General features: G+C 44.4%; 4 protein-coding genes across 6 annotated transcripts; 3 read left to right on the forward strand and 1 right to left on the reverse strand.

Annotated features, from left to right (window-relative positions):
- Positions 1 to 6,612: 6,612 nt before the first annotated feature.
- nox5 (NADPH oxidase, EF-hand calcium binding domain 5) lies at positions 6,613 to 26,683 on the forward strand. The gene is made up of 17 exons (XM_041836630.1): positions 6,613 to 6,731; positions 12,340 to 12,503; positions 12,820 to 12,970; positions 13,340 to 13,550; positions 14,078 to 14,318; positions 14,671 to 14,824; positions 16,376 to 16,548; positions 18,263 to 18,445; positions 18,783 to 18,915; positions 19,981 to 20,123; positions 20,266 to 20,457; positions 21,282 to 21,326; positions 21,571 to 21,695; positions 22,021 to 22,105; positions 22,289 to 22,388; positions 25,221 to 25,387; positions 25,681 to 26,683. The coding sequence occupies exons 2-17, from the start codon at positions 12,384 to 12,386 to the stop codon at positions 25,810 to 25,812; spliced, it is 2,355 nt and encodes a 784-aa protein (XP_041692564.1). The 5' UTR covers positions 6,613 to 6,731; positions 12,340 to 12,383; the 3' UTR covers positions 25,813 to 26,683.
- A 17,448-nt stretch (positions 26,684 to 44,131) lies between these two features.
- ambra1b (autophagy/beclin-1 regulator 1b) lies at positions 44,132 to 81,092 on the forward strand. Of its 3 annotated transcripts, none has more exons than XM_041837798.2 (18): positions 44,132 to 44,408; positions 47,608 to 47,869; positions 48,214 to 48,272; positions 48,390 to 48,573; positions 48,931 to 49,103; positions 50,460 to 50,526; positions 50,681 to 52,317; positions 52,662 to 52,748; positions 54,172 to 54,357; positions 55,927 to 56,108; positions 58,216 to 58,326; positions 58,578 to 58,766; positions 59,170 to 59,324; positions 60,778 to 60,917; positions 70,451 to 70,561; positions 70,797 to 70,990; positions 75,892 to 76,023; positions 78,981 to 81,092. In XM_041837798.2, exons 2-18 carry the CDS (start codon positions 47,735 to 47,737, stop codon positions 79,580 to 79,582), a joined length of 4,344 nt encoding a protein of 1,447 aa, XP_041693732.2. In that variant the 5' UTR covers positions 44,132 to 44,408; positions 47,608 to 47,734; the 3' UTR covers positions 79,583 to 81,092. The 3 variants fall into 3 exon arrangements, with proteins under 3 accessions (XP_041693732.2, XP_041693735.2, XP_041693734.2); XM_041837801.2 differs by having other exon boundaries at positions 75,895 to 76,023; XM_041837800.2 differs by having other exon boundaries at positions 44,145 to 44,200.
- A 7,497-nt stretch (positions 81,093 to 88,589) lies between these two features.
- Positions 88,590 to 89,914, forward strand: chrm4b (cholinergic receptor, muscarinic 4b). The gene has a single exon (XM_041836468.1). The coding sequence runs from the start codon at positions 88,631 to 88,633 to the stop codon at positions 89,912 to 89,914; it is 1,284 nt and encodes a 427-aa protein (XP_041692402.1). The 5' UTR covers positions 88,590 to 88,630.
- Positions 89,915 to 96,355: 6,441 nt separating this feature from the next.
- Positions 96,356 to 104,064, reverse strand: mdkb (midkine b). Its single transcript, XM_041837797.2, is given in 6 exon segments — positions 96,356 to 96,525; positions 96,846 to 97,010; positions 100,500 to 100,533; positions 100,536 to 100,669; positions 100,807 to 100,895; positions 103,978 to 104,064. Coding segments are annotated over 6 exon segments (471 nt in total). The 5' UTR covers positions 103,989 to 104,064; the 3' UTR covers positions 96,356 to 96,487.
- Between the last annotated feature and the right edge of the window lie 2,466 nt (positions 104,065 to 106,530).

Consider the following 106,530-nt stretch of genomic DNA (forward strand, 5'->3'; position numbering starts at 1 on the left):
TTCATATGAGGAAATCAGTCAATTGAAATAAATGAATTAGGCCCTAATCTATGGATTTCACATGACTGGGAATACAGATATACATCTGTTGGTAACAGATACCTTTTAAAAAATTGGCCTCACAATGGGCCTCAGGATCTCGTCACGGTATTTCTGTGCATTCAAATTGCCATCGATGAAATTCAATTGTGTTCATTGTCCGTGGCTTATGCCTGCCCATACCATAACCCCACTGCCACCATGGGGCACTCTGTTCACAATGTTGATATCAGCAAATAGCTCACCCACACGACGCCATACACGTGGTCTGCGGTTGTGAGGCCAGTTGGACGTACTGCCAAATTCTCTAAAACGACGTTGGAAGCGGTTTATGGTAGAGAAATTAACATTCAATTATCTGCAACAGCTCTAGTGGACATTCATGCAGTCAGCATGCCAATTGCACGCTCCCTCAAAACTTGAGACATCTGTGGCAATGTGTTGAGACAAAACTGCACATTTTAGAGTGGCCTTTTATTGTCCCCAGCACAAGGGGCACCTGTGTAATAATGATCATGTCACGAGTTGCAAAGCCAGAACCCAGAAGCAGACCAGGACAAGGTAAGTTGAAACGAAGGTGAGTGTTTATTTACAAATTCAAGAGTGATGCTGAATAATCCAGGGAACAGAGCGGGCGGCGTTGATTAGTTGTTGGGGGTGCAGTGGTTGATCCCATCATGGGTCGGCAGCCGCCGACCACCAGGCAGAGGTTGGATGAAGGTTCCGGACGGGTGACTGCAGATGGAACAAAACGGAGGTAAGGAAACAACAAACCAACAAGGTGCAAAAACAACAAAACTAACGCTAGGCTCTAAGACTGATACTCTGGTAAACCTACTGTTCATGGCTAACGATCCGGCAGGGAATGGATGTTAGGCCAGAGCCTAAGAAGGGTGATGATCAGGACCAGGTGTGCAGATTGCTGATGGGATGCAGGTGCGGAAATCAAGAGAGCTCCCCGGAGCGTTCCAGAACCCTCGGGAAACTGGAGATCACGAGCAGAAAAAACTAGTCCACAGACAGGACCCGACTCAGACTGCCGGGATCGTTACAGATCAAGCTGTTTAATCAGCTTCTTGATATGCCACACCTCTCAGGTGGATATCTTGGCAAAGGATAATTGCTCACTAACAGGGATATAAACACATTTGTGCACAACATTTGAGAGAAATAAGCTTTTTGTGCGTATGGAACATTTCTGGGATCTTTTATTTCAGCTCATAAAATATGGGACCAACACTTTACATGTTGCATTTTATATTTTTGTTCAGCGTAGCTCATCTTGAGATAGGCTATTGCCAAGAGGAGCACATCGGCCATCACCGTGAGTAGTAGCCTATGGCTTCGTCTTCATCATTAGGAGAGTCAGTGTGCCACTTGAAACTGTATTTTGTATCCTACTGTAACCTATGATATATAAAGTATACACACATACAGTGCCTTCAGAAAGTATTTACACCCCTTTACCTTTTCCACATTTTGTTGTGTTACAGATTTTGTATAACTGATCTATACACAATACCCCATAATGTCAAAGTGGAATTTTTGAAGTTAATAATACAATTTAAAAACAGAAATGTCTTGAGTCAATAAATATTCAACCCCTTTGTTATGGCAAGTGTAAATCAATTCAGGAGTAAAAATGTGCTTAACAAATCACATAATAAGTTGCATGGACTCATTCCGTGTTCAAAAATAGTGGTTAACATGATTTTTTAATGACTACCCCATCTCTGTACCCCACACATACAATTATCTGTAAGGTCCCTCAATCGATGAGTGAATTTTAAGCACAAATTCAACCGAAAAGATCAGGGAGGATTTTCAATGCCTTGCAAAGAAGGGCACCAATTGGAAGGTAAAAACAGACGCTTAATATCCCTTTGAGCAAAGTGAATTAATTATTCATTCTTAATTAGGCTTTGGATGGTGTATCAATACACCTAGTCACTACAAAGATACAGGCGTCCTTCCTAACTCAGTTACCGGAGAGGCAGGAAACTGCTCAGGGATTTCACCATGAGGCCAATGGTGATTTTAAAACAGTTACAGAGTTTAATAGTTGTGATATGAGAAAACTGAGGATGGATCAACATGTGAAGAATCTCAATTATAAAATATATTTTTATTTGTTTAACACTTTTTTGGTTACTACATGATTCCATATGTGTTATTTCATAGTTATGATGTCTTCACTATTATTCTACAATGTAGAAAACAGTCAAAATAAAGAAAAACCCTTGAATGAGTAGGTGTTCTAAAACGTTTGACCTCTAGTGTATATACAGTATCTCCTCCTAATATTGTACAATCTGTGTGTTGCTTCATTGGCCTGGGCTATTGTTTGTTTGTTTGACCAGATTGATCTCAGTTTGTCAGTGACAGAGTAACCACTCATTCGGTCATTTGTGTGGTATTCCAAAAGATTCAGCTAATGTCTTCTGTCATGTATATGATGTAGAATTGTATTAAATGCGTTTTTAAAAGGCAAAAAAATATAATCTGACCCAGCTAACAAATGTTCCCCATATGCGTCCAAAAAACGCCATTGCTCAACTGTAGCCTGTGCCACGGTGCAAATACATTTCATTATGGCTTTATTATAAAGGGGCTTTTTCTTCAACAGTATATTTGTGTATATTAAAAGGTGTACGAACATCAGTGTTCCAAAAAATGTCATATTTTGGTCACCATAGATCTCCATATTAAAATTAGCATTTTAAGGGATTAAGTGATGAGCATAAAAAATACAAATGTAAGCAACTGAAGTTAGACCTCTCTGCATGTTATAAAGTTGAAATGGTATGTTTCGCATAAAAGCAGTAGGAGGAGTATCTCTGGGAATAATAATAATAACTAGATGGTAATTTTCCATTTCGAAAAATTGTTTGACTTGCTTCAGCTCTTTAAAAGTATTTTTGTGGCAGTGGATAGGAGAGCTTGAACATGTGAAAGTTGGTTTGGTGTCTTTAGCTTGAACGGTTCAATAGTTACTGTTGGTGGGTTATTTTATGCTAATTTATGCACATTTGGTCAAAGTGGTCAAAGTAGTTGATTTGTGTCATAAGTTACATTGTTTACAGTGAATAAAATGGAATTTTGGGAGTGATGTCACAATCGGAACTTTAGAATGCTGAGGAAATCCCATGAAAGTGGATGGAGGATTAAAAAGTATATATACAGCGTCCTATGTACATAAGTGTACATTATAAAGGGCCATATCTTTTCAAATAAAACAATGGCCAGTTTGGGTCGCAGTTGTATGCAGGTTTTTGTGGTCATTAGTTTTGTGGTTGTGGTCAGTAGTTGTGGTCAGTAGTTACCTTGGCTGCCTCACCCTCATCATAATTTTTGCCTACGCTGCCACATATGCTCCTTTGTTTCTGTGAGTATCAATAGCAATGGCTCTGTTTGGGCTGCTCAATGATGAGACGAGAGAGCTGTTAGCTGACAATAGCTAGCTACTTTTTGTCACTCTAAACTCCGAAAAACAGCTTTTACTTTTTATTGGTAGAAGATATTTCTGTTAAGATTTCATACTCTCCAAGTTGTCTGACTCGTTGGAGGAGTGGTCAAAACGGAAGTTGTTTGGAAAGAGTTTGGGGAAAATGTGTTAATTGTCACGATCGTTGAGAGACAGGTCAGACCAAGGTGCAGCGTGGTATGCGTACATGTTCATTGAGACGAATAAACACTTGACAAAATAACAAAACAATGACAACGTGAAGTCCTATGGGCTATACACACACAACAAGCCTAACAGGAACACAAACAAGATCCCACAACTAAGGTAGGCAACCAGGCTACCTAAGTATGATCCCCAATCAGAGACAACGAGCGACAGCTGCCTCTGATTGGGAATCACACCCGGCCAAACATAGAAATATCAACCTAGATCTACAACATAGAAAAACAATAACATAGAACTCAACAGAAACTCACACCCTGACCCAACCAACAAGAGTTCTCTAGATCAGGGCGTGGCAGTACCCCCCCCCCCCCAAAGGTGCGTACTCCGGCCGCACCAACCTGACTCATTAGGGGAGGGTCCGGGTGGGCATTCAGCCTCGGAGGCGGCTCCGGCTCCGGGCGTGACTCCCTCTCTGCCTCCCCGTTGCACCCCTGGTCTGGTCTGGACCTCGGCGCGATGCTTCCTCTCTCCTTCCTCCCACGATGCACCAAGCCCTGTCTGGACCCTGGTGTGGGAGACCCCGAACCTGGAGAGGCTCCGGAGTGGATCCACTGACCGGAGCTGAACTGGACCCCGGTGGAGCGGACTGCCCTGGATCCGGAGTGGAGCCGCTGACCGGAGCTGTACTGGACCCCGGTGGAGCGGACTGCCCTGGCTCCGGTGTGGAGCCGCTGACCGGAGCTGGACTGGGAACACGCACCACTGGTCTGGTGCGAGGAGCAGGCACGGGCCGTGCCGGACTGGATACACGCACCACTGGTTTGGTGCGGGGAGCAGGTACGGGCCGTACCGGACTGGATACGCGCACCACTGGTTTGGTGTGAGGAGCTGGCACAGGTCGTACCGGGCTGTGGAGGCGAACTGGAGGTCTGGAGCGTAGAGCTGACACAACCCGTCCTGGCTGGATGCCCACTTTCGCACGACACGTGCGGGGCGCTGGCACAGGACACACTGGGCTGTGAACGCGCACTGACGACACAGTGCGTAGGACTGGCGCAGGATATACTGGACCGTGGAGGCGCACTGGAGACCAGGAGCGTTGAGCCGGCACAACCCGTCCTTGCTGGATGCCCACTTTCGCACGACACGTGTGGGGCACTGGCACAGGACGCACTGGGCTGTGAATGCGCACTGGCGACACAGTGCGTATCTCTGCATACCTTGGTTCCTCAATGAACACAAGCTCCTTTTGTTGCCTGACCAGCTCTTCTCTCCGTGCCTCCACTACTTCCTTCTCCCTATGGGCCTCCTGCAGCACCTCCTCTTGAAGGGAGCTCTCCTGCTCTATTCTTGCTATCAGCCCCCGTAATGTGGTGGCCTCCTCTTTTAAACTGTAGATCCGCAGGTCTTGGAGAACCTCTAAAATAGCGGCCTCCTCCTCTACAGTCAGCCCTTTCATGGCCTCCTGCTGCCTCGTCGTCCACCCCGTGTACCCCCCCCCCCAAAAAAAATATCGGGCTTTCTTCGTGACCGAGTCCTTTTAAGTCGCCGTTTCTCCTCCCTTGCTGCCTCTGTCTGCTCCCAAGGAAGGCGATCCATCCCAGCCTGGAGCTCTTCCCATGTCCATGATCCCTTACCGTTTAATATCTCCTCCCAAGTCCATGATTTCTGCTCCTCCTGGGCACGCTGCTTGGTCCTTGTTTGGTGGGATCTTCTGTCACGATCGTTGAGAGACGGGTCAGACCAAGGTGCAGCGTGGTATGCGTACATGTTTATTGAGACGAATAAACACTTGACAAAATAACAAAACAACGAAAATGTGAAGTCCTATGGGCTATACACACAACAAGCCTAACAGGAACACAAACAAGATCCCACAACTAAGGTAGGCAACCTGGCTACCTAAGTATGATCCCCAATCAGAGACAACGAGCGACAGCTGCCTCTGATTGGGAATCACACCCGGCCAAACATAGAAATATCAACCTAGATCTACAACATAGAAATACAATAACATAGAACTCAACAGAAACTCACACCCTGACCCAACCAACAAGAGTTTTCTAGATCAGGGCGTGACATTAATGCAGTTACTAAAACAGCTGTATTGTTATATCAATAGAATATAGATGTCATACCCTCTAACTTGTTGGGGAAGTTGTAAAAATGTCAGGTGTTTATAAAAAGTTACAGAAAATATTGAAGGGTTACTAAAACAGCTTTCACTTTTTATCGGAATTGTTCAAACGCCAGATTTGAATAGCAGAGAAGTGGACGAAGATTTCAGACGCTTCAACTTTGTGTCTAAGTTGCTGCAAAGTGGTCAAAGTAGCTGATTTGTGTCAAAAGTTGCATTGTTGCATTTACAGTGAATGGAATGTTGTAAGTGATGATGTCACTATGGGGCCTTTTAGAATCTTGAGGAAATGTCATGAAAGTGAATGAACAGATATCAAAAAGTTGTATTCAAGCACACTATTCCAGACCGATCTGTTTTGAATGACTTTTCTAGCTTAAATGGTGTAGGAGGAGTAGCATTCCAAATAATAATAAGAAAAATAAGTATGACAAAGATTTAGAATGGGACGTTTGCTTCGCAAGTCCCATTAATAACTAAGTCAGAAATCATTCTTACAACATCTACAGTGTGGCTGCTGTCGCAAGCCACACTAATAATAAGTAATTGAAGTATGACCGATAACAGTAGTATGTTGCTTCGCAATCACACTACGTGCAGTATGTAAGACCTGTATGCATGTTGATACTGAGATATGAGGGCGACCCACTGCTATTACACAACGTTAGACCTAAGCATTGAGGCCTGTACTGAAAGCTGCTCAGCGGGGAGTGGGCTGTCAGACACAGCTGCTGGGTATCAGGGCTCACTGCTGTCTGTTCTGTCCCTTCCACCATCGCTACAAGAAGCCAGGCTGCCTACCAGGGAGTTTGGGTTTGGATGAGTGAAGAAAATATCAATGCTGGAGAAAGGTGCATCTTGAAAGCATTGACCAGCTCAGAAAATTGGACATAGTATTGACGCATAGGCCTATCCGTGTTGTAGGTAAGCACAACTTCTTATCCAAAGATTGCATGATTATGATTGGTGAAGGTGTAAGACAGGTAATACTATGCTTTCCCGTCAATACAGGCTTATACGATTTTAAGCAGTGTTTTTAGAACTATGTTGATTTAGTCTAACACTCCAGTGATTAACATCTGATTTAGTTCAGAATGTTGTTTTTGTTGTTTACAAGACAATAAATACCACCTTGTTGCATAAAGGAACTGGAGAGATAATAGGCCTTGCCTATAACAACGTTTGCGTTACAGTGAACATTTTAAAGATGATATTCAAAATATATGATGGCGTGTATTATTCAATCTTATAACAGCTGCTGTATATCTTTTGGCCAAACAAATACTGTATACAAAGTCCCTCCTCCTATTCCATCTGGTTCGTTCCATTTGATTTCAATAACTTTTTGACCACACCCCTTTTGATTTCCAAAAAACTTTCTATACATATTTGCCTATGGTAGAAGTGGTCAGAAAGTTCGTTTTTGGACCTGAATGCCAAAACATTTAGGAGATAGATGTGCTCAAAGTTGACCCGTTTTGCATACCCAACCTTACCATGAGTCATCCATGTCTTCATCACTGGAAAAGATAAATGGTTGAGTTTGATATAATTTAAAAGCGTACAAAGAGTGTTGTCAAAATATTTTATAATTTCTTGAAAAAATTTGTTTTATTAAAGATGTGGACATTTTTTTACCTTCAACGTCAATGATCTGAAAACGGGTCAACTCCAATATAATTTTTTCTGTGCATATGTTGTAGTTTAGACCCTATTTTACATCATATGAGGTGTTTGTATTGTGCCCACCATCGGTTGAGACATAGCATACTCTTGAATACAGGGTGGGTGTCATTTTAACAATATAAATATAATTCATAGAATGGACATATCCCGTCAGACCACTGCAATTTAGCTGATACATCATTGTAATTTCATTTAAATCTTGACTTCCAAAAACTACCACATAGATGGCCGCAGGTCAACCCACCGTTGAATGTCAACTTAAATGGGAAGTATATTCTATTATCTATATTTCTATGATTCCATGGAAGATTACAGTATAATTTCAAACAGATATTCCCATTCAAGTCAACATTTTCAGATGTGTGAATCTCCAACCATCTTTGTGCTACCATGTTAAAGTAGACATTTCAAATGTATTCAAATGTTTGTACATTTATCAGCTAAAACATGACACCCACCCTGTATTCAAGAGCATGTTGTGTCTTAACCGATGGTGGGCACAATACAAACACCTAAAATAGGGTCTCGTGTCACTCTGTTACCATGGAATTGTCATGTTTCCTCTCTGTAGGAAACATGACAATGTCACAGATTCATTGTTCAATTGAAAGTTGTATCAGCTTCATATCCACAAACGTCTGTAATGATGCATGTTTACGTAATTAAGAATGACTATACAATCTTGAGACTCAGAAGCATAATTTGCTCTTTAGCCACCATGCTTTTAGCTGCTTTTAGCCATTAGGGCTATACCATTTTTCTTAGCCTCTGGGGCTATTAGCCTTTGCATTTTCACATAACTATCTATACCCCGAAAAGCTCTGTATTAAAACTTTTACTTCGACCAGATCCTGGAAGTCAAGTCTACTTTTTTACCTTTACAAAGTCAACTTGCAACTGCAAATTACTGTCTTCAGTGTGCTGTCAAGAAGTGGGATTCATTCAACTCTACAATAGAGGTACAGTTGAAGTCGGAAGTTTACATACACCTTAGCCAAATACATTTAAACTCAGTTTTTCACAATTCCTGACATTTAATCCTAGTAAAAATTCCCTGTCTTAGGTCAGTTAGAATCACCACTTTATTTTAAGAATGTGAAATGTCAGAATAATAGTAGAGAGAATGATTTATTTCAGCTTTTATTTCTTTCATCACATTCCCAGTGGGTCAGAAGTTTACATACACTCAATTAGTATTTGGTAGCATTGCCTTTCAATTGTTTAACTTGGGTCAAACATTTCGGGTAGCCTTCCACAAGCTTCCCACAATAAGTTGGGTGAATTTTGGCCCATTCCTCCTGACAGAGCTGGTGTAACTGAGTCAGGTTTGTAGGCCTCCTTGCTCGCACACGCTTTTTCAGTTCTGCCTACAAATTTTCGATAGGATTGAGGTCAGGACTTTGTGATGGCCACTCTAATACCTTGACTTTGTTGTCCTTAAGCCATTTTGCCACAACTTTGGAAGTATGGTTGGGGTCATTGTCCATTTGGAAGACGCATTTGCGACCTAGCTTTAACTTCCTGACTGATGTCTTGAGATGTTGCCCCGTGTAGCTCAGTTGGTAGAGCATGGTGCATGCAACGCCAGGGTTGTGGGTTCAATTCCCACAGGGGGCCAGTATGAAAAAAATAAAAATAAAATGTATGCATTCTGGATAAGAGCGTCTGCTAAATGACTAAAATGTTGCTTTAATATATCCACATCTTTTTTCCTCATGATGCCATCTATTTTGTGAAGTGCACCAGTCCCTCCTGCAGCAAAGCACCCCCACAGCATGACGCTGCCACCCCCGTGCTTCACGGTTGGGATGGTGTTCTTCGGCTTGCAAGCAATCCCCTTTTTCCTCCAAACATAACGATGGTCATTATGGCCAAACAGTTCTATTTTTGTTTCATCAGACCAGTGGACATGTCTCCAAAAAGTACGATCTTTGTCCCCATTTGCAGTTGCAAACCATAGTCTGGCTTTATTATGGCGGTTTTGGAGCAGTGACTTCTTCCATGCTGAGCGGCCTTTCAGGTTATGTCGATATAGGACTTGTTTTACTGTGGATATAGATACTTTTGTACCTGTTTCCACCAGCATCTTCACAGGGTCCTTTGTTGTTGTTCTGGGATTGATTTGCACTTTTCGCACCAAAGTACGTTCATCTCTAGGAGACAGAACTCGTCTCCTTCCTGAGCGGTATGACGGCTGCATGGTCCCATGGTGTTTATACTTGCGTACTATTGTTTGTACAGATGAACGTGGTACCTTCAGGCATTTGGAAATTGCTCCCAAGGATGAACCAGACTTGTGGAGGTCTACAATTATTTTTAAATTAGCCTATCAGAAGCTTCTAAAGCCATGAAATCATTTTCTGGAATTTTCCAAGCTGTTTAAAGGCACAGTCAACTTATAGTATGTAAACTTCTGACCCACTGGAATTGTGATACAGTGAATTATAAGTGAAATATTCTGTCTGTAAACAATTGTTGGAAAAATTACTCTACAAAGTAGAGGTCCTAACCGACTTGCCAAAATTATAGTTTGTTAACAAGAAATTTGTGGAGTGGTTGAAAAACGAGTTTTAATGACTCCAACCTAAGTGTAAGTAAACTTCCGACTTCAACTGTAAGTGGTTTACTTATGATCAAGATGCAAGTCTTTAATTAGTGGCAAACACTTGCTCAGTTCCTGTTTTTATTCGCTGCTTCTGACATCTCCCTGGCAACCTCAGCCAAGCTGTATTCTATCTATAGTCGTCCTATAGTAACCTTTGTCGTCTCTGTGCAAGCATTGTTTTGGGGTTCAAGCTTATGTAGCATAGTAGATGTCAAAGTCTTATTTTAGATCTGTAAATCATCAATTCTACAGTAGTTAAATCAGGTAGAACGATCAAATCGAGTCATTTGTGTTCTTTCTCAAACACAAACAACAAACCTACGTCACACAAACCCTCACTATGTTACGTTAGTGGCAGCCTAGTAGCCATGTCTCACAAATTATTACCCTTTTCACATTGTGCTGACCTCAACCAAACTGTGCTGACTTGGATATTTTCTTTTCTCATTGGGCTTGTTCGACATTGCCGCCGACAGTGCAGGCGACTGGCAACTGACTGATCTACAAAAAACATTGTATTATAAATAACTACTCGTTATTATTTGTAGGTCAGTCAGTCACAATTTACCCTTGATACATTATGGTTTTGATCCTCTTGAACACGGCCATTGTCTTTATCTGTAACTGTATTTATAAAGCCCTTTTTACATCAGCTGATGTTACAAAGTGCTATACAGAAAGCCAGCCTAAAACCCCAAACAGCAAGCAATGCAGATGTAGAAGCACGGTGGCTAGGAAAAACTCCCTAGAAAGGCAGGAACCTAGGAAGAAACCTAGAGAGGAACCAGGCTCTGAGGGGTGGCCAGTCCTCTTCTGGCTGTCCTGGGTGGAGATTATAAGAGCACAAGGCCATTTAAGGCCAGATTGTTCTTCAAGATGATCAAATGTTCATAGATGACCAGCAGGGTCAAATAATAATCATAGTGGTTGTAGAGGGTGCAACAGGTCAGTACCTGTAAATGTCAGTTGGCTTTTCATAGCTGAGCATTCAGAGGTCGAGACAGCAGGTGCGGTAGAGAGAGAAAGAGTCGAAAACAGCAGGTCCGGGACAAGGTAGCACGTCCGGTGAACAGGTCAGTGTTCCCTAGCTGCAGGCAGAACAGTTGAAACTGGAGCAACAGCACGACCAGGTGGACTGGGGACAGTCAGGAGTCATCAGGCCTGGTAGTCCTGATCCTAGGGCTCAGGTCCTCCGGGAGGGGAGGGAGAGAGGGAGAGAGAGAGAGAATCAGAGGAAGCATACTTAAATTCACACAGGACACCAGATAAGACAGGAGAATTACACCAGATATAACAGACTGACCCTAGCCCCCCGGCACATAGACTATTGCAGCATAGATACTGGAGGCTGAGACAGGGGGGAGGGGGGGGTCGGGAGACACTGTGGCCCCGTCCGACGATACCCCCGGACTGGGCCAACCAGGCAGGATATAACCCCACCCACTTTGCCAAAGCACAGCCCAAACACCACTAGAGGGATATCAACAGACCACCAACTTACTACCCTGAGAAAAAGCTTGGTATAGCCCACAAAGATCTCCTCCACCGCACGAGCCAGAGGGGGCGCAAAACCGGACAGGAAGATCGTGTCTGTTACTCAACCCACTCAGGTGACGCACCCCTCCTAGGGACAGCATGGAAGAGCACTAGTAAGCCAGTGACTCAGCCCCCGTAATAGGGTCAGAAGCAGAGAATCCCAGGGGAGAGAGGCGAGCTGGCCAGGCTACACTATCTAGCTACTTCCATCTCCTTACTGCGGCAAGCAGGAGCTAAAGGACACTGTGCCCCATGTTGTGTTGCCTGCTTGCAGCGCAAACTCTCCCCATTGAGCAGTGTAGACTGTATCACGGTAACATCCAGATGGTTACTACCATTACAGGTTATTTATTGTGTAGGCTGCTGTCCTACTCTAAATAAAACCAAGTGGGATGGATTAAATTGGAGATGGTGACTAAATCCAGATGGTGACCAATACTATAAGTTATTTCGCCCATCGAAATAAACATCACTTTCTTTTACTAGCGCCATGCTGCTGTTGCCAGCTAGCCATCATAAACTAGCTGTGAAGGGCTCATCAGCATCACTGGATCAGGCCGACTGACTGAACCGAAGCCATTTGTCTCCACACTCGACTCTCAGCTGTGCGACATACTTCATCAATTTGGGCACCAGGCATGTCCATATAGCCGCTCCCTCTTTGAAATGGCGTTACTTAGGTTCTTTCATGTGTTGACATTACAGCAGGCGTGGTGGTGAGCGTAGAAGGCTACCATCCTAGCAGCACCATGAGCCTGGATGAGGATGCACGGTGGCTGGAGTGGGTCACCAAGCAGTTTGAGAGCATCGCGGGTGATGACAAAGAAATTGACCTGGAAGAGTTCAAAACGGCCCTCAAGGTCAAGGAGGTGAGTTAGGGGTCAAGGGTCAACTCATTTGTAGGTCATTGTCCTAATACTTTTTTGGGGAGGTTGTATGTATTTTGTTGGTAGTTCTTTTGTGACAAGTAAGGTCAAATAGGGCTGGGGTAGGATGGTAGGGGGTACAGTGCAATAACATCAAATACATGAAATTTCACATACAGACCCCCCAAAAATGTATTCTCAATGTCTGACTTTCACTTACTCTAAATGATTGTGCTTTATGGATTGTGTACGGTATGTGAGTTTTACTTACTTTGTCCATAGAAGTCAGTGCTGTGTGATTCTGTGTGTGTTTGTGCAGTCTTTCTTTGCGGAGCGGTTCTTTGCGCTGTTTGACTCTGACGGCAGCAAAACCATCAGTCTGGACGAGCTGCTGAAGGCTCTGGACCTGCTGATCCACGGCAGCGAGACAGACAAGCTCCGCTTCCTCTTCCAGGTCTATGACGTCGATGGTATGTGTTTAGCCTAGTGCCAGATCTGTTTGTGCTGTCTTGACAATTACCAATGACCAGGAGTTGGCAAGACAACACACATAGATCTGTGACCAGGCTTGTAAGTGTTACTTGTGAAGACAAAATGTGTGCATTATCCACTATTAAAACACACAGTGAAATAAATCATCCACACCTTTTTTTGGTATACTATATAAACCGCTGTATGAGAATGGTCAGTGAAACCTTCATGCATTGTCTCACCTTTAGGACATGCAGTTTATTTCGTCCAACTTAGCTGCCTGTGTTTTTATCGAAATGTATTGATAAATCTTTCATCACCTTGCAACAGACTCTTTATTATTGATGATGATTTCTCTTGGCCTGCAGGCAGTGGCTCGATTGACCCAGACGAGCTGCGCACGGTGCTCAAGTCGTGCCTGCGCGAGAGCGCCATCTCCCTGCCAGAGGAGAAGCTGGACGACCTGACCCTGGCTCTGTTCGAGTCGGCCGACAAGGACAACAGCGGGTCCATCACTTTCGAGGAGCTCAAGGCCGAGCTGGAGAACTTCCCTGAGGTCATGGAGAACCTCACCATCAGGTCTCAAGGCACAGCTTTTTTTTCAGCTAACATGTTTTCACATGGGGCCAGTTTCCCAGACACAGATGAAGCCCAGCCCTGGACTAAAATGTTTAGGGCTAGGCTTAATTTTTGTCAGGGAAACAGGCCCAGAATGTATCAAACATGCAAAATATAAGGAAGGCTCACATGTCCATACACACATAAGATTTTCCCTGTGACATTTTATGTAGTCCAGTGTCTGTCCTCCAACTCTGTATCTCAGCACATAGCCAATATGTCCCCAGATAATTAGCTTTACTGCAGAGGAAGTGGTCTCTGCCAGCACATTTTGTCCCCTCTCTCGCCGCCATGACTCCTCTCACTCCCACTGAGCTCTGGGCCCAAATTCAAAAAGCGTCTCAGAATGCTAATCTAGGATGAGATTGCTCATGTCCATATAATCATACTTATTATGATCTTAGAGGCTAAAACTGATCCTAGATCAGCACTCCTATTCTGAAACTCTGTAAATGATGGCCCTGCTCTCCGTTTCCTCCACCCCCTAGTGCTGCCAACTGGCTGAAGCCTCCAGGCCTGGAGCAGAAGAAGGGGCGGCATACGCCGCGCTACCTGACGCCGGCATACTGGCACAACAACAGCCGAAAGCTCCTCTTCCTGTGCGCCTACACTTGCCTCAACCTGCTGCTGTTCATCACCGCCATGCTGAAGAACGCAGAGGGGGGATTCTGGTACATGGTGGCCAAGGGCTGTGGCCAGTGCCTCAACTTTAACTGTACCTTTGTCATGGTGAGGGAGTTAGTGGGGAAGGAAGTGGGGGAGGGAGGGAGGGGGTGAATGTGGTTTGGTGGATAGTGATGAAGAGATATTCAGCAACTCTCAGTAAGGACAATGGATGTTTGCTTCATAAATCAATATTTTAAACCATGAGGGTATTGATGTTTAGAGGTAGACATGGACATGCAGCTGTGACATTTCCCTTAGTAACACTAGACTTTCTTCATTGATTGTGTCTGTCTGTGTGTGTATGTGTGTGTGTGTGTGTGTGTGTGTGTGTGTGTGTGTGTGTGTGTGTGCATGAGTATGTGTGTATGTGCATATCTGTGTCCATATGTGTGTGTTTACATGTGAATGTGTGTAGGTGCTGATGCTGCGGCGCTGTTTGACCTGGCTGCGGGCCACTTGGGTTGTGAGGGTGCTGCCTCTGGACCAGAACATCCTGCTGCATCAGATGGTGGGCTACGCCATTGTCACCTTCTCCACCATGCACACCACCGCCCACTTCATGAACTTTGGTACGCAGGCACCCACACGCTCTAAACCACAAACACTCACATGTTATAAACCTTCTATCTCCCAGATGCAATTAACCAGTCCAAAAATGATTTTTAAGCCTTGAAACAATTGTTTCATGAGCTGAAAGAAAAGATCCCAGAAATGTTCCATAGGAAACAAAAAGCTTATTTCTCTAAAATGTTGTGCACATATTTGCTAACATCCCTCTTAGTGAGCTGATAAAACTGTCGTTTTGCACAACTGAATAATTTCTGCACAAACTGTCAGAGTTTGTGCAGAAAGTGTACTCTTCACGGATGAATCCCGGTTTCAACTGTACAGTACCAGGCAGATGGCAGACAGCGTGTATGGCGTTGTGTGGGCGAGCAGTTTGCTAATGTCAACGTTGTGAACAGAGTGCCCCATGGTGGCGGTGGGGTTATGGTATGGGCAGGCATAAGCTACGGACAACAAACACAATTGCATTTTATCGATGGCAATTTCAATGCACAGAGATACCGTGGCGAGATCCTGAGGCCCATTGTCGTGCCATTCATTCGCCTCTATCACCTCATGTTTCAGCATGATAATGCACGGCCCCATGTCGCAAGGATCTGTACACAATTCCTGGAAGCTGAAAATGTCCTAGTTCTTCCATAGCCTGCATACTCACCAGACATGTCACCCATTGAGGATGTTTGGGACACTCTGGATCAACATGTACGACGGCGTGTTCCAGTTTCCGCCAATATCCATCAACTTCGCACAGCCATTGAAGAGGAGTGGGACAACATTCCACAGGCCACAATCAACAGCCTGATCAAACCTGTGCGAAGCATGAGGAAAATGGTGGTCACACCAGATACTGACTGGTTTTCTGATCCATGCTACTACTTTTTTTTTTAAGGTATCTTTGACCAACAGATGCATATCTGCATTCCCTGTCGTGAAATCCATAGATTACGGCCTAATACATTTATTTCAATTGACTGATTTCCTTAAATGAACTGTAACTCAGTAAAATCTTTGAAGTTGTTGCATGTTGCATTTATATTTTGGTTCAGTGTAGTATATATTTTGGCTATAATTAGAATGCCAAATTTTGCCCCATAGTTGCGCACGCGTCGGTTTTGTTGCTTAACAACCAACCCATTTATTGGTTTCAATTGAATGTTTTGGTATTTGCATCCCTGAATGTTGTCTCTAGACTGGAGGAAATGCTGGTACATCAGAGGAGGCTGGTGGGACGAGCTATAGGAGGACGGGCTCATTGTAATGGCTGGAATGGAATAAATGGAACAGCCATATGTTTGATACTGTTGCATGTATTCCATTCCAGCCATTACAATGAGCCCATCCATCTATAGCTCCTCCCACCAGCTTCCTCTGTGGTACACATAACGGCATGTTTATGTTTAGACTGACCCAGCCCTTGGTCTAAGGTGGTGCTGTATTGTGACAGCTTTCAACTGATCAATCACATTTATTTCTAAACCATTTTTTTTTTACATTAGCAGTTGTCACAAAGTGTTTTACAGTAACCTGGTCTGATGCTATGTTTCCTCCTTCAGTCCACCTAACTCAGAACAGCAGCTACAGCCTGTGGGAGTACCTTTTCACTACTCGGCCAGGGATTGGCTGGGTGTGGGGCTCTGCATCCGTCACCGGCATGGTGCTACAGATCATGATCTGTCTAATGGTGGTCTGCTCCAGCACCTTCGTCCGGCGCAGCGGCCATTTTGAGGTACAGTTGACAATCTAGCTAGTCATTTAGCAGGCGCTCATTTACAAAGTTTCAAGTTTTATTCGTCTTATGTATGGGATACACATGGTATACACCAGGGTTCCCCAACTGGCGGCCCATTTTATTTGGACTAAAAACACCAGGAAATCAGTTCCAAGTTATAAACATTTTGGGAATCTGTTCCCAAGTATTCCCACGCATACGAGAGACACGTGATCATATACATACAGTGCATTCGGAAAGTTTTCAGACCACTTGACTTTTTCCACATTTTGTTACGTTATATCCTTATTCTAAAATGGATGAAATAGTTTTTTTCCTCATCAATCTACACACAATACCCCATAATGACAAAGCAAAAAACGTTTTTAAATTTTTTTGCAAATATATAAAAAACGGAAATGTCACATTTACATAAGTATTCAGACCATTTACTCAGTAATTTGTTAAAGCACCTTTGGCAGCGATTACAGCCTTGAGTCTTCTTGGGTATGACGCTACAAGCTTGGCACATCTGTATTTGGGGAGTTTCTCCCATTCTCCTCTGCAGATCCTCTCAAGCTTTGTCAGGTTGGATGGGGAGCGTCGCTGCACAGCAATTTTCAGGTCTCTCCAGAGATGTTTGATCGTGTTCAAGTCTGGGCTCTGGCTGGGCCACTCAAGGACATTCAGAGACTTGTCCCAAAGCCACTCCTGCATTGTCTTGGCTGTGTGCTTAGGGTTATTGTCCTGTTGGAAGGTGAACCTTCACCCCAGTCTGAGGTTCTGAGCGCTCTGGAGCAGGTTTTCATCAAGGATCTCTCTGTACTTTGCTCCGTTCATCTTTCCCTCAATCCTGACTAGTCTCCCAGTCCCTGCCGCTGAAAAACATCCCCGCAGCATGATTCTTTCACCACCATGTTTCACCGTAGGGATGGTGCCAGGTTTCTCATGGTCTGAGAGTCTTTAGGTGCCTTTTGGCAAACTCCAAGCGGGCTATCATGTGCCTTTTACTGAGGAGTTGCTTCCGTCTGGCCACTCTACCATAAAGGCCTGATTGGTGGAGTGCTGCAGAGATGGTTGTCCTTCTGGAAGTTTCTTCCATCTCCACAGAGGAACTCTGGAGCTCTGTCAGAGTCACCATCGGGTTCTTGGTCACCTCCCTGACCAAGGCCCTTCTCCCCAGATTGCTCAGTTTGGCCAGGCGGCCAGCTCTAGGAAGAGTCTTGGTGGTTCCAAACTTATTCCATTAAAGAATGATGGAGGCCACTGTGTTCATTGGGACCTTCAATGCTGCAAAAAAAATGTGGTACCCTTCCCCAAATCTGTGCCTCGACACAATCCTGTCTCGGAGCTCTACGGACAATTCCTTCAACCTCATGGCTTGGTTTTTGCTTTGACATGCACTGTCGACTGTGGGACCTTATATAGACAGGTGTGTGCCTTTCCAAATCATGTCCAATCAAATGAATTTACCACAGGTGGACTCCATTCAAGTTGTAGAAACATCTCAAGGATGATCAATGGAAACAGGATGCACCTGAGCTAAATTTCGAGTCTCATAGCAAAGGGTCTGAATAGTTATGTAAATAAGGTATTTCTGTTTTTTATTTGTAATAAATTAGCAAACATTTCTAAAAACCGTTTTTGCTTTGTCATTATTTGGGTGTAGCTCTCTCTATCGCTACACCCAAATACTCCAATGTATTTTTATTTTGTTGTGTTGTTTCCCCAGGTGTTCTACTGGTCCCACCTGTCCTATGTGTGGGTGTGGGTTCTGCTGGTGGTGCACTGTGCCAACTTCTGGAAGTGGTTTGTGGTGCCTGGTGTGATCTTCCTGCTGGAGAAACTAGTGGGCGTCGCTGTGTCTCACATGGGAGGCCTCTACATCGTGGAGGTCAACCTGCTGCCATCTAAGGTGCCCATCTGGATGTTATACCAATAGTGGTCACTTTTCTTAAAGAGGACACTTATTCACTTTTGCGTTTTTCAATATTTAGCTATTGTGTTATGCCACCTGCTCAACACGTAATGAAGTTTGACTAGACCTCTGCTATAGGAATATTAGATTATAATATGATACATCTTATCCCAACCTACCAACCCTACTATAGGTGAGAAAAGTCAACTAGCATTGTGCAGTTTGGACAGAGTTTAGCTGGCTCTGTTAGCCTAGTAGTTAATGTCTTCATTTTTGTTCAAAGCCCAGTTTTGTTTACCCCTAGAGAGTGTTGAAAAATGTCTGTTACTTGCAGGTGACCCATCTGGTAATCAAGCGGCCCCAGTTTTTCCACTTCAAACCAGGGGATTATATTTACATCAACATTCCAGACATCGCTAAGTATGAGTGGCATCCTTTCACCATCAGCAGTGCCCCAGAGCAGCCAGGTTTTTATGTTTTATTTCACCTTTTAGCAGGGAGTCCCATTTGAGACCAATACAACATAATACAAATATACAAGATTACAAAACATACTTAAGAGAAACAATCACAATCATCACAGCAAAGAGGTACCTAATCAACCATTTGAATTGCCCGAGAGGCACCAGTACATCTAGTTGGAGGGAACTCTGTAGATTGTTCCATACAGGACATGGGGTGCAAAGACACCAAAAGCAGATGTACCTAACTGTGGGGATCTCCAGAGTTAAACATCCCTGAAACCGAGTATGGTAACTCATACGTCTAAATGTTGTTAATGATTTTATGTATGGTGGAAGTTTTTGTAAGAGAGCTTTATAAATAAAAAGAGAGCATTGAATCAATCTACGTGACTTCAAAGAGGGCCAGCCTACTTTCTGGTAAAGACTGCAGTGATGTGTACTGAACCTGTCGCCTGTAATAAAGCGCAGTGCGCTATGATAAACTGCGTCCAATAGCTTCAATATAGTGGCAGATGCATTCATAAAGACATAGGTACACTCAAATTGTCTAAAAAATGTGTTACATCCAGTTCCCAACTCTCTCTAAACTAGAATATAATACAGAATACAACTTTATTGTCTAGAACGGAAATGTGTCTTCTGCCGTTCCCAACGCCCCCTACACACACACACGTTGAACGCCACAGCGTCAGCGGATGGAGAGCAATTGTGGGGGGGTTAAGTGCCTTGCTCAAGCACAATGACAAATGGTACATGGGATCAGAGACCAGAGACCAGCAGCTTTCCATCTGCCAGTTCTGTTCCATTCCCATTTTTGTGTTGCCCAGCCCAGGGCTTGAACCAGCAAACTTCCAGCTGCTGGTCTGCCTCTCTAACCTCTAGGCTACTGCTGCCCCCAAATTAAACTAAACTTAGAAACACATAACCACGGTCCAGTTGCAGCTTTGCACCACCATGATAATTTCCATAGAACTCAATGGAGTGTGTTCCTCTTCTGGGAAAGTACTCTGTGGTTGCACATCCCTTTCTGAATATATACTCTATGCTTGCACATCCCTTTCTGAAAAGATACTCTTTGGTTGCATATCCGCTCCATGGGCCAGTGGACCAATCGTCTGTATGAGTACTTCAGGCAGCCGGACAGCCAGGTGGTCAGCACCAAGAGACTGAGCGCCAGCCTGAGGGACAGACGGCACCAGAGGAGGGCCCAGGTTCTCTGCCTTCTCTTTCGCCCACTACTTAATTCTATCTGTTAGCAATACAAAACAATTCTACTTACACAAAGTCAATACAATACAATTAAGTAGAACCCTGAAATATGGGAGTGGGCTAAATCGTTAGATTTTCTTGCAGGAGGAGCTGTTTAAATGTGCGAACTGCAACGGGACGGTGGCCTCCAACGAGGACGATGCCATCGAGCTGACACTGTATCGACAAAACGGGTGTAGACCAGGGCCAGGACCATGCCCAGGACCAGGGCCACAGGGGCCCAACCCAGACCAGCAGAACCAAGCAGAGAGAGGGGAAGGCCCCCCGCTCAGAGAGGTATGATCTGGGCCCCTGATAAGAAGACAATATGAATAGAATAAAGATATTTATCATACAAAAGAGCCTAAACTCCAAGTGATGTTTCAAATGTTTACTCAGCGAAGATGTACAGCTGAATACATACATTCAATACAGTGCAGTGTCCACTTATACCCTTAGCTCTCACCCCCTCCCTTCCACCAAGATGTACAATACTTTTCCATCACCCAGGATTTCTCCATGCTCCTACGTCCATATCACAGGACTTCTTATCAGTCAGGAGAAGCCTTGAGTTATTGGGAGTACACATTCCTACAGTCCACTGCAATCCACCAAATAATTACACTTATCATACACAAAGAGCTTGAACCTAACACTACTTTCAATCTCTGAGGATGTATAAAAACAATATATTCATACTAAGAGGATATAATGATATAAAACAGTAAAGATATAAAACAGTAATTTGCAATCTTTCACTCCTATTCATAAAGCATCTCAGGGCAGGAGTTCTGATCTAGGATCAGTTCTGCCTTTTAGATCATAATGAATAATATGATATTTACAGGAGGGGACCTGATCCTAGATCAGCACTCCTACTCTGAGATGCTTTAAGAATACGGGCCCAGGTCCCCCATGTCCACATCATTTTATTTATTTTGATCTAAAAGGCAAAACTGATCCAATATCAGCACTTTTACACCAAGACACTTTGGGAATATGGGCCCTGGTCTGACAGTACAGGGGTTGGCTCACTGGGTCACTGTTGTAATGCATTATGATAACCTCTTATTACTTATTATAACTGATGATGAATCTGTTTTTCCTCCCGACCAACATAGATCACAGCCAAGCTTAGTGAAAACCACAGGTTCTGCAACGTCAAAGTGAGTTTGACTTCAACCTGCTTCTGTACCATGTAATTGTTGATACTGTACATAACATATTACTAGCCGTATTAGAAGACATTATAAAGGCTTATAACAAGTTATGAAGCATTATACCTGCAGGCTTTAAGTAAAGTGTACCATCAAGGTGATATTTGTCATTCTCTTATTAGCTATCTAAACATTCACATTTGGTTTGAATATACTCAGAATGCCTATAAGTATCTGTATCTCTGTCTGTCAGTGCTTCGTGGATGGGCCATATGGGACTCCTACCAGACAGATCTTTGCCTCTGAACACGCTGTGTTAATCGGTGCTGGTATTGGGATCACACCTTTCGCCTCCATCTTACAGAGCATCATGTACCAGTAAGGCATGGGTACAAGACTAAAGAGAACGCTAGATCGCTCAGGAACAGAAACACAGAGAATTTAGAAGCACTAACCGTCTTACAGTATACACTAAATGAAATACCCAAGTGACCCAAGCTATAGTGCAAGCTATAATCCTACAATTATGATTATGGCGCCAATATCTACTTTTGTTGAAGCTTAGCCCAATACTATGGTTATTAATAACTTTTAAAAATCCCACATACCCGCATATTCTGCTGTAAGTCAATTTCCTAACAACTTTGGATGGTGTGGCAATAAAGGTTGAGTCTTGAATTTTTACTTCTGATTTCTATTTCAGCTATCGCATGAGGAAACAGAACTGCCCCAACTGCAGCTACTCATGGTGTGAGAACATCAAGGACAGTGAGATGAAACTGAGGAAGGTAAGACCCACTGCAGATGACAGAAGCTTGTACTTGTTAGCCTGGTCCCAGATCTGTTAGTGCATTCTTGCATACTCCTGTGGTCAAGTAGACAAGACAGCATCAACAGATCTGGGACCAGCCTAAGAAATTATTAGTTATAGTAAACGTTTGTTAAACGCTCTGTTTGTGGTCCTCCTACAGGTTGACTTTATCTGGATCAACAGAGACCAGAAATCATTTGAGTGGTTCGTGAGCCTCCTGACCAAACTGGAGATGGATCAGGCTGATGAAGAGCCAGAGGGTAAGTGAGAGAAGGGAGGAATGAAAGGTACAGAGATGGAGGGAGGAGAAAGAGAGGAAGAGTGAGATGTTCTGTAAGAGAAACACCACTGGGTGTTAAATCAAATAAAATGTTATTTGTCACATGCGCCGAATACAACAGGTGTAGACATTACAGTGAAATGCTTACTTACAAGCCCATAACCAACAATGCAGTTTTAAGAAAAATAAGTGTTAAGTAAAAAATTGATAAGTAAAAAATTAAAATTAAAAATAATTAAAGAGCAGCAGTAAAATAACAGTAGCGAGGCTATATACAGGGGATACCTGTGCAGAGTCAATGTGCGGGGGCACAGGTTAGTCGAGGTAATTGAGGTAATATGTACATGTAGGTAGAGTTGAAGTTACAATGCAAATAGTCTGGGTAGCCATTTGATTAGCTGTTCAGGAGTCTTATGGCTTGGGGGTAGAAGCTGTTAAGAAGCCTTTTGGACCTAGACTTGGCGCTCCGGTACCGCTTGCCGTGCGGTAGCAGAGAGAACAGTCTATGACTAGGGTGGCTGGAGTCTTTGACAATTTCTAGGGCTTTCCTCTGACACCGCCTGGTATAGAGGTCCTGGATGGAAGGAAGCTTGGCCCCAGTGATGTACTGGGCCATACGCACTACCCTCTGTAGTGCCTTGCGGTCGGAGGCCGAGCAGTTGCCATACCAGGCAGTGATCCAACTTTTTTCAGTGATCCAACTTTTTGAGGATCTGAGGACGCATGCCAAATCTTTTCAGTCTCCTGAGTGGGAATAGGCTTTACCGTGCCCTCTTCATGACTGTCTTGGTGTGTTTGGACCATGACAGTTTGTTGGTGATGTGGACACCAAGGAACTTGAAGCTCTCAACCTGCTCCACTACAGCCCCGTCGATGAGAATGGGGGCGTGCCTGGTCCTCTTCTTTTTCCTGTAGTCCACAATAATCTCCTTTGTCTTGATCACGTTGAAGGAGAGGTTGTTATCCTGGCACCACACGGCCAGGTCTCTGACCTCCTCCCTATAGGATGTCTCATCGTTGTCGGTGATCAGGCCTACCACTGTTGTGTCGTCTGCAAACTTAATGATGGTATTGGAGTCGTGCCTGGCCATGCAGTCATGGGTGAACAGGGAGTACAGGAGGGGACTGAGCACGCACCCCTGAGGGGCCCCCGTGTTGAGGATCAGCGTGGCAGATGTGTTGTTACCTACCCTTACCACCTGGGGGCGGCCCGTCAGGAAGTCCAGGATCCAGTTGCAGAGGGAGGTGTTTAGTCCCAGGGTCCTTAGCTTAGTGATGAGCTTTGAGGGCACTATGGTGTTGAACACTGAGCAGTAGTCAATGAATAGCATTCTCACGTAGGTGTTCCTTTTGTCCAGGTGGGAAAGGGCAGTGTGGAGTGCAATAGAGATTGCATCATCTGTGGATCTGTTGGGGCGGTGTGCAAATTGGAGTGGGGTCTAGGGTTTCTGGGATAATGGTGTTAATGTGAGCCATGACCAGCCTTTCAAAGCACTTCATGGCTACAGACGTGAGTGCTACGGATCGGTAGTCATTTAGGCAGGTTACATTAGTGTTCTTGGGCACAGGGACTATGGTGGTCTGCTTGAAACATGTTGTTATTACAGACACAGTCAGGGACAGGTTGAAAATGTCAGTGAAGACACTTGCCAGTTGGTCAGCGCATGCTTGGAGTACACATCCTGGTAATCCGTCTGTCTGGCCCTGTGGCCTTGTGAATGTTGACCTGCTTAAAAGTCTTACTCACATCGGCTACAGAGAGCTTGATCACAGATCAAACATCTGGTAGGCTTGTGTCACTGGGCAGCTCGCGTCTGTGCTTCCCTTTGTAGTCTGTAATAGTTTTCAAGCCCTGCCACATCCGACGAGCGTCAGAGCCGGTGTACTACGATTCAGTCTTAGTCCTGTATTGACGCTTTGCCTTTTTGGTGGTTCGTCGGAGGGCATAGCGGGATTTCTTATAAGCGTCCGGGTTAGATTCCCGCTCCTTGAAAGCGGCAGCTCTACCCTTTAGCTCAGTGCGGATGTTGCCTGTAATCCATGGCTTCTGGTTGGGGTACGTACGTGCGGTCACTGTGGGGACGACGTCATCAATGCACTTATTGATGAAGCCAGTGACTGATGTGGTGCACTCCTCAATGCTATCGGAAGAATCCCAGAACATATTCCAGTCTGTGTTAGCAAAACAGTCCTGTAGCTTAGCATCTGTGTCATCTGATCACTTCCTTATTAACCGAGTCACTGGTGCTTCCTGCTTTAGTTTTTGCTTATAAGCAGGAATCAGGAGGATAGAGTTATGGTCAGATTTGCCAAATGGAGGGCGAGGGAGAGCTTTGTACGTGTCTCTATGTGTGGAGTAAAGGTGGTTTAGAGTTTTTTTCCCCTCTGGTTGCACATTTAACATGCTGGTAGAAATTAGGTAGAACAGATTTAAGTTTCCCTGCATTAAAGTCCCTGGCCACTAGGAGCGCTGCCTCTGGCTGAGCTTTTTCCTGTTTACGTATGGCCTTATACAGCTCATTGAGTGCAATCTTAGTGAATGCATCGGTTTGTGGTGGTAAATAGACAGCTCCGAAAAATATAGATGAAAACTCTTGGTATATAGTGTGGTCTACAGCTTATCATGAGATACTCTACCTCAGGCGAGCAAAACCTCGAGACTTCCTTATTATTAGATTTTATGCACCAGCTGTTGTTTACAAATATACACAGACCGCCACCCCTTATCTTACCGGAGTCAGCCGTTCTATCCTGCCGATGTAGCGTATATTTTAAATGCAGTTTAAATCAAGTTTGATTTTTGAACCCTCAGGCCGCTTCTTGGAGATGCACATGTACATGACCTCTGCCCTCAGCAAGAATGACATGAAGGCCATCGGCTTGCAGATGGCGCTAGACCTTCTGGCCAAGAAGGAAAAGAGGGATTCCATCACTGGTCTTCGCACTCGCACACAGCCAGGGAGGCCAGAGTGGGGGAAGGTATGGATGTCAAACTATATCTCTGCATATATCTGTACCTGTCCATTATAAAGCTCATAGCACATTTTTCAGCTAATCTTGAAGAGAGATGCACCATTTCTAAAATCGGTATGGGATGTCTCTGCTTTATTTCGTTGTTGGCTATAAGGGCCCTGAGTTTTTCCTGGTCAGGTTATGTGGTCAGGAAAAACCTGCGATTGATTAGTTGTGATTCAGTGACATGCATGTTTGTGGGTCCTGTCCAACCACAGTACATTGAAAATGTCTTCTTCTTTCACACGTATCAACCGCAGGTGTTCCAGAAAGTGGCAGAGGAGAAGAAAGGAAAGGTTCATGTATTCTACTGTGGAGCACCTGCACTGGCTAAACTCATCAAGGCCCAGTGTGAGCACTTTGGATTCAACTTCTACAAGGAGAACTTTTGAGGGCTGTCCAACGTTTTTCCTGACTGACACCAGCATCCTCAACTAAATCCATACACCTATGTGCTGATCTATGTCAACAGTTTCTATACCATACACGCTGGTTGTCCACAAGCACTGTCTCGTGCTGAATCTGCACTATGTCTTTACCCACCAAAGTGTGTGAAACCGACATCAGTGTGCTGCTAACAGCTTCGCTTCCTCCACTGTCCCTGTCCCCTTACTGGGCACGACCAGTGGTCCTCTGATCGCAAACACACCGCCCTCCTTGATAACGTACCAACTAGTTGTGCTATAAAAGAGGATCTGATTCGATAGCACCATTGACGTGCCTGCCCTTAATGCTTGCCTTGGTCAAGAAGTATAATGCGTGCCTTTATACTGTATATTCTATCACATTTAGTATTCAAATGGATCTACCTTGCTTTAAACCAAAACATATTCCAAAGCACAAATAATAAATGCCAGACATTGTGACAGAGATTGAAATTAGGTTTACGTCATAGACTTACATAATTAATGGTTTATGTACCCCTTAACTATGTGTTGTTGCCAATGGATCCGATGTATTTGAAGTTTCTGCTCAAATCTTCATGGAAGGTTATTATGATAAATAATACAGCACCTTGGTGGAAGTGTTATATGGGTAATAAAGGGTTATATGGATAATGAAGGGTTATATGGGTAACCCTAAGTAATGTAGTGATTGTTCTGCATCCTGGGTAAGACCAGAAGGTGACCATTATTATAGGAAATATAGAACATATCAACCTTCAGTTACAATTTTATAAAACGTATAACCATTCATTGTAATGTAACTACAGTGCCTTCAGAAAGTATTCACACCTCTTGACTTTTTCCACGTTTTCTTGTGTTACAGCCTGAATTTAAAATAGATTAAATTGAGATTTTCTTGTCACTGGCCTACACACAATACCCCATAAGGTTTTTTGAAAAAAAAAAATATGTATTAAAAATGAAAAGCTGAAATGTCTTGAGTCAATAAGTATTCAACCCCTTTGTTTTGGCAAGCCTAAATAAGTTCAGGTGTAAAATTGAGCTTAACAAGTCACATAATAAATTGAATGGACTCACTCTGTGTGAAATAATAGTATTGAACATGATTTTTGAATGATTAACTCATCTCTGTACCCCACACATACAATTATCTGTAAGGTCCCTCAGTCGAGCAGTGAATTTCAAACACAGATTCAACCACAAAGACCAGGGAGGTTTTCCAATGCCTCGCAAAGAAGGGCACCCATTGGTAGATGGGTAAAAATATAAAAAGCAGACATTGAATATCCCTTTGAGCATGGTGAAGTTATTAATTTCACTTTGGATGGTGTATCAATACACCCAGTCACTACAAAGATACAGGTGTCCTTCCTAACTCAGGGATTTCACCATGAAGCTAATGGTGACTTTAATACAGTTACAGAGTTTAATGGCTGTGATAGGACAAAACTGAGGAGGATGGATCAACAACATTGTGGTTACTCCACAATACTAACCTAATTGACAGAGTGAAAAGAAGGAAGCCTGTATAGAATACAAATATTACAAAACATGCATCCTGTTTGCAACAAGGCACTAAAGTAATACTGCAAACAATGTGGCAAAGTAATTAACTTTTTGTCCTGAATACAAAGTCATGTTTGGTGCAAATACAACACAACACATTACTGAGTACCACTCTACATATTTTCAAGCATAATGGTGGCTGCATCATGTTATGGGTATGCTTGCAATCATTAAGGACTGGGGGATAAAAAAGAAACAGAATGGAGCTAAGCACAGGCAAAATCTTAGAGGAAAGCCTGGTTCAGTCTGCTTTCCAACAGACACTGGGAGACAAATTCACCTTTCGGCAGGACAATAACCTAAAACACAAAGTCAAATATACACTGGAGTTGCTTACCATGACAACATTGAATGTGCCTGACCGGCCTAGTTACAGTTTTGACTTAAATTGTCTTGAAAATCTAGGGCAAGTCTTGAAAATGGCTGTCTAGCAATGATCAACAACCAACTTGACAGAGCTTGAATAGTTTAAAAAATAATAATGTGCAAATATTGTACAATCCAGGTGTGCAAAGCTCTTAGAGGCTTACCCAGAAAGACTCACAGCTGTAATCTCTGCCAAAGGTGTTTCTAACATGTATTGAGTCAGGGGGTTGAAACTTATCTAGTAAAAATATATTAGTGATTTTTTTTCATGATTTTTCTTTACAAATGTTAGTATTTTTCTTCCACTTTGACATTGGAGTTTTTTGAGTAGATTGTTGACCAAAAATGACAATTAAATCCATTTTAATCACACTTTGTAACACAACACAATGTGGACGTAAAGGAGTGTGAATACTTTCTGAAGGCACTGTAGGTGATTTACATAATGTAAATCATGTAGATTTACATTTCTCTTCTATAGTGTATTATTGATAGCTAAATTATAAATATTTATTTTAGATTTACATTTCTGTTATATTATTGGTAGTTACAATGTATTTGTTTTTATTTAGGTTACACTGCAATTCAGCTTTTAGCTGCCAATGTTGTACAACATGAATAAACTAAACTATGATTATTATAAATGCATAGCATAGCAGTTTATATGATATTGTGAACAGAGTGACTAAATGTTCGAGAAACATTTATAGTTTGTAAATATGGATCTATATAAGAACATTGTTTTTTGTAAGTGGTAATGTTTTATTTGTTGTAACCAGCAGTCTATAAAACTATCCAGAATGCCAATCCAAAACAAGTCTGTCTGTATAGACCTGTCTAAAGCATAGTTTAGTGAACAATGTGATTTCCCCTATTGCCTTGAAATTCTAAAGTTATTTCCTGCGCACTGAATGGTGTAAGGGGGTCTAGGGGAACTAACTGCAATTATGAAATGCAGGGCAGAAAATGAATTGTCTTTCAGCCATTGTGTCTATATATTAGTTATTTGAGCAGTCTTTTACATTGCCTCCATATCCTTTGATAAATAAAAATGGCTTGTGTGCCTATACAGAACTTTTGCCTCTGGGGGGGTTCTTGAGCCAAAGGAGGTTCATATAGGCTGCGTTTACACAGGCAGCCCAATTCAGATCTTTTTTCCACTAATTGGTCTTTTTCACAACAGATCTTTTTCAGATCTGATTAGTCAAAATACCAATTAGTGACAAAAATATCAGAATTGGGCTTCCTGTCTAAACGCAGCCAATGGGTGTTCGAGCAGTAAGCCTTACGAAGATGACTGTAAAACAAAAGTCATGAGTGAAGTCGGGGAAGGTGCATCTGCGGCAGCCGAAAGTCAGACACCGTATTGGTTTTCCAACATCATGGCAAGGCTCATACTGGCTTGACATGCTCATGGGAAACTGGGAAACTGGGAAGTGGGAAGTCGTAAATCCAACATGATTGGGCTAGTTTGTGTGGTAAGGACTGAAGTAACCGACATAGACGAAGGTCGAGTAGTGAAGTCGGGGGAGGTGCATCTGCGACAGCCAAAAGTTGAACACTAATGTGGTTTTCCAACAGCAAGACTCATAACAAGGCAGTGTTGTCATTGTTTGTATAAAACAAAATAAATATGCCTCATTTTACATTTAAGTCATTTAGCAGATGCTCTTATCCAGAGCAACTTACAGTTAGTGAGTGCATACATTTTCATACTGGCCCCCCTGGCCCCCCGTGGGAATCGAACCCACAACCCTGGCGTTGCAAACGCCATGCTCTACCAACTGAGCTACACAGGGCCTCCAACCCCCATATCACACACTCACAAACTGAAATCAAATGTGTGTATGTTGAATAATCAATTTGTGAGAGTCTCAAATATCACATTCATTTGTATATACAACTCACCGGTCAGTTTATTAGGTACACCACCCAGTTCACGAAAATGGATTGCTCCTGCAGACAGTGAGTCACATGGCCATGGCATGCTATATAAAGCAGGCAGACAGGCATCGAGGCATTCAGTTACTGTTGAATAGAACGTTAGAGTGGGCAAAACAAGTGACCTAAGGGACATTGAGCGTGGTATGATCGTCGGTGCCAGGCGCCGGATCCAGTATCTCAGAAACAGCCCCCCTCCTTGGCTTTTCACGCACATCAGTGTCTAGGGTTTACTGAGAATGGTGCGGGAAAAAAACAAAAAACATCCAGTCAGCGGCAGTCCTGTGGGCGGAAACAGCTCGTTGATGAGAGTTGTCGAGGGGGAGAATGGCAAGAATCGTGTAAGCTAACAGGTGGACCACAAACAGGCAAATAACGGCACAGTACAACAGTGGTGTGCAGAACGGCATCTCAGAATGCACAACTCGTCGGTCCTTGTCATGGATGGGCTATTGCAGCAAATGACCACACCGGGTTCCACTGCTATCAGCTAAAAACAAGTGGGCAAGTGATCACCAATACTGGAGTGGAAAAATATTGCCTGGTCCGACGAATCCCAGTTCCTGTTGTGGCATGCTGATAGCAGAGTCAGGATTTTGCGTAAGCATCATGAATCCATGGACCCATCCTGCCTGGTGGCGGTGGTGTACCGTCGTCCAATCTGCAGCAACTGTGTGATGCCATCGCGTCAGCATGGACCAACATCCCAGTGGAACGTTTCCGACTTGTAGAATCCATTAGATTAGGGCTTATTTGAAATATGTTCATAGTTTTGATAGCTTCTTACGCGTGATGGTTAATTTGTGTGTACCCCTTTAAGAGTGTCCCGGAATCTGAAAAGAAGAAAATGTAAATTGAACAAAAATATAAACACAACATGTAAAGTGTTGGTCCCATGTTTCATAAGCTGAAAGAGATATCCCAAAAATGTTCCATATGCACAAAAAACTTATTTCACTGAAATCTTGTGCACAAATTTGTTTACATCCCTGTTAGTGAGCATTTCTCCTTTGCCAAGATAATCCATCCACCTGACAGGTGTGGCATATCAAGAAGCTGATTAAATAGCAAGATCATTACACATTGTGCTGGGGACAATAAAAGGCCACTCTAAAATGTGTCGTTTTGTCACACAACACAATGCCACAGATGTCTCAAGTTTTGAGGGAGCGCGCAATTGGCATGCTGACTGCAGGAATGTCCACCAGAGCTGTTGCCAGAGAATTGAATGTTAATTTTTCTACCATAAGTCACTCCAATGTCATTTTAGAGAATTTGGCAGTACGTCCAACCGGCCTCACAACCGCAGACCACGTGTAACCACGCCAGCCCAGGACCTCCATATCCGGCTACTTCAACTGCGGGATCGTCTGAGACCAGCTACCCGGACAGCTGATTGCACAACCAAAGAATTTCTGTAATGTCAGAAACCGTCTCAGGGAAGCTCATCTGCGTGCTCGTCGTCCTCACCAGGGACTTGACCTGATTGCAGTTCGGCGTTGTAACTGACTCACCTTCGATGGCCACTGCCACGCTTGAGAAGTGTGCTCTTTACAGATGATTCACGGTTTCAACTGTACCGGGCAGATGGCAGACTGTGTGTGGGCAAGCGGTTTGTTGATATCAACAATGTGAACAGAGTGCCCCATGGTTGCGTAATGGTATGGGTAGGCATAAGCTACGGACAACGAACACAATTGAATTTTATCTATGGCAATTGAATGCACAGAAATACCGTGATAATTCCCTGAGGCCCATTGTTGTGCCATTCATCCGCCGCCATCACAAGGATCTGTACATAATTCCTGGAAGCTGAAAATGTCCCAGTTCTTCCATGGCCTGCATACTCACCAGACATGTCACCCATTGAGCATGTTTGGGATGCTCTGGATCGACGTGTACGACAGCATGTTCCAGTTCCCGCCAATATCCAGCAGCTTAGCACAGCCATTGAAGATGAGTGGGACAATATTCCACAGGCCACAATCAACAGCCTGATCAACTCTATGCGAAGGAAATGTTGCATTGCATGAGGCAAATGGTGGTCACACCAGATACTGACTGGTTTTTGGATCCACAAACCGACTTTTTTTTAAAGGTATCTGTGACCAACAGATGCATATCTGTATTCCCAGTCACGTGAAATCTATAGATTAGGGCCTAATGAGCCATGCAAAATGGTCTTGAGTGGCAACAAATCTGCCCAATTAGATGATTATCTTTCCATACACTCACTTCTGTTGATCCTCCCACTGTATGCAGTTACCCATGACTCTTAAGCCGTGTTCACATTGGCAGTTTGAAGTGACTCAAATCCTATTTATTTGCATATACGATTCAAATAAAAATTTTCCCCTGCAGAATGAACAGCCAAAAAGCACATGGAATCAGATATTTCAAGCCGCATTTTAAGTCAGATACAAATCTGATTCCAGGCCATGTGACTTGTGTCTGAATGTTCAAATCTGCCCTCGAGTGGTTTTTAGACTGTTATTTGGCATATCTTGTTGCTTGCTAGCTACTCTGTTGACAGTTTGAGTGGTAGCTAACTAGCTTGTTAATTGTTTACAAACAAATTAGTGAATTTGCTAGAAAGCTTAACAGCTACCTAGCTAGCTAGTTGACTGCTGTGGCTAGCCAAAAAGGACTAGTTTTGAAAGTTGGATCATCTTATCCATTGAGGCTTTGAAAGTATTCTTACCCTATGATTTAGAACATTTAAAGCAACTGGGAAACCTCCATGGCAGGCGTTGTTGCTACATAATTTCTGAGTGATAGGCAGCACCACCACCAATCAGTCTACACACCCGTCATTACTATGACAACTAGCATAGCCTTGTCAGCAAATGACTGCTGTCTGAACACACACAAATCCGATTTGGTCACTTGTAACTTGCTGTTTGGACAGTTAGTAGTCCAAAACTGATTTGAGCATTAAGGCCTGCAGTGTGAACAAGGCTTTAGAATCGCGGCAAAGTTTGTTCCTGTTTCTTCTTCTTCTTTTTCATGTGGTTTTCCGGCAGACCAGACGCTTTGTTGCGTCTTGCTGCCTTTCACAGTTTGGAAAGTACATTGCACATTTGTTTGGTTGCTGTTTCAGCCACATCTTTGGCCACGTTAGTGTGGGTCAAACAAAAACAGCCAAATAGTGCCTCCCACAATGCAGGTGATGGCTGCATGGTGCAGTTGTTGAAAACAGAGTATATCTCACTGGTCATCCCCAAAGCCAACACCTCCTTTGGCCGCCATTCCTTCCAGTTCTCTGCTGCCAATGACTGGAACGAACTGCAAAAATCTCTGAAGCTGGAGACTCTTATCTCCCTCACTAACTTTAAGCATCAGTTGTCAGAGCAGCTTACCGATCACTGAACCTGTACACAGCCCATCTGTAATTAGCCCACCCAACTACCTCATCCCCATATTGTTATTTATTTTGCTCATTTGCACCCCAGTATCTCTATTTGTACATCATCTTCTGCACATCTATCACTCAAGTGTTAATACTAAATTGTAATTATTTTGCACTATGGCCTATTTATTGCCTTACCTCCATAACTTACTACATTTGCACACACTGTATATAGATTTTCTATTGTGTTATTGACTGTACCTTTTGTTTATCCCATATGTAACTCTGTGTTGTTGTTGTTTTTATCACACTGCTTTGCTCTATCTTGGCCAGGTCGCAGTTGTAAATGAGAACTTGTTCTCAACTGGCCTACATGGTTAAATAAAGGTTAAATAAATAAATAAAATGTAAAAGAGCGAAGTGTCTTCTCCAGCAGGTGGCGTTTTTTCCACCAAGCAAGGGGTTCTTGTATGGAGATCAATTAGTATTGAATTTGGTTAACAAAAAATGGAATGTCTTATTTGCTACGTGTGGCTTATTTCGTAATGATTAGGTTGTTACGAGTGTACGGATATAAGTAGGACACGTGACATCCCTAGTGCCTGGTCGTGTGGGATACACGCGTATCTGCCCTCCCATTGGCTAGAATGGTCGCACCTGATCTTGCCTCCTCATTCAGCATGGCGTGCTTCAAATTCAAACACTTACATCTTCATAATAGATCTGGAGTTTTCAATAGGAATACGTGGATGACGTCAGCGCTATCGCTAAATCAAATCAAATTGTATTTGTCACATGCGCCGAATACAACAGGTGTAGACCTTACAGTGAAATGCTTACTTACAAGCCCTCAAGCCCTTAACCCACAATTCAGTTTTAAGAAAAATAAGTGTTAAGTAAAAAATAGATAAGTAATTTTTTTTCCAAAAATAATAAAATAATAATAATTAAAGAGCAGCAGTAAAATAGTAGTAGCGAGGCTATATACAGGGGATAGCGGTACAGAGTCAATGTGCGGGGGCACAGGTTAGTCTTTTGGACCTAGACTTGGTGCTCCGGTACCGCTTGCCGTGCAGCAGCAGAGAGAACAGTCTATGACTAGGGTGGCTGGAGTCTTTGGCAATTTTTAGGGCCTTCCTCTGACACCGCCTGGTATAGAGGTCCTAGATGGCAGGAAGCTTGGCCCCAGTGATGTACTGGGCCATAGGCACTACCCTCTGTAGTGCCTTGGGTCGGAGGCCGAGCAGTTGCCATAGCAGGCAGTGATGCAACCAGTCAGGATGCTCTCGATGGTGCAGCTGTAGAACTTTTTGAGGATCTGAGGACCCATGCCAAATCTTTTCAGTCTCCTGAGGGGGAATAGGCTTTGTCGTGCCCTCTTCACAACTATCTTGGTGTGTTTGGACCATGATAGTTTGTTGGTGATGTGGACACCAAGGAACTTGAAGCTCTCAACCTGCTCCACTACAGCCCCGTCGATGAGAATGGGGGCGAGCTCAGTCCCTCTTTTCCTGTAGTCCACAATCATCTCCTTTGTCTTGATCACATTGAGGGAGAGGTTGTTATCCTGGCACCACACAGCCAGGTCTCTGACCTCCTCCCTATAGGCTGTCTCATCGTTGTCGGTGATCAGGCCTACCACTGTTGTGTCGTTGGCAAACTTAATGATGGTGTTGGAGTCGTGCCTGGCCATGCAGTCATGGGTGAACAGGGAGTCCAGGAGGGGACTGAGCACGCACCCCTGAGGGGCCCCGTGTTGAGGATCAGCGTGGCAGATGTGTTGTTACCTACCCGTACCACCTGGGGGCAGCGCGTCAGGAAGTCCAGGATCCAGTTGCAGAGGGAGGTGTTTAGTCCCAGGGTTCTTTTATTTTTATATTATTTTTTTATTTTTTATTTTTTATTTTTTTAGGGGGTAGATCAGCTTTAATACTGCATATAGATTGTAAATTCCATCAATGTAATTGTCTGCATCACTTCCAATCCCCCATATGTTTTTTTCTCGCAAATATATATATATATATACAGTGGGGAGAACAAGTATTTGATACACCGCCGATTTTGTAGAGGACTGTAATTTTTATCATAGGTACACTTCAACTGTGAGAGACAGAATCTAAAACAAAAATCCAGAAAATCACATTGTATGATTTTTAAGTAATTAATTTGCATTTTATTGCTCACCTACCAACCATTAAGAATTCCGGCTCTCACAGACCTGTTAGTTTTTCTTTAAGAAGCCCTCCTGTTCTCCACTCATTACCTGTATTAACTGCACCTGTTTTAACTCGCTACCTCTATAAAAGACACCTGTTCACACACTCAATCAAACAGACTCCAACCTCTCCACAATGGCCAAGACCAGAGAGCTGTGTAAGGACATCAGGGATAAAACTGTAGACCTGCACAAGGCTGGGATGGGCTACAGGACAATAGGCAAGCAGCTTGGTGAGAAGGCAACAACTGTTGGCGCAATTATTAGAAAATGGAAGAAGTTCAAGATGACAGTCAATCACCCTCGGTCTGGGGCTCTATTCAAGATCTCACCTCGTGGGGCATCAATGATCATGAGGAAGGTGAGGGATCAGCACAGAACTACACGGCAGGACCTGGTCAATGACCTGAAGAGAGCTGGGACCACAGTCTCAAAGAAAACCATTAGTAACACACTACGCCATCATTGATTAAAATCCTGCAGCGCACGCAAGGTCCCTCTGCTCAAGCCAGCGCATATCCAGGCCCGTCTGAAGTTTGCCAATGACCATCTGGATGATCCAGAGGAGGAATGGGAGAAGGTCATGTGGTCTGATGAGACAAAAATAGAGCTTTTTGGTCTAAACTCCACTCGCCGTGTTTGGAGGAAGAATAAGGATGAGTACAACCCCAAGAACACCATCCCAACCGTGAAGCATGGAGGTGGAAACATCATTCTTTGGGGATGCTTTTCTGCAAAGGGGACAGGACGACTGCACCGTATTGAGGGGAGGATGGATGGGGCCATGTATCGCGAGATCTTGGCCAACAACCTCCTTCCCTCAGTAAGAGCATTGAAGATGGGTCGTGGCTGGGTCTTCCAGCATGACAACGACCCAAAACACACAGCCAGGGCAACTAAGGAGTGGCTCCGTAAGAAGCATCTCAAGGTCCTGGAGTGGCCTAGCCAGTCTCCAGACCTGAACCCAATAGAAAATCTTTGGAGGGAGCTGAAAGTCCGTATTGCCCAGCGACAGCACCAAAACCTGAAGGATCTGGAGAAGGTCTGTATGGAAGAGTGGGCCAAAATCCCTCCTGCAGTGTGTGCAAACCTGGTCAAGACCTACAGGAAACGTATGATCTCTGTAATTGCAAACAAAGGTTTCTGTACCAAATATTAAGTTCTGCTTTTCTGATGTATCAAATACTTATGTCATGCAATAAAATGCAAATTAATTACTTAAAATTCATACAATGTGATTTTCTGGATTTTTGTTTTAGATTCCATCTCTCATGTCACGCCCTGGCTCTGGGGACACTTGTATGTTGAGCCAGGGTGTGAGTTTCCTTTGGGTATTCTAGTTTTGTATATCTATGTTGGCCAGGGTGGCTCCCAATCAGAGACGGCTGTAGCTCGTTGTCTCTGATTGGGAGTCATACTTAGGTAGCCGTTAGGCATTCATTCATTGTGGTTTCTTGTTCCGTGTTGGTTCGTGTATGTAACCAGGGACGTCACGTTTTCGTTTTGTTGTTTTGTTCGTGTGATCATTATATCAATAAATATGTTCGCATTCAACGCTGCGCCTTGGTCCTCCTCTCTCACCGACGATCGTGACATCTCACAGTTGAAGTGTACCTATGATAAAAATGACAGACCTCTACATGCTTTGTAAGTAGGAAAACCTGCAAAATCGGCAGTGTATCAAACTCACATACACTACCGTTCAAAAGTTTGGGGTCACTTAGAAATGTCCTTGTTTTCAAAAGAAAAGCAAATTTTTTGTCCAATAAAAGAACATCAAATTGATCAGAAATACAGTGTAGACATTGTTAATGTTGTAAATGGCTATTGTAGCTGGAATCGGCTGATTTTTAATGGAATATCTACATCGGCGTACAGAGGCCCATTATCAGCAACCATCAGTCCTGTGTTCCAATGTCACGTTGTGTTTGCTAATCCAAGTTTATCATTTTAAAAGGCTAATTGATCATTAGAAAACCCTTTTGCAATTATGTTAGCACAGCTGAAAACTGTTGTGCTGATTAAAGAACCAATAAAACTAGCCTTCTTGAGACTAGTTGAGTATCTGGAGCATTAGCAATTGTGTGTTTGATTAAAGGCTCAAAATGGCCAGAAACAAATAACTTTCTTCTGAAACTCGTCAGTCTATTCTTGTTCTGAGAAATGAAGGCTATTCCATGCGAGAAATTGCCAAGAAACTGAAGATCTCGTACAATGCTGTGTACTACTCCCTTCACAGAACAGCGAAAACTGGCTCTAACCAGAATAGAAAGAGGAGTGGGAGGCCCCGGTGCACAACTGAGCAAGAGGACAAATACATTAGTGTCTAGTTTGAGAAACAGGCGCCTCACAGGTCCTCAACTGGCAGCTTCATTCAATAGTACCCGCAAAACACCAGTCTCAACGTCAACAGTGAAGAGGCGACTCCGGGATGCTGACCTTCTAGGCAGAGTTACAAATGGACAGTACCAAAACAAATGATCTAATGATTCTGTCTCTTCCAGGCAAAATCTGCAGAGCTGGGAAGATTGTATCCCCCATATAAAAAACATTATATTGGTAGCAAGAATTTTGTATAATAATTTAAATTGAAAAATTCTAAGTTTTGAATCCAGCATCGTTTTGCGTATCAGTTCATAAACACTATGCCATGGAATCGGTACGTCAAAAATCTCTTCCCAACTATTTTGCAATCTATATGGGTCGGCTGTCAATCCTTTGGTCCTTAAATTAAACTGATATACTTTTTATTTATCACAATTTTCTTTAACCAATTATGTTCTTTAATGCAGGGCCGACAGACAAGTTCCTTACTTTTTCCCCCTTCCACTTTCCTCTTCCATTTTTGCGGTAATGCTGCAATTATTTGGTTGTAATTTTGGGTAGAGCAGACATTTCCATATGTTTTTGTTAGCTGCATGTGCGACATAACTCCACCAGTCCTACCTATCAATCAATCAATCAATTTTATTTTATATAGCCCTTCTTACATCAGCTAATATCTCGAAGTGCTGTACAGAAACCCAGCCTAAAACCCCAAACAGCTAGTAATGCAGGTGTAGAAGCACGGTGGCTAGGAAAAACTCCCTAGAAAGGCAAAACCTAGGAAGAAACCTAGAGAGGAACCAGGCTATGAGGGGTGGCCAGTCCTCTTCTGGCTGTGCCGGGTGGAGATTATAACAGAACCATGCCAAGATGTTCAAAAATGTTCATAAGTGACAAGCATGGTCAAATAATAATCAGGAATAAATCTCAGTTGGCTTTTCATAGCCGATCATTAGAGTTTAAAACAGCAGGTCTGGGACAGGTAGGGGTTCCATAACCGCAGGCAGAACAGTTTAAACTGGAATAGCAGCAAGGCCAGGCGGACTGGGGACAGCAAGGAGTCACCACGGCCGGTAGTCCCGACGTATGGTCCTAGGGCTCAGGTCTCTCAGTTGGCTTTTCATAGCCGATCATTTAGAGTTGAAAACAGCAGGTCTGGGACAGGTAGGGGTTTCGTAGCCGCAGGCAGAACAGTTGAAACTGGAATAGCAGCAAGGCCAGGCGGACTGGGGACAGCAAGGTGTCATCATGCCCGGTAGTCCTGACGTATGGTCCTAGGGCTCAGGTTCTCAGAGAGAAAGAGAGAACGAGAGAATTAGAGAGAGCATACTTAAATTCACACAGGACACTGGATAAGACAGGAGAAGTACTCCAGGTATAACCAACTAACCCCAGCCCCCCGACACATAAACTACTGCAGCATAAATACTGGAGGCTGAGACAGGAGCGGTCCGGAGACACTGTGGCCCCATCCGAAGAAACCCCGGACAGGGCCAAACAGGAAGGATATAACCCCACCCACTCCGCCAAAGCACAGCCCCCGCACCACTAGAGGGATATCCCCAACCACCAACTTACAATCCTGAGACAAGGCCGAGTATAGCCCACAGAGGTCTCCACCACAGCACAAACCAAGGGGGGGGCGCCAACCCAGACAGGAAGATCACGTCAGTAACTCAACCCACTCAAGTGACGCACCCCTCCCAGGGACGGCATGAAAGAGCACCAGCAAGCCTATGATATCATTTACAAAGATTATACCTTTTTAAAACATTTATTCAAAAAATAATGTTTTTTTATCAATTAGTATATTTGTTCTGTCGTTTCTGGAGGATTAAATTGAAATTGCAACCAACTTTCTATGGCTTGTTTTAGAAATAGTGATATTTGGGAGATGATTTCCTTTTCAAATAACTGAAAGTGAGAGGTTGTAATCTGAATAAAGGGAAAAAGGCCATTCTTGAACATGGGGTGAGACAATCTTACTAATTTGCTAGAGAACCAGTTCGGATTTAAGTATAACTTTTGTATGACTGAAGCTTTTAGTGATAGGTCTAATGCTTTAATATTTAATCATTTCTGTTCTCCGAATTCATATTCATTATATAAATAGGCCCGTTTAATTTTGTCTGGCTTGCTGTTCCAAATAAAATGGAATATTTATTTCTCATATAATTTAAAAAACTGTTCGCTAGGCGCAGGCAAGACCATAAGCAAATAGGTAAACTGGGATAATACGAAAGAGTTAATCAGGGTTATTTTTCCACAAATTGACAGGTATTTACCTTTTCATGGTAGCAAGATCTTATCTATTTTTGCTAACGTTCTATTAACATTTATTGGAGTGAGATCATTTATTTATTTTGGGATATGTATTCCGAGTATATCCACATCACCATCAGACCTTTTTATTGGTAAACTACATGGTAATGTAAAAATATTTTTGTGACCAGAGAGGTTAGAAAATGTATCTAGATCCTCTATGAGGCTGTGGAGGCATTCAAGTTGTGGATTTAAAAGAAAACATGAATAATCAGCGTACAATGACACCTTTGTTTTTAAGCCCTGGGTTTCTAAACCCTTGATATTATTGTTGGATCTGATTTTAATAGTCCCAGGGTTCTGAACTTTGAGGGCACTATGGTGTTGAACGCTGAGCTGTAGTCAATGAGTAGCATATTCCAGTCTGTGCTAGCAAAGCAGTCCTGTAGCTTAGCATCTGCGTCATCTGATCACTTCTTTATTGACCGAGTCACTGGTGCTTCCTGCTTTAGTTTTTGCTTGTAAGCAGGAATCAGGAGGATAGAATTATGGTCAGATTTGCCAAATGGAGGAAGAGGGAGAGCTTTGTACACGTCTCTGTGTGTGGAGTAAAGGTGGTCTAGAGTTTGTTTTCCTCTAGTTGCACATTTAACATGCTGGTAGAAATGAGGTAAAACTGATTTAAGTTTCCCTGCATTAAAGTCCCCGGCCACTAGGAGCGCCGCCTCTGGATGAGCGTTTCCTGTTTGCTTATAGCCTTATACAGCTCATTGAGTGCGGTCTTAGTGCCAGGATCGGTTTGTGGTGGTAAATAGACAGCTACGAAAAATACACTATCTACTGGTTTTATGCTAGTCAGAACTAGGAAACTCTGAAATTTCAGACTTTTCCTAGTTCCGACTAGCATGTAAACACGGCATTAATGTAAATGGTGCGCACAGGGAGCAGCGCTAGCAGCGACGACGTCATCACTTTATCCAAAAACATGGCAGACATTGGATATATATAAAATGTTAATATCTTCGGCTGTGAGTGATGAAAAATCACTAATTGGCCTCAGCGACAATTATTTGAATAATTCAATGAATGTTTTGTGCACTAAAGTGTCTTATTAGGAATGTTCTAATCTACCCTCTCTATGTGGCCATTAATTATCCTAACCTGCTGTGTAAATTCTCCTAACCTGCTATGGGTGGTCCTCTGTAGCTCAGCTGATAGAGCACGGCGCTTGTAATGCCAAGGTAGTGGGTTCGATCCCCGGGACCACCCATACACACACAAAAAATGTATGCACGCATGACTGTAAGTCGCTTTGGATAAAAGCGTCTGCTAAATGGCATATTATTATTATTATTATGAAAAGTCAAATTTGACGTTAATTTTACAAAAGCTGGACCCCTTCTAACCATGACCCCCTTTTTTTGCTGCCGAGTACCCAACAACCGGATGTTCCGGTTTTCAGGGGAAATTGAAAAATGGCCTGTGACACTACTTCCGCTTTTGGACTTTAACAAGGCGATTTAACTCCTCCTCCACATTTACTGGGTTGGTTGAACAGTGCAGAAGAGAACCTCCCCTGACATTTTTTTTTTCTTCTTGTCAAGACCAGTATGTAGGGGATCTAGTTTCAGGCGTTTCTTTTACGCCACCTATTACGTTAGGTAACTGTTTTGGGGTTAGGGCTTTACTGTAACTGCCGGTTTCTACATTATTTTCCTTTTTCCTGTTTTGGAACGCACTACTGTGTCGTGAACAACATTGAGTGAGCAACAATAGTGGAATCGGTGGTTCACCTTCAAAATACAAGTCCCCCATTGAGACTGATGCAAACGGATAAAAATAGTGGAATCGTGCCACAATTGGGCTAGATAATGTTAAACAAGATTGGAATGTTGTTATATAAATTAAATAGAAGACAATACTTAGTTAATTTGACACAAAAACTAAAAAATATGTTGAAATCGCACTGTGTATTAGACTAATTGAATTGCGGACATACTGTACTTACATGCACTGTACAGCTTTACTTATGGATCTTGGGTCAATAAAATGGAGTATCAGCCTACTCAGTGACACCCACAGATTACAATTCTGAAGAGTTTACACAAATATTAGCGTTATAGCTCTTATTGTGGAACTTTAACTGTGGGATATCACCTCACTATTCAGCCTATTATTGAACATTCATGTTGCAATGTGCAGCCTTACCCTACGAATATTGGGTCCATGAAATGGGGTATCAGCCTTTTCATAGAACATAACTGTGAAGAGAAATGTAGCATTGTAGCTCTTATTGTTGAACTTTAACTGTGGGAAATCACCTTCCTAGTCACTCTATTGTGTGTATTGGACAACTAAGGAAACATCTTTCAATTCTCTCATTGACTTACAAACCCCCTGCATGGTCTGCTTCCCGGAGGTTTTGCGATGTTTCGCCTCTGGGTTTAGTAACTCGGTGACGTGGTTGTCCTATGGTGATTTTGCATACAACCTTCCCACAATTTTCTGGGAAAGGTGCATGATAGTTGCTTCCCAGCTAGCACATAATGTTCTGAGAACCATATGTTTCTTATAGCTTGGTGAGAGTGTGGTTGTCCTATGGTTATTTTGCATACAAGATCCAATGTTGTCCACAGGTCCCTAAACGTCTTTGCTCCATGAAAGAAGCAGAGATCACAGAGAACTTTACCGATGTCAACTAGATTGAAGCATTCCTTCTATCGATTTATGACATTATTCTGGTGAGCAAGGGTTTACTTAGTCTTCTAGGGCAACATATAATGACAGAAGAGAAGCTACATGTAAGCCTATCTAATTAAGGACAAGTTGACTAACAAATAGCTGACCAAAATGTTGGAAATTATAAGCAGAAACATATATAAATCAAGCAGCAACAAAAAATCCTGCACCCCCAGTCAAAAAATAGTTCTGCTGTCTCTGACTGTAGCCTACACCGCATTTCTTTATTTGCAGGGTTAGGGTCGGGTGCGGGCCTCAGATTGTCACTTTATCACATAGGCCTAGTCTGGAGGTTGCGGATGGGTTATTAGCAATTGTGGGCGGGTGCGGGTGAACAATCAGCTGACCAGCGCACCAGGCCTAAGTAGCCTATGCCCCCAATCCAATTCTGAAGTCTCATACATCCACTGTGCGATTTCAACAGATGTTTATATATACACTTAACAAAAATATAAATGCAACATGTAAAGTGTTGGTCCAATGTTTCATGAGCTGAAATAAAAGATCCCAGAAATGTTCCATATGCACAAAAAGCTTATTTCTCTGAAATGTTGTCCATACATTTGTTTACATCCCTTTTAGTGAGCATTTCTCCTTTGTCAATATTATCCATCCACCTGACAGGTGTGGCATATCAAGAAGCTGATTAAACAGCATGATCATTACACACCTTGTGCTGGGGACAATAAACCACCACTCTAAAATGTGCAATTTTGTCACACAACACAATTCCATCGATGTTTCAAGTTGAAGGAGCATGCAATTGGCATGCTGACTGCAGGAATGTCCACCAGAGCTGTTGCCAGGGAATTGAATGTACATTTCTCTACCATAAGCTGCCTCCAACGTTGTTTTAAAGAATTTGGCATCATGTCCAACCAGCCTCACAACCGCAGACCATGTGTAACCACACCAGCTTCTTCACCTGCGGGATCGTCTGAAACCAGCCACACGGACAACTGATGAAACTGAGGAGTATTTATGTCTGTAATAAAGCCCTTTTGTGGGGAAAAACTCATTCTGATTGGCTGGGCCTGGCTCTCCAGTGGGTGGGCCTATGCCCTCCCAGGCCCACCCATGGCTGCGCCCCTGCCCAGTCATGTGAAATCCATAGATTAGGGCCTAATAAATGTATTTCAGTTGACTGATTTCCTTATATGAACTGTAACTCAGTAAAATCTTTGAAATTGTTGCATGTTGCGTTCATATTTTTGACCAGTATAGTTTATATTCAACAGATCATTATCTAGACCAGGGCTCTCCAACCCTGTTCCTGGAGAGCTACTGTCCTGTAGGTTTTCGCCCCAACCTTGATCTAGCGCACCTGTTTGTTATAATTAGCTGGTTGATGAGCTGAATCATGTTAGTTAGGGTTGGAGTGAAAACCTAAAGGATGGTAGCTCTCCAGGAACATGGTTGGAAGGCCCTGGCATGATTCCACTATTTTTATCCGTTTGCATCAGTTTCAATGGGCGACTTTTATTTTGAAGGCGAACCGCCGATTTGACTATTGTTGCTCACACTAAAAATGTTCACGACACACACATCTGGGAAGCTAGCTACGCAGTAGACGGATAGCTAGCACAATGAATTTGCTCTATGCCAGGAAAGTATGTTGAAATAGCTATATCAGAGGGTATGAATGTGATCAATCGCAATTATCATAGATTGATATTGGTCAATTCATTAATGTGTGAAGTCTAAGACAAGTGTAGCAAGCTACTTGCCGTACATTTTTGCTTGCTACGCTAACAGTTAGCTAGTGTTAGTTAGCTACGCCTATGATGACACATTTCAACAAGAATACAAGAAAGAAAGGTAGGCAATGGCCTCTTGACTCAATCGTTATCTGATTTTACAGAATATAAGCAGTTTGTTTCAGTTATGCCTCATCTAATGTATCTCCGGCGTTGTTCTATACAGTAGCTAGTTAGCTCGCTAGTTATGCTAATACCGTATCCGGGACTGGCAGCTAGTAGGATTGCTAGCGATTTTCCAAATAGGTAACGTTAGCCAACTTAGTAGCAAGTTTTTTGTATTGGCTAGTTACCAAGTTTAGCGCGATAACATAGCTAGGTAGGTGTTTTCGCTGGGTAGCCACACACACTAACAAATTAGGTAACGTTACTATAACTATGAAAAAAAACATTTGCCACTAACATTAGTATTAGCTGGGTTTCTGGTTGGTTCTTGGTTGTGTGTTTGTCCACCGAATATGTAACGTTAGCTACTTAGCTTTCTAGCATTTTCTAGCTAGCTCACGTTTGCTAGTAACGTTAGTAGCTAATGTTAGCTACATTTGTTTATTTTTGGCTAACGTTAGCTGGTTGACTAGCTTGCCCATTTGTTAATGTTAACTAACTAGCTGGTTAGCCGTAGCTGTTTCAGACGCATTTTCTTGAGTTAGCTATGGTTTGAGCTAACTAGCGAATCAGTTTGCCAAAATCCTATTTCTTATTTGAAGTTATCCTAGCTGGATAACGGTAAACTCAAGCTGACCTCCAAGGTAACGTTAGTTAGCCACTTAGTATGACTATCTATTTTGAAAACATACGTGCTTATCTACTTAGTGCTTCAATTGTTTGTTTTTTTACTTGAGAATTTCAACACATACTTAATAATTGTGATTGAAATAATATTTCTCCAAGCGGTCACCATTTTTGCTCTTGCTAATCTGGTTCTCTCCAATCAATAACAAACTGACAGATTGAGAGCATACATTTTCCCTCGAAAACCGCAGACAAAGTAAATAAATCCAGGTTATCTATTTGATAAAGACATGGACCTAGGCAACATGGCCTTTTCCCAATTGCATACTTGAGTGTTTTCTCCTATGCTCCTAATCAAAATCATTGGATGAGAAGGCTGAAGGTTCCTCCCCTCTGACCTTCTCCTCCAATGGGTTTTGAGAAGGAGAGAGGACGTGAGGATTATGCAATTGAGAAAAGGCCAATGCCTGTGTTCAGTCAGTGCCATTAGAGCTGAAATGTCAGTCTATGAATATGGACATACACTGAGTGTACAAAACATTAGGAACACCTTCCTAATATTGAGTTCCACCCGCTTTTGCCTTCAGAACAGCCTCAATTCGTTGGGGCATGGACTCTACAAGGTGTCGAAAGCATTCCACAGGGATGTTGGCCCATGTTCACTCCAAATCTTCCCACGGTTGTCAAGTTGGCTGGATGTCCTTTGGGTGGTGGACCATTCGTGATACATTCACATTTTAGTCATTTAGCAGACGCTCTTATCCAGAGCAACTTACAGTTAGAGTGCATACATTTTTCATACTGGCCCCCCGTGGGAATCGAACCCACAACCCTGGCGTTGCAAACGCCATGCTCTACCAACTGAGCTACATCCCTACCGGCCATTCCCTCCCCTACCCTGGACAACGCTGGGCCAATTGTGCGCCGCCCCATGGGCCTCCCGGTCACGGCCGGCTACGACAGAGCCTGGATTCGAACCAGGATCTCTAGTGGCATAGCTAGCACTGCGATGCAGTGCCTTAGACCACTGCGCCACTCGGGAGGGGATACACACGGGAAACTGTTGAGCATGAAAAACCCAGCAGCGTTGCAGTTCTTGACACTCAAACTGGTGCTCCTGGCACCTACTACCATACCCTGTTCAAAATCATTCTTTAACCTGTCTCCTCCCCTTCATCTACACTGATTGAAGTGGATTTAACTTGTTCTTGGGACCCCAAGGGGTGTATGTTTTGCTTTTTACCCTAGCACTACACAGCTAATTCAATAGATAGTTCACTGCATATGACATGATATGGTGGTTATCACTTTTCAATCTCAGACTAACAGCATTGGAGTTGTAATAATGCAATAACACAGTTGCATAATAATATGCTTGTGGTGTTGTGTATTCGGGTTGCTTTTTAAACCACATTCAGGCTCTTCAAAGTCTCTTGTGACTCTGCAACATAGACTTACACTCAGTTTCATCTGGGATTGTAATTTAGAGCTAAGTCAAGCCACAGGGAGAGCTTATGAAACGCCACTCGTTGGCATTCTGGAAAGCGACTTGATGAAAATTGCATAGCGCGATGATGATCCGTGTTTGGACCCGGGTTTGGGCGTCTGTCTTACTTGGAATTGCAATTAGGCCCACCCGTCATGGTTTAAAATAATGTGGTGCCGCCTGCCAAGGATTGTGTGTTCCCAATATCACTCTTGTTGGTCATCTTTGTTTACTGGAAAGTCTCCCGCCCCAGTGTTGGAAAAATGTTCCCCTCGTTTAAAATGCCTTTGGGTTTCCAAGCCCAAGTTAAACAAGTATTTTTAAGAGGGTGCAAAAGCAGCTGTATTGCTTTGCCTGTGGTGTTTTGCCAATTTGTGACCAAAATATGACAAAATTGTAAGAGTGCAACATTTAGGCAACCTTCCAGATGTGAGATCTTGACTTTGGCTGCACGTGTAGGCTAGCCAGAGAGCTGCAAGCTTGCATGTTCTTATTTATGGACGCAGGATATTATAGTACCGATCCCCTAAATATACTGAACAAAAATATAAACGCAACATGCAACAACTTCAAAGATTTTACTGAGTTACAGTTCATATAAGGAAATCGGTCAATTGAAATAAATTCATTAGGCCCTAATCTATGGATTTCACATGACTGGGCAGGGGTGCAACCATGGGTGGGCTTGGGAGGGCATATGCCCACCCACTGGTGAGCCAGGCCCATTAAATCAGAATAGGTTTTTACCCACAAAAGGGCTTTATTACAGACAGAAATACTCCTAAAATAATATCTAGGTCAATTGTTCTACTAATAAAGTTAAGTCCTACATTTGCCCCCTCCCACCATACAGCACAACCTCATGATCTTCAATGTGGTCATCTGTCAAACTCATTTTTCAATAGTCAACTACTAGGCAACCCTCATTTAATTTGTTTGTCCCCTCTCCTTTTTCCATGTGCAAAACCTATGCCTAACCACAACTAAACTACTATCTTTTGTTCTTGGCCGTCTCTTCCCATTTTCTCTCTCTGCTTCCCAGCCTAGACTCTGCATGGCGAGCGAGTGGCAGCAGCAGAAGTGACTGTCCCTAGAGCAGCCAGAGAGGCCAGTGGTAGAGCAGTGGTGGTGGTGGTGGTGTGGCGGCCCCGTACGGTAGGAGAACCACCATGGCCTCTCGTCATCAAAGGAACTCTGTGCGGATCCTGTCCAGCCGGGAGCGCGGCTCACAGGCCTTTGGCTCCAAGCGCCTCCTGCAGCAGCTGGTGGAGGAGAAGGTCCGCTGGATGAAATGGCAGAGTCAGGTAAAAGCCAAAGAAGCACACTATCCCAGTCAAAGGATTAGCCAAAACTGCTTTGGTTTCAACAGATATGGAATAGTAGTATGCTGTCATACACTTGCTGCAGTAGGCATTTTGATCTGGGGCAATATACCATTGCCTTTAACTCGTCACCATGGAAACAATGCCCTGTGCTTGTCTTTATCATCTGTAGTCTATTATGGGAGTTGTTCTTCAAAATCCCTAATAATATGCACTTGATGGATCACAATTAAACTCAAGTCATAAGTAAAGAAAAAAAAAATGCATGTGCTACCTCCATGTAAGGCTCTGGCGTTAAGCGATGTTTGTTTGTTGCCCTTACACAGAAAGTGGAGCTGCCAGACAGCCCTCGCTCGACGTTCCTGTTGGCCTTCAGCCCAGACCGGTAAGGAACTCAACTGACCCGGCCGCATTAATGGATTTGTGAGAGCATTTGAGGCAGGGCTTCCTTTCGCGTCACAGCAGCTGTACCATTCACCCCCTCTTATCTCCACTTTGATAGGACCCTCATGGCTTCCACTCATGTCAATCACAACATCTACATCACGGAGGTGAAGACTGGAAAGTGCTTGCATTCGCTGGTGGGCCACCGCCGCACGCCCTGGTGCGTGACCTTTCACCCTACCATCCCTGGCCTTGTGGCCTCCGGATGCCTTGACGGAGAGGTCCGCATCTGGGATCTGCATGTAAGTGGTGCCTTCTCTTAAACACAGACCCCTATTAAGATAAATAGGACACAAGTTTCAGGTCCCCGCTTGCCAAGTTGCATAGGTATATATTTTTGCTATGTTAGTTTGTAAGACTTGCATGCACAGTCTTCGGCAGAAGTAAATGTTGAGGTTTCCCCCAGGGCACTGTCCAACTCCAGGCATCATAAGGAAACGTGTTTATCTTCAATGTGTTGCTATTGGTAGTCTAGTTGATAAACCCCTTTGACAGGAGTCCGTATCCCATAAAGATCATGCAAACGTTTGTATCCAGTGTTGCCGTATCCTACTTGTTTCTTTCTGTATTAAACCCCCTTCTTGTGTTTGTTTCTGCAGGGTGGCAGTGAGAGCTGGTTCACGGAGAGCAACGTGGCCATTGCCTCGCTAGCCTTCCACCCCACTGCCCAGCTCCTCCTCATCGCAACCAATAACGAGCTCCACTTCTGGGACTGGAGCCGGCCCGAGCCCTTCGCCGTGGTCAAAACCGGCAGCGAGACTGAAAGAGTCAGGTGGGACACCATAGAGATAGATGGATATATATATACATACATACATACATACATACATACAGTGCCTTCGGAAAGTATTCAGACCCCTTGACTTTTCCACATTTTGTTACATTACAGCCTTATTCTAAAATGGATGAAAAAAATAAATAATCCTCAGCAATCTACACACAATACCCCATAATGACAAAGCAAAAAAACTAAACAGAAATGCCTTATTTACATAATTATTCAGACCCTTTGCTATGAGACTCGAAATTGAGCTCAGGCGCATCCTGTTTCCATTGATCATCCTTGAGATGTTTGTACAACTTGATTGGAGTCCACCTGTGGTAAATTGAATTGATTGGACATGATTTGGAAAGGCACACACTTGTCTATATAAGGTCCCACAGTTGACTGTGCGTGTCAGAGCAAAAACCAAGCCATGAGGTCGAAGGAATTGTCCGTAGAGCTTCGAGACAGGATTGTGTCGAGGCACAGATCTTGGGAAGGGTACCAAAAAATGTATCCAGCATTGAAGGTCCCCAAGAACACAGTGGCCTCCATCATTCTTAAATGGAAGAAGTTTGAAACCACCAAGACTCTTCTTAGAGCTGGCCGCCCGGCCAAACTGAGCAATCGGGGGAGAAGGGCTTTGGTCAGGGAGGTGACCAAAAACCCGATGGTCACTCTGACAGAGCTCCAGAGTTCCTCTGTGGAGATGGGAGAACCTTCCAGAAGGACAACCATCTCTGCAGCACTCCACCAATCAGGCCTTTATGGTAGAGTGGCCAGACGGAAGCCACTCCTCAGTAAAAGGCACATGACAGCCTGCTTGGAGTTTGCCAAAAGGCACCTAAAGACTCTCAGACCATGAGAAACAAGATTCTCTGGTCTGATGAAACCAAAATTGAACTCTTTGGCCTGAATGCCAAGCGTCACGTCTGGAGGAAACCTGGCACCATCCCTACAGTGAAGCATGGTGGTGGCAGCATCATGCTGTGGGATGTATTTCATCAGCAGGGACTGGGAGACTAGTCAGGATCGAGGGAAAGATGAACGGAGCAAAGTATAGCGAGATCCTTGATGAAAATCTGCTCCAGAGCGCTCAGGACCTCAGACTGGGGTGAAGGTTCACCTTCCAACAAGACAACGCAGGAGTGGCTTCGGGACAAGTCTCTGAATATCTTCCCCTTCCTCCTCTGAGGAGCCTCCACTGGTATAATTTGATTTCAGGAAAACATATTTTTTTAACATTTGTTCCATTTTCACATGGAACAACCCCACTGTAGCGCAAATGTTGTATCATTATAATATGATATTGCTATGATTAGAATATCTTTGAGTTGATGGAAAGTTCTGCTGTTTCTCTTTTAGGTTGGTGAGGTTTGATCCTTTGGGGCACAATCTTCTGACTGCTACTGTGAACCCCTCCAACCAGCAGGTGAGTCCTTTCTCTTATCACAACAAAATTGCACTGTACCGTATACAGTTTTCTGTCTACAAATGAAATCTTCTCAAAGCCTTTTAAATATGACTGTACCCTAAAACGTTCAACATGACTACCCTAATATCTAACATATTATTATGTCCTGTAGAATGATGATGACTCTGAGGTCCCCATGGACAGCGTGGAGATGCCACACTTCCGCCAGCGCTCCTTCCTGCCATCCCAGCCCGTACGCCGCACGCCCATCCTCCACAACTTCCTGCACATCCTGTCGTCGCGCTCGTCGGGGGCGGATGCGTCACGCCCTGGCGGGGAGGTCAGCGGCGTGCCCCCCAGCATGCCTTTGGGGCAGTACCCAGCCTCACAGGACCGCGGACTGCCCTTCCCAGGCTGCACCCAGCACCTGGGCATGGTGTGCCTCTGCAGCCGCTGCACGGCCAACCGCAGCCCCTCTCTGGGCGAGGGGACCTCCTCCAGGCCTGTGGTCCTCCCTGAGCACCCTCAGCCGGCCCCCCACGCCTCCACCTTTTCCTCGGCCCATACGGAGCCCCGGCAGCCTTCAGAGCCCAGTGGGGCCCAACAGCGGCCCTCTGCCTTCACTACGGTTTACTACAGCGCTGGCAGCTCCCTGCACCGCGCCGTGCCTACCGCCCACATGGCCAGCCCGCCCCTGAGCCAGCAGCCTCCGCCGCCGCCACCCACCAGCCACCAACCCCCCTCCCGCCCACTGCCCGGACCCGACTGGACACGCAGCCTGCTGAATATGAGAGGCTCAGAGAGCAGGGCTGGAGGGAGTGAAGGTGGGGTGAGCGGGGGAGGTGGTGTCGAGGGCGGGATGCTGCCCCCCCGAACCAGCTCGTCCTCCGTCAGCCTGCTGTCAGTGCTCCGGCAGCAGGACGGCTCCTCCCAGTCCCCTGTCTACACCTTCCCCCCGCAGCCGAGCTCCGAACCTGGCTCTGGCCCCGTGGCCAATCAGCGAGGAGGTGGAGGAGGAGCGGGCACCAGCAGCGGGCACCACCCTTTCTGGGACGGCACGCGCAGCAACCCGACCTCGTTCCGCAACGTGCTCCAGTGCAACCTGAGCCGCTACTTCATGGAGTTCGACCGCATGCAGGACCTGGAGTCGCCGCTGGGGGGCGTCGGTGGAGGAGAGGGCAGCCAGGAGCAGACGCAGGAGCTGCTCAACAACAACATGGACCCGGAGAGACCCGGGCCATCCTCCTCCCACTATCAGCCCCAGCCGCCCCCACCAACCACAGCCGAGAACAACCCCCCTCCCTCAAATGCGGCCCACTCCTCCCGGGGCCACCTGAACCGCTGCCGGGCCTGCCACAACCTGCTCACCTTCAACCACGACTCCCAACGCTGGGAGCGCACCAGCCCAGCCTCCTCCACCTCCGCTGTCGCCACCCAGGAGGGCTCCAGCTCTCCCTGGCAGCAGCCCCCCAGCCCTGCCTATGAAGAAACCCATGTGTCACCACGGAGGCGGGAGCCCCAACCCCAGCCACCAGAGCGGGAGAGGAGGATAACCCAGCCCCCGGAGCCCAGCGAGCGGCAGCCCTCCCCAGGCCCTCATGGTGCGGCCATGCCCTTCCCCACCATCGCGTCGTCCACTGCCCAGCCCGGGGAGCAGACGGTGGGCCTGGTGTACAACCAGGAGACGGGCCAGTGGGAGCGCGTCTACCGCCAGGCCGCCTCCAGCCACTCCGCTGTTGCCGACGCACCGCCAGAGGCCTTAAGCCAAGAAATGCCTGTGGATAACCCGGACGAGGACTCTCTGAGGAGGTAGAGTTATGAGAAAGGCCTTGGTAGTCTCTTCAGTGGTGTTTTTTGCTCAGTCCAGGGTCGTGCTCAGTAATGCACACCGTGGTAAAATGTTTTAAAATGAACGTTTTTTTATTGAACGAGCTCTGATAGTACCTCGCTGTTTTATCTACTGAATGCAACTCGGCTCACTTTAGCTAGTGATCCTCTCTGATATAACAACATTACAGCAAGTAACTACTGGTCTGCTTTTATCAGTATGTCCTTGATAGGCTTATATTGTCCGAATATTTGTATGAAACAAATAGACTCCCTTTGTAGAGGAGATGAAATGCTGATCCATTGTTTGGCGTGTTTGTTCACAGAAGGCTGTTGGAGTCCTCCCTCCTCTCTCTCTCCCGCTACGACATGGGAGGATCCAGAGACCACCCCATCTACCCAGACCCTGCCAGGTACCAGCCCCCAACCTCACCTCTAATTAACTAGTACTGTGTTTGACAGGATAAAACCCCTCCAGGTGCACCATTTAGTTTTGGAGGGGGTTCTGTCGAAACATAAAGTTGACAGTTTAAAGTAAGGTTGAAATATCCCTGTAATTTTCCCAAATGTTTACAGATTTAACAAAATATCAAAGGTAGAGAATTTCTTAAACGCGGGAACTTCAAGAAGGTTTAATGGAATTTTGCCAACATACACTGAAAAATATATAAACGCAACATGTAAAGTGTTGGTCCCATGTTTCATGAGCTGAAATAAAAGATCCCAGAAATCTTCCATATGCACAAAAAGCTTATTTCTCTTAAATGTTGTGCAGAAATGTGTTTACATCCCTGTAAGTGAGCATTTCTTCCTTTGCCAATATAATCCATCCACCTGACAGGTGTGGCATATCAAGAAGCCGATTCAACAGCATGATCATTACACAGGTGCACCTGCTAGGGACAATAAAAGGCCGCTCTGAAATGTGCAGTTTTGTCACACAACACAATGCCACAGCTGTTGCAAGTTTTGAGGGAGCGTGCCATTGGCATGCTGACTGCAGGAATGTCTACCAGAGCTGTGGCCAGAGAATTAAATGTTAATTTCTCTACCATAAGCTGCCTCTAATGTTGTTTTAGAGAATATGACAGTACGTCCAACCGGCCTCACAAGCGCATACCCAGGTGTATGGAGTCGTGTGGGTGAGCGGTTTGCTGATGTTAACGTGTTTGCTGATGTCAATGTTGTGAACAGAGTGGGGTTATGGTATGGGCAGGCATAAGCTATGGACAACGAACACAATTTATCGATGGTAATTTGAATGCACAGAGGTACCGTGACAAGATCCTAAGGCCCATTGCCGTTCCATTCATCCACCGCCATCACCTCATGTTTTAACATAAGTCATGGCCCCATGTCGCAAGGATCTGTACACAATTCCTGGAAGCTGTCTGTTCTTCTATGGCCTGCATACTCAACAGACATGTCACTCTTTGACCATATTTGGGTTGTTCTGGATTGACGTGTATGACAGCGTGTTCCAGTTCCCACCAATATCCAGCAACTTCGCACAGCTTCTGAAGAGGAGTGGGACTGAATTCCACAGGCCACAATCAACAGCCTGATCAACTCCATGCGAAGGAGATGCGTTGTGCTGCATTTTTTTAGGTATCTGTGTCCAGCTCCAGCAGATGTGTATCTGTATTCCCAGTCATGTGAAATCCATAGATTAGGGCCTAATTAATTTATTTCAATTGACTGATTTCCTTATATGAATTGTAATTCAGTAAAATCTTTTGAAATTGTTGCATTTATATTTTTGTTCAGTATAGTATCAACCCTAGAGCTGTAAACCCCCCCATTGAACCCTTCTCTCTGCCGTTGTTTCTCCTGCAGGTTGTCACCGGCTGCGTACTATGCCCAGAGAATGATCCAGTACCTGTCGAGGCGGGACAGTATCCGCCAGCGCTCGCTGCGCTACCAGCAGAACCGACTGAGGACCCTCTCCTCCTCGTCGGACAGCCCTGCCGGCAACCCCTCGGCCGCTATGGAGAACAGCGACGTGGACTTTGAGGAGCTAGAGTGAGTTGGCGGCAACCCATCCTGGCCCCTTAACGGGATATTAGTTACACTCTTAAATCAGTTTGTCTGATTTTTGTTTTCAGACCTCAAAGTGGTCTTCTGTTGAGATAAGAGGGGATAAGGAGATGTCCCAAGCCGTCTTTTTAGAAAACATAAGCACCATATAATTCCATTTGATTTTACGGTGCTTATCTTTTCCATTCATTTTGGGTCGAGGCATAAACTGTAGCAGGATCTACACAACCAATGGTGTGTGATGTCGACTTACACTATATATACAAAAGTATGTGGACACCCCTTCAAATGAGTGGATTCGGCTATTTCAGCCACACCCGTTGCTGACAGGTGTATAGCACACAGCCATGCAATCTCCATAGACAAACATTGGCAGTAGAATGGCCTTATTGAAGAGCTCAGTGACTTTCAATGTGGCACCATCATAGGATGCCACCTTTCCAACAAGTCAGTTCGTCAAATTTCTGCCCTGCTAGAGCTGCCCCGGTCAACTGTAAGTGCTGTTATTGTGAAGTGGAAACGTCAAGGAGCAACAACGGCTCAGCCGCGAAGTGGTAGGCCACAGAAGCTCACAGAACAGGATCAGCAAGTGCTGAAGCGCGTAGCGCGTAAAAATGGTCTGTCCTCGGTTGCAACACTCACTACAGAGTTCAGAACTGCCTCTGGAAGCAACATCAGCACAATAACTGTTAGTCGGGAGTCTCATGAAATTGGTTTCCATGGCCGATCAGCCGCATACAAGCTTAAGATCACCATGCGCAATGCCAAGCGTCGGCTGGAGTGGTGTAAAGCTCACCGCCATTGGACTCCGGAGCAGTGGAAGAAATGTGTTCTCTGGAGTGATGAATCACGCTTCACCATCTGGGTTTGGCAGATGCCAGGAGAACGCTACCTGCCCCAATGCATAGTGCCAACTGTGAAGTTTGGTGTAGGAGGATTAATGGTCGGGGCTGTTTTTCATGGTTCGGGCTAGGCCCCTTAGTTCCAGTGAAGGGAAATCTTAACACTACAGCATACAATGACGTTCTAGCAACAGTTTGGGGAAGGCCCTTTCCTGTTTCAGCAAGACAATGCCCCTGTGCACAAAGCGAGGTCCATACAGAAATGGTTTGTCGAGATCAGTGTGGAAGAACTTGACTGGTCTGCACAGAGCCCTGACCTCAACCCCATCGAACACCTTCGGGATGAATTGGAACGCTGACTGCGAGCCAGGCCTAATCACCCTACAGTGCCCAACCTCACTAATGCTCTTGTGGCCGAATGGAAGCAAGTCCCCGCACCAATGTTCCAACATCTAGTGGAAAGCCTTCCCAGAAGAGTGGAGGCTGTTTATAGCAGCAAAGGGGGGACCAACTCTATTTTAATGCCCATGATTTTGGAATGAACTGTTCGACAAGCAGGTGTCCACATACTTTTGGTCATGTAGTGTATCTTGCCATTGGAATAATTTTGCGATCTGAGTACAGTCATCCTACTTTGAACATTCCGCTTCACCACACATTTCACCCAACAGCCTCTGTTTCTCCCAATAACTGCCGTGTGTGTGTTTAACAGTGACAACGGAGACCGGACGAGGCACAGAACACCACGCAACGCCAGGATGTCTGCACCTTCGCTGGGGCGCTTCGTTCCTCGGCGGTTTCTTTTGCCTGAGTACCTGCCCTACGCTGGGATCTTCCACGAGAGGGGACAGCCTGGCCTGGCCACCCACTCCTCTGTCAATAGGGTCCTAGCAGGTACTAACAAAGATTGTCTCACTAGAGTGCACTCCGCTTAAAATGTGGTTAAATTGTCCGACATGGATGTGATCACTATAAGAGGAGTGCACTGTAAAACCCTTTTCACACTACTGCGCCAAGCTGAGCTGTACCATCCATTATAGTTGGTGGAACATTTACATTTACCTCATTTAGCAGACGCTCTTATCCAGAGCGACTTACAAATTGGTGCATTCACCTAAGAGCCAGTGGGATAACCACTTTACAATTTTTTTTTTTTTTTTTGGGGTGGGGTAAGGGGGGGTAGAAGGATTACTTTATCCTATCCCAGGTATTCCTTAAAGAGATGGGAGAGATGAGGATTCCTGTGCCACCACCCCGCTGACCAGATGCTCTCGGGGTATGCGAGAACACATGGTCAGACGAGGAGAGAGCAGTAGGAGTAGCAGTGTTTTCAGTGGTAATCCATGTTTCCGTCAGCGCCAAGAAGTCGAGGGACTGGAGGGTAGCATAGGCTGAGATGAACTCTGCCTTGTTGGCCGCAGAACGGCAGTTCCAGAGGCTGCCGGAGACCTGGAACTCCACGTGGGTCGTGCGTGCAGGGACCACCAGGTTAGAGAGGCAGCAGCCACGCGGTGTGAGGCGTTTGTATAGCCTGTGCGGAGAGGAGAGAACAGGGATAGACAGAGGCATAGTTGACAGGCTACAGAAAATGGCTACAATAATGCAAAGGAGATCGGAATGAAATGAACTAAACATCTGGGAAAGCGAGAGAGCGGGGCCTCCCTCACTTCCGTTTCACTGAAACACCCAAATATAACTCTCCCAACTTCCACCTCAGAAACTATCATTGTTGTAAACTACAGCGGTTCAATGTTTTCTAGGAATAGACTAACTTAGTTTATTCAGCTAGCTAACTTGGTACAGTATTCTTCCGTGAAAACCGTCCAGGGCACCTAGTCATATGACGCCACAGACAACTAGCATGCCGGACTCCAACAACACGGTTTAGCACCAATACTCGGCCACAACAAACCACCAGTGTGTCAACACGCCAAGCAGATCATTCGTGTCCGTGTCTAACGTTGTGGGTTAGTCCCGACAGCTTGAGCGAGTCCGTCGTCAATTTATTCAGCCAGTTAGTTAGCTAGAATAGTTAGCATGCTAGCCATTGCTTTCTGCCAACGAAGAAACCCCTCCTACCACGGCACGAACACGCAGAGAGAGCCAAGCTAACGTTAACTAGTCACCCATGTCCCGAATTCCCTTGAACGACTCTGGCTACCAGTATGTAAAAACAAAACACAAATGTACGTTATAACTTACCCTTAGCAGCTACTGTTAGCTAGCCAAGTGCAAAGCTAGCCACTGAATTGACTCAGCCAGTTCGCGTCTGTTCGCTAGGTCGTTCCAGCTATTGTTTAGTAGCTATCCAGGTAGCAACAAGCTAGCTACATTTCGAGCACAGTAGCCACTTACTACCTAATGTTAACCCTTCAGACAATGAGGTTAGAAAAACAGCTGAATGGTAGGCATTATTGTATGTAATTATTGTAGGCAGCTAGCTGGCGTAATTACAGGTACTCTCAGGCGTGAAACAACTATCCACAGTTGCTAATAGTTACCAGTAGCTACCTGCTAGCTAGTCCAGGTAGTGGGTTAGCTAGCTTCGTGCTTCACCGGGCTCAGCCGAATACAATACTTACCTACAATAATTACATACAACAACCCACGATAACTACCTACAATACCTAACTACAATCGAAATACATAGTTTAAGCTTTACTCGACAAAGCTTAAACTATGTATATAAGCCAAGCTTACCTCCCGCCAGAGAGAGAGGATAGAGATGCAGAACGGAGGAGTCCAGGCAGGGCAATGTGATTGTGTGCAGCGGTTGATGTCACCCTGGCTCAGCTTCACAGCTCTGTGTTCTCCTCTGCAAAGGTGTAAAAGAGAATATCCAAGCCAGTACGGTTCAAGTGGGCCACAACTGCCTAGTTGACTGCTCTCATACAGCTCAATGTTATCCATTTTGTGTTATCTGCAATAGTGATACACTCCTCCTCCTATTTCACATTCAATAACCTATCCACTGACCACTGGCCTTTCTCCTGTCTCTCAGGTGCCTCCATCGGGGACGGCCAGTCGGCAGTGGCCAGCAACATAGCCAACACCACTTACCGGCTGCAGTGGTGGGACTTCACCAAGTTCGACCTACCGGAGATCAGCAACGGTATGTAAAAAAACTTTCAGAACATTGCAGGAAGATTAGAATGAATAGAGCCGACCCTATTCTGACAGACAATCGTATAATTTCTACACAATACATTTCTGTCTGAAAGTTCTGGAACGTTAGATCCTCCTAAACCGGTCCCAGCTCTCCTATTGTTTGAACAGCGATGTTTGCCTCTCTGATTGCGGTTACCTTAGCGGTCTACTGTATTATTGACACTGTGTGTGTTTGTCTATTGCCTACTCCTCCAGCCTCTGTGAATGTGCTGGTGCCAAACTGTAAGATCTACAACGACGCCAGCTGTGACATCTCGGCGGACGGGCAGCTCCTGGCAGTGTTCATACCCAGCAGCCAGCGGGGCTTCCCTGACGAGGGCATCCTGGCTGTGTACTCCCTGGCCCCTCACAACCTGGGGGAGGTGCTCTACACCAAAAGATTTGGTAAGTCTTGTCACGTAGTAGAGGACGTCTTGCCGTCAGGGACTTGACCTCCAGGATACAAATATAGCAGTGTTTCCCAAACCTCTCCTCAAGTGGCCCCAGCCAATCCACTTATTTGAGGTGTTCCAGTGATGGCAGACCTGATTCAATTGGTCAATTAATCACCTCATTAGTTGAATCAGGTGTGCTAGTTGTGGAATACATCAAATTAGTTGAACTGCAGGAGGTACTCGAGGAGAGGTTTGGGTAACACTGAACTAGAGAATCTAAAACATTGAATCTAGTAAATCGGTGCAATAAACAGAATATTATGATGGTTAACCTTAACTACAATACAATAATATCCTAGAAGAGTCTTGCCTAACCTTCTCAGTCTTAACGTTTGTCTTCAACCCTCCCACAGGTCCCAATGCCATCTCGGTGAGCCTGTCTCCCATGGGCTGCTACGTGATGGTGGGCCTGGCCTCCCGCAGGATCCTGCTGCATCCCTCCACCGACCACATGGTGGCGCAAGTGTTCCGGCTGCAGCAGCCCCATGGTGGAGAGACCTCCATCAGGGTGAGACAGAGAGACCCCCCCTCCCTAATGCAGGGAAAAGACCAGCCCAGCTGGTTACATTTTAACCTATGTCAGTGAAGGTCAACAGTGCGGGAGAAGGGTAGTACCACAGATTGATACTACCGGGGTGGTGTTCATTATGGCAAGCTTTGGAAAATGATTAAATGAGTCCAGGTAATCCCTCCCCGTTTGTCAGTTTTCTTCTATTTGGTGTCTAATGAACACAACCCAGGTTTGTAGATAGCCTACATGGCTTTTACCCATACCAAAAGGGTTCACTTTATTGTGCATTTTATGTTTAGTTTAGTACAGTGAAACGCTTTCTTGCAAACTCAAAACCCAACAATGCAATAATCAATGGCAATGTAATCCTACAAAAAAAAACACGAGAAATATGAAGAGCACAATAAGTAAGTAAGAATACTATATACAGGGTCCATTCCAATACCTTATTTACATTGTGCAGGGATACTGGAGTGATGGAGGTAGATATGTATAGGGGTAAGGTGACTACGCACCAGGAGAGAAGATAAACAGAGTAGAAGCAGCTTGTATGTGAGTGGGTGAGTGGGTGTGTAGTCAGTATAACGAGTCAGTATAAATATATGTGCATATTATGTGTGAGTGAGCAGATGATGGAGTGTGTGTGTAGGGCCCTGTGAGTGTTTATTTTCCAATGACGTCTAAAAAAGCATGGCGCCCTATTAAATACTCATTATTTCCTATACAGCCGCCTCAAATCAAATTCGACAAATAACAATCATGTCCCACCTATTCACTGTGTCAGCCATAAAAATACTGAGAAGTTTTTAAATGACTGTTTTTCTGGCCATTACTGACATTATAAAGCCGTTAGATTCTTCAAAACCAGCAAGAAAAGGTTGGCTCAGATGGAACATAGAATGTAGATGGACATTGTTTGTTTTTGACATTTCACTTGTCTCCCATGGCCCCCTGTTTTCCGCTAAGACGTAATCTGTTCATATTTCAAATACAATTGTATTGGTTGCGTACACATATTTAGCAGATGTTATCACGGGTGTAGCGAAATGCTTATGTGCCTAGCTTCAACTGTGCAGTAATACCTAGCAATACAAACAATACACGCAAATCCCCAACATTTAAATAAATTAAAGAAATATAGAGAAATTAAAACGTCCGGAATATAAATATATGTAAATGATGGTGTGTATAGACATTATGGACAGTATATGAATAGAAAAGGTGTGTACATCAGTACTTTTATATAGGATGAAAATTGACTAGAATACAGTATATATACATATGAAGTGGGTAAAACAGTATGTAAACATTCATAACGTGACCAGTTTGACTATGTACGTGTAGTGCAGCAGTCTCTAAGGTGCACTGTTAAGCACCGGGTGGTTTACCACAAAGTGTATGCTTGTTGACGTTTACGATTGTTTGTCTGGGTTCTCTATTTGTTCCCTAGATGGTGTTCAACGTGGTCTACCCCATGGCTCCAGACCAGCGGCGGCATGTCAGCATCAATTCAGCCAGATGGCTTCCAGACCCGGGGATGGGCCTGGCCTACGGGACCAACAAAGGAGACCTGGTCATCTGCAGGCCCGTGTGAGTAGTGCTCCTGTCTGAACATTGTAAATCTTATACCTGATAAGACTGGGCCCTATCAGGATGGTGCATTGGTGACTTGTTTGTTTTGTAGTCATCAATATACACTTTGTGTTCAAAGGTGTGTTCTTGGGATCTTGAGTTCAGTGTATTCCATACCACCACCTCCAACACTGGCAGTGAATTGGATTTGATTGGTGTCTGATTTGATTATTCTAATAGCCAGTGTAAACAGGAAGCCTCTGGATTGGAGCGGGTCAATTATTGGTCTGTAATGAGGTCATTGTCTGTGATTACATGAAGGAATCCCTCAGTGGAGATCAAAATAAAATGTTATTGGTCACATGCGCCAAATACAACAGGTATAGACTTTACAGTGAAATGCTTACCAACGAGCCTATTCCCAACAGTGTAGAGTTAAAAAGTAAGACAAATATTTGCTAAATAAAAAGGAAATAGTAACACAATAAAAGCATAAACGAGGCTATATACAAGGAGTACCAGTACCGAGTCAATGTGCAGGGGTACGAGGTAGTTGAGGTAATTGAGGTAGTACAGTATGTACATGTGGGTAGGGGTTAAAGTGACTAGGCAATCAGGATATATAATACAAAGAGAAGCAGCAGTGTACAGTGCCTTGGAAAGTATTCAGACTCTGACTTTTTCCACATTTTGTTCCGTTACAGCCTTATTCTAAAATTGATTAAATTGTTTTTTTCATCATCAATCTACACACAATACCCCATAATGACAAAGCAAAAACAGTTTTTTAGACATCTTTGCTAATTTATATATTTTTAAAACTGAAATATCACATTTACATAAGTATTCAGACCCTTTACTCTGTACTTTTTTAAAGCACCTTTGGCAGTGATTACAGCCTCGATTATTCTTGGGTATGACGCTGCAAGCTTGGCACACCTGTATGTGGAGAGTTTCTCCCATTCTTCTCTGCAGATCCTCTCAAGCTCTGTCAGGTTGGATGGGGAGCGTTGCTGCACAGCTATTTTCAGGTCTCTCCAGAGATGTTCGAGCGGGTTCAAGTCCGGGCTCTGGCTGGGCCACTCAAGGACATTGAGACTTGTCCCGAAGCCACTCCTGCGTTGTCTTGGCTGTGTGCTTCGGGTCGTTGTCCTGTTGGAAGGTGAACCTTCACCCCAGTCTGAGGTCCTGATCGCTCTGGAGCAGTTTTTCATCAAGGATCGCTCTGTACTTTGCTCCGTTCATCTTTCCCAGGATCCTGACTAGTCTCCCAGTCCCTGCCGCTGAAAAACATCCCCACAGCATGATGCTGCCACCACCATGCTTCACCATAGGGATGATGCCAGGTTTTCTCCAGACGTGACGCTTGGCATTCAGGCCAAAGAGTTAAATCTTGGTTTCATCAGACTAGAGAATCTTGTTTCTCATGGTCAGAGTCCTTTAGGTGCCTTTTGGCAAACTCCAAGCAGGCTGTCGTGTGCCTTTAACTGAGGAGTGGCTTCTGTCTGGGCACTACCATAAAGGCCTGATTGGTGGAGTGCTGCAGAGATGGTTGTCCTTCTGGAAGGTTCTCCCATCTCCACAGACGAACTCTAGTGCTCTGTCAGAGTGACCATTGGGTTCTTGGTCACCTCCCTGACCAAGGCCCTTCTCCCCCGATTGCTCAGTTTGACCGGGCGGCCTGCTCTAGGAAGAGTCTTGGTGGTTCCAAACGTCTTCCATTTAAGAATGATAGAGGCCACTGTGTTCTTGGACCTTCAATGCTGCAGAAATGTTTTGGTACCCTTCCCCAGATCTGTGCCTCGACACAATCCTGTCTTGGAGCTCTACGGACAATTCCTTCGACCTCATGGCTTTGGTTTTTGCTCTGACATGCACAGTCATTATGGGTTATTGTGTGTAGATTAAGGATTTTTAAAATCCATTTTAGAATAAGGCTGTAGCGTTATTTTTTTGGGGGAAAGTCAAGGGGTCTGAATACTTTCTGAAGGCACTATGTAAAGTGTGTGTGTGGGCAGAGTCTAGTGAGTGTGCATAGAGCAGCATTTCCCAGACTCTGTCCTGGGGACCCCAAGCGGTGCACATTTTGGTTTTTGCCCTAGCACTACACAGCTGATTCAAATAAACAAAGCCTGAAGATTAGTTGATTATTTGAATTAGCTGTGTAGTGCATCCCTTGGGGTCCCAAGGACCGAGTTTGGGAAACGCTGGCTTAGAGCCAGTGCAAGGGAGTCAGTGTAAAACAATTAAGATTAATAAAGGGGGTCAATGTAAATTGTCTGGGTAGCCATTTAACTGTTCAGCAGTCTTATGGCTTAAGGGTAGAAGCTGTTCAGGTGCCTTTTGGTCACAGACTTGGCGCTCCTGTGCCGCTTGCCATGCGGTAGCAGAGAGAACAGTCTATGACTTGGGTGGTTGGAGTCTTTGACAATTTTTTGTGCCTTCCTCTGACACCGCCTGGCATAGAGTTCCTGGATGGCAGGGAGTTCTCCCTCTGTAGTGCCTTGCGGTTGCATGCCGAGGAGTTGCCATACCAAGGGGGATGCAGCTATTCGAGAATCTTTTGAGGATCAGCCCATGCCAAATCTTTTCAGCTTGCTGAGAAGGAAGAGGCGTTGTCGTGCCCTCTTCATGACTGTGTTGGTTCGTTTGGACCATGATAGATCCTTAGTGATGTGGACACTGAGGAACTTGAAGCTCTCGACCCGCTCTGCTATCGCCCCGTCGATGTGAATGGGGGCGTGCTCTGATTTTTTGGGGCGATTGCGTAATGTGTGGATGTGTTGGGGCGGTATGTGAATTGGAGTGGGTCTAGGGTTTCTGGGATGATGGTGTTGTGAGCCATGACCAGCCTTTCAAAACTTTTGTAGGATTCATCTTAGTCCTGTATTGACGCTTAGCCTGTTTGATGGTTTGTCAGAGGGCGTAGCGGGATTTCTTATAAGTGCTGGATTAGTGTCCTGCTCCTTGAAAGCGGCAGCTCTAGCCTTTAGCTCAGTGCAGATGTTACCTGTAATCCGTGGCTTCTGGTTGGGATATGTACATATGGTCACTGTGGGGACAAAGCCGTCGATGCGCTTATTAATGAAGCCGGTTGTCACGTTCGTTGTGTAAAGGATCGGACCAAGGTGCAGCGTGGCATGCTCCCCCTCTCAGTCCTCCCGCGATGCACCAAGTCCTGTCTGGACCCTGGTGTAGGAGCCCTCAACCCTGGAGAGGGGCTGACGTCTGGTCCCGGCCCAGCATTCCTCCCGCGATGCACCAAGTCCTGTCTGGACCGTCGCTGGAGGCTCTGGACTGCAGACCGTCGCAGGAGGCTTCGTGCCATGGATCATCACAGGAGGCTTCGTGCCATGGATCATCACAGGAGGCTTCGTGCCATGGATCATCACAGGAGGCTTCGTGCCATGGATCATCACAGGAGGCTTCGGGCCATGGATCATCACTGGAGGCTTCGTGCCAGTGCGAGGAGCAGGCACAGGCCCCACCGGGCTGGAGACCCGCACCACTGGTTTGGTGCGAGGAGCAGGTACGGGGCGCACCGGGCTGGAGACACGCACCACTGGTTTGGTGCGAGGAGCAGGCACGGGCCGTACTGGTCTGTGAAGGCGCACTGGCGGCACAGTGCGTAAAGCCGGCGCATAGCCTGGTGCCTGCACGGTCACACGCTCCTCAAAGCGAGTGCGGGGAGTTGGCTCTGCTAAACCTGGCTCCGCCAGCCTCTGCTCTAAGGACCGAGCTCTCTGCTGCTGGAGGGTTAACTCCTCTCTCAGCTCCTCCTGTTGCCTGGCCAGCTCTTCTCTCCGTGCATCCACTGACTCCTGCAGCGCCTCCTTCTGAAGGAAGAGCTCCTGCTCCCTCTTAACTAACAGCTCCCGTAAGGTGGTGTTCTCCTCAGAGTACTGAGCTGCAGGTCTTGGAGGGCATCTATCATAGCGGCTTCTTCTGTTGCTATCTCCCTCTCCACAATCAGCTCTTCCAGTTCCTCCGCCAACCACCCTGTGTGCCCCCCCCATTTTATTTATTTATTGGGGCTGTCTCTCGGGCTTCCTTCTTGATCGGGACCTTTTGAGTCGCCGTTTTTTATCTACAGCCTGGGCTTCTTCCTTCGCCCGGGGTCCCTTACCGGCCAATATCTCCTCTCATGTCCAGAATGTTTTCCCCACCTGTGTCCAGCATGTCTGCTCCTCCTGGCGACGCTGCTTAGTCCGTTGGTGGTGGGATCTTCTGTCACGTTTGTTGTGTAAAGGATCGGACCAAGGTGCAGCGTGGTATGCGTACATAGTCATTTATTTTAATAAACACCGACAAAATAACAAAATCCAACAGAACGTGAAGTTCAAGAGGCTAAACATCAAACAAGCCAAACAGAAACAAGATCCCACCACTAAGGTAGGCAACATGGCTACCTAAGTATGATCCCCAATCAGAGACAACGACCAACAGCTGCCTCTGATTGGGAACCACACCCGGCCAACATAGAAATATATAAATTAGATTTCACACCCTGACCAACCCAACTAGAGATCTCAATGTCAGGGCGTGACACCGATGACTGTGGTAACCTCCTCAATGCCATCGGATGAATCCCGGAATATATTCCAGTCTGTGCTAGTGAAACAGTCCTGTAGCTTAGCATCCGCTTCATCGGACCAATTCCGTATTGAGCGTGTCACTGGTACTTCCTATTTGGAGTTTTTGCTTGTAAGCAGGAATCGGGAGGATCAAGTTATGGTCCGATTTGCCAAATGGAGGGAGGGGGAGAGCTTTGTTTGTGTGTGAAGTAAAGGTGATCTAGAGTTTTTATCCCTCTAGTTCAGGGATGGGGAAACTCCAGTCCTCGGGGGCCGGAGTGGTGTCATACCTTTTCCCCATCCCTAACAAACACAGCTTATTTTAAACTAATTGCATTGTAAACTAAAGATCATGATGTTGATTATTGGAGTCAGGTGTGTTTGCAGGGGCTGGGGCGAAAGACCAATCAGGCCCCGGAGGACTGGTGTTGCCCATCCCTGCTCTAGTTGCACAGGTGACATGCTGGTAGAAATTAGGTAAAACGGATTTTAGTTTTCCTGCATTACAATCAATGGCCACTAAGCGCGCCGCTTGAGCATTGTCTTGTTTGCTTATGCCCTATACAGCTTGTTTAGTGCAGTCTTAGTGTCAGCATCGGTTTGTGGTGGTAAATAGACAGCCATGAAAAATACAGATGAACATACTCTTGGTAAATAGTAGGGCTGACCCCAATTATTCGACTGGTCGATTGTTTGGTCAATAGGCTGTTGGTCGACCAAGATTTGTTTTAGTCGAGCAGTATCATATACATACATACATACATACATACATACATACATACATACATACATACAGTCGTGGTCAAAAGTTTTGAGAATGACACAAATATTAATTTTCACAAAGTCTGCTGCCTCAGTTTTTATGATGGCAATTTGCATGTACTCCAGAATGTTATGAAGAGTGATCAGATGAATTGCAATTAATTGCAAAGTCCCTCTTTGCCATGAAAATGAACTTAATCCCCCAAAAACATTTCCACTGCATTTCAGCCCTGCCACAACAGGACCAGCTGCCATCATGTCAGTGATTCTCTCGTTAACACAGGTGAGAGTGTTGACGAGGACAAGGCTGGAGGTCACACTGTCATGCTGATTTAGTTAGAATAACAGACTGGAAGCTTTAAAATGAGGGTGGTGCTTGAAATCATTGTTCTTCCTCTGTTAACCATGGTTACCTGCAAGGAAACACGTGCCGTCATCATTGCATTGCACAAAAAGGGCTTCACAGGCAAGGATATTGCTGCTACTAAGATTGCACCTAAATCAACCATTCATCGGATCATCAAGAAGTTCAAGGAGAGAGGTTCAATTGTTGTGAAGAAGGCTTCAGGGCGCCCAAGAAAGTCCAGCAAGCGCCAGGACCGTCTCCTAAAGTTGATTCAGCTGCGGGATCGGGGCACCACCAGTGCAGAGCTTGCTCAGGAATGGCAGCAGGCAGGTGTGAGTGCATCTGCACGCACAGTGAGGCGAAGACTTTTGGAGGATGGCCTGGTGTCAAGAAGGGCAGCGAGGAAGCCACTTCTCTCCAGGAAAAACATCAGGGACAGACTGATATTCTGCAAAAGGTACAGGGATTGGACTCCTGACGACTGGGGTAAAGTCATTTTCTCTGATGAATCCCCTTTCCGATTGTTTGGGGCATCCGGAAAGAAGCTTGTCCGGAGAAGACAAGGTGAGCGCTACCATCAGTCCTGTGTCATGCCAACAGTAAAGCATCCTGAGACCATTCATGTGTGGGGTTGCTTCTCAGCCAAGGGAGTGGGCTCACTCACAATTTTGTCTAAAAACATAGCCATGAATAAAGAATGGTACGAACACATCCTCCGAGAGCAACTTCTCCCAACCATCCAAGAACAGTTTGGTGACGACCCATGCCTTTTCCAGCATGATGGAGCACCTTGCCATAAGGCAAAACTGATAACTAAGTGGCTTGGGGAACAAAACATCAACATTTTGGGTCCATGGCCAGGAAACTCCCCAGACCTTAATCCCACTGAGAACTTGTGGTCAATCCTCAAGAGGCGGGTGGACAAACAAAAACCCCACAAATTCTGACAAACTCCAAGCATTGATTATGCAAGAATGGGCCGCCATCAGTCAGGATGTGGCCCAGAACTTAATTGACAGCATGCCAGGGCAGATTGCAGAGGTCTTGAAAAAGAAGGGTCAACACTGCAAATATTGACTCTGCATAAATGTAATGTAATTGTCAACAAAGATATCTAAAAACACTGAAGCAGCAAACTTTGTGAAGACCAATACTTGTGTCATTCTCAAAACTTTTGACCACGACTGTGTGTGTGTATATGTATATGTGTGTATATATAACATACACACAATTTATTTATTTTATGGCACACGAGACACCGGTCTTATTCATGCCCATCTCCGTGAACTAATCCATTGAGGAGGCCGCGAGGATGGCACAGTCCAAGAAGGGGAGTCTCTCCAGAATGAGCTCTTTCCCGCCAATTTGTGCACATTCATTGTTTCATAAATTCATTGTGTGAATTGTTTGCGTTTGATTGTTAGTGTTATATACTATATGTACAAAAGTATGTGGACACCCCTTCAAATTAGTGTATTCGGCTATTTCAGCCACACCCGTTGCTGACAGGTGTATAAAATCGATCACACAGCCATGCAATCTCAATAGACAAACATTGGCAGTAGAATGGCCATACTGAAGAGCTCAGTGACTTTCAACGTGGCATCGTCATAGGATGCCACCTTTTCCAACAAGTCAGTTCGCCCTGCTAGAACTTCCCAAGTCAACTGTAAGTGCTGTTATTGTGTTATTGCAAACATCTAGGAGCAACAACGTCTCAGCCGCGAAGTGGTAGGCCACACAAGCTCACAGAATGGGACCGCAGAGTGCTGAAGCGCGTAGCATTTTAAAAATAATCTATCCTCGGTTGCAACACTCACTACCAAGTTCCAAACTTTCTCTGGAAGCAGCGTAAGCACAAGAACTGTTCGTCGGGAGCTTAAAATCACCATGCGCCATGCCAAGCGTCAGCTGGAGTGGTGTAAAGCTCACCTCCATTGGACTCTGGAGCAGTGTTTCGGGCTAGTTCCAGTGAAGGGAAATCTTAACGCTACAGCATACAGTGACATTCTAGATGATTCTGTGCTTCCAACTTTGTGGCAACAGTTTGGGGCAGGCCCTTCCTTGTTTCAGCATGACAATGCCCCCGTGCACAAAGCGAGGTCCATACAGAAATGGTTTGTCGAAAAACGGTGTGGAAGAAGTTGACTTTATCTCAACCCCATCGAACACCTTTGGGATGAATTGGAACGCCGACTGCGAGCCAGGCCGAATCGCCCAACATCAGTGCCTGACCTCACTAATGCTCTTGTGGCTGAAGGGAAGCTGCAGCAATGTTCCAACATCTAGTGGAAAGCCTTCCCAGAAGAGTGGAGGCTGTTAAAGCAGCAAAGGGGGGACCAACTCCATATTAATGCCCATGATTTTGGAATGAGATGTTCGACGAGCAGGTATCCACATACTTTTGGTCATGTAGTGTATATCACCAGTAGTACATTTACTGATAATTCCTATAATTTCTAATCTACAATGTTTGTTTGGTTACGGTAATGTCTGTTAATCCATTCAATAGGCTATATTATTATTCCAGTCTTTTACCGTTCTCATTGTCGGAGTGAACATGTTGTTTGCATAGCGCACAACCTATGCTACACTTGTGAGAAAAGTTCCATTTATGAGTTTTGTCAATTAAGTCATGGTCTTTCCTTTGGAGCGCTCCTGTCAATGTTGAGTAAGGACGCGCACCTGATTACGCATAGAAGTAGGCCTATAGGCTACCTGGCCTGCGCACAAATGTAGGCATATAAATGTGCCCATTTGGGGATCTGATAGTATTTCTGATTGGCTTAATGCAACACCACTAATGAGCTGTGGAGCTTCTCAAAGTAATGCTTTCTTCACCTCAAACAGCAAGCAAATGAAGTCTGTCATTCTCTATGGATGTAAAAAATTATCTTTCCAGCTCTCTCCCTTTCGATAACCAATTAGCGTGAAAGGGGAAAAATGCCAGTAAAAACGTTATAAAATAGGCCTACCTGATTACTTCTTATCCCTTGTGCAAATAGCCTACAGCTGTGTCTGTCCCGAGCTCACTGGCGCGGGAAACTCTGAGGGCCCAGAATATTTTACAAAATGTTGCAAGGAGCTTCAGGCCGGACCCAAGTTAATAGTTGATACAATGTTTTAAATTCGTTGCAGACAGGCCATGCGTAGCCAATGTGATTTATAGGATATTTACCTGCAGGCTGCAATGTTTTTATTTGTTGGCTTTATAGGCTATTTTTATGTAGTTGGCAATGGCAATAGAAGTTACCTTTTAGGTTCATATTATTTTCATTTAGAATTGGATAGAATTTTGATTAAACACATGACAATGATTTTGAGATACGAAGACATTATTATAATTTAAATTTAACTTTTCCACAAATGTGCATATGAAAACCATAACTGGAACACAGATTGGTAGATATGGTAAGATCCTCTGTGGTCCTCTGTAGCTCAGCTGGTAGAGCACGGCGCTTGTAACGCCAAGGTAGTGGGTTCGATCCCCGGGACCACCCATACACAAAAAAAATGTATGCAAGCATGACTGTAAGTCGCTTTGGATAAAAGCGTCTGCTAAAATGGCATATTATTATTATATTAAATTGGCATTCCCCATGAGAACTTGCCGACTCCTCGTGTAGCCTATTACCAGCAACTTCAGGAGAGTAAAGGCAGAATTTGCGAAAGCCAGCAGGAGCGGGACCATCCGGTCCCGGACAGGTTAAGTCCACTCGTCCAAATAGAGGTTAGTGATAGTGATGGCTGTTCTGATGTCCATAAGCTCTTTTAGGTCATAGGAAACGGTGGCGGAAACATTATGGAAAGATCCAATTATGACGACATCGTCGTCGCCAATGATAACTGTTGTCTTGTCTGTTCTCTAGGTTCTACCGTAGTGACGGAGAGAGCCCGGCCGACGCAAGCGCAGAGCCCATATTCACAGTCAACAACAGTGGTGGTGGAACCAGCAGGACCCGCAGTACAGATCGACCAGGGTAAGGAGTCTACGACCCAGGAGGCGTTGTCTCCTCTTTCTTTTACACCTCTCCCTGGCTTGAACTGTGGCAAATTCTGGAAACTTTCCCAAAATCCCCAGGTTTTCCAGAAATCCTCCAACTTTAAAACCGGGGGATTTTGAGGAAGTTTCCAGAATTTGCAACCCAACACTTTCATGAGTGTCCATCCAATCATGTCTTACCAATCTTCTCTGTGGTGTTTGTCCGCTCCAAGGGCCCCCAGTCGCTCCAGCTGGAGACTTGACAGAGACATGGGTCTGATGAACGCAATTGGCCTCCAGCCCCGACACCCCGCCCCCTCTGTGACCTCACAGGGCACTCAGACGCCCATCGTCCAGCTGCAGAACGCAGAGACGCAGACAGAGCGGGACCTCCCCAGGCCCAGCACCTCCCACGCTGCTGCTTATGGTAGGAGGATTAATAATAATAATTATTATTATTATTATTATTATTATTACATTTTAGTCATTTAGCAGACGCTCTTATCCAGAGCGACTTACAGTTAGTGAGTGCATACATTTTCCATACTGGAATTATTACATACATTATTACAATACATTATTATTAGAGGCCGACCGATAAATCGGTTGACCGATATTATCGGCTGATATTAGCCTTCCCAGAAATATATGTATCTGTCTTTATTCCACAGATAAAGTGCCAACATTATATACCTAGAATGAACACATACAATGCATTCGGAAAGTATTCAGACCCCTTTACTTTTTCCACATTTTGTTACGTTACAGCCTTATTATAAAATGGATTAATAAATAAAAAATCCTCATCAATCTACACACAATACTCCATAATGACAAAGTGAAAACAGGTTTTTAGAAATCTTTGCAAATGTATTAAAAATAAAAAACTGAAATGCATTATTTACATAAGTATTCAGACCCTTTGCCATGCGACTCGAAATTGAGCTCAGGTGCATCCTGTTTCCATTGATCATCCTTGAGATGTTTCTACAACTTGATTGGAGTCCACCTGTGGTAAATTCAATTGATTGGACATGATTTGGAAAGGCACACACCTGTCTATATAAGGTCCCACAGTTGATGGTGCATGTCAGAGCAAAAACCAAGCCATGAGGTCGAAGGAATTGTCCATAGAGCACAGAGACAGGATTCTGTCGAGGCACAGATCTGGGGAAGGTTACCAAAAAATATCTGCAGCATTGAAGGTCCCCAAAAACACAGTGGCCTCTATGATTCTTAAATAGAAGAAGTTTGGAACCACCAAGACTCTTCCTAGAGCTGGCCGCCCGGCCAAACTGAGCAATCGGGGGAGAAGGGCCTTGGTCAGGGAGGTGACCAAGAACCCGATGGTCACTCTGACAGAGCTCCAGAGGTCCTCTGTGGAGATGGGAGAACCTTCCAGAAGGACAACCATCTCTTCAGCACTCCACCAATCAGGCCTTTATGGTAGAGTGGCCAGACGGAAGCCACTCCTCAGTAAAAGGCACATGACAGCCCGCTTGGAGTTTGCCAAAAGGCACCTAAAGACTCTCAGACCATGAGAAACAAGATTCTCTGGTCTGAAGAAACCAAGATTGAACTCTTTGGCCTGAATGCCAAGTGTCACGTCTGGAGGAAACCTGGCACCATCCCTACGGTGAAGCATGGTAGTTGCAGCGTCATGCTGTGGGGATGTTTTTCAGCGGCAGGGACTGGGAGACTAGTCAGGATCGAGGGAAAGATGAATGGAGCAAAGTACAGAGAGATCCTTGATGAATCTGCTCCAGAGCATTCAGGACCTCAGACTGGGGCGAAGGTTCACCTTCCAACAGGACAACGACCCATAGCACACAGCCAAGACAACGCAGGAGTGGCTTCGGGACAAGGCTCTGAATGTCCTTGAGTGGCATAGCCAGAGCCCGGACTTGAACCCGATCGAACATCTCTGGAGAGACCTGAAAATAGCTGTGCAGCAACACTCCCCATCCAACCTGACAGAGCTTGAGATGATCTGCAGAGAAGAATGGGAGAAACTCCACAAATACAGGTGTGCCACGCTTGTAGCGTCATACCCAAAAAGACTCGAGGCTGTAATCGCTGCCAAAGGTGCTTCAACAAAGTACTGAGTAAAGGGTCTGAATACTTATGTAAATGTGATATTTCAGTGTTTTGTTTTTGCAAAATGTTCTACAAAATGGTTTTTGCTTTGTCATTATGGGGGTGTTGTGTGTAGATTGATGAGGGGGGGAAACAAATCAATTTTAGAATAAGGTTGTAATGTAAGAAAATGTGAAAAAAGTCAAGGGGTCTGAATACTTAACGAATGTACTGTCATTTGATCATTCTGGGTAGACGCTAATTTGCAGTAATTTTAAATGTTTCAATCATTGCCTGAAGAGGGCGCTCTACGAGCTGCTCATTGAACATCATTCAACCCTAGGTCACAACTTGAGAGAGAGTAGGCATGGTGGTTTGACGGTGAGTAGCTTACCACAGGCAGCGCATTTGAATAAGTAAATAATCAAAGTACACTTCACAAAGCAAGCAGCATTGTCCTCATCACATTCTCACTTAACGTTAGCTGTCTAGCAAGCCAGCAGCAGGGTAGTGAGCTTCACAATCTAGCCAACAAGATAGTTAGCTTAGCAAGCTAGCATTCTGTTCTACTTGTGTGTTAACACTGGACTGGTGCCAAAGTGAACACTCGTCCTTGATACAAAAATAACTGTTTCTGTCTGGGCCTATTATGTTAGCTAGTTGGCTTATTTAGTTTGTTTTCCGAAATATGCAATCTGCAAAAAGCAAGACAGTCTATCATTCAGGCCATGTGCTTGCATTCATGGTGAGATAAGGAGCTAGCTAGCTAAATTAGAACTTGTGACTAATACCAGTGCTGCAAGCATTGCCCTGCATAAACATTTTCAGTCATCAGTGCATGCCATTTGCTGTTGACATATACAGTGGGGAGAACAAGTATTTGATACACTGCCGATTTTGCAGGTTTTCCTACTTACAAAGCATGTAGAGGTCTGTAATTTTCATCATAGGTACACTTCAACTGTGAGAGACGGAATCTAAAACAAAAATCCAGAAAATCACATTGTATGATTTTTAAGTAATTCATTTGCATTTTATTACATGACATAAGTATTTGATCACCTATCAACCAGTAAGAATTCCGGGTCTCACAGACCTGTTAGTTTTTCTTTAAGAAGCCCTCCTGTTCTCCACTCATTACCTGTATTAACTGCACCTGTTTGAACTCGTTGCCTGTATAAAAGACACCTGTCCACACACTCAATCAAACAGACACCAACCTCTCCACAATGGCCAAGACCAGAGAGCTGTGTAAGGACATCAGGGATAAAATTGTAGACCTGCACAAGGCTGGGATGGGCTACAGGACAATAGGCAAGCAGCTTGGTGAGAAGGCAACAACTGTTGGGGCAATTATTAGAAAATTGAAGAAATTCAAGATGACGGTCAATCACACTCGGTCTGGGGCTCCATGCAAGATCTCACCTCGTGGGGCATCAATGATCATGAGGAAGGTGAGGGATCAGCCCAGAACTACATGGCAGGACCTGGTCAATGACCTGAAGAGAGCTGGGACCACAGTCTCAAAGAAAACCATTAGTAACACACTACGCCGTCATGGATTAAAATTCTGCAGCGCACGCAAGGTCCCCCTGCTCAAGCCAGCGCATGTCCAGGCCTGTCTGAAGTTTGCCAATGACCATCTGGATGATCCAGAGGAGGAATGGGAGAAGGTCATGTGGTCTGATGAGACAAAAATAGAGCTTTTGGTCTAAACTCCACTCGCCGTGTTTGGAGGAAGAAGAAGGATGAGTACAACCCCAAGAACCCCATCCCAACCGGTGAAGCATGGAGGTGGAAACATCATTCTTTGGGGATGCTTTTCTGCAAAGGGGACAGGACGACTGCACCGTATTGAGGGGAGGATGGATGGGGCCATGTATCGCGAGATCTTGGCCAACAACCTCCTTCCCTCAGTAAGAGCATTGAAGATGGGTCGTGGCTGGGTCTTCCAGCATGACAACGACCCGAAACACACAGCCAGGGTAACTAAGGAGTGGCTCCGTAAGAAGCATCTCAAGGTCCTGGAGTGGCCTAGCCAGTCTCCAGACCTGAACCCAATAGAAAATCTTTGGAGGGAGCTGAAAGTCCGTATTGCCCAGCGACAGCCCCGAAACCTGAAGGATCTGGAGAAGGTCTGTATGGAGGAATGGGCCAAAATCCCTGCTGCAGTGTGTGCAAACCTGGTCAAGACCTACAGGAAACATATGATCTCTGTAATTGCAAATAAAGGTTTCTGTACCAAATATTAAGTTCTGCTTTTCTGATGTATCAAATACTTACGTCATGCAATAAAATGCAAATGAATTACTTAAAAATCATACAATGTGATTTTCTGGATTTTTGTTTTAGATTCTGTCTCTCACAGTTGAAGTGTACCTATGATAAAAATTACAGACCTCTACATGCTTTGTAAGTAGGAAAACCTGCAAAATCGGCAGTGTATCAAATACTTGTTCTCCCCACTGTATATATCTCCAATACATTTTGTATTTACTTTCGTATTTATAGAGGCGAGAGTTGCTTTTTGGTGGTTATCATGTAAACCACAAATAAAATGTTTTTAAATGTTCATTTTAATATTTACTTAAGAAATCATAATTTAGAGTATCAGTTAATCCTTTAGAGCACAATTAGTGTTATAAAAAAAATGATGTTTTCATTCCCCCTCTAAACATATCGGCAGATATATCGGTAATCGGTGACTTTTTCTCCCTAATGTCGGTATCGGACCAAACAATATATCGGTCGGGCTCTAATAATAATAATTGGTGGGTGCCTGTATTTGTCCTGTTTCAAGTGTGTATTATATGCATGTGTTAAATGCTTATTTTGCATATCTCATCTCCCTCGGATATACACCCAACGGTAACCCTGAAGCAATTAGGGTTAAGTACCTTGCTCAAGGGCACATCGGCAGATTTTTCACCTTGTCGGCTCGGGGATTCGAACTAGTAACCTTTCGGTAACTGGTCCAATGCTCTAACCACTAGGCTACCTACCGGTAACTTTTCATTGGCTCCCTGTGTGAAAACGAAACACTGAGATCCAATCAGACCCGTTCTCAAATACACATTGCCATTCAGTTAAGAGTCAGCAGTAAAAGTATTATTTTGTATTTAACACAGATGTTAACCTTCAACCAATGTATGTCTCATCTAACTTTCTGTGCAGTTTAGTGATGCGGTTTTAGTTTTTTTGAGGAAATGTAAATGTATCAATGTTTTCGATTTCTCTCGCTACTCATCTCAGTAGAAGTCCAAGAGCTCCCGTCCACGAGCCGCGAGACCAAGGGGAGCCTAGAGCAGCCACAAACCAGCCAGATCGAGGACAGTGCCCTGGGAGATGCCTCAACAGAAGCCGGCACCTCCACAGCCAACACCGGTAATCCTCCCAGTCCCACCTACTACCCTCCCTTTTTATAATGCCAGAAAGCGGGGTTGGAGTCAATTCAGAAAGTAAACCCAATTTTTGAAATGTTACTCATTGAAAAGCAGAGAAGAGAATTGGAATTGAAATGTCAGTGTACTTCCTGAATTGGAATGGAATTGACCCCAACTCTGCCAGAACCCCTCTTATTGTACCTTCTATATGGTTCTACGGGATGTTTTCCCCTACTGTGATCTCCAGGTGGGGTGCAAAGGCCCCCAAAGCGACATCCAGGCCCTCCTAGTCTCAAATTCAATTCAAACCAATAGAAGCATAGGGGTAGGGGAAACAGTTTTATATGGCCATAATGACGGCACATGGTCAGGAAGGGCTGTTTCAACTGTCTGTTTTGCAGAGGATGGAATCCGTGAAAGATATAGGTAACTGACAAAATAAAGGAAACTCCAACATATTGTCTTTATAGGGCGTTGGGCCACCACAAGTCCCCAGAACTGCTTCAGTGCGCCTTGGCAGATATTCTGCAAGTGACTGGAACTCTATTGGAGGGATGCAGCACCATTCTTCCATAAATTCCATAATTTGGTGTTTTGTTGATGGTGGTGGAAAACACTGTCTCAGGCGCCACTCCAGAATCTCCCATAAGTGTTCAACTGGGTTGAGATCTGGTGACTGAGACACACACTCTTTAACCCCCCTATGCTTCTTTGAGATCCCTCTTTCCAAACGTCACTGAGATCTCTTCTAGCCAAGGTAGCCAAAATAATGTGCAACTGGGCATTTATATACATGACCCTAATATATAATATATAATAATATGCCATTTAGCAGACGCTTTTATCCAAAGCGACTTACAGTCATGCGTGCATACATATATATTTTTTTTTTGTGTATGGGTGGTCCCGGGGATCGAACCCACTACCTTGGCGTTACAAGCGCCGTGCTCTACCAGCTGAGCTACAGAGGACCGCAAGTATGATGTTAATTTGATGTTAATGGGGAAAGCGAGGTACAGCGAGAGCTACATCACCAGGTTATGCAGTCCCCCACTCACTGCAGTGCTAGATAGAACTTTCTGGAATAATACACTTTATGTCACAGCGAACGTACTAAATTCGGGAAGCCCAATCGATTGTGAGAGATGGCATATGCCTTTTTATTTGATACATATGGGTCGTGGGTTCGCAATTTGCTGCTCATGCAACAAACACACACACGAGGGGACTCCTCATAAACACAACACTGGCAGTTTTCAAAATAGCCTGCATCAGACTAGCACATCACCTAACGTTGTGTTACGCCTTTTACTAAGCATCATCAGACCTCGGTAGTAGCCTATTTAATTTCTCTTTTCAAAGCATTTCTCAGGAAACCAAGCAGAAAATGCTGTGCTCTAACGATGGCATTGTAGCCACACATACTGTACATTAGAAGATAATTGTTCATCTGATCAGAAACACTGTGCTCACAACCTTTATCTCCTAAAGATGTCGCTGGTGTATGTTATTTTCTTTGAATTTGGGGATATATTGCGCTATAGGCTATAAGGTTTTTACGAGGCGCGAGTTCCGTTCGTGAAACAACATGCATAATGAGCTTTGAGAAAGAAAATATCCGACTACCTTTCTGTCATGTCAACCATCCATCCAAATCATATAATTATGTGTATCCACCTTTTGTCTTTATAAACTTTCACATAGCCTATTTCATGATATGGGGTAATCCAATAAGCAACACCGCAGCTGTTGATTGCAGTGATCATCATTAATCACGTATGCTATATATAATCAGTACACGACTTTCACGGAGGAGGATATTTGATGCAAGGATATACAAATTATTTTCCATTTTATAAAATTAGCCTACATTCTCTTGCTCACTCGAGGAATGCAATTTGGCTCAGGCTTGCAAACTGAAAAAAATAATGTTTGTCATTTAGTCTACTGATTTTGGAAATGTAGGCTAATAATAAATGTAATAATAGCATATTTGATCTACCCCAATGAAAAATTGGAAAGTGCGCATAAATCCATTTCGATAGATGTATGCATCAGTACCCAGGCTATCTATTATATCTGCAACAGAAATTAAGGATATGTTCGCTGTCAGCTGGCTACTGTAGGAAAGTTACATTCGAATGAAACGTTTGTTAAATAAATTAGCCTTTTAGCCCATATGTATCATCCTATGAGGTGGACGTTATGTTGCACACTCACTCTTTCCCTCATTTTAGTAGATATATTTTGCCGTAACGATCTGATCATACCAGGTGGAATGATGTCAAATTGTGTTGCAAGATAAAAGTGGGAGGCGGGAGAAGATTGGCTCCTTTCCTCCTTGCTTGGTAGAGATCTCAGAAAAGGTAGAATTGTGAACCTGTGACCCATATTTATCACATAAAATGTATATGCCATATCTCACAATCGATTGGGCTTCCTGGATTTAGTGTTTTCAATGTGACAACATGTATTTATTTCGTAGAGTTGCGTTATTCCAGAAAGTTCTATCTAGCACTGCAGTGAGTGGGGGGCTGTATAACCCTGTGACGTAGCTCTCGCTCTAGCTCTACCTCGCGCTCCCTGAGTGAGAGAGGTACGCACTTTGACAGACAGTCCAACATTGATTCAAAGGGGTTTAGGAACTTAGACAAAATTGAATTTCGGCAGGCATAATTGAATTTCTCCCCTCTCTCAGGGAGTAATTTCCTATGGCCCCCGATGGTTTCCACTGTTTCCTCATAACCACCCTCTTCTAGCAACCAGCTGAACTGAACACTGGGGTTTCAAGGAATAACAGCAGACTGCTATATTAACTTCCTCCCCGGGGCTAATTAAGTTGTCATTATATTACATTGTGTGGCATGTCACCAAAAAACAAAAAAAGTATCAGCAGCTTGAAAGCATTAATTATCATCACTCATATCTTCTCTTGTTCCCTCCCTCCCTCCGTCCCAGGCGAGGCCCCAGAGTATGCCCCAGGAGAGGACGCCCTGGCGCGGATCCGCCGGCTCATCGCAGAGGGCGGCATGACGGCAGTGGTCCAGCGGGAGCAGAGCACCACCATGGCCTCCATGGGTGGGTTTGGCAACAACATTATCGTCAGCCACCGCATCCACCGCGGCTCCCAGACAGGGGCGGGCGCCGTAGCTGGGCGGCCCAGCAGCAGTGACCCCGTTCTGGCCGTCTCTACAGCCTCCCCTTCCGCCTGCCCCATCAACTCCCTGCGTCTCAGCCTGGAGCACCCCCCTGCTCCCTCAGAGCCTCACCCAGGCCCGGTGTGGGGTCTGCCCTCCCTCTCTCAACCACAACCCCCCGGCCTAGCCTCGGAGGGTGAGGGGGCCAGTCTCTCAGTGGCCATGGACATCGACGACGTGTTTGAAGGAGCTGGCCGACTGGATGATTCTGAGCCAGGCCCCTCTTCCTCCCTGCTCTTCTCCTCCTCTTCCTCTTCTTCCTCTCGCGGCTCTTACCACTCCAGCACCGGCAGAAACGGCAACAATAACAACAATGGCAGTAGCAGCAGAGATAATTACCCAGGCGACCCTTACAGCAGGTAGAGTGCTGTGTGACTTGGCCCTTATTGCCCAGGAGAGGGAGAGAATCCCCCAGAGGAGACAGTGGGTGACTGCTTTGGGCCGAGAGACGGTGTATCACGAACCCTAAAGCCGGGTGTACACTACACGATTTTGGCCCCCGATTTAGCTGTCCCAGACACGTTTTTGAGATCGGCGACAAAATCACCATGTCGTTGCCTACTCGAACCGTCCCAAGACGTCCCAATATTTTCAAACATGTTTGATTTTATCGGCACAAAATCTGCAATGCTCTTGTAGTGTGAGATGTGTAATGACAAGTTTTGAGAACGGTGATCCACAATAGCCAATGTGAGCTCGCCAGAGTAGAAGCCAGTGAGATGATGTATCACATCAACCAGAATGTATACTCTCGAACAGGAGCGACGACTACTACTAGCTAGCTAGTATGCGTTTGTACTTGCCTTAAAAGCCAAAGTGTCAAATGGTGACAGCTCTGAAGTTCACAAGCAAAATCTATTGGCTAGATATTTCAACTCTGTATGGCAAGCGTGAATGTCTGAATGTAAACTTTGAGGCTGCTTTGAAACAGCTCGTTCTAGCTACGTTAACAATCTAATCACGTCATATTGTTTTCGCGAGACAGCGTGGTTTCGAGATTTAATCGTCACGACTAAGTGAAGAATCTTGTCGTGTGTGACCCCCCCGTCTGTACCACATCGTTAAGTATGCGCACCACTACGTTGGCAAGACAAAAAACTACAGGTAAGACGGTCGTTTAACATGAGAGGCTCAGGGATGTTTGGATTTTGAAAGTCGTGTAGTGTACGCCCGGCATAAAGGAATAGTATGGCCCTGTCTTGCTGGTGCGCTTCTCCTCAAAGCCTTATCTCACAAAGAATGGGTGCTCAGACTCTGCAGGGTCTCCAGTCCTGAACAGAAGGTACATAAGCTCCCCCCCCCTCCCCGCTGCACCCATCAGTGGCATTGTGACCCCTCCCCTCCCTGCATTGGTGTGCACTTACATTGCACTTAAAATGGACCTTTAGTTGTATGATCATTCCATGTCAGAAAGGGCTTTTACTTGAATTGTGCCAGCACCGGGGTACCGATGCTGTGATTTTTTTTTTTCTTTTCCCCCCAGTCCTTTCTCTTTGCATAGGCGTGACCGATAGACAAGGATTCTACATTCAAAGTGCCATGTAAGGGTAATTGTAAACAACAAGAAGAAACAGACAGTTTCTCCAGTGTGTGCAGCGTTCTGGTGCCATGTGATTTGATGTGAAATAGCGTGTGTTTGCTATATTTTGAAGCCTCTTTGGTACCAAGTGGTAGGATGTGTATTTTGTAATTTGATGATAATGCATAGCTGGAAAATCATCCTATTGTTGTATGAATCATGAGATGATGCGTGTGGCATGACTAAAGCCATGCCTTTCAAAAGAGAATCTGCAGCTGCCTGTTTTTTTTATTATATACTGAACAAAAATATCAACACAACATGCAACAATTTCAAAGATTTTACTGAGTTAAAGTTCATTTAAGGAAATCAGTCAATTGAAATAAATTAGGCCCTAATCTATGGATTTAACATGACTGTGCAGGGGTGCAGCCACAAAAGGGCTTTATTACAGACAGAAATACTCCTCAGCACCCCACAGGTGAAGAAGCCGGATGTGGAGGTCCTGAGCTGGCGTGGTTACACGTGGTCTGTGGTTGTGAGGCCGGTTGGACGTACTGCCAAATTCTCTAAAACGACGTTGGAGGCAGCTTACGGTAGAGAAATGAAGCAACAGCTTTGGTGGACAGTCCTGTAGTCAGCGTGCCAATTGCACACTCCCTCAAAACATGAGACATCTGTGGCATTGTGTTGTGTGACAAAACTGCACATTTTAGAGTGGCCTTTTATTGTCCCCAGCACAAGGTACACCTGTGTAATGATCATGCTGTTTAATCAGCTTCTTGATATGCCACACCTGTCATGTGGATGGATTATCTTGGCATAGGATAAATGCTGACTTACAGGTATATACAATTTGAGAGAAATACGATATTTGTGCGGATGGAAAATGTATGAGATTTATTTCAGCTCATGAAACATGGGACCAACACTTTACATGTTGCGTTTATATTTTTGTTCAGTGTAGATTGACTATGTCAGCGAGGTCCCCCCAAAAGGATCATTGTCCGTATTACCCATCAGGCCCCAAGTGTACAGAGCATCTGATTCGAAGTAAGCAGGATACGGTGGACGTATACAAAATGGTGGATGTAATGTTACAATGTCTAATCAATCATTTCTGACTTGATACTGTACTATTCTACTGCATGTTTTCAATAATGCTGCATTGTTTCCGACAAAAAAGGGAACGCTATCAGTACAAAAGTCTAGCAAAATACAGACAAATCTGCATTGAAGGAAAAACAAACTCAAACTCGCACATCTGTTTTGGGAAGCGTTAGCCAGCCCTCTTGTCTGGCTTGTCATGCTGAAAGCCAGCACAGTCATTCCTCTCCTGTTGCACTAGAGTGACTGTGTTTGGTGTGTATGGTGAGCGGTGAGGCTCGGGTCAGGACATGTTTACTATCTGGTCCCTGGTCACACACGCCACAAACCCCCACCCCTCCCGCCTAAAAGTGTGATGGAGATCTTCCCCCGGAACCAGACCGGACCCAGAGCCCCGTCGCCTGCACTTGCCACTGGTGCTCCAGGGACCCCATGAGAGCAGAGTCGTTACCATTTAGGATTCAGTAAAACAAACCTGACTTTTGACTTGAATTACGCCCAGTGACCCTCCCCTTCCCACAAAGACTCTGAGGAGGAGAGAGCAGGGGGCTAGCTGGATTGGCTTATCTGTAGCTGTCTGTCAATGGGGAGAGTCTTCACTGAGCATCTTCAGTCAAACCCCAGCACCAACACACCCAGCGCTTAAGAAGCATTGAAGAAGAGCTGTTCTGTGTGTGTGTATATGCTTGTCTCTGCCTGTGTATGCGTGTGCTGTGTGTGTGTGTGTGGGCCAGAAGGCTGGTATATGTAGCATCTCTCTTAGTTACTCTGACCTAATGGTGTGGTTTGGCACGTCGGGGTCGAGAGAGCTTTCGATTGTAATCTCAACATGTCCCCCTGCTGAACCAGGAATTTTTATTTTGAACTTGAAATCTTGATCACCATTCATTTTTAGATGGTTTTGTACTGTAATGTCTTCAGAGCTGCATCTGGCCTATTGTGACCGGCAGTGTCCTTAGCATATCATTTCAGTAAAGCCCCCTTTAGTAAAGCCCCCTGACCGCGTCGGGTGCTTATAGACGAGGGAAAGAATAGCCCTGCACCGTTTAACCTTTTATTTAGGAAATTACCCATAATGCTTAGCTATTCACATTTTGTAATCGCTTTGTAGGGTAATTATATTGATAGTTTAATTTGGTGGGATTTGGGTTTCTTGGGGGGGGGTTAAGGAAAATTATCTGAAAATGCCATATTGAGAGTACAGGACCTAATGAGGGGAGCGAACGGAGTGCAGCGAGTCCTGTGTGCGGCAGTAAGCAAGCTGTTTATTGCATGTATGAAAACTTCTACAACTGTCTTAGAGATTAGAAGAAAGTCAAAATGCCAGGCAGGTGAAAAAGAACTGTTGAACTATCTGAATGCTCCCTCTGGCATTACTTGATTAGGGACGATTTAAAAGAAAAGAAAAAAAAGTTGGTTGGCTGTTAATGTGTCTGTTTTGTGTGAAAGAACGCTGTACTGCACCACTTCTCCCATATGTCGCTCACCCTGAATGATACGCATACTGTAGGTACACAACTACACTTTTAACAGTGCAAATCAATGGTATACAAAGGTAAACTGTCTCACCTAATATTACAAAACAGCTATATCAAACTATGAAGTTTGTTCACTTCAATGGCTTTCATTGGCTTACTTTTCTGTGATGTAATTAAAGAGATTTGTTGACGAAGATGAAAAATGTAACAGTTGTGTTCTGTGAAGAGATGGAAATCTTGTTTCTTTAACGGGAAAACTACAGCTAAGGTCTATAGCTATGACCTGAGGTATTGAATACCTAAAGTAACCAAATGTCATCTATACATTTATTGTATGCTCTACACAACAAATCCTATTCTTAAAGTGAATCGATAATTCTACGTCTCTTATATGGCAATGTGGTTTGAATTATGTGGAATGAAGGAGATTAAAGTGCATCTAACATAGCATTAGTATAAACTAATTTGATACATTGCACTGCATTCAGCTGCTATTGTTTCGTCAAACAAATCATCCCAAACATGCTCAATGGGTGACTGGTGTCTGGTGAGTATGCAGGCCATGGAAGAACGGGGACATTTTCTTCTTCCAGGAATTGTGTACAGGTCCTTGCGACATGTGACTGTGCATTATCATGCTGAAACATGAAGGGATGGCGGAGGATGAATGGTACAACAATGGGCCTCAGGATCTTGTCACGAAATCTATGTGCATTCAAAAATAAAATGCAGTTAATTGTGTTTGTCTGTAGCTTATGGCTGCCTATACCATAACCCTACTGCCACCATGGGGCACTGTTCACAACGGTGACATCAGCAAACCGTTCACCAACACGACGCCATACATGTCTGCGGTCGTGAGGCTGGTTGGATGTACTGCCAAATTCTCTAAAATGACGTTGGAGGCAGCCTATTTTAGAAAAATTAACATTCAGTTCTCTGGCAACAGCTCTGGTGGCCATTCCTGCAGTCAGCATGCCAATTGCACGCTCCCTCAAAACTTGCGACATCTATGGCATTGTGTTGTGTGACAAAACTGCACATTTTAGAGTGGCCTTTTATTGTCACCAGCACAAGGTGCACCTGTGTAATGATCATGCTGTTTAATCAGCTTCTTGATATGTCACACCTGTCAGGTGGATGGATTATAGTACGATATTTGTGCATATGGAACATTTCTGGGATTTATTTCAGCTCATGAAACATTTTATTTTACCTTTATTTAACTAGGCAAGTCAGTTAAGAACAAATTCTTATTTACAATGAAGGCCTACACCCGCCAAACGCTGGGCCAATTGTGCGCAGCCCTATGGGACTCCCAATCACGGCGGTTGTGATACAGCCTGGAATCGAACCAGGGGGTATGTAGTGACGCCTCAAGCACTGAGATGCAGTGCCTTAGACCGCTGCGCCACTCAGGACCAACACTTTACATGTTGCATATATATTTTTGTTCAGTGTAAATTATGAATATCATTATGTTTTACTCTCCATAGTCTTTGTGTTAAGACACGTGTAGAGTCGTCTCTGATAAGCAGTTTGTGTGAAACATACAGATACAAACCCAGTTTTTTCCACATATACAATTTATTTTGCTTGACAGTGATAACAGCATTGTCCCAGTCATATTTAATATGTTGGCCTTGGGGCCACCGTATTTCACAGTCTCTAGGCTGTTAGTGAGCCTAATTTTGTTTTGATTTGTTTTTAAACCATGTGAGTCAGAGCTCAGTGCAGGTATGGTTTACAATAGTTCCTGCTACTACTTATTATAAATCTACTAAAACTGTTGTTGCTAGTATGTAGTCAAACTGTGACATGCTGTCATACTACTCAATGACAAATTATCAGTCTTATTCCTTACCCAGAGTGGTTGAAAACATGCTTTGGTGATTAAATGTCACTTAAGTTGTAAAATACATTTTACCAAGAAAAATATTATTATTCATGTTCTGAATCGGTCAGTGGGGTCTTGCTCAAACATATTAACATTATATCCAAAAAGACAGATTTTGTAACTTAATACATCCTAAAATAAGCGCGGAGCACTAACAGCGGTGCCGCTTCTGGCAGCGACTTTTGAGGTGGTGTGGTCTTCTGCAGTTGTTTCCACGTGTCGCTAAATTAACATGACACGAGCTGAAAATCAAAAGCGTCGTTGACATTTCAAAGAGATACGCTTGTTTTTCTGAGAAATCTTTGAAAAATAACAGGACTTTCGTGTTAATATGAAAAGCGTATAATAAAATATTAAAATACTACATGTCATGTCTTAAAATCGATACATTTTACCTCAATTGTTTTATGGCCTCCGGATTCGAGAAGAAAGATGACAAGATCAACGGTGATTGCCGTAATTCTAGCACAGCATTCAGCCTAGCTGACACAATGCTATTTTCCATATTTTTTATAAAAACTTTTTTTTCTCTGGCCTCCATTGATTTAGTCGCCCTAATCTTGGCCATCCTACAATGGTAAAAACTCTCATTTTTTAACAGGTTATGATAGCGACATTGATTGGACACCCTACCTATGCTTATCTTCCTATGTTTGGATGGTTGATTTAATATACATTTGATATAGATTTTTGTTAGACGTCAAAAATTTACAGCTGGACTTCTTCAATCAGCTATAGTCGTGGTCAGAAATTTTGAGAATGACACAGGTATTGGTCTTCACAAAGTGTTCAGTGTTTTTAGATATTTTTGTCAGATGTTACTATGGTATACTGAAGTATAATTACAAGCATTCCATAAGTGTCAAAGGCTTTTGTTGACAATTACATTAAGTTTATGCAAAGAGTCAATATTTGCAGTGTTGACCCTTCTTTTTCAAGACCTCTGCAATCCGTCCTGGCATGCTGTCAATTAACTTCTGGGCCACATCCTGCCTGATGGCAGCCCATTCTTGCATAATCAGTTTGTCAGAATTTGTGGGTTTTTGTTTGTCCACCCGCCTCTTGAGGATTGACCACAAGATCTCAGTGGGATTAAGGTCTGGGGAGTTTCCTGGCCATGGACCCAACATTTCGATGTTTTGTTCCCCGAGCCACTTAGTTATCAGTTTTGCCTTATGGCAAGGTGCTCCATCATGCTGGAAAAGGCATTGGTCATCACCAATCTGTTCTTGGATGGTTGGGAGAAGTTGCTCTCGGAGGATGTGTTGGTACCATTCTTTATTCATGGCTGTGTTCTTAGGCAAAATTGTGAGTGAGCCCACTCCCTTGGCTGAGAAGCAGCCCCACACATGAATGGTCTCAGGATGCTTTACTGTTAGCATGACACAGGACTGATGGTAGCGATCACCTTGTCTTCTCTTGACATGCTTTTTTCGAGATGCCTCAAACAATCGGAAAGGGGATTCATCAGAGAAAATGACTTTACCCCAGTCCTCTGGAGTCCAATCCCTGTACCTTTTGAAGAATATCAGTCTGTCCCTGATGTTTTTCCTGGAGAGAAGTGGCTTCCTCACTGCCCTTCTTCACACCAGGCCATCCTCCAAAAGTATTCGCCTCACTGTGCATGCAGATGCACTCACACCTGCCTGCTGCCATTCCTGAGCAAGCTCTGCACTGGTGGTGCCCCAATCCTGCAGCTGAATCAACTTTAGGAGACGGTCCTGGCACTTGCTGGACTTTCTTGGTTAATGTTGAGGGTAGATGGCATACAGAGTTGCTGTCACAATACTTAAAAAACATACTTTCCTTATCGTCTTTCCTTCATGACCACTGACCAGTGAAAGGACTCAATAGGTTTTCACTATACTGTTGTTTTCTCACCAGTCCTCAGGTCAGTAGTGGTGAAGAAAATGATAGCAGGTACGGTGCAGTATCTACAGTACCTGTATTACTTGGGATATAGTCTTGACTACTGTCTCTCCCCCTAAACTGTTATCAATTGTCTCAAATGTTTTAGAGTGTTGATGTGATAAAGAGTTTCTGTTCTTTTAAGATCCATTGAGATTACAGTACAAATCCAACAAGGGCTATATCACATATGGGAACACCAAATATCCTATGTAGTGTTGACAATAAAAAAAGGCAAATGAAAATGGGAAACTTCACTCAGGCGTGGGTTATTCAGGGATTGTGGTACTTGGTTTGGACCATTGTGTTGATTAGTAAATACATCCATGATGTCATACCCATTGAGGTCATTTTACAGTGACTGTGTTGTGTAGCTATCCACTGAAGGTTGTGCTGAAATTCATAAAACAGGCCGCACTTGACGAAACAGAAAACATTTGTACAGTCTCTATACTGTAGTTATTCAATCAATTCAATGTAAAGCCCTGTAAATTAGCTTGTACAGTGACCTGGCCTAGAGAAAACAGAAGCAAAGATAGACAGTGATCAGGAAACACTCCCTGAAAGGAATATAACTAGAGATGAATTCGGCTTCGAGGGTAGGCCCATCCTTATTGCGTCACACATGTCAAGAGATCTGAGGTCTGTGACATCACTAGGGGTTGCCAGTGTTTTACTGCAAGGAGACATGAGTGGACCTAATTGAGAACATCAGCCATAGGGCATCTGGTAGACCGTACAGACGTTTGTGAAGATGCAGACTGGGACAGTGGGACTACAGGCAGCCCAATTTGTAACTTACGTTTTTGTGATTTTTTGTTAGGACTGGACATTTGCTTTAATCATGCAATATGGATGGCAGAAATTACACTGAAGATTTCAAGAGGCTTCCTTCTAATTTGAGGGGTAAGTTTATCAATGAATTCCTGTCAAATATGGAACCCTCATGAATACAAACAGTATGACGACTTCTAGTGCACAGGTTTATTTTTCCTTCGGCAAGCACACTTCACCTGATCCAGCTTGGAAAGTTACATCATAATTCCCCTTTAGCAATGCATAAAACCTTTCTCCACATTAGCTTTTGATAGGCATAGGTTATAGATGTATGTATTACCATAGACCATATAATAAAAATACACAGCAGTGTATATTACAATGTAATTCCCTTCCTTTCAAGGATAATCTATTCATTATTATTCATCTAGGAATTATGAGCACAAAAGGTGTTGCTTTGTGGAAATTGTGGATGGGCTATTAAAACTGAATAGAGGACATTGTAACCATTTATTATCAGTTAATATATTTGATCAAAAAAACTTCAAATGCAACCTTAGGTATTCTATTTTTTGTTTATTTGTTTGTTTTCATCAGGCAACAAAGTGCCTTCATCTGATATGGAATACAACGTCAGCTGGGTCCATCCCTACGGCAACCACTCCTATGGAGAGTATGGGAGACCGGGCTGCCCGTACACCACTGCTGAACTGATCCTCATCGTCATGGTGACCAGCTCGCTCAGCTTCATCACCGTCCTGGGCAACGTCCTGGTGATGCTGTCAATCAAAGTCAACCGCCACCTCCAGACGGTCAACAACTACTTCCTGTTCAGCCTGGCGTGTGCTGATCTCATCATCGGCCTGCTCTCCATGAACCTCTACACCCTCTATATCGTCAAGGGCTACTGGCCCCTGGGTGCGGTCATCTGTGACCTGTGGTTGGCCTTGGACTACGTGGTCAGCAACGCATCGGTCATGAACCTCCTGATCATCAGCTTCGACCGCTACTTCTGCGTGACCCGACCATTGACCTACCCGGCCAGGCGGACCACCAGACTGGCTGGGCTGATGATCGCAGCAGCCTGGCTCCTGTCTCTGTTCCTTTGGGCCCCAGCCATCCTCTTCTGGCAGTCCCTCGTCGGTAAACGGATCGTCCCTGACGGGGAGTGCTACATCCAGCTCCTGTCCAACCCCGCGGTCACACTGGGGATGACGCTCCCCGCCTTCTACCTGCCGGCGGTCATCATGATTGTCCTGTACACGCGGATCTCCTTTGCCAGCCGCAGTCGCCTCACTGCAGAGCTACAGAGTAGGAGAGCGAGGACCTCTAGTGGACGACCGAAACAAGGCAGCCATCTGAAGAGGAGCTGCGTATTGTCCCAGAGAGACACTGAGCCAAAGAGCGACTTGGCCATTTCCATCGAAGCAGAGACGAGTATCTGCGCTACGCAGGGGATTATCAAGGCCCTGAAAGACTCTACAGAGCAGGCCAGCAATAGTGTCATCCCCACTTCAGGTGTCCCCCCCTCCCCAGACCACTTACCTAGTGAGATAAACCAAGACTGCAGATGGTCCAACAGTAGGGTCACATTCAACCACACAGGGGATGAGAACAGCTCTGCAACCAAGGTCTCCCAGCCAAGCTCTATCCTTAATGGCTCCAATACAACTAGTCAGCTCAGAAAAGTGTTTTCCCCATTCCCCAGCTTCAGCAAGACCCAGGCGAAGAGGAAGAGACGGATTGTAGCGAGGGAGAGGAAAGTGACCAAGACTATTTTTGCTATTCTCCTGGCCTTCATTCTCACCTGGACTCCTTACAGCGTCATAGCCATCATTGGCACCTACTGTCACTTCTGCGTTCCAGAGACAGTGTGGACCATGGGCTACTGGCTGTGTTACATCAACAGCACAGTCAACCCAGTGTGCTATGCACTATGTAACGTCACCTTCAGAAAGACCTTCAAGAACCTACTGAGGTGTCAGTACAGAAACACAGGTGTGAAATGAGGATGATGTGAGCTACTCTATTATAAGATGTAATAGAACATTGTATTATTTAAGGAAGATGCATTTGATTGATGGACTACGAAGGTAATTGTCTATGTAAAATAGTATAAAAATTCAAAGAAAATATATCAAAGCAGCACATTACAGTTATGACATCCAAAGTCTAAGCTGTACTAAGCTGATCTTTTGTAACAACTATATATTGTTTTTTAAAAGAATGCTGTTCCTCTTTCTGCTAACAATTCTTTATGCCTCCTGCTTATGTTTGTGATGATGTAATATTGTAGCCAAGATATTTCTTAAAAAAACAAAAAAAACATGAATTACTGACACTAGATTTTGGAATGTTCACTCAAATCGCTGCAAACGATGCTGTAGGCCTACATCAGATTGAGTAACCTCAGCTGCAATCAGCAAGTATTCATAACCCTTGACTTATTCCACATTTAGTTGTCTTACAGTTTCAATTCAAAGTGGATTAATTTGATTTAGTTTCTTACCCAACCATACCCAATACCCAAAATGACAAAGTGAAAAGATGTTTGTAGACATTTATGCTAACTTTTTGAAAATGAAATACAGAAATTAATTTACATACAGTACCAGTCAAAGGTTTGGACACACCTACTCATTCCAGGGTTTTTCTTTATTTTTACTATTTTCTACATTGTAGAATAATAGTGAAGACATCAAAACTATGAAATAACACATGGATTCATATAGTAACCCAGAAAGTGTTAAACAAATCAAAATATATTTGAGATTCTTCAAAGTAGCCACCCTTTGCCTTGATGACAGCTTTGCACACTCTTGTCATTCTCTCAACCAACTTCATGAGGTAGTCACCTGGAATGCATTTCAATTAAATCCATAATTACTTTAAGACATGAAGGTCAGTCAATCCGGAAAATTTCAAGAAGTTGACATTTTCTTCAAGTGCAGTCGCAAAAACCATCAAGCGCTATGATGAAACTGGCTCTCATGAGGACCGCCACAGGAAAGGAAGACCCAGAGTTACCTCTGCTGCAGAGGATAAGTTCATTAGAGTTAACTGCACCTCAGAAAGAAACCACTACCAAAGGACACCAATAATAAGAAGAGACTTGCTTGGGCCAACAAACACGAGCAGTGGACATTAGACCGGTGGAAATTTGTCCTTTGGTCTGATGAGTCCAAATTTGAGAGTTTTGGTTCCAACCGCCGTTTCTTTGTGAGACACAGAGTAGGTGAACGGATGATCTCCGCATGTGTGGTTCCCACCGTGAAGCATGGAGGAGGAGGTGTGATGGTGTGGGGGTGCTTTGCTGGTGACACTGTCAGTGATTTATTTAGAATTCAAGGCACGCTTAACCAGCATGGCTACCACAGCATTCTGCAACGATACGCCATCCCATCTGGTTTGCGCTTAGTGGGACTATCATTTGTTTTTCAACAGGACAATGACCCAACACACTTCCAGGCTGTGTAAGGCCTATTTGACCAAGAAAGAGAGTGATTGAGTGCTGCATCAGATGACCTGGCCTCCACAGTCACCTGACCTCAATCCAATTGAGATGGTTTGGGATGAGTTGGACCGCAGAGTGAAGGAAAAGCAGCCAACAAGTGCTCAGCATATGTGGGAACTCCTTCAATACTGTTGGAAAAGCATTCCAGGTGAAGCTGGTTGAGAGAATGCCAAGAGTGCGCAAAGCTGTCATCAAGGCAAAGGGTGGCTACTGTGAAGAATCTTTAACACGTTTTTGGTTACTATATGAATCCATGTGTTATTTCATAGTTTTGATGTCTTCACTATTATTCTACAATGTAGAAAATAGTAAAAATAAAGAAAAACCCTTGAATGAGTAGTGTGTCCAAACTTTTGACTGGTACTCTATGTAAATTAGATATTTCTGTATTTCATTTTTATAAATTTGCCAAAATGTCTACAAACATGTTTTCACTTTGTCATTATGGGGTTTTGTGTGTAGATGGGTGAGAAAATAAATCTATTGAATCCATTTTGAATTCAGGCTGTAACACAACAAAATGTGGAATAAGTCAAGGGGTAAGAATACTTTCTGAAGGCACTGTAGATGGGTCTTGTTGAGAAGCAAAATGGGCTACATGTAGGCTGTTATTGAGTAGCTAAGTTCTCGTTCAATTATTCGTTTCGATATCTCACGTGGGATTCACCAGAATCTCAGAAGCTCGAAGAACCAATCACACAGGTCTGTCGGAGACAGACAGATCAAGTGGCGAATGAGGTGAGCCCCTCCTCCTCCTTATAAGGAGCCACACGCCCTCTGGTCATTCTCACCTCTCTTCCTCACAAAGAGTACTAGTCTCTAAGCTCAGCACGACTTTATCCCTCTGTCTTCCTGTTCAATTGTTCGCAGGTGTGCCGCGAGGTTACGCACGTGTTTCAGCTCTCGTCTTCTGTGTTGGGTGACTTTACTGAAAGGAACGTTTTTGCTTCGAGTAAGAATGATCTTTTCCGCTTTTTCTTCCCTTTGTCTCTTGTGGTAGCTAGCGTCACATGGCTAGCTACTGAGTATTGGCTAGCTTAGCTGCAAGGCTTAGTTAACCTGGCTAGCTCGCCGCAGGGCTAGCTATCCTACCAACTAGCTATCCTACCGAATAGCATTCCTACCTGGAAGGGTAGAATTACTAGCTCGCGCTCTCGTTTATCTCAACCCACTACCATACCACATTGACTAGACCAACCTTCCTAGCTTTAATGCTTATCGATCGAGAGCCCTGCTTTTGTTTGTCACAAGACTAACAAGCGCTACCTTCTTTTGGCTAACATTGTGCTAACTACCTAGGCTACTAGCCCACGAGGCGAACGCTAGCTACGTTTCACTTTGTTCTCGGATTAACTGTTTTTTGGAGCCATGGAGCCTGCTCGGCCCAAGGGGTACCAGGCAAGGACACGCACCGCCTGTGTGTCATCTGCCTGGGCCTCGAACACGCGCAAGCCATGCGGGGAGACTACCTCACAGACCCAGCCCTCATGGGCCGACATTTTGGATGGCTACCCTGAGGACCTTCACCCACTCTTTCAGGGAAAGGGGAGGGGGACCTTTTCATCATAAGAGGATGAGGAAGCGCAAGTCCTTACCTCTAGGTTCTCTTCCGCACTTAGCGGGGCATCGATGGCAGAAGACAGATATTTACTCATCACTGTCTGCAAAAGGGAAGCGGCCAGACTCCGTATTGAGTGGCTCAAACCCGTAGGGGGTGGCATCACAGAGAGGGACTGGTACGACGGGAGGAAACACCCCTCTGGCACCATCCCAGGCAAGCAACTCCTCCCAGCCATCCCAGCTTGCGTGGCGGAAGCCAAACTTGACTCTGAGGGTTGATATGTTGAGACTACCTGGCTTCGGAGAGAATGTTATCCCACTCTTCAATGGCTGTGCGAAGTTGCTGGATATTGGCGAGAACTGGAACACGCTGTCGTACACGTCGATCCAGAGCATCTCAAATATGCTCAATGGGTGACATATCTGGTAGGTATGCAGGCCATGGAATAACTGGGACATTTTCAGCTTCCAGGAATTGTGTACAGATCCTTGTGACATGGGGCTGTGCATTATCATGCTGAAACATGCGGTGATGGCGGCGGATGAATGGCACAACAATGGGACTCAGGATCTCGTCACAGTATCTCTGTGACGGTTTCTGACAGTTTGTGCAGAAATTCTTCCGTTGTGCAAACCTACAGTTTCATCAGCTGTCTCAGACGATCCCGCAGGTGAAGAAGCCGGATGTGGAGGTCCTTGGCTGGCGTGAATACACGTGGTCTGCGGTTGTGAGGCAGGTTGGACGTATTGCCAAATTCTCTAAAATGACATATGGTAGAGAAATGAACATTCAATTCTCTGGCAACAGCTCTGGTGGACATTCCTGCAGTCAGAATGCCAATTGCACGCTCCCTCAAAACTTGCGACATCTGTGTCATTGTGTTCTGTGACAAAACTGCACATTTTAGAGTGGCCTTTTAGCGTTCCCAGCACAAGGTGCACCTGTGTAATGATCATGCTGTTTAATCAGATGCCACATCTGTCAGGTGGATGGATTATCTTGGCTTAGGACAAATGCTCACTAACAGGGACGTAAACAAATTTGTGCCAAAAATGTGAGAGAAATAAGCTTTTTGTGTGTGTGGACAATTTCTGGGATTTTTTATTTCAGCTCATGAAACATGGGACCAACACATTACATGTAACATTTATATTTTTGTTCAGTATACTTTAGCTTATGTTTAGTTTTACAGACTTATTTTGCCTTTTTTCTGAGATTACTTCAAGGGATACAGAAGGGCAGTGGCAAACAGCACTCACTATCATTATAGAGGATCTAAGTAATAGTGATTTACAAAAAGATAACCCTTAACTTTTGAAAAGAAATTCCAGAAAGTTTAAAGAAGAGTAGACATGCGAGAGTAGACATGCCTAAAATCATTATCAGCTGTGGAATGGATAAGTCTATCCTTGAGATTGAGAGAGTAACTGGGTTGATACCAAGGAATGGCGCTACTGTTCAGGACCTCTTGTGTCCCTTCGTTCAGAACCTGGCAAACAGGAAAAATCTGAAAGACTGTAAAAAAGAACAACATGAGAACCCCACAATTGAATCATTTAAAGATGAGCCACCTGCAACGAATGGACGGAAGAGAAAACGTGTGGACGAATCAGAGGATGAGGTGTCAGCACCAGGTCCAGAGAAGAAAGGGATGGGGGGAAAAGCAACAAGGGTAATTGTTACAGGTTTCAGTTTCGAAGTTGGTTAGTCACCTCATTAGTCAGTATGTGTTTCACCTGTGCTAGCCCAGAGCGTGATCTTGTTAGTGAGGATGTGTTTCACTTGTGCTGGCCCAGCTGGTATTTAGGACCTGTTGGCCCAGTGCATCATTTGGAAAGGAGCTTGGCAATAAAGGAATACAAGGGAAGGTAGTCAAAAAATCTGATCTGAGATTTTAAAAACACACAGGAAAAACATGCTATTTTCTGCATTACATGGATCTGGCTGAAGTCACCGTATATGGAAAGCAGAACTATAAGAAATTCTAAGAGGGAAGCTGTTACATGTTACACAGACTCATCAATGAAGAGGATACAGTGAAGGTGACAAGCAATTGCATAATTTCAGAACCAAAACCATTCAAAGTTCCTCAGAACTTTGACGCTGAGGCAAATGCTCATTGAACGTTCAGTATGCTCCATCACTGAAGCCTTGGCCTCTGATGCCGGCACCGAGATAAGCGTTGAGGGAACTGTGAAAGAGATGCCCAATGTGGAGAAAGGGAAGGTGCAAAAGGAGAGTCAGTCGGTTGAACAGTGCATCCTGACCTTGCAGGACGAGACAGGTTCCATTTAGGTCTGTCGCGCGCCGCTGCAGAGCATCGGTTGGAGAAAAAGTCAGGGTGACCAATTTCCACTACAAGAACTACGACAGTATTTCCATCAACTCAACTGGAATAACCAGGGTTTATACGATCAAGGCTGCTCCTTTGGAAACTGAAGCTGTCCATAATATCAATCCAAAAGTACACTAAAATGAAGGTGACCCTAGTGACAGATGTGGATGAAGGTATGAAAATATTCATTGTGGCATCGAAACTCTTTTCAAAGACCTATGAAATCAAACACGATGGCGACTTTAAGATGTCTTCAAGCGATGTTACGTACAAGGGAATATAATAATAAATAAATAAAATGTGAAAGTCAAATCTGAATGATGAGAGGTTGTGTGGCTGGAAAGCTTCACACGCAGCCCAAATCCAGCCAATGGATTGAAAAGTCACACACTAGAATCCTAAAATGTATTCCCCTTTGACCTGAACTTTTTCATATGTAATAATAATAATACTTAAAATATGTAACAGATAACTCTTTAGGAATGTGGGAAAGGGCTACTAATTATCTATAATGTGATGTAATGTGCGGAGCTGAAGTGGTGTACTACAAAACAAGATGGCATGAAGCCTTAATTTGATCAAGAAAATACTTCAGCCATTTCTCTCTGGTTTCTACTATGTGACTGTGCATGGTAAACATTTGTATTTCACCAGTGGTATTACTGTAATTGATAATGGAGTAAGGGGGTTATATCACTGTCCTGGAACTGTAATACTCAAGGCATGTAATTTCACAGCTCATGACATTGCTTTGCTTTTTTGTTTTATCAACTTTTAAAGGCCCAATGCAGACGTTTTTATATCATTATCATTTCTGGGTAGCATTAAGTAGCTTACTGTAATAGTTTTCCCTTAAAACGGTCAAAAAGAAGGGGGAAAAAATATTTTTTTGCAAAAAAAACATTTCTCAAGCAAGAATTTTGCTAGGACTGTCTAGGAGTGGTCTGAGTGAGGGACCTAATTGGAGGGGCCTAATGGGAGGGATATGTAACCTGATTAGAAGGTCCTGTGTAGATTGTATTTTCAACCAGCAACTATCAGAAATAACGTACTATGGGCCCTGGTCAAAAGTAGTGCACTATATAGGGAATAGGGTGCAATTTGGGAGTGTTTAGTGAAGGAAGGAGACGATTGTGCTGCTGAAGTAAGCCAGATGTCACACCTGCTGTGTCTCAGTCAGCTTCTCTCTTTAGTTCTCCCTCTCTCTTCCCTGGAAAAAAAGGAAGAAAAAGAGGGGTTTGGATTCAATAAGGGGTATTCTGGTATTCTCAGGCAAAGGGGAAATTACATTTCGAAATGGCAGCAATGAAATTCCTTTGTCGCAGCTTATGAATTGCTTTCTTTTCTCCTGTGATGGGTTTGTGTTTCATGTTGTTTTGGAGAACCTGCTTTTCCAGTTTAGTATCAAATTCATACCTACTAATAAGTATGCTAAACATCTTTATTCTACATAATAATAATACATCCCCTTAACAAACCAGTTTTTCCCGCTGGGTTTGTCCTATGGTGGTCTATTGAGATCCGACCCACCTTTTCCTCCCTTCCCCTTGGGCTTGGAGGAGCAGGGCTTGGTCACCATGATGGTGGCCTCGCAGTCTAACTTGAACAGGCTTTTCTTCAGGGTTCCTGACCGGCTCTTGGTGCTGGTGGTCGTGTCACACTCGCCCCAGTTGGTGAACCTGTACTTGCAGTCAGCTAGAAAGAAATACCACAGATTATATAAAAAAATATATAATATATATATTTTTTTAAGTTATCCTAATTCCGTTATGATTAGGGCCCAGAGTTTTTCCTGACCACGATGAGACCTGACCAGTGATCACAAAAAAACTATGGGCCTTGTGATGTCACGAGAGGCTGTGTCCTGGAGGGACGTTACATCCCCCTGAGGTGGCTGCAAACCCAGACAGCTATGGCTCCATCTGCTGGTATGGTCGGGAACTCCACCCCTCTATGGCCAATCTTCCCACGCAGCTGAAACAAATGAGGAGCTGATGAGCTGAAGGTTGGGGAAGGGAAGAGACACAGTCTCCAACCTGGGCTCTCTGGAGGACAAGAGTGCTGCACGTCCACTTCCATGAGGAATATAAGGATTTGGAGATACTTACCTTTGGGAAATACTCACCTTTGGATATATGCACCTGTGGAAATACGTGAGAGACATTTGGAAGGACTTTTTGCTGGGTTGGCCACTAGCTGCAACGTGGACTACAGTAAGGCTGGGGAAAAGTTATCTGAGCGAGTGAGAATTATGACTTTGGATGTGGAAGAGACATCCCTGAACTGTTAACCCTTAAAGAGCCACAAGAGAACAGAATTTTGTTATATTTTCGTTAATTTCCCAAGACCTATAATAAAATCCTTGTTTTGTTTGAACCTTGTCTCCTTGCACTACTTGAGCAATCCCGCTGAAAGCTGTGTAGCCTCTCGTGACGTCACAGATGGTGGAGAATACGGGCACGCTCAAGCGTTAATAGTGCATGTCAGAGGAGGATACCGAAGGTTTGATCACCCAGTTTTCCAAGTTGGCCGTAGGCTCCCCGCCGACTGAAATGGAGGACATATTGAAAGCCCTTGTTGCTGGCCAGCAAGCCCAGATGCAAGCAAACGTGGCTCTCTTGGAGGAGCAAAAGAAAGCCAACCTTCTGAAGGCAGAGGAATTGCAGTTGCAGAGACAGAGGGTGGTCCAAAATACCCGCCCAATAAAGGCAAGTGACTTTATATCTAAGATGGGAGCTACCGATGACATTGAGGCATACCTGCATGCATTTGAGGCCACGGCCACTAGGGAAGCCTGGCCCAAGCAACAGTGGGTTGGTCTGTTAGCCCCCTTTCTAACCGGGGAATCGCTGAATGCTGTCCGGGACCTGGGCCCTGACCAGGTTACTGACTATGATGCCCTGAAGTCTGAGATCCTCAGCAGATATGGACTCACAAAGTTTGGTATGGCCCAGCGCTTTCACAGCTGGACCTTCCAACCAGACCAACCTCCTCGGGCGCAGATGCATGAACTTGTCCGAATCGCAAGGAAATGGCTGGATCCGCAGAGGAATACAGCAGCGGCGGTGGTGGAGGCCGTTGTGGTGGATCGTTACCTACGCGCCCTGCCTTATGAGGCAAAACGGTTCATCAGTCAACAGGCCTTGACCACGGCTGATCTGACCGTGGAAGCTGTGGAAAAGTACCAGGCCACAGCGGAGATGCTGAATGCTTCCCGAAAAGACCCCAGGAGTGCGGCCCCACCACAAATGGGAAGAACCCGTCCAAAGGACCCCAAGGTCTCGAACCCAGCCACGTCAGGACTTATCCCGGCTCCAGGGGGAGCCAGAAACCAGGGCGGGTCCAAGAAGAGTACACCAGGAGGGGGGAAACTCGACAGTGTTACCGGTGTGGGGAGATGGGACATATCTCCTGGCAGTGTGGGAAACCAGCCGAGGAACCTATGCCCACTGCGGAGTCCTCCAGCTCAGCACCCACACACCGTTTTGCCTCGCTCTTGGGAGTCATAGATGGCGGCCCAGATCGACCCCCACCTGCCCGGTAACTGTGAATCACCATGATGTGGAGGCCTTACTGGATTCTGGTAGCCGGGCCACCCTGGTGCGTAAGGATTTGGTGGGCCCAACGTGTCTGACCCCCGGGGAAAGTCCTCCCAGTTTCCTGTGTCCATGGGGACACCAGAGAATACCCCATTACTGAACTTACAATGACCAGCACACGGGGAACCATACACACGACGGCGGGGGTGGTTGATTCCTCCCCGTCCCTGTCCTAATTGGACGAGACTGCCCAGCCTTTTACCCACTCTGGAGAGAGTCTCAGGAGAGGATAACCCGAGTACCTCGGAAACGGAGAGGCAAGACTCATCCTGGGAAGGCTCCGGTGCAATCCTCCGAGTTACTCACTCCCGCCCGGGCTCTGATAGGGATGGCAGGTGCCCAGACCGACACAGAGACGGAGCTACAGAATCTGGACAAAGAACTGTCTGGTCTGAAGGGGACCGCTGAGAGGTATCGTTTGTTAAAGCAACAGTTAGACATGAAGACAGAAGAGTTAGATATCCTCCAGGCTAAACTCCAACAGAGCTCCTTCCCTAAGCAACAGGAGGAGCTGGAGAGGCTGCGCAGGACCATCGAGGAGTGTGAGGAGACCCTGCGCAGTAGTAAGGAGGTCCAGAAGAAGGCAGAGGAGAAGTACAAGGTGTTGGAGAACAAGATGAAGAATGCGGAGGCAGAGAGAGAGAAGGAACTGAAAGCTGCTCAACAGAAGCTAAACTCTGCTAAAACCAAGGCTGATGCGTTCAGTAAGAAACTCAAGGAGAGACAACAGGAGGCTGAGTCCCTGGTCCTAGAGTTGGAGGAGTTGAAGAGAGAGCAGTCTGGCAAGCACCACGGCAATGCGGACGCCCTCTCCCGGCGTGATGCCTTCTTCGCTGCCTTTACCCCGACGAGGACGTCGGTCCCGAGGAGGGGGATGTGTGATGTCACGAGAGGCTGTGTCCTGGAGGGACGTTACATCCCCCTGAGGTGGCTGCAAACCCAGACAGCTATGGCTCCATCTGCTGGTATGGTCGGGAACTCCACCCCTCTATGGCCAATCTTCCCACGCAGCTGAAACAAATGAGGAGCTGATGAGCTGAAGGTTGGGGAAGGGAAGAGACACAGTCTCCAACCTGGGCTCTCTGGAGGACAAGAGTGCTGCACGTCCACTTCCATGAGGAATATAAGGATTTGGAGATACTTACCTTTGGGAAATACTCACCTTTGGATATATGCACCTGTGGAAATACGTGAGAGACATTTGGAAGGACTTTTTGCTGGGTTGGCCACTAGCTGCAACGTGGACTACAGTAAGGCTGGGGAAAAGTTATCTGAGCGAGTGAGAATTATGACTTTGGATGTGGAAGAGACATCCCTGAACTGTTAACCCTTAAAGAGCCACAAGAGAACAGAATTTTGTTATATTTTCGTTAATTTCCCAAGACCTATAATAAAATCCTTGTTTTGTTTGAACCTTGTCTCCTTGCACTACTTGAGCAATCCCGCTGAAAGCTGTGTAGCCTCTCGTGACGTCACAGCCTAGTTACTGTATGATGACTGTACAGAATGCAGATACATGTAGTATATTCAGTATATGCACATGTATACCAGGACCACAGTCCATTTCCCACATTTGCACTCTTACCGCCAAAGGCCTTCTTCCAGTTGCAAGCGATATTGCGATATTGTGTTTGGTGGTGTGCTCGCCACAGGTGGCCTCACGGAACCCATCTCCACAGTCACCAGCGTTGGGAACACATTTGGCAAAGAACTTCTCAGTGCACTCTGCTTCGCCCCCCTCTTTGGCTTTCTGACCTGTGGCCACCCAAACATGGCAGACATTTGTCGAAACAAAACATTTAACATAGGTAAACAACATGGGCTCCTTCAAAGGGACATATTTAGTTAAATCTGAGATACTGTACACAATGTAGTTTTATCAAATTTCTCACCTTTTTTGTCACCATGTTTGTGTCCTGCCTGTACTGTGACCATCAAGACCACAAGCAGCATAAGTGTCATTGAGAACAGTCCTCGCATTCTGTGGAGAGAAAATGAAATATCATTATCAACATTTGACTGGAAAGTATATCAGCCACTGGGCTAAAAGAGGTGATCAAAAACTGTTATGGTTCCATCCATGCAGGGGTGTCAATTGGGTATTGCAGTCGCCATATCCTAGTTCAACACCAGTAATGTAAAATAGGCTACTAAAATCATTCCAATCCCGATTTAAAAGGCAGTTTAGCGGTATTGGCAGGCTGGCTTTAGAACCATGCGGACGGCTCAGAGCCTACGGGCAGGCTGTTTATCGATAGTAGAGAGCATGTTTTAGGATGCCTCGGCGCGGGCGGTAACAGCTGGACTTTTCTTTCAAAATAGTGTAGAGGTGGAAGATGGCTGTAGATGGCTAGGTAACTGCTGTTTCAATTGACATGAAACTAAACTAGAGTTTCTAGTCCCGGTGCTGAGCTAGTGCGTAGCTGTTAATATCTGTATGACGTGTTTGTAGAATGTTAAGTCCCCTATCGACTGAAGTGAATGGAGCTATAGCAGTCAAGGTGATAATTGCTAGAGTCAATTAAGTTTGTTTTTGCTGTTCTCCAAACTCCAAATTGCAATTTAGAGTTTTTTAATTGTGTAGAAATGCAGCAAATGAGCTTGCAGCAAATTAATTGTCACTTTGCCCTACCCTAGGTTTAGTTAAAATGACGCCACTGCATCTATGTCCTAATTTCTTGATGCTTTTGGGAATTTGATTTGAGCAGAAGCTTCGGACCTTTAGCTGTCGGGAAAGGAACTCGGATCCGCAGCCACTCCGTTCATTTTACTTGGCCACCCCGTTTTAACAGCGTTTCTGTGAGCCATCATAAGTTACTGGCTTATGTTGTACAATATTGAATGTGCTTAAGTTACATCTTAAATCTGTCAAACATCTGCAATGTGCCATTGATCCTACTGTGATTACATAATGTTACAGCAACATTAATCATATGTACTCTTTTCAAGCCAGAGTATGAACTTTAAAAAATATATATAGACAGAGACCATGTGTTTGATGATGTATTTGATACTATTCCGCTCCAGCCATTACCACAAGCCCGTGCTCCCCAATTAAGGTGCCACCAACGTCCTGTGTTATTCCTGTCCTACTAGACTGTCCTTCCTTCCAAGAACAATACATCTGTTTCTGCGTACCTTCGCAGCATCGCTTTTAATCAGATCATTAAATCAAGAACAATGCCTAGTGACACATTCCACACCTTTCCTGAAAGTTGGCTGCAGTCCTTTGTACTGTTCCAAAACAGCAGCAAGTCATGAAAGTAGGGTTACATTCATTGTCTTGCTATGAGTTACTGCACTTCAATGCAGAGCACTGTACTTATTATCATATACTGTGATACTCTGCAATTCACAAACTGTCCTTCGTCTAAGTCGGTGGTTTAGTTTTAGCCTATGGACATATTAGCCTACTAATATCTCATCTGTTTTTTAAATGTTTACATTTTTACATGGAAAACCACACAACTACACATATACTGACATTTTCCTGTTGACAGTTTTGCTTGATGAAAGTAGGCTAATGGAGTATTACTTTGCTCTTATCCAATCATAATATTTTGCCTCACTGAATCAACTGAATGCCTTCTGCCATTACTGGATGAGTGCTCAATCAACAAGAACAGCAGTATATCCCCTTACTATGTGGGCCACGGGCATCCCCCCTTGAATACATTAAATGAGTCAACACATATCTCTCCCTTTCTCTCTCTCCCTCATCCCTCTATCATTGGGCTGAAAAATTAGACTCCTTTGAGAGTTCAGTTTCAAGAGAAAGGCCTCCATTAAATGAGTCCGTTCTTTCACACGTCATCCGGCCATGCAAATCCCGCTCGTCTCTAAATGTGGAGGGCTTCTCCAGTCTGGGGCTTTTGTGTGAACAGAACATGCTCTCAGCAGGCTCCCTCTCTGTGCTCCAGCCATGCGGAGGGGGAGGCCAAGCGCTCGCTGAAAGGCTTTTAGAGTCCCCTCAAAGGTATATTGATTAATTGAGCCAAAACAAAGCGCCTTCTTGCCTGTTTCCATTTCTCTCAAAAGCCCTAACACAGATTCCATGCCATGTCTTAGGAGCAAGACCTCTCCGTGGTCGAGCTGAATGTCAACCTATTTGCATAAGAAGACAATCAAGTCTTAAGATGAGGAAAAGAAGCGTGATGCTCCCTTTGCGATTACAGTACATTTTCAGAACTTCCTCATGAAGGAGAGTTCACTCTCCCAAGAGACAAACTTCATGAAAACCGGTTAAAGACGATCTTGAACGCAGATCTGTAGTGGATCTCTAGGACGAAATTACCATATCAACCAAACACTGTGTAAACAATGTGAATCAAGTTTTTACAAAGACATGACTTTGCTATAACCATGGAACCAACATGTGTAGGCATACTGAACAAATAGACAACATGAGTTACAGACACTCTCTTTCACAAGGTTGTGCAAACAATGAGCTAGCCATGGTGACTTCCTCAAGGGTCAGGTGAATCCCAACATTTTGATGGTTTTGATGGGAGAGCAAAAACATTTAGAAACCACACTGTCTGATGATTGTCCCATAATGATTGATTAGAAGCCACTTTTTTATTCAATTAATTGGATCACTTGCACTATCAAAAGCTGAATCTCTTTTTTTATATTTTAATTTAATATGACCCATTTGATTATATATTTTAAGCGATAATAAGTGTTTGTATGTAAAGAATAGCCTATCATTGGAATATGTAACGCTTCAGCTTTACAGATCAAATAGAGCCCCTAGAGTTTGACAATATAGAATAGCAACCCAGTCTCCAATGATAGGCTATTTGATTATCCGCAAAGCAAATTGGAGTTCTGGTTTGTGCGTAATGCGCATTGCAAGACTACCAAGGCATGCATGCACTTGTTCTGAACATCGACAGTACATTAGTGAACACAAAGACTACAATGAGAAAACATGTCAATAACATATGGATATGCTATTAGATTTTTTATAATTTTGCATTGAACTGACAAAACAATGATTAGCAAAGCCTTATGGTAATAATAAAACATGCAGGATAAGAAAACATAATACATCAACTTACTTTATTGTCATAAGTGGAAACTTCAGTCAGGTAAGTCACTATACTGGTTGAGTAGTCGTTAGATGTCCCGCACACAGACTGCAGCTTGCGTTTACTGTGTAGTCCTACATAGAACAAAAAAACCTTGTATTAGCTGGTCACATAACAATGTTTAAATCAGCCACCCGGTGACATCACTTACGCACGTGGCCTCACTTTAATCCATATAACGGGAGACAAAACAGGCCCATCTCATTTGCATAATAGACAGTAGTCATGATTTGAGACCTGCCTGCTGCATGAATTATTGTTCATTCAAATGTGCTTTACAGTCATGTTTAACACCAACAACTTTTTAGTAACAGACCTTTTCATTTTCAAATACACCTCTTGTCATCAATTAACATTGTAGAGCACCAAATAGTTTAACATTTTATTCAAGCATTTTTAAAGAAAAAATATTATGTCAGTGTTATATGTTACAATCCAAAAATGTGAACCAAATGTTTTAGAGAGGAATGGGGAATCCTGCAGAATGGCAGGTGAATTGCAAGGCAAAGAGGTATGTAGAATATTCCGTTAGAGTTTTCCCTACTAGGACTAGTAATTCCTGTCTTGATTCTCAGGTTTTCCATTCCAGCAATTCACTGCTGCTTTCTTATTGCACAACAGACCCACAATCCACTCATGTTTATCCATGGTCATAAACATCTCTCCTTTATCCCCCTTCTTTCCCAATGAAGTCCACATGACTTCTGTTATGGGGTAAGGAACACCTGTTTGATCAGGAAATGAGTCAGTTGGGTAAATAGTACCAGATAATGTAGGTTTCATGTAAGGTGTAAGGTTTGGTCACTGGGTTATAAGGTGCCTTCAGAAAGTATTCACACCCCTTGACTTTTTCAACATTTTGTTGTGTTACAGCCTGAATTTAAAATGGATTAAATTGAGATTTTATGTCACTGGCCTACACACAATACCCCATAATGTCAAAGTGGAATAATGTTTTTATTGGTGAAGTTATTAATCACTCTTTAGATGGTGTATCAATACACCCAGTCCCTACAAATATACAGGCATCCTTCCTCCTAACTCAGTTGCCAGAGAGGAAGGAAACTGCTCAGGGATTTCACCATGAGGCCAATGGAAACTTTATAACAGTTACAGAGTTTAATGGCTGTGATGGGAGAAAACTGAGGATGGATCAACAACATTGTAGTTACTCCACAATACTAACCTCAATGACAGAGTGAAAAGAAGGAAGCTTGTACAGAATAAAAAACACGCATCCTGTTTGCAATAAGGCGCTAAAGTAAAACTGCAAAAAATGTGGCTGAGAAATGAACTTTATGTCCTGAATACAAAGCATTATGTTTGGGGCAAATCCAACACAACACATTGCTGAGTACCACTCTTCATATTTTCAAGCCTGGTGGTGGCTGCATCATGTTATGGGTATGCTTGTCATCGGCAAGGACTAGGGAGTTTTTGGGGATAGAAATATATAGAATAGAGCTAAGCACAGGAGGACCTAGAGGAAAACCTGGTTCAGTCTGCTTTCCAACAGACACTGGATACAAGTATATCTTTCAGCAGGACAATAACCTCAAACACATGACCAAATATACACTGGAGTTGCTTACCAAGACGACATTGAATGGTCCTGAGTGGCCTAGTTACAGTTTTGATTTAAATCGACTTAAAAATATATGGCAAGACTTGAAAATGGCTGTCTAGCAATGATCAACAACCAACTTGACCGAGCTTGAATAATTTTAAAAAGAATGTGCAAATATTGTGCAATCCAGGTGTGCAAAGCTCTTAGAGACGTACCCAGAAAGACTCACAGCTGGAATCGCTGGAATCGTTGCCAAAGGAGATTCTATCATGTATTCCTGTATTTCGTTTTCAATACATTTGCTATTGTGTCATTATTGTGTGTAAATCAATCAATCCATTTTGAATTGAGGCTGTAACACATTAACATGTGGTGTAAGTCAAGGGGTATGAATACACTGTCTCTTTTGGTCCCTCTGTTACAGGTCTGAGTGTAGGGGGTAAGTTGAGCCATTCTTTTACATTCAGAATCACTCCTTCAAGGGAAATATAGTATCTACGTATACTGTATTTCAGGATGTTGTGTATCCTTGGAAATAATCAGAATGAATGTAAACATGACAGTTTTGAAAACACAACTTGTCCAAAAAAGTGATCTATTGGCACAACTATGTAGAGCCTCGGGACAGGGTAAGTTAAGCCGCCTACACATTTCTGTACTGAATGAAATATTACCACTTTTTAAAACCATGTCTTTATTTCCCAAACATAATTCAACACAATCACTTTTTTGTCTTTTAATCATTTGAAGCATCTTTTAACATTTCCCAGCAATAATGCCTTGCATCACGCCTGGGTAGATTTGCTCAACTTGCCATTGGCTCAACTTACCCCAAGGCAAACATTTGGACTATTAGCCCACACAGCTACAGGGATGCACTTTCATGTTAGGTTTAGGACCTCATATTGAAGCTTATAGAGACCCAAACTGATGTATAGAGTAATCTTTAAATGATG

The sequence above is a fragment of the Coregonus clupeaformis genome, chromosome 19 (genome assembly GCF_020615455.1).
Source record: "Coregonus clupeaformis isolate EN_2021a chromosome 19, ASM2061545v1, whole genome shotgun sequence".
NCBI classification, from domain to species: Eukaryota; Metazoa; Chordata; class Actinopteri; order Salmoniformes; family Salmonidae; genus Coregonus; species Coregonus clupeaformis.

Bases quoted from the DNA above. Each gene is read 5' to 3' on its own strand.
- nox5 (XM_041836630.1), top strand. From the start codon at position 12,384: ATGAGCCTGGATGAGGATGCACGGTGGCTGGAGTGGGTCACCAAGCAG. The intron at 14,825-16,375 runs GTACGCAGGCAC...TTCCTCCTTCAG, and splicing joins CGCCCACTTCATGAACTTTG to TCCACCTAACTCAGAACAGC. The intron at 25,388-25,680 runs GTATGGATGTCA...TATCAACCGCAG, and splicing joins GGAGGCCAGAGTGGGGGAAG to GTGTTCCAGAAAGTGGCAGA.
- chrm4b (XM_041836468.1), top strand. From the start codon at position 88,631: ATGGTGACCAGCTCGCTCAGCTTCATCACCGTCCTGGGCAACGTCCTG.
- ambra1b (XM_041837798.2), top strand. From the start codon at position 47,735: ATGGCCTCTCGTCATCAAAGGAACTCTGTGCGGATCCTGTCCAGCCGG. The intron at 50,527-50,680 runs GTGAGTCCTTTC...TATGTCCTGTAG, and splicing joins TGAACCCCTCCAACCAGCAG to AATGATGATGACTCTGAGGT. The intron at 76,024-78,980 runs GTAATCCTCCCA...CCTCCGTCCCAG, and splicing joins CACCTCCACAGCCAACACCG to GCGAGGCCCCAGAGTATGCC.